This window comes from Ascaphus truei, chromosome 6 (assembly GCF_040206685.1).
Source record: "Ascaphus truei isolate aAscTru1 chromosome 6, aAscTru1.hap1, whole genome shotgun sequence".
Taxonomy (NCBI): Eukaryota; Metazoa; Chordata; class Amphibia; order Anura; family Ascaphidae; genus Ascaphus; species Ascaphus truei.
Window position 1 is genome coordinate 126,975,518 of NC_134488.1, and position 126,436 is coordinate 127,101,953.

The window sequence follows — 126,436 nt, forward strand, 5'->3', positions numbered from 1 at the left end:
ACGAACACAACATTTGGAATGGCATAGAGAGCCTTATGCTTGCATGCCTAATAAAGCTATGCTATATTAAAGGAGCATTTCATTCAAAATCCTATTGTTTTTAAATAGATCCGATGTTGTATTAGATAATACTGCTTTCCCCCACTCTTTGTGCCTTTTTAATGATTGTTTATGTATTAAGCATCCTTGAGTTGCTATAGCAACCATTTAGGAAACCATCTCCCTCCCCCATCTCCTCTCTCCCTTTTCCCACCCCCTATCTCTCCCATCCCTTTGCTCCCCCGCCCCACTCTGGGGCGGGAGGGTGTTTGGGGGAGGGATGATGTGGAAATCAGGGGCGGTCGGGCGGATGGATTCACCTCCTTGCCGCTCAAATAAAATGAATTCCCTTAATTTACGCCTACATTTTACTGCTAGGAAATCTCATACGTATTACAAATGGCTACATAACTTTTTATATGGACAATGAAGTGAGTACTCAAGAAAATGCCTCTTTCATATGATTAAAAACAAAGAAGACGCAAGCACCACTTTCTAAATAAATATGTAAAATACAGTGAAAATAGAGAAGTGAATAAATAATGTGATATATGGAAAAGTGCACAGTGCATAAATGTAATAAAAAATACCAATGAAAAATACAACCACTCTTCTTTAGCTTTTATGGGGCTGCTCCAGCAGAGAGACATTTAAGATGATCCTACACATATAGTGCAACATATATGGCACTCTTAGATAGAAGAGACAGGAACGTACAGGTAGTCCTCGCTATCCAACATTTCACTTTACAACGAATAGCATATCCAACACTTTACAATGCAACCCTATGGGGCGTTTTTCTACGCCGGAATGCGTTATCCGACGCTTGAATGCGTTATCCAACGCTCACCGCCACGGATCAACATGGGACTCACTTTACAGCGGGTTCACTATCCAACGCTACTTCCAGAACGGATTCCGTTGGATAACCGAGGACCGCCTGTAGTGTAATTCCGCAAAGCAATTTGATATACAGTTAAAGTAGAACTAATACACTTACAAACAGGTGTTTAAATAAATAGGTAGATGTTCAGGGGTGCGTTTAGTAGTCCCCACCCTATATAAAGATCAGAAACTTTGTGAGTTTGGTCTTCACCATACAGGTGTGTGTAAACACATCAAAATAAATTCCTGATGACCTCAGAAAAGCAGTTATTGATGCTCACAGTCTAGAAAGTTTTACAAAACCTTTTCTATGGATTTGGGGCTCCACCAATCCATTGTCAGACAAATGAAGATAGTTCAAGATCACAGTCACTCTACCCAGGAGCGGCCGTGCTACCAAAATCTCTCCAAGAACAAACCAGCAAATCATCCACGAAGTGACAAAGAACCCTAGCATAACATCCAAGGATCTGCAGGCCACTCTCGCCTTGGCTAATGCGAGTGTTCATGACTGAACTAACAGAAAAAGACTGAACAAGAATGTTGTTCATGGAAGGATATTTTCTCAACCCAGGGGGAGCATGTTCATGGAAGGATAGCCAGGAGGAAACCACTGCTCTCTAAAAAGAACATTGCTGCCGTCGGAAGTTCGCCAAACAGCACATAGATTATCCACAAGACTTCTGGAACAATGTTTTACGAGTCAAAGGTAAAAAATGTTGGCCTCAATGAGAAACGTTATGTTTGGCAAAAACAAAAACTGCATTCGAACAGAACACCCTCAATCCAACCGCTATGGGTGGTGGGAGTGTGATGGTTTGGGGCTGCTTTGCTGCCTGGACATCTTGCCATCATTGACACAACCATGAATTCTGTATTGTATTAGAATATTCTAGAGGAGAATGTCACAGCATCCATCTATAAGCTGAAGCTGATGCAAAAATGGATAATGCAGCAAGACAATGATCCTAAACATTTATTTATAAAATGTTTAACCAGGAAATAATACATTGAGAGTTACCACTCTTTTTCAAGTATGTCCTGGGCACAGAGTTATAAAAAATACATGGTTAGATTAAAAGAACAGAGGTTATACAGTCACTTCACAGACATTTCATAGACAGATAGAGTTGGAAAATTGGGTACAGGGGATAAAGGGCATGTGAGTTTCAGATTGAAATAGAGCAGCTTTAACATCACTTTAACATCACCAAACATCAGCGAAAGGCAGCAAACGGCTCAAACCCTTTGGCTGCCCTTCGGCTGCGCCAAAGGCTGTCCGCCTTTGGGGCAACACAGATGTACACTGGGGTGGTTGAGATTCAATGCAGCTGTGGACACAATGTTCTTTGTGTCCTCTTGGCTCATTAACTTTCCAGTGGGTGGGGTTTGACGTTCCACAAATTACAAGCAAATATTAACCCTTAGCACGCTCGTCCTGTGCAGAGGGGAGCAGCTCTTGGGGATCCCCATCAGGCTGTCCGCCTTTGAGGCAAAGCAGATCTACAAAAGAATGGTGGCAGATTAAGAAATTCCGCGTTTTAGAATGGAATGGCCAAAGTCCGGACCTAAACCCTGTTGAAATGTTGTGGCAGGACCTGTAGCGAGCGGTCCATGCAAGGAAGCCTTCAAACATCACGGAGTTGAAGCAGTTCTGTAAGGAGGAATGGGCTAAAATTCCTCAAAACCGATGTGAGAGACTGACCAGCAGTTACAGGAAACGCTTAGTTGAAGTTATTGCTGCTCAAGGGGGCGCCACCAGGTACTGAACCTAAAGGTCTACTTACTTTTTCACAAATAAATAAAGATATACATACTGTACATACATACATACATACATGAGTATTGAATGTTTAATCATTTGTGGATAAATACATGTTGAAATAGTATTGTGTTTTTGTGTCATTTGTTCGATCAGGTTACCTTTATCTATTATTAGGACTTCGATTAAGATTTTATAACATTTTAGGTTTAAAATTTGTGAAATGTGTGAAAATCCAAAAGGGGGTTCGCAAACTTTTTCTCGCCACTGTACATTATATTGAAGAACGCAAACTGCTCAGCCCGACTCCTGTAACCACAAGGAAAGTCACTGCAATGTTCTGTTGGCTTCTCTTATGTATGTATCAAACAGACAGATGGCTGAAAGAAATGAAGTAATGTTTTTCTGTTCAAATATGAACATACAGAATAAAAACTGGCTCAGGCAAGAGGCCCGTGGACACCATTAGTTAATTGCTTAATGCACGGGTGTGTTGTTTAGTGCAGGGGGGCTCAACTCCAGTCCTCAAGACCCCCCGCCCCCCAACAGGTCAGGTTTTCAGGATATACCTGCTTCAGCGCAGGTGGCTCAATGAGTTCCAGCTTCAGCACAGGTGGCTCAATCAGTACCTGCTTCAGCACAGGTGGCTCCATCACAGGCTCAGCCTCTGACCGAGCCTGTGATGGAGCCACCTGTGCTGAAGCGTGGATATTCTGTAACCTGACCTGTTAGTGCCCCTTGAGGACTGGAGTTGAGCACCCCCTTTCTTAGGGCAAGCTAATACTGCCTGCACGCCCATGCGCGCCGGAGCGCACAGCCTCGCGCACTCCTGTAGCCCCAGTGATCTGTGAACGTGGCTGCAGGAGATTGGGGAGGCGTGGCGGAGGCGTCACGAAGCTGATTCAATCTCATTGGCTAAACCGCTCACGTGACGCGCTTGAAAAGACAAATTTTTTTTTGTCTTTTCAAATCACGGTCGCACCATCACGCCATCGTGTGCGCACTAGCTGCTGTCTCATAGGCATCAGGCAACTTGTGCTTGAAGCGCGCGCGCTAGCACAATCACGCCGAGCATAACCTCAGCCTTAAGTGAACAGAAGTCTCTTCTTTTCCTTTGTAATTTCTGTGTGTCTCTCTGGCAATAATCAGGAATCTGGCATATCAGCGGCTTCAATCTGTATTCTTCTTCCCATGCAGGCATATTCCATCTAGGTCACAAGCCGGGAAAAGTGTTTCAAATCAGCGTTCTGCGATATCACTCAGAGCGATTCTGCACAATGCCAGAAGCCCCTCCTGCTTTCCTACACTATCAGAAACATGATCTCAGTATCTAAACATTATCTCATGCACATGTGACTTCATTTGACGTTTAACACTTGCAAAACAACATGTTATCCTGTTACATTTTCCTTATTCTTAGTGATTTACCACAGCAGGGGGCAACCTGGGGGGCGCGGGATTTTTCTTGGGGGGGGGAAAGGTGGACGCGGGTGGTTGCAGGGGCCCCACGCTCATCCCCGAGGCATTTAAATTAAATGCTGGGGGACCGTGCGAGGCCTCTGCAACCTCAACATACCGAGATTCAGCCGGCTTTTGGCCACGTCGCCATGACAACGCGGCATCAAATGACGCCGCAGGGTCAGGTGAAACATCATCATGGTAATGCGTGTCAAATAACACTTTGGGGTTACGTGACCCTCAGCGTCATTTGACGCCAGGTCACTGGAGAGGGGGAGCTCGAGCGCTAGGGCCGGCACACAGAGGGGGAGGGCGCAGCAAAAAAACTGTGTGCACCCCTGATTTACCATATTCTGGGCGTTGTACCAATCATGATATTTTTAGCTGGTGAACACCCTCTATTTGTTAGTATTTTAGGAGGCGCACACCTTTGTCTCTGATCTGCAGTGGCCCCAGGGACACACTTCTCAGTGTTTTTCATCTTGGTTGAAAACCCCACATTCTTAGGAATTATTTCTGTAGCCTGATAAACACTAATTAACAGGGGTGCCAAACGTTCCCCCCTGCGTCCCCCCTGTCTGCACTGCCCCCTTGCCCGCCCCCCCCTCCTTACCATGTCTCCGGCGTCAAATGATGCCGCCGAGTACCGCGACATCACGTTGCCATGGTAACGTGAGCCCATGGCGTAATGTGATGCCACGTTGCCCTGGCGATGCGTCGCCGGAGACAAGGTAAGTGACACGTGATCCTCTGGCATTTCATTTAAATGCCTTGTGGAAGAGTGTGGGGCTTCTGCAACCGCCACTCCGCCCTGAAAAATCTGGTGCCCCCCCCCCCAGCTGCGCCCCCCCCCCAGCTTGCGCCCCCCCCAGCTTGCGCCCCCCTGCACTAATACATCCACTTCCAATCTACACTTGTGTAAATTGATATTTCTATTGCATCTATAGTATTGATATCGCTGTAAATTTCCCATTCAGCTGATTAGACAGTAAACTTATTATATGGGTAGCCTTCTCCTACTGGTTAATGTAATATATGTTGCCTTTGTATCTGCATTGCATGTAAACCCCCCTATATTTTGCATTGCTCACATATAGCCCAATTGTATACAGCAAAATAAAATATCAATACATATAGGTCACCTTTCTTTATTTAAGTCGGGTTCATTCATAAATATGTAAGGAAACTGCAGTGCAAGTTACAGCGTTTATAAGCCACGTATCCTATTCTTTTCACTGCAGAACACTGGTACGGGATTGTAATGTGAATTATGTGATCGGCCGGTAGCTGCGAAGTAAATTATTAGTTGTAAAAACAACCGATCCGCTGATATTTTAGGGCACAGTTTTCGTTCTGTGCATTTTCTTTTTATTGTTGGCTGTTGTTCAACAGCCACATTTGAGGGCATTTAACTTATTTAACCCTGTTAATGCCAGAGGGGTCAGAAACATATTGCAAAGCAATACGATTCTGGTCCCCTTTGGCATTAAATGGGTTAAAGGAACCAGAGCAGTCTCAACAAAGCCCTGCTTGTGAGTGACACAGAGGCTTGGTCCATTGGGACAAACCTCACAGCTCTTGTGCTATTTGTCCTTTGTCCCATGCTGAGGGTGGTATCACTTGGTACAATTGGTGGGTAAACCAGTACTGAAACAAACAGGGACATATCTCCACAAGAAGACAGTTTGATCAGCCATCCTGCCTGACTCTTGGTAAGTATTTCTAATAAAAAAGACCAGAGCTCAATAATATCTTGCATTTGATAAGAGGTCATCATTAAAAACATATATACATATATATATATATATATATATATATATATATATATATATATATATATATATATATATATTGCTAATGTTATGGCCATTGATGGTAATTGAGCATGGTAATTTCAATGTTGCTGCTTCTTCATTTGATTTGTAGTAATTACAATGTTTGCGATAATGTTACATTCCTAAGTGTCCTATTTGAACGTGTGGCGCAGTATTAAGATTGGACGCATTGCTTCTTTTCGATATTCATCATCTTTCCTGCTCCCATCCATTATTTTTACCGTAATGGTTGTTTTTTGTACTGGGAATGTTTTTTTTTTTTCACCCAATGTTAGTTTGATATTTTTTGACAACATCTTCATTTGGATTTCCCATATTATAGAATATAGCATGGCAGGTGGTTCAGCTGCTCGCAGTATTTGTATACTATGTTTGGTATATCCTGAGAGGGGGGGGGGGGGGAGATAGTGGAATGGAGCAATTCCCTTTCACCAAATGTATAAAAACAAATAAATGGATAGATTTGATTAAAATAGTAATACTGATAGGCTGCATGATGTTATAGCCATATGGAAATACAATAACATACAATTGGTTGATGTACATCTACACAAAAATAGGGGTACTTAATAATAATAATAACAATAGCATGTTCTTGTATAGCGCTGCTAGTTTTACGTAGCACTTTACAGAGACAGGTCCCTGCCCTGTGGAGCTTACAATCTATGATTTTGGTGCCTGAGGCACAGGGAGATAAAGTGACTTGCCCAAGGTCACAAGGAGCCGACACCGGAATTGACCCAGGTTCCCCTGCTTCAAACTCTCAGTGCCAGTCAGTGTCTTTACTGACTGAGCCGCTCCCTCTCTACTTGGGGGTTTACTGACCAAACATGGTTTATTTTTAATTGTATATTTACAATTCAGCATCTTATGATTCATGTGTGTTTGGCTATTTACTAAACAATGTATATATGTTGCTTATTTTGTAGGTTTTCGTGGCCTATTTAAGATCACTTCTGCCCTTTTACTAACTTCCCATTCACACCAGGGCTGTTGATTTCCCGCAGGCGTTTCTTCAAATGATACAAAGGATTTAGAACTTTCTATTAATTCTTGATGTTAAGCCAAAGTACGTTCCTTGCCAGAATTTTATCCGGGAGTATGTGTTGCTTGGTACACTTTGTTTTAATAAATGTAAGCTCAGAGATATCAGCTGAGTATTGAAAGCAATATTACAGTGGAGCCTTCCACGGTTCATGTCTTGCGTGTCAGGTCTCATATCTCGCCGAGAGCAGGTACATGGCTCCAACTTGAAGGACAGGTCCATCAACTTGAAGGACAGGTCCATCAAGTTCAGAGCAGTCCATGGCCGGTCCTCTGTTATGGAATGGGTTCCTTCCTCTGAGCTCAAACAGGACTGCAACGTAATCAGACATGTGACATCATCTATTCTCATCTTTGTGCTATCATTAGATGGATATAGCTCCCCTGACCCTGTTATTGTTAAACGAAGTGTTTCAGTGATAGCGGGAGCACTTATCATGTGACAGAATAGGGGCACAAGTTCAGCAATTTCCCGAATGTTCTGCTTATGTATCTGATATGCTAAAAGCATTTTGTCATTATCCACACACAATTACATACAAACGATACATGATACAATAACGTTGGAGCCAGGAAGGAATTTATTTTCCCCCGTATGAGATATCATTGGATGATGTATCACTGGGGTTTTTTGTTTCCCATCCTCAATATACAGCAAATACAAATATATGATAAAGTGTCTGTCTACATGTAGCATTGGTTGAACTCGATGGACGTATGTCTTTTTTTTACCTTACCTACTATATAATACAATATAACACTGGGGTTCTGTAGGTGAAATCCCACATAATACTTTACAGCTCTCTTATATTTGTCTTTGAATGGTGGAGTTTTTGACCATGAAATCAGCACATGTCAAGAATATTTGAATGCGACCTGTATGACCTAGTTTATTTGATGCAATCATTACTGTGCTATGAATAAGTCCTGAGTACGTAATGACTCAGATACGGTATAGTCCTGGCCTAGAAGGTCTCACATACACCAGGCTATTCCCTTCCCTCGTTCTTCATGAATCTACTTGGGACTTTTCTTTTTCATTGTGTGTGCTTTGTAAATAATGTTATACCTTACCCCCTGCTATTCATGCTTTGGCAAATACTGATATGTTTTTCTGTCAGGCTAATAATGATAATTTGATTTGACTTTGGTGAGGTGCGAAACCGTGGGTCTGCAGATGCCACGGCAGGTCACTGTTTATGGCACTGCAGAAAGATTAAGAAGTTCCGCAATAAAACTCTAAGATATCTGACTGACCTGTTGCACCTTAAGCTACCTTTTGCTTATAGAGCATTATTATTCTGGTATCCAGAGGTCTGGAAGACTCAGACGGGACATTGTCCACGTTTAGCGGGAATGACACCTCTAGCTGCTAGGAAAGTAATCCTGGTAAAACCAAGTCCGAGCATTAAACAATTACAATCCTTCGTCTTCCACGTGAGGAATATAGAGAGATTCTACCCCACTTTTGATATTCCTGGGTTCATCCGTAAATATTCTGAGTGGGTTTCCACAGAACCTCTCAAGGGTTAATGGGAGAACTGAAAGCTATTATAAAGAACCCAATCTCTAGGGTAATATTTGAGGAGGACCACCGAGTTCAAGCTGGAGACGAAGAGGTTCTGGAAACCACTGATTTGTGAATGTGTGCCCACCCCTCTCTCTATTTCTCCTTCTATTCTTTTGGGTGGAGAACATGTGGAAAGATACACAGCTGCATTGTTGTACTAAAAAATGTGAAACATTTGTGAACTAATTTGCTGCGGTTAAAAGTCACAGAAGATCAGGATCGCGACGCTGGTCACTAACTTGCTATTGAATATGTTTGTTGAATTGATGCAGTTCTATTTGTCTGGTGTTGGCTGGAAAGTCGATCAACGTTCATGCTTAATAAAGAAAAAAACAAGCGAGGCTGTGTTTCCACTCTAAAAGTACAAAAACAATACTGAAGAACAAGAAAAGAGCCCCAAAGTGTATTCCTTTATTCCAAAGTACAAATATATATTTAAAAGGAATTCCACATTATACAAGATACTGGTACCAGTAAATATATAACACACACATATAACAGTACATCTCATTGTATAGATGTTAATACACAGTACGAGAGATGATATCGTGTGTCACAAAGGATCCAATATCAATACGGACTACAAACAAACTAATATATTATTAATGTTTCCCACTGGAAGGATCCCAAAAATATAATAAAAACCTCCCCTCTCGCTAGAAGATGAAAAAGTTCGTCCTTTTCATTTTCACAGATACATATAACTTCTGAGCTAATTATCTGCTCGTCTATAACTGTGAAGTTGTCAGACATGAAATCGCAGTCAAAGGTTCTTCTTCTCCGTTCTTAGGCTGAGTCCATGGTGACTCCAGCCGTGCGGGGGGCGCGCTGAGGCTGAGGGAAAGCAGGTGCTTTCCCTGGCCTTAGTTCGCGTGCCGTCCGGTGACGTCACGAAGCTTGTTCGCCCTCATTGGACGGACCGCTCATGTGACCGGCACTGCCGAAACAAATTTTTTTTAAGAGCTATGCTAAAGCCGCTCTCATTGCGGCTGCAGGGGCTCACTGACAAGCGTCAGCGCGCCTCAGCACGGGTCAGCGCCTAAGCGCTGACCCTGGACTCAGCCTTATTTAAAACATATGGAACAATCTTGGGCACCAATCCTTAGAAAAGACATTCTGGAACTAGAAGAGAGTGCAGAGAAGAGCCACCAAGTTAATAAAGGGGATGGACAATCTAACTTATGAGGAGAGGCTAGTCTAAGAGGGGATTTGATAACTATATACAAATATATTCGGGGACAGTAAAGGGAGCTTTCAAAAGAACTATTCATCCCACAGGCAGTACAAAGGACTCGGGCCATCCCTTAAGGTTGGAGGAAAGGAAATTTCCCCAGCAACAAAGGAAAGGGTTCTTTACAGTAAGGGCAGTTACAATGTGGAATTCATTACTCATGGAGACTGTGATGGCAGATACAATAGATTTGTTCAAAAAAAGGTTGGACATCTTTTTAGAAAGGAAAGCGATACAGGGATATACCAAATAAGTATACATGGGAAGGATGTTGATCCAGGGAGTAATCCGATTGCCAATTCTTGGAGTCAGGAAGGAATTTATTTTTGGCTTACAGAGGCCATGGCAATGGCGCGGGATCACATGACATCGCATTGCCATGGCCAGAGAACAGGTAAGGGAGTTGGCACGAGCAGGTGGGGAGAGCAAGCAGGGGGGCACAGGGGGAAATATTTGTGCACCCCTGCTCTAGTGCATCACATTTTCTCCAGAAGGCTCTGTCTTTCCAGCGTTGTTCCCACAGCCCCAATTGCCTTTTTTAAACAAATTCCATCTCCCCTCCCTAGAACTCCACACTAGCGGCTCCTCTGGAGGTTCCACGAACAGCAGCTGAGCTTTTGTAAAGTCTTTGCCTTGGTTATAATACCTCTCACCTAATACTTCACCTAATATTCACGTCGATGTGAGATACTTGCGGTATCGCAGAATATTACCTTTCGTTGTACTTGCACGATCGCAGAATATTACAACACTCTGTGTCTCGCTCAATCCTTGGGTCGCGGCAGCTTAAAACATCTCAAGTGTTTTGAACACGCCGCAGTCTAAACTCGAATCAGACACGGTGAGTGTGTCTGTATTTCCATAAAAGTAACACGCCAAGCAAGAAAGGACAGCCAAGTAGCTCCTCAGCATTTTGACTTGATACAAACCTAAATGACGTGCGTTTCGCCACCGTTACAAAAGGCGTCTTCTGGGTCAGATGTTCTGCAGTAGTTCTAGCGTGGACTCCTTCTGGCGCAGCTGATTGTTCTCATAAATATATGTACTGTTTCCAGTGTGTGAAACCTCAGTAAAATGTAATATTTTGAGTCCTTCCCAGATGCCGAAATATTGCAATACGCTTGAAAAAAAGAATCAAACTCTGTTTGTGTATAGAGTATTCTTTATTCAACAATTTGAACTTGTTGGGACATACTGCACCATTATATTTCCTCTTGTGTTTATTTCCCTTGGTATGTACTTATATTTATGAGAACAATCAGATATGCCCCAAGGAGACCCTCGCTGTGCTCTGTGATGCATCATTTGGAATTCCTGTGAGATTCCTACGATCTTCTGGCTGCAATGTGATTGGATCCTCTTGCCGGAGGATTGTAAGAGTAGTTTTATTTAAATACTCCAACGGATTGTGGAATCCGCAGATATTACTCTTCAGATCGTCCGTCGGATTGCAGAAATCTGCGGATTGTACTCTTAGAATCCGTTTGCGGATTGGATTGTCGATTATAAAAAAAAAAAAATCCGGAAAGACAAAATCGCCCTTTTTTTTGAGCCTCATTCGCTGCAATTTGTGGACCAAGGGAACCGCTGATCTGCGGCAGATCCAAATCCGCGAAAAAATAAAAAATAATTAATCACCCATCTCGAGTTATGAGTAAGTAAAAAAAAAAGTAAATGTTTAACAAAACCATAATGTCGCAGGTATTGATAGCCTTGTGTGGACAAATACCACTCAACTGCTCACATTCCAACGCACTGTGGAATGTATAATGGCCCCCTTATTGGCATTGATGTTGTTTTACCTCTAAATTACATCTGCCGTGTCTTTAGCATAATATGGCATGAAAGGTATTACACTTTTATTGATGTATTGACTAATATGTTTACTGAGGCCTTCAATCCCTGAGCCAGTGGGTGATGAATGTCTTGACACTTATGTCCATTAAATAAGACAAAGAAGTATGGTGGTAAAGGCTGCAGCATAAACTTATTAACATATTACATTTAACATCAAACCTCCCTCACATCTTAGCCAGAAGGTTCAATCAATGCTATACCTAAACAAAGCTCCACCTCTCAGCCTAAGGGCGCGATTATAGTAGCGGCGTGCGCGCACAACACCACATGCGCCTGCCGCTCGCGCGAAACCTGCACTGAGGTCCGAGGTGATGGGGAGGCGTGGCCGTGATTTCACGTGAGTGGTTTGCCCTCACTGGCTGAACCGCCGCGCGGCAAAGACAGAATTCTTGTCTTCTCGAGAATCGCACGCTTGGTCGCGCTTCATTGGTCACTCTATGGGCGGCATCAGGAGGGTACATACATTTGTTCCGGAGGCACGCGGCGTTGCGCGCGCGCATGCCGCAAAGACTAAAGCATCAAGACTTGATATCTAACAGCTAGGATAACCGACAATAATTATAATATATCTTTCAAGTCACTAATAATAAAAGTAAATTGGGAGGGATGGGGTTAAATTAATTTACATGATGCCACCTAACTGCCCCAACGCTCCTTACATACCCCTCAGATAGAACTCTCGATTCTGACCGTGTGCCAAACCGCTGTCCACCCTACGGACCAACATCAATTTAGGATAAAAACTGTCCCAAACAGTCACCCCCGGGGCAACTACTGCATTCTTAAAAGAATAAAACGACATTGAGGACATCCTCGTTTAAAAGACAAATAGGTAGTACATTAAGGTGACATACCTGTGAATATACCTGTGATACTAGGGAAATATGCCAATTTGCATCATATAAATATAATTTACACATTTAATTAAACTTCAACTTCCTTGTAGTCGTATTGGTCCTGGAATGCAGATTAATTGTAGGTGATTATACCTTTTAGCAGATCAACATAAGAGTTCGAAGTAGATGAAATGAAAGTGCTCAGAGTTTTTGAAACACCATAGGTTTCTTAGGCTTGTCCTATAGTAGGTGCGGACGCGTGTGGACACGTGCCTGTGCGAACGCACGTGCACGTGACGCACGCTTTTTGTGTGTATGCTGTGATCGAAGGTACTGTGTGTGTGTGTGTGTGTATATGTGTATGTGCGTAGATTGTGTGAGTTAATAATGTATTAAATAATATTTTTAAAATAAAAAAACAGGTACAATAAAAATAATTTGTATTTATTCAACTTTGACACACACACACACACACACACACACACACACACACACACACACACACACACACACACACACACACACACACACACACACACACACACACACACACACACACACACACACACACACACACACACACACACACACATTTCAGCGGCGGTAGCGGTGCGAAATCTTTCTTTTCCCTGTCTTCCCCCCTGTCGGCCGGCTCCACGCTCACTGTCGTGCGCGCGCGCAGCCCTATTCTAGAAAGGCTGGCTAACCAGAGCCAATTATAAGTGCTGCGCATGCGCACGGCCACTACATAACAGCCCTTACTAAAGTGTACTGTGACAGCACGGTTAGGAGGGAACATATATATCCTAAGGGGATGTGAAGAGGTGGAGATCACCTAGATTATCATTAATTAGCAGGAGCTCAGGGGGTCATGCGCTAAGCAGTGATAAGTGCTTTTAAGTGAGATAAAAAGCCATTATAGCGTGATATTGCTGCTGTGAGATTCACAAAGCAGTGATAAGTCTTTTAAGTGAGATAAATGCCTTTATAGCGTGATACTGTCTGCTGTGAGATTCACAAAGCAGTGATAAGTCTTTTAAGTGAGATAAATGCCTTTATAGCGTGATACTGTCTGCTGTGAGATTCACAAAGCAGTGATAAGTCTTTTAAGTCAGATAAATGCCTTTATAGCGTGATACTGTCTGCTGTGAGATTCACAAAGCAGTGATAAGTGCTTTTAAGTGGGAAAAAAAGCCATTATAGCAGGTTACTGCACTGTTATCACTGCTTTGTGAATCTCACAGCAGGCAGTATCACGCTATAAAGGCATTTATCTGACTTAAAAGACTTATCACTGCTTTGTGAATCTCACAGCAGGCAGTATCACGCTATAAAGGCAGTTATCTCACTTAAAAGCACTTATCACTGCTTTGTGCGCAGCACCCAGAAAACCCACTTATCACTGCTTAGTGCATGACCCCCTCAGTATGATATGAAGGTGTCACAGGGGGGTGAAGGGGAGAGGTGTGAAGAGGTGTCCGGCTGTATGCTCACACCTCGAAAACATGGAACAAGAAGTGCACTACTGTACATTTGTTTTGTGGGGGGATTTTTTTAATAATTATGGAAAAAAATTGTAATTTTTTTTTGACCATTTCATTAAAAACAACAACAAAATCTAACTAATACAAGTAGATATTTCCAGTGTGCTGTGTAGAGTAAAAGAAAGAAAAAGCACATGTAAAAATGTATGTTATTGGCCAGTTATCACTGATTGCACCTTTAATAAAGAACAGTTAATAGTTTATGTCTATTATATTTCCCCATAAATCCAAAGTGACTTTATTGCACGGATTTTACGCTGAACATTTGGCAAACGGTGTCACCGCTAGCAAGCTGGTATGTATCTGCACACAGGCCTGAGTCGTGTCGTCACAGGGGAGCGGTGCTTTGTCACCGGGAGAATGAGACATCGTGGGTATATTTTCAGGTGAAACTTTTATTCAGCTGAAAGTGAAACCAACAAATCCAGCTGAACAAGTTCAGAGCAAAACCCAGGGAAGGCTGCAGGTCTGTTGTAAAATACACAAACTTACCGCAGACTCGGAGAGGTTTCCTGCTTTGTCTGGGGAGGAGGTTTGTGTAGTGTTCTGTCTAAGGCTGCGTCCACGCTGCTGCTTAGCGCGCTTGGCACTTTGAGTTCAATAAATGTCAATGTGTCCGGGCCATGCTCGTGCGGCGTGCACGCGCTCGTGCCTGTACACTCGCAGGCGCTAGGTTCTTGGCGAGACAGATGAAATTGATTTCCAGGCGCGCTGAAGGGTCACATGACCTTCAGCAACCAATTAGCGCCCGTCACTGCTCGGCCACGCCCCCCTCGCGCTTGAAAAAAAATATGCAGGACAGCCGAGCGCTCATGCTTGGAGACTTGGTGACGTCACCGCGTGAGCGCGCTCAGCGGCAGTGTGGCCGCAACCTAAGTGAGTGATATGAATTGAGTTACAAAGGTAGGAGAGCCAGGTCAAAGTCTGGCATCATAGCATTGCACACAAAAGGTGCGGCTCTGCAGGGGCGAGACTAAATGTTATGGCCCGCCTCCCCTCAAAATGTTTTACATGGCCCTGTAAATAATCATTTAAAAAAATTGTTTCCGCCAGGGAGTCCCTGTCAGTGGCCTTGTGAGCACCCCCCCCTCTCACACTCCCCTCATGTATTCCTCTCCTTCTTTGTCTCACGCTTTCCCCCTTCCAACTCCCCACACACTACACACACTATACACACACACACACACACTGTCAAACATACACACAGAATTACACATAAACACACACTTTCCCCTCTAAGAATTTTACCTGGAAGGGGGGTGGGAGGGGAGGGGAATAGCGCTATTCCAATTCAGTCTGAGTGAGTGCTCGCTCAGCCATGCAGGGGGCGTGGACACAGGGAGGGTTTGTCTGCGTGGAGTGTTGGTCTCGGCCTCTCTCCCTGCTGTTTGATGCGGGCGGGGACAACACCCCACACAGGCAAACCCTCCCTGTTTCCCCGCGCTCGCATCAAACAGCAGAGAGGCATCAGCTGGTGCGGAATAGGGGCCCGATCGCAGGCCTCCGTTGGGCCCAATTTCCAGCGCTGGCCAGCAGGGCCCCCATGCTCTCTCGGGTTCCCCCGCATTGCGGGGTTCAGTGGCACGGTGGTTACGCCACTGCAGCCCAGATATAGGGCTTTATTTTATACCCACCAAAGAGGCTGTTTGGCCCGTACTGCTGCGTTGGTGCATATAGAATTATCCCTATAGTCCTGTAAAAGTGTCCAGGGCGTCTCATTTAATTATTTGCGACTGTTGTCATTTAAGCGAGATGTGCTCTATATATTTCACCAGTGGGAAGGCAAAGTCTGGAGGAGTGTTAATATGGGCGCAAGTTTCCAGACGTAGACTCATCTCGCACGTCTCTACTCTCTAGCACCACAAATAAAGGAGTCATTTATCACAGTCTCCCGGCCGCAATACATGGGGCAAAAATACTGCACGAGATTTATAAAGGAAACACTTTCCAATGGAAAGCAGTAGGGTTCCTTCTGTGTTAAATATGGTGCATTATTTTGGCCCCAGATTTGGAGACTGAGAAATGGCCCAAACGTCCGTCTTTCCCAGGAACACCTCTCTCTAGAAGCTGGCACACAGACAAGAGTTTTAACATGACATCCCACAGAAGGCTTCATGAACATGTCTAAATCATAGTTACACAATTCTAACCCTCCTTGCCCGGCTCTAAAGGAGTTTCCATCACGATAGACTTTTTACATGGCTGTGCTCGGTGTCACATACCTTTTCAGGGTGCTGAATCCATGCAGGTTGGGCGTGAATATATACATAGAATAATGAAGGGCGCCAGGCAAACAAAGAGCTTTATTCACATCCGTTGATAATGCTACACACACACACACACACACACACACACACACACACACACACACACACACACACACACACACACACACACACACACACACACACACACACACACACACACACACACACACACACACACACACACGGGCAGGTTTCACATAGACATTAACGGGTGTCAAACAATATGGTTACTCTGTGCTTCTTCCCTTGGTAGCGCTCACTCCTGCACTAGGGAGGTACTTAGGCATCTTTAGTATTCATCCCCTTGGTAGCTCTCACTTATACGCTGGGGAGGTACTTATACTTGTGTGCTTTAGAAATTTTAGATTTGCAAACTCTTGAATAGCTTCCTCAATGCCCATGTATCTGGTGGACTCTGGTTGGAGGACATTCTTCCTCTATATGTATCAGATCGTGAGGTTACTGAGGACCTGTGGGTGGGAGTACACTCTATCTTCAGTGCTCAGTATCCTGTCACTCGGTGCATTGCCTACCTCATCCATACCTATTGGATCGGGGCTTTATTAAGGACCTTGCGGTGGGCCCGATCCAACTATGCTCTGGAGTTTCTACTCTGAGAACCCCCAGCTGAGAACTCACCGGCTCCTCTTCTGGTTACGGAACCATCTCTGTTCATTACTATGTGCTCTCTCTGTAAAGGGCACGTTGTTTAACTTAAAACAATAAAGGTGACTGGACATGATTAATGCGTGTAAGTAGCCACTTAAACATATTTATATAACTGACAGTGAGGCCCTCTCCACTGCTCCTCCCGAGGAACCTAATTCTAGAACAGTCTACCTTGGTATACATACATACATACATACTCTACTGGTGACAGCACTATCACGAAACATAAAGTGGGTGTGGCTTCGTTTCTGCCAGGTGGGTGACCCTGTATCATGTGATAGGAGAGGGGCGTTACCCTGTGTGAGCCCATACAGTTAACCCTCTAGAACCCTTAACCTTTACACTACCATAGTAGTCCCCACACGGGGGGAGGGGGGGGGCTACACAATGATTTAAAATTAAAAGGGGCTTTTTGAACTTTTGAAATGACAAACTATGCACAAAAGATCTACAGTATGTTTAGTTTCATAAATAGGAGGGTCTTCATAGCATTGCAGCATATATTTGTGCTCCAGGAAGAAATTAGGGTGCGGGTGATGATGAATAAATAAATACTATGTTAGTCTGAAAACTAGTGCAGTTTGTGGTAGGTGTCAGCACAGAGCCAGCATACTTGGCATTCCTGAGATTAACTGGACACGTTTCTTCCTGCTCCTACAGCAGTTTGGCTTTGAAAAGAGATAATCTAGAGTCTAAAAACTCGACACGGCTGTAAACAGTTGCTTCTAAATGTAGTTTAGACGGATTATTACACACACAGTGGTTAACAGCAGACCTGATTAAAATCCGCACTCAATAATACTGAGGGATTCTGATGAATTAGCAACTCTGGTTCAAGGACGGTGATTACAAGTGTTTGTTAGAAAGGGGAACGTGGTGAGGTCTGGTATAGTCTAGATCAGGGGGGCTCAACTCCAGTCCTCAAGGGCCGCTAACTAGTCAGGGTTTAAGGATATCCCTTCTTCAGCACAGGTGGGTCAATCAGTCCCACCTGTGCTGAAGCACGGATTGTGACGGTAGGAGTAAATATGACTGCTTTTAATAAAGGTCAAATCCTGCCATTACCCCTACCTGTCAGTAATACATCTGCATTACGTTATATATATATATATATATATATTTATAATATATACTATCTGTATTGTCAGCCTAGTTCCAGCACTTCAGGGACCAGGGGTTAATGTTATGTTCAGCTGGAATATTGCAAAGTGCTCTGTGACCTTTCCAAGTAAGGCTGCGTTTATAGTGGCCCCTGGAATAAAGTAAGTATAGGCCTGGCCAGCACCAGAAACCTCATCTTTCTGCCCTCATCTGCTCAACTCCTCAAGTCCCCGTCACTGGTTCTCATGACAGGATGTTATAGTTTCCACGAGGACGGAGGCAGCGGCACTGTCTGCGGCGATCCTTTCTGTTCCATAGGACATTCAAAACGAACATGTATCAAGGTAAAGAAAGCGCAGAGAGAAGTTTGTTCTGCGTCCTGGATCCACTTTCTCTTCGTTTTTTTGCGTGGAGTTTTTTTTCATTTTTTTTTTTTTTTACAAATGGTGCAAACTGTTATCCGGGAAAGTTTACACTACATCTGACTTTTAGGATGCAAATATAAGATAAAAGTGCACAGAGACCTGTAATTCCTCGCTAACTCCTCCTACTGACACTTCCCAGAATGCAAAGTGACGCGCACAGCACAAAACGTGGGCCCTGATACACTGATACAAAGAGACGCAACTTGAGTCAATTTGGCATAACATTCGCCTTGATACGTCTCCCTCGCAGTGGGGTTTTGGTACAATAATTGTACCCAAGGGATCTATTTGAAAGGATGAAATGAATGAAGTGAACTGATAGGAATATATATGGGGTAAAGCAATGGTACAGAACCTAATACTGTATGTTGGGAAGCTGTAAAGGAGCCGTCCCTCCCAGGAGCAAAGCGAATTAAAGACAGAGGCATGTTTAGTAAAATATATACGTAGCTGATTGGTATCTTAAAAAAACAAACCGACAAGTATAAGTATTTTAAATAACTTTGGAAACTTTTCCCATCTCTGTGATATAAAACTCAGTGATCCCAGAGATAAGGGGAAACCATACTCATTGCAATAGGATGCAAATAAGAGAGGGGTTCCCTTAATGGGGATTTTGAGGAAAGCCGATTACACTGATGTGTTTTTTTTGTGTTATTTTTACCTACTACGTGGGATTGCGATTTTTATATGACTGGTTATCACTGTCACGCTCACAGTCACCTACCTCTCTTGGTGTCGGAGGCAGAGTCCCACTAAGCGCCATATTCTTGAGCTGTAATAAAAATGAAGTGGCCAGTCCTGGATCTCCTCTGCAAATTTCCATTCGATTAAGAGATGTTTAATAGCTTTGCAAATCTCGACCTAACAGCCAATTTCTTACATGCGCAGCAAACAATGCAATGGAATATTTCTACTGGCTTATTATGTGTCTTCATATTGGATGCTTTCAGTTTATTCATCATTTCTTAGTGAATAAACTCAATACAAATCCCTTATCTGCATTAAAAAATACAATCACAAAATGAACGATGAAACAAAAACTCCTTCATGCCTCTGATACACATCCCCGCGGCTCTCTAATTCAAGTCCCATATGGCTCTGTGTACATTAAGAGAATGTAGGGATTCCATCACACATCATGTGTACGCCGCCGTGCTACCAATGTGACTCTGAGTAATGAATGTTCACAGCTGTGCACACGTCTCCATACAACAGATCTGTTATCCGAGGACAGATGGTTTGTGTCAACAAGTTCCATCATTATAGCTGTGTGTGATAACACGAGCTGCCACTGGGTGATACCGGGCAGCATTATCTAGCATTATCTTCTTACGGACTTTATGGTCATCGGAGTAGACCCCTATAAATTGCATGTATACTTAGTCTTAGAGGGACATATTCATTTAACATGCAGTACCATTAGCTAACAAACGGACATTCCTGTCACTGACTGGAACGAGGGATCCATAGCATTCTGTCACTGCCTTAACTCACTGAGCCAGCCCTTCAGCCATCAGTCCTCTTCCAACATGGCGCCAGCTTCTCCTGGTCCCAGTCCTACACAGTATGAGCACATGTCACCAACAAGAATTCAATAGCGAGAACTATTTGGAAATGTCTCTGTGCTAATTCCTTGATATGTTTGAGTATGTATGCACGTATATTATTCTGGTAATAATAATAATTATTATTCTGGTAATAATAATAATTATTATTCTGGTAATAATAATAATTATTATTCTGGTAATAATAATAATTATTATTCTGGTAATAATAATTACACAAAAAAGCTGTTCTAAAAAGTGACGTGCATAAAGACTACTGGCGTGTCCCTACCTCCGTGATGAAGTGGATGGATAATATTAGTTTTACCTTCAGCTGACATTGGTATTTCTTTTTATCTTCACCTAGTTATGGCAAAACCATAACTTGCTACCACCCTCTTCTCTCCTTTTTAGTGATTCACACGTCACCCTTTTTTGCCTCTGGTTAAACTTGCATCCCTTTGCCGTGGTTACGTGGTTATTCGGGGAGTTCATGGTTTGTCTACATTTCAATCTCGGGCTCCTGACTTTTAAATAAACAAAAAGTGACCTATGCTCGGGTAAAGGGGTTAAACTCTATCTCTGACTTGGCCAATATGCATCAGAAATGATTAACTACAGTACAAACCTCAGACAGTATGCTCAGAAGTTTCCCTTATACCAGGTAATATGTATTAAAGCTGCAGTTCAAGCTGCCTTTTTAACAGAATATATATATATTGTTTCCCATTCAGTATGTGCATCAATACAATCTGCACACTGACAAGTGATTAGCTAAGCTGCAGATCGATCTGTTCTCCTGTAATCAATCGCTTGCTTTGGGCTATTTAATTCAGTTCTTGCACAGCATTCTGGGCAATGTAGTTCCTGGAATATGATTGACTGGGCAGTTACTAGATACAATTGGTTCACTGCTAGAGAGAGGGCGGGACTCAAGAGCCAGAGCCTATCAGAAGGGGAAGGGGCTGTCACTTTGGAACTGCTTCCTACATTAGAAACATTAAAAATGTCTTTAAAACATTTTTTTTTAAATTTTAAATGCTACAAGTATTTTCTCACAATACAGAGCAGATGTATTAAAAAAACACACCTGTAGGATATTGCTGGAACTGTTGCTTTAAATGGCAGACGTGCTGACTCGGAGGGAAATGTCTCTCGTTGGCCACCGTCTACACCAGGGATCATTAACCAGTTCTCCTAAGGGGCCCGTAAAAACAAATTAGCAGTAGAAATGAGACAAGAGTATAGTAATGTAACCCTTCTATTGTACCCCACCCAACATGAGCTTGGGGGGTACACTCCTGGTCACTCTGAGTGTTCTTGGTTCTGTGACCTGCTGGTAAACAGGAGGGCTGAGGGCTCCGCGGTGTTGTGGGGAGAACCCAGGACAGGGACAGGAGGTGTGGGACAGGTTACCTTGTTCTCTCAGGGTGCACAGCGCCTCCAGCCAGTAGGGATCCCCTGGGGTCTCCAGAGGAGAGACCCCCACTGACACTCCATTCTCCAGACACCAGGAACAGGGACACACACAGCAGCTTCTTTTCTGTGGATCTTTATTCAGAGCAGCATACACAGCATACAGCAGAACATCATAGGCCTGATTTGCTCTCTGCCCTTCTGCTCATGGCAGCTTGATTCCCCTCCGTCCTTACCCAGGTGGGGCAGGAGGGAGAGAACTCTTCTTGGCTTGGATCTCTCTCAAGACTAACTCCACTCACTAACTGACAATCTAAATTTAGGAAACATGTCTCAATTTGAATATCCTCAGGGAGTGTCTCTAACTTTGAATCATTACAACTGAAAGCTGGATACCGATTGGCTCACACACATCAGGGGGTGTTCCAACCCATATCCACCCTTTGGATTAACATGTTCACAGGTTGCTTAGGCCCGCCCCTGAATATTGCTACAATACTCAGAGCTGAAATGCAAAACAGGCCAACTGAAGGAATTAACCTTTCCACTGCCTGTTCTAACAGGATTGACAGAGGAAAGGCCCAGAATTAGCAATAGCTGCCGAAGGCCAGGCTATAATAATGTCATGTTGTATACATTTAAACACAAAATTAATTTGCGTTAAGGTTTTGCAAGAACATATAACACCAGTACTGTATTTTTACTCCACCTTAGCTTACACGATAATTTCAGTGTGAAAAACTGTACTTAGCTGCCTGAGCAACTTCAGTGAAATAAGGTGGAAGCATCCAGCCCAACGCCCTTCGTGTGATTGGGTTATACCCATGGGCTGCCAGGTGAAGAGTCCTGTTTTATACAGTTAAAGTTGCCAATCTTGCTTCTAACATTTGGTGCAGATGTAAACACCATCGAGGATCACGGGGAAGAAATCTACACAAACACATGCCTGGTCTGTATCTCCCTCCTTTTAGGATGCAATTAGAATCTGGGGAATATACTATATATCCCAGGGTACAACTATATATATTTATCTTAATTCTGCACGTAAGGTCACCTCCAGCAGCACTTCAATAGAGCTGACCAATTTCTGTATTCAAGATGTGATAAAGTTCCCTTAAATGACTTCTGTTCTAAGGTTGTATGGTTGTACAGTATGTACTAGTCAAACACAGAAGTAGTCTATACAATGGTCTGCGTGTATCAAGGCAAGAACGATGCAATTCTGGGGTACAAAATGGCACCAGATGTATTAAAACATCTAACTGAAATCAACAGATTTTTATTCTTGGACATCTGTTTGTGCCTCAGAATTGCACCCGTTTTGCGTTGATACACATGCCCCTGTGTGTCTGGTCCAATATTATTTCAATGTTTAATTGAAGACCAAACACAACATTTGCTAAACATGAAACCGCGTACATTTTCTCATTCACCACACAACCAAAGCTAAACAACCTGACACACACAGCACAGTGTCCTGCAGAAGCTTATATTCATCGGAACAGAAGGGGAAGTCTTGCGGGAGAGACAATGAATTGGAAGTTGGAGAAGCGGGTTGGGCGCCATTGACAGCTCGGTGCGCCCTCAGGCAAATCCTTTTATTTGCTTTCCATTGTCCCCTCCGGGCACTGCACTGTCTGAATAGCAATCTCTCTCATATTTGCACTGACCTTGTTAACTTTAACATAATGTCACTTTTCAATGATTTAATTGGCGCAGCCTGTTTCAGAGGGAATGGCTTAAATACCACTCATGTTGGCCCATAGCCCATAGCATTGTTTAAGCTGAACCAATGGCCGTCATCAGCTGAACTTCTCTTTCTTTGTCTTTAATTCATCTATCTTGTCTTTCACTTTGCCTGCCTATTTTGGGCATTTTTCTATATATGCCAAATGGCTGTTTTCTGCATAAAATGAGGGACGCTTCCGCGTGTATATAGAATGACCCCTTTTCTTTCTTTTCTCTAGTCTATTCGGTTTTTCACACTCCCTTTTCCCCTTTTCTCTCCCTTCTTTGATGCCTCTTATGTGGTCTGTTGTGTATTTTGCCAGCTGCGTGTCAGTGATCTTAATATGATATTTAATGCTCATTTCCTTGATAATATTAATACAAAGTGACATATTCTGAATATCATTTAGAAAAGAATCTGTGTGGATAGGACTGCCACTTTAACATCTATCAATCAGGGCCTGTGTCCGCTCGTAAAACAAAGTCACTCTAACAACCTCCCCAGATAGCTTTAAATTGGGTGACCTTTTATGTAAATCGGCCATTCCTGCCCTCCGTGACCTTATTCGGGTTCTCTTTAAAGCATAGGAGCCCGGCCTGGAAACTGAAACGCAGCAGCATAACCACACATACACAAAACACTAATCCATTGTGCTGTTTGTCTGTGACACAGTTGCTTTCCACAAGTGTAGGTGTGAAGTGTGTTTGGAATGTTTTCATGGCATGTAAAGAATTCTCCCAAGTGGAAAGATCCATTGAGTAGAACGTCCTGACACAATTGCTAAACTGAACGTACTAGATAAATATATACATCTATGATATTTAGCTTTGTAGAGTGGAGCTTACATGCTCAATCAGCCTTTGTCTCATGGAGATAGCAATTATGACTGTGAGGGTAGCTGGCATTTTCTGAATGCACAATAACATGTACAGTATGTATGTGGAAACCAGGCTGACCCCTACACATGCAACATGATGACAATCTTCTGCAGTGTATGTACTGTATATTCCCAATAATCATATACACATAACTTACTGTTATCCCATTTAAAAAAAACTACGTTAGATGAGCAACAGATTTACCCGGAGGACTCAAACAGCAGAATTATCTGTGGGTAACTCGTCTCCTGGCTCATTGAGTGAGTGGCTCAATGAGTGAGAGGCTCATTGAGTGAGTGGCTCAATGAGTGAGAGGCTCATTGAGTAAGAGGCTCATTGAGTGAGGGGCTCATTGAGAAGGAGGCTCATTGAGTGAGAGGCTCATTGAGTGAGAGGCTCATTGAGTGAGTGGCTCATTGAGTGAGTGGCTCATTGAGTGAAAGGCTTATTGAGTGAGTGGCTCATTGAGTGAGTGGCTCATTGAGTGAGAGGCTCATTGAGTGAGTGGCTCATTGAGTGAGAGGCTCTTTGATTGAGTGGCTCATTGAGTGAGTGGCTCATTGAGTGAGGGAAATGACTCTGAGAACAATAACACTGACATTGAAGCAGGTTCACATCCAATTATCAGCCCCTTGTGACCTTGCGCAAGGCTTTGTGCCAAACATCAATTGTAAATTTGTCAGAGCAGAGACTGTGCCTGTAAACTGCTTTATTGTCATTGTAACTGGCTCTGAGTCTTATTGAGAGAAACGTGCTACATTAAGTTATTATTAGTATCTCAGACTGGCCGCAGAGTCACTTCTGCAGATTATATCCGGTGCCTGGCACTTCTTTTACCTGTGCCTACTTACAGAATTTGGCAACTGTCTCTTATAGAAAACTGCTTTGTATTCTTACACAATTCTTAGATAATATATGAGCTATGGTGTGTGTGTGTGTGTGTGTGTGGGGGGGGGGATAGGGGGGGTTAAAGGAGGGTACAGTTATAGTAGGTATTAATAAGTTTAGTTTTCTTCATGCTAGATCTATATTATATGGATGATTTGACAGTATGGTATTCAGTGTTTTAAATGATATATATATATTTATACATATACATCATTCTACTATGTATGTTTAATTATTGTATTTATATTCTTTCATATGATTTCAAAACTAATAAAAAGATTTAAAAAAAAACGAAGAAAACTGCAATGTAAAAATATTGCAAAAATCCGCAATATCATATGGTGTCCAGTGTATCTTTGTAAAAAGGCATTTAAAAAAATGATAAGGTTGAAGCAGGGGGTCTCCGGAGCGGAACGGTGTTAATTTCAGCTCCGGAGACCCCCTGCTTCCAGAGCTACGTACCTCCGTAGGGGGCGCCGGTATCTCTGTGGAGTTTAACTATCCCGGTCACGCGAGCCAATAGAAAGCTGCAATAGATGATGTCATGGCTTCCCATTGGCCAGCATGACACGGGCATTTAAACTCCACAGACATCCTGGCGCCCCCATGTGCAGCGCTGCGTGTGTGCGCTGCTTTAAGAATCTCCAAAAAATATTATTTTACACCTAAATCTCTCCCAAACGGCCCGTTACTGGAGGAAGTCAGCATGGAATAAGTAACCAAGTAAAAAGTAATATTTGCCAAAAATATGGTTGGACTGATTAAGTAGGACTGCGCCTTTAAAAATATTAAATAACAATAGTAATTGTTACAGGCATTTATTTATAAGGTGCTAACACATCCCGCAGCGCTGTGCAGTGGGCGTGCAGATACCAAAATAACAGCAGGGGCGACTAACACCGGTCCACAAGGGCCACCAACAGGTCAGGTTTTCAGGCAATCCCTGCTTCAGCACAGGTGGCTCAACCAGTGACTCAGTCTCTGAGCTATTGATTGAGTCACCTGTGCTGAAGCAGTGATTGATTGAGCCACCTGTGCTGAAGCAGGGATATCCTGAAAACCTGACCTGTTTGTGGCCCTTGAGGACTGGAGTTGGCCTCCCCTGTACTACACCAATAAAGCAGCTGTTCCCGCGGGGATGCCGGGGAACGAATAGCAGTGCTATACTCAGTATGTTACATGTAGGTGACTGACCCGAATAGCAGTGCTATACTCAGTATGTTACATGTAGGTGACTGACCCGAATAGCAGGGCTATACTCAGTATGTACATGTAGGTGACTGACCCGAATAGCAGTGCTATACTCAGTATGTACATGTAGGTGACTGACCCGAATAGCAGTGCTATACTCAGTATGTTACATGTAGGTGACTGACCCGAATAGCAGTGCTATACTCAGTATGTTACATGTAGGCGACTGACCCGAATAGCAGTGCTATACTCAGTATGTTACATGTAGGCGACTGACCCGAATAGCAGTGCTATACTCAGTAGGTGACATGTAGGTCACTGACCCGAATAGCAGTGCTATACTCAGTATGTTACATGTAGGTGACTGACCCGAATAGCAGTGCTATACTCAGTAGGTGGCATGTAGGTCACTGACCCGAATAGCAGTGCTATTCTCAGTATGTGACATGTAGGTGACTGACCCGAATAGCAGTGCTATACTCAGTAGGTGACATGTAGGTCACTGACCCGAATAGCAGTGCTATACTCAGTATGTTACATGTAGGTGACTGACCCGAATAGCAGTGCTATACTCAGTAGGTGACATGTAGGTGACTGACCCGAATAGCAGTGCTATACTCAGTATGTTACATGTAGGTGACTGACCCGAATAGCAGTGCTTTACTCAGTATGTTACATGTAGGTGACTGACCCGAATAGCAGTGCTATACTCAGTATGTTACATGTAGGTGACTGACCCGAATAGCAGTGCTATACTCAGTATGTTACATGTAGGTGACTGACCCGAATAGCAGTGCTATACTCAGTATGTTACATGTAGGTGACTGACCCGAATAGCAGGGCTATACTCAGTATGTACATGTAGGTGACTGACCCGAATAGCAGTGCTATACTCAGTAGGTGACATGTAGGTCACTGACCCGAATAGCAGTGCTATACTCAGTATGTTACATGTAGGTGACTGACCCGAATAGCAGTGCTATACTCAGTATGTTACATGTAGGCGACTGACCCGAATAGCAGTGCTATACTCAGTAGGTGACATGTAGGTCACTGACCCGAATAGCAGTGCTATACTCAGTATGTTACATGTAGGTGACTGACCCGAATAGCAGTGCTATACTCAGTAGGTGGCATGTAGGTCACTGACCCGAATAGCAGTGCTATTCTCAGTATGTGACATGTAGGTGACTGACCCGAATAGCAGTGCTATACTCAGTAGGTGACATGTAGGTCACTGACCCGAATAGCAGTGCTATACTCAGTATGTTACATGTAGGTGACTGACCCGAATAGCAGTGCTATACTCAGTATGTTACATGTAGGTGACTGACCCGAATAGCAGTGCTATACTCAGTATGTTACATGTAGGTGACTGACCCGAATAGCAGTGCTATACTCAGTATGTTACATGTAGGTGACTGACCCGAATAGCAGGGCTATACTCAGTATGTACATGTAGGTGACTGACCCGAATAGCAGTGCTATACTCAGTATGTACATGTAGGTGACTGACCCGAATAGCAGTGCTATACTCAGTATGTACATGTAGGTGACTGACGCGAATAGCAGTGCTATACTCAGTATGTTACATGTAGGTGACTGACCCGAATAGCAGTGCTATACTCAGTATGTACATGTAGGTGACTGACGCGAATAGCAGTGCTATACTCAGTATGTTACATGTAGGTGACTGACCCGAATAGCAGTGCTATACTCAGTATGTTACATGTAGGTGACTGACCCGAATAGCAGTGCTATACTCAGTATGTTACCTGTAGGTGACTGACCCGAATAGCAGTGCTATACTCAGTATGTTACATGTAGGTGACTAACCCGAATAGCAGTGCTATACTCAGTATGTTACATGTAGGTGACTGACGCGAATAGCAGTGCTATACTCAGTATGTTACATGTAGGTGACAGACCCGAATAGCAGTGCTATACTCAGTATGTTACATGTAGGTGACTGACCCGAAAAGCAGTGCTATACTCAGTATGTTACATGTAGGTGACTGACCCGAATAGCAGTGCTATACTCAGTATGTTACATGTAGATGACTGACCCAAATAGCAGTGCTATACTCAGTATGTTACATGTAGGTGACTGACCCGAATAGCAGTGCTATACTCAGTATGTTACATGTAGGTGACTGACCCGAATAGCAGTGCTATACTCAGTATGTGACATGTAGGTGACTGACCCGAATAGCAGTGCTATACTCAGTATGTGACATGTAGGTGACTGACCCGAATAGCAGTGCTATTCTCAGTATGTTACATGTAGGTGACTGACCCGAATAGCAGTGCTATTCTCAGTATGTTACATGTAGGTGACTGACCCGAATAGCAGTGCTATACTCAGTATGTTACATGTAGGTGACTGACCCGAATAGCAGTGCTATACTCAGTATGTTACATGTAGGTGACTGACCCGAATAGCAGTGCTATACTCAGTATGTTACATGTAGGTGACTGACCTGAATAGCAGTGCTATACTCAGTAGGTGACATGTAGGTGACTGACCCGAATAGCAGTGCTATACTCAGTATGTTACATGTAGGTGACTGACCCGAATAGCAGTGCTATACTCAGTAGGTGGCATGTAGGTCACTGACCCGAATAGCAGTGCTATTCTCAGTATGTGACATGTAGGTGACTGACCCGAATAGCAGTGCTATACTCAGTAGGTGACATGTAGGTCACTGACCCGAATAGCAGTGCTATACTCAGTATGTTACATGTAGGTGACTGACCCGAATAGCAGTGCTATACTCAGTAGGTGACATGTAGGTGACTGACCCGAATAGCAGTGCTATACTCAGTATGTTACATGTAGGTGACTGACCCGAATAGCAGTGCTATACTCAGTATGTTACATGTAGGTGACTGACCCGAATAGCAGTGCTATACTCAGTATGTTACATGTAGGTGACTGACCCGAATAGCAGTGCTATACTCAGTATGTTACATGTAGGTGACTGACCCGAATAGCAGTGCTATACTCAGTATGTTACATGTAGGTGACTGACCCGAATAGCAGTGCTATACTCAGTATGTTACATGTAGGCGACTGACCCGAATAGCAGTGCTATACTCAGTATGTTACATGTAGGCGACTGACCCGAATAGCAGTGCTATACTCAGTAGGTGACATGTAGGTCACTGACCCGAATAGCAGTGCTATACTCAGTATGTTACATGTAGGTGACTGACCCGAATAGCAGTGCTATACTCAGTAGGTGGCATGTAGGTCACTGACCCGAATAGCAGTGCTATTCTCAGTATGTGACATGTAGGTGACTGACCCGAATAGCAGTGCTATACTCAGTAGGTGACATGTAGGTCACTGACCCGAATAGCAGTGCTATACTCAGTATGTTACATGTAGGTGACTGACCCGAATAGCAGTGCTATACTCAGTAGGTGACATGTAGGTGACTGACCCGAATAGCAGTGCTATACTCAGTATGTTACATGTAGGTGACTGACCCGAATAGCAGTGCTTTACTCAGTATGTTACATGTAGGTGACTGACCCGAATAGCAGTGCTATACTCAGTATGTTACATGTAGGTGACTGACCCGAATAGCAGTGCTATACTCAGTATGTTACATGTAGGTGACTGACCCGAATAGCAGTGCTATACTCAGTATGTTAGATGTAGGCGACTGACCCGAATAGCAGTGCTATACTCAGTATGTTACATGTAGGCGACTGACCCGAATAGCAGTGCTATACTCAGTATGTTACATGTAGGTGACTGACCCGAATAGCAGTGCTATACTCAGTATGTTACATGTAGGTGACTGACCCGAATAGCAGTGCTATACTCAGTAGGTGGCATGTAGGTCACTGACCCGAATAGCAGTGCTATTCTCAGTATGTGACATGTAGGTGACTGACCCGAATAGCAGTGCTATACTCAGTAGGTGACATGTAGGTCACTGACCCGAATAGCAGTGCTATACTCAGTATGTTACATGTAGGTGACTGACCCGAATAGCAGTGCTATACTCAGTAGGTGACATGTAGGTGACTGACCCGAATAGCAGTGCTATACTCAGTATGTTACATGTAGGTGACTGACCCGAATAGCAGTGCTATACTCAGTATGTTACATGTAGGTGACTGACCCGAATAGCAGTGCTATACTCAGTATGTTACATGTAGGTGACTGACCCGAATAGCAGTGCTATACTCAGTATGTTACATGTAGGTGACTGACCCGAATAGCAGTGCTATACTCAGTATGTTACATGTAGGTGACTGACCCGAATAGCAGTGCTATACTCAGTATGTTACATGTAGGCGACTGACCCGAATAGCAGTGCTATACTCAGTATGTTACATGTAGGCGACTGACCCGAATAGCAGTGCTATACTCAGTATGTTACATGTAGGTGACTGACCCGAATAGCAGTGCTATACTCAGTATGTTACATGTAGGTGACTGACCCGAATAGCAGTGCTATACTCAGTATGTTACATGTAGGTGACTGACGCGAATAGCAGTGCTATACTCAGTATGTTACATGTAGGTGACTGACCCGAATAGCAGTGCTATTCTCAGTATGTTACATGTAGGTGACTGACCCGAATAGCAGTGCTATACTCAGTAGGTGACATGTAGGTGACTGACCCGAATAGCAGTGCTATACTCAGTATGTTACATGTAGGTGACTGACCCGAATAGCAGTGCTATACTCAGTATGTTACATGTAGGTGACTGACCCGAATAGCAGTGCTATACTCAGTATGTGACATGTAGGTGACTGACCCGAATAGCAGTGCTATTCTCAGTATGTTACATGTAGGTGACTGACCCGAATAGCAGTGCTATACTCAGTATGTTACATGTAGGTGACTGACCCGAATAGCAGTGCTATACTCAGTATGTTACATGTAGGTGACTGACCCGAATAGCAGTGCTATACTCAGTAGGTGACATGTAGGTCACTGACCCGAATAGCAGTGCTATACTCAGATGTTACATGTAGGTGACTGACCCGAATAGCAGTGCTATACTCAGTAGGTGACATGTAGGTGACTGACCCGAATAGCAGTGCTATACTCAGTATGTTACATGTAGGTGACTGACCCGAATAGCAGTGCTATTCTCAGTAAGTTACATGTAGGTGACTGACCCGAATAGCAGCGCTATACTCAGTATGTTACATGTAGGTGACTGACCCGAATAGCAGTGCTATACTCAGTATGTTACATGTAGGTGACTGACCCGAATAGCAGTGCTATACTCAGTATGTTACATGTAGGTGACTGACCCGAATAGCAGTGCTATACTCAGTATGTGACATGTAGGTGACTGACCCGAATAGCAGTGCTATACTCAGTATGTGACATGTAGGTGACTGACCCAAATAGCAGTGCTATACTCAGTATGTTACATGTAGGTGACTGACCCGAATAGCAGTGCTATTCTCAGTATGTTACATGTAGGTGACTGACCCGAATAGCAGTGCTATACTCAGTATGTGACATGTAGGTGACTGACCAGAATAGCAGTGCTATACTCAGTATGTTACATGTAGGTGACTGACCCGAATAGTAGTGCTATACTCAGTATGTTACATGTAGGCGACTGACCCGAATAGCAGTGCTATACTCAGTATGTTACATGTAGGCGACTGACCCGAATAGCAGTGCTATACTCAGTATGTTACATGTAGGCGACTGACCCGAATAGCAGTGCTATACTCAGTAGGTGACATGTAGGTCACTGACCCGAATAGCAGTGCTATACTCAGTATGTTACATGTAGGTGACTGACCCGAATAGCAGTGCTATACTCAGTAGGTGGCATGTAGGTGACTGACCCGAATAGCAGTGCTATTCTCAGTATGTGACATGTAGGTGACTGACCCGAATAGCAGTGCTATACTCAGTAGGTGACATGTAGGTCACTGACCCGAATAGCAGTGCTATACTCAGTATGTTACATGTAGGTGACTGACCCGAATAGCAGTGCTATACTCAGTAGGTGACATGTAGGTGACTGACCCGAATAGCAGTGCTATACTCAGTATGTTACATGTAGGTGACTGACCCGAATAGCAGTGCTATACTCAGTATGTTACATGTAGGTGACTGACCCGAATAGCAGTGCTATACTCAGTATGTTACATGTAGGTGACTGACCCGAATAGCAGTGCTGTACTCAGTATGTTACATGTAGGTGACTGACCCGAATAGCAGTGCTATACTCAGTATGTTACATGTAGGTGACTGACCCGAATAGCAGTGCTATACTCAGTATGTTACATGTAGGCGACTGACCCGAATAGCAGTGCTATACTCAGTATGTTACATGTAGGCGACTGACCCGAATAGCAGTGCTATACTCAGTATGTTACATGTAGGTGACTGACCCGAATAGCAGTGCTATACTCAGTATGTTACATGTAGGTGACTGACCCGAATAGCAGTGCTATACTCAGTAGGTGGCATGTAGGTCACTGACCCGAATAGCAGTGCTATTCTCAGTATGTGACATGTAGGTGACTGACCCGAATAGCAGTGCTATACTCAGTAGGTGACATGTAGGTCACTGACCCGAATAGCAGTGCTATACTCAGTATGTTACATGTAGGTGACTGACCCGAATAGCAGTGCTATACTCAGTAGGTGACATGTAGGTGACTGACCCGAATAGCAGTGCTATACTCAGTATGTTACATGTAGGTGACTGACCCGAATAGCAGTGCTATACTCAGTATGTTACATGTAGGTGACTGACCCGAATAGCAGTGCTATACTCAGTATGTTACATGTAGGTGACTGACCCGAATAGCAGTGCTATACTCAGTATGTTACATGTAGGTGACTGACCCGAATAGCAGTGCTATACTCAGTATGTTACATGTAGGTGACTGACCCGAATAGCAGTGCTATACTCAGTATGTTACATGTAGGCGACTGACCCGAATAGCAGTGCTATACTCAGTATGTTACATGTAGGCGACTGACCCGAATAGCAGTGCTATACTCAGTATGTTACATGTAGGTGACTGACCCGAATAGCAGTGCTATACTCAGTATGTTACATGTAGGTGACTGACCCGAATAGCAGTGCTATACTCAGTATGTTACATGTAGGTGACTGACGCGAATAGCAGTGCTATACTCAGTATGTTACATGTAGGTGACTGACCCGAATAGCAGTGCTATTCTCAGTATGTTACATGTAGGTGACTGACCCGAATAGCAGTGCTATACTCAGTAGGTGACATGTAGGTGACTGACCCGAATAGCAGTGCTATACTCAGTATGTTACATGTAGGTGACTGACCCGAATAGCAGTGCTATACTCAGTATGTTACATGTAGGTGACTGACCCGAATAGCAGTGCTATACTCAGTATGTGACATGTAGGTGACTGACCCGAATAGCAGTGCTATTCTCAGTATGTTACATGTAGGTGACTGACCCGAATAGCAGTGCTATACTCAGTATGTTACATGTAGGTGACTGACCCGAATAGCAGTGCTATACTCAGTATGTTACATGTAGGTGACTGACCCGAATAGCAGTGCTATACTCAGTAGGTGACATGTAGGTCACTGACCCGAATAGCAGTGCTATACTCAGTATGTTACATGTAGGTGACTGACCCGAATAGCAGTGCTATACTCAGTAGGTGACATGTAGGTGACTGACCCGAATAGCAGTGCTATACTCAGTATGTTACATGTAGGTGACTGACCCGAATAGCAGTGCTATTCTCAGTATGTTACATGTAGGTGACTGACCCGAATAGCAGCGCTATACTCAGTATGTTACATGTAGGTGACTGACCCGAATAGCAGTGCTATACTCAGTATGTTACATGTAGGTGACTGACCCGAATAGCAGTGCTATACTCAGTATGTTACATGTAGGTGACTGACCCGAATAGCAGTGCTATACTCAGTATGTGACATGTAGGTGACTGACCCGAATAGCAGTGCTATACTCAGTATGTGACATGTAGGTGACTGACCCAAATAGCAGTGCTATACTCAGTATGTTACATGTAGGTGACTGACCCGAATAGCAGTGCTATTCTCAGTATGTTACATGTAGGTGACTGACCCGAATAGCAGTGCTATACTCAGTATGTGACATGTAGGTGACTGACCCGAATAGCAGTGCTATACTCAGTATGTTACATGTAGGTGACTGACCCGAATAGCAGTGCTATACTCAGTATGTGACATGTAGGTGACTGACCGGAATAGCAGTGCTATACTCAGTATGTTACATGTAGGTGACTGACCCAAATAGCAGTGCTATACTCAGTATGTTACATGTAGGTGACTGACCCGAATAGCAGTGCTATACTCAGTATGTGACATGTAGGTGACTGACGCGAATAGCAGTGCTATACTCAGTATGTGACATGTAGGTGACTGACCGGAATAGCAGTGCTATACTCAGTATGTTACATGTAGGTGACTGACCCGAATAGCAGTGCTATACTCAGTATGTGACATGTAGGTGACTGACCGGAACAGCAGTGCTATACTCAGTATGTTACATGTAGGTGACTGACCCAAATAGCAGTGCTATACTCAGTATGTTACATGTAGGTGACTGACCGGAATAGCAGTGCTATACTCAGTATGTTACATGTAGGTGACTGACCGGAATAGCAGTGCTATACTCAGTATGTGACATGTAGGTGACTGACCCGAATAGCAGTGCTATACTCAGTATGTTACATGTAGGTGACTGACCCGAATAGCAGTGCTATTCTCAGTATGTTACATGTAGGTGACTGACCCGAATAGCAGTGCTATACTCAGTATGTTACATGTAGGTGACTGACCCGAATAGCAGTGCTATACTCAGTATGTTACATGTAGGCGACTGACCCGAATAGCAGTGCTATACTCAGTATGTGACATGTAGGTGACTGACCCAAATAGCAGTGCTATACTCAGTATGTTACATGTAGGTGACTGACCCGAATAGCAGTGCTATTCTCAGTATGTTACATGTAGGTGACTGACCCGAATAGCAGTGCTATACTCAGTATGTGACATGTAGGTGACTGACCCGAATAGCAGTGCTATACTCAGTATGTTACATGTAGGTGACTGACCGGAATAGCAGTGCTATACTCAGTATGTTACATGTAGGTGACTGACCCAAATAGCAGTGCTATACTCAGTATGTTACATGTAGGTGACTGACCCGAATAGCAGTGCTATACTCAGTATGCTACATGTAGGTGACTGACCGGAATAGCAGTGCTATACTCAGTATGTGACATGTAGGTGACTGACCCGAATAGCAGTGCTATACTCAGTATGTTACATGTAGGTGACTGACCCAAATAGCAGTGCTATACTCAGTATGTTACATGTAGGTGACTGACCCGAATAGCAGTGCTATACTCAGTATGTTACATGTAGGTGACTGACCCGAATAGCAGTGCTATACTCAGTATGTTACATGTAGGTGACTGACCCGAATAGCAGTGCTATACTCAGTATGTTACATGTAGGTGACTGACCGGAATAACAGTGCTATACTCAGTATGTTACATGTAGGTGACTGACCCGAATAGCAGTGCTATACTCAGTAGGTGACATGTAGGTGACTGACCCGAATAGCAGTGCTATTCTCAGTATGTTACATGTAGGTGACTGACCGGAATAGTAGTGCTATACTCAGTATGTTACATGTAGGTGACTGACCCGAATAGCAGTGCTATACTCAGTATGTTACATGTAGGTGACTGACCGGAATAACAGTGCTATACTCAGTATGTTACATGTAGGTGACTGACCCGAATAGCAGTGCTATACTCAGTAGGTGACATGTAGGTGACTGACCCGAATAGCAGTGCTATTCTCAGTATGTTACATGTAGGTGACTGACCCGAATAGCAGTGCTATACTCAGTATGTTACATGTAGGTGACTGACCCGAATAGCAGTGCTATTCTCAGTATGTTACATGTAGGTGACTGACCCGAATAGCAGTGCAATACTCAGTATGTTACATGTAGGTGACTGACCCGAATAGCAGTGCTATTCTCAGTATGTTACATGTAGGTGACTGACCCGAATAGCAGTGCTATACTCAGTATGTTACATGTAGGTGACTGACCCGAATAGCAGTGCTATTCTCAGTATGTTACATGTAGGTGACTGACCCGAATAGCAGTGCTATACTCAGTATGTTACATGTAGGTGACTGACCCGAATAGCAGTGCTATACTCAGTATGTGACATGTAGGTGACTGACCCAAATAGCAGTGCTATACTCAGTAGGTGACATGTAGGTCACTGACCCGAATAGCAGTGCTATACTCAGTAGGTGACATGTAGGTCACTGACCCGAATAGCAGTGCTATACTCAGTATGTTACATGTAGGTGACTGACCCGAATAGCAGTGCTATACTCAGTAGGTGACATGTAGGTGACTGACCCGAATAGCAGTGCTATACTCAGTATGTTACATGTAGGTGACTGACCCGAATAGCAGTGCTATACTCAGTATGTTACATGTAGGTGACTGACCCGAATAGCAGTGCTATACTCAGTAAGTTACATGTAGGTGACTGACCCGAATAGCAGTGCTATTCTCAGTATGTTACATGTAGGTGACTGACCCGAATAGCAGTGCTATACTCAGTATGTTACATGTAGGTGACTGACCCGAATAGCAGTGCTATTCTCAGTATGTTACATGTAGGTGACTGACGCGAATAGCAGTGCTATTCTCAGTATGTTACATGTAGGTGACTGACCCGAATAGCAGTGCTATACTCAGTATGTTACATGTAGGTGACTGACCGGAATAGCAGTGCTATACTCAGTATGTTACATGTAGGTGACTGACCCGAATAGCAGTGCTATACTCAGTATGTTACATGTAGGTGACTGACCCGAATAGCAGTGCTATTCTCAGTATGTTACATGTAGGTGACTGACCCGAATAGCAGTGCTATACTCAGTATGTTACATGTAGGTGACTGACCCGAATAGCAGTGCTATACTCAGTATGTTACATGTAGGTGACTGACCCGAATAGCAGTGCTATACTCAGTATGTTACATGTAGGTGACTGACCCGAATAGCAGTGCTATACTCAGTATGTTACATGTAGGTGACTGACCCGAATAGCAGTGCTATACTCAGTATGTTACATGTAGGTGACTGACCCGAATAGCAGTGCTATACTCAGTATGTTACATGTAGGTGACTGACCCGAATAGCAGTGCTATACTCAGTATGTTACATGTAGGTGACTGACCCGAATAGCAGTGCTATACTCAGTATGTTACATGTAGGTGACTGACCCGAATAGCAGTGCTATACTCAGTATGTTACATGTAGGTGACTGACCCGAATAGCAGTGCTATACTCAGTATGTTACATGTAGGTGACTGACCATTTTGAAACAAATCAGTCAAGAATAAATATTTTTAAATCCTTTCACACACTTTATTCGTCATTGTAGTGACCATACGCTGTGGAGTATTTATAAGATGTTTATCTAACCCCGTTTGTGATAAATACACAGGCAGATTGTTCATCCGGCCTGTTTCCATTTATTTTATATTGGTTATTGACGCCAACATAATTAGTTTAAGGAGACAGTGGGAAATAAAAATAATTGCCAAACAGCATTAGAATGAAATGGGACTGGAAGATAATAGAAACTGACTGATAGACACGAGAAGCAGAGAAGTGATACTTTAGGGAGAATACAACTTTCTGGGGAAGAGAATGAAAATGTTAAAAATGTTAACGCTTCTTTTGCCCGCTATGTAGAAACAATATATTATTTGTATTTATAAATATGCTTCACCTGGAAAAATGCATTGAGAGTTACATCTCGTTTTCGAGCATGTCCTGGATACAAAATAATAAATGTGCAACATTACAAGTTATAGTTACAAACATGCTTAACGTAGGAAAGAGACAAAGTCTTGAAAGAACTTAAAGCAGCAGGCAGCCCAAGCTGCAGTTTCTGTTCCCTTTAATATGTGCCTCAATACATTCCACACAACGATAAGTAATTAGCTAAGTTGCTGTTCGATCCGTTCTCCTTTGATCGATCGGCAAAGATTTTGGTTCGGGGGGTTCACTAAATGGATGTCAGCGCAGCAGAAGAGGTCCAAAGATGTAAGGTTCATTGGGGAAGATCATGTAACCAGGCAGTCACTAGATACAATTGGTGCACTGCTAGAGAGAGTCCAGGGCTCAAAAGGGGGTGTGCTAGAGCCTATTTAGGAAGGAGATGTGACTTTGTAAATGGTTGCTAAAGAAACCGAAAATGCTTGTTACATTATAATACATTAAAAATGTCATTTAGAGTTGTTTAAAAAAATATATAATGCTACAAGTATTTTCTCATTGTACAGAACGTATTTATTACAAACACACACACACATGTAGGATATTGCTTGGTCTGCAGCTTTAAACAGGAGGCAGACTTCAGAGACTCCAGTAAATAGTTCCAGCGATTTTGTGTTCGATGTGAGACGGACGAGCGACCGGATTCTTTTTGGCACCTTGGAACCATATAACAAGGAAAAAATGCTGCACACCACAATATAACAAAGAGTGATACAGTTACCGGTGCTCCCATCAATGTACGATCGGCTGCATCCAGTCCACGGCATACATATGTATACCTCGGAACTATAATCACGTATCCGGAGGTATATCTAAGGAGATAAGGGCGGTGCAGGGTAGGGGTGAGAAGCCTGAGTAAGGAGGTCCATGATTTAAGGAGTTTATTAATCAGAAGAGTTTTTAAAAAAAAATAAAACTAAATAGGATATTTTCCGTATGATATCTTCAACCTTACAGCAGAAAACTGTATAAACCAAACTAAACCTTACAGCAGAAAACTGTATAAACCAAACTAAACCTCACAGCAGAAAACTGTATAAACTAAACCTTACAGCAGAAAACTGTATAAACTAAACCTTACAGCAGAAAACTGTATAAACTAAACCTTACAGCAGAAAACTGTATAAACCAAACTAAACCTTACAGCAGAAAACTGTATAAACTAAACCTTACAGCAGAAAACTGTATAAACTAAACCTTACAGCAGAAAACTGTATAAACCAAACTAAACCTTACAGCAGAAAACTGTATAAACCAAACTAAACCTTACAGCAGAAAACTGTATACACTAAACCTTACAGCAAAAAACTGTATTGTATTGTATGTCTTTATTTATATAGCGCCATTAATGTACATAGCGCTTCACAGCAGTAATACACGTGGTAATCAAATAAATAACAGATAATATAAATAACAGATCATGGGAATAAGTGCTTCAGACATAAAAGTTACATTAAGGAAGAGGAGTCCCTGCCCCGAGGAGCTTACAGTCTAATTTGTAGGTAGGGAGAACGTACAGAGACAGTAGGAGGGAGTTCTGGTAAGTGCATCTGCAGGGGGCCAAGCTTTATGTATCATGTGTCTAGTATTATCCACTGTATAAACTAAACCTTACAGCAGAAAACTGCATAACCAAATCCTGGATTTTGTAAAAGAAAATGGTGTATTTTGATAAATGGAAATTAAAAAGATGACTGTTCTTGTTTGATAACAGAAGTCGCCCTGTTTCAGGATTGGATCTGTACAATGCAGCGAAAAGGATGTTGGCACAGTCCACGTAACTTGCAACAAGCCAGGCCCCTGGTCAGAGATATGCATCTATCCTATAGAAAATGGCTGATGCTCTCTCGTGCTGCCAGGATCGGCACAGATTGTACACCCACCATCACACCTACACAGAGGCAGTCACACACCAGCAGAACACTGAGTAATGTGCATTCTGCCATCTCCATGCAGCTGGTTACTTACCAGCTACAGGAGGGAGCTCTGCACAGCACGGAGAGGAATTTCTGTGTGGGTTCCTTCCCTGTTGAAAATGTAAAAAAGGGCATTTCAGAACTCCTACCAGGGAAACGTGTCCGGCATTGGGTCCCCGTCCTGGTCAGAGGAACGCCGGGATATTATACAGAAGATCCAAGGGTTGGTTTTCTTGGGGAAATGATCCTGGCCGCTGAGCTCTGAAGAAGACTCTCCTAGGTACAGTAGCTATGTGACTTGTCACTCTGTCTACAGCGAGATACAGCACTGCGTGTACGGCACTTCTCGGAGTAGATTGTTTGCTCTTCTCCCAGAGCAGTGGTGCCCAACTCCAGTCCTCAATACCCCTCAACAGGTCAGGTCTTAAGGATATCCCAGCTTCAGCACAGGTGGCTCAATCAGCAGGGACTGATTGAGCTACCTGTGCTGAAGCTGGGATTGAATGAGCCCCCTGTGCTGAAGCTGGGACGGATTGAGCCACCAGTGCTGAAGCTGGGACGGATTGAGCCACCAGTGCTGAAGCTGGGACTGATTGAGCCACTTGTGCTGAAGCAGAGATATCCTTAAAACTTGACCTGTTGGGGGGCCTTGAGGACTGGAGTTGAGAACCCCGTCCTAGTGAGTACACACTGTGCTCTCATTAATAAATTGTCCGTGGTTTGTATGCCTGTACTGTACAGCACTGTGCACATGGTTTGTATGCCTCTACTGTACAGCACTGCACACATGGTTTGTATGCCTGTACTGTACAGCACTGCGCACATGGTTTGTATGCCTCTACTGTACAGCACTGCACACATGGTTTGTATGCCTACTGCACAGCACTGCACACATGGTTTGTATGCCTCTACTGTACAGCACTGCACACATGGTTTGTATGTCTCTACTGTACAGCACTTCACACATGGTTTGTATGCCTCTACTGTACAGCACTGCACACATGATTTGTATGCCTACTGCACAGCACTGCACACATGGTTTGTATGCCTCTACTGTACAGCACTGCACACATGGTTTGTATGCCTACTGTACAGCACTGCACACATGGTTTATATGCCTTTACTGTACAGCACTGCACACATGGTTTATATGCCTCTACTGTACAGCACTGCGCAGATGTTTTGCGCCGAATAAGGATGGAATAATAATTCACGCACATGGTCTGTTCAGATTTGAACGTATTTTATTCTCTCCTAGATCTGTCGGTGTGTCCGTTTCTGACGAGGCTCTCGAGCGAGCAGACGCGGTCTCAGGTAAGGAGGTGCGTCTTCACTATCCTGTTTCAAGGTCAGCACAGGTCACGGACATTCATTTATTTGTAAAATTGCTCATCCTAAATCACCCAGAAAAGAAATCCCACTTGGATATTGAAAGCACCACCTCACAGGGCAGCGTGTTTGCCATCCCATATGAACATCCATTTCCAGGATTAGTTGTTGATTGATACACCTCTTATTTTGTAACCAAAAAAACTATGCATTCTGCCAAATCCTGTAGGAAAAATTGCGTGAGTTGAATTATTTTGTTGCATCTGTTAGTGCTGTGAAGTGCTAAGTACATGGATTGGGCTGTACAAACAGAGTTATACAGACATACATTTTCATGTCTCAACACCTTCATCCTTAAACACCGATATTCTGCATGTTTTGAAATCTGCATTGTGGGAACTCCCATATAAACTGAACACACAACTTTAATATTTAACAATTAATAGAAAGTAGGGAAACTCAACCGTACCTTCTATTTTGCCAGTCTCCACTTTTACCATGTATTAGGGCAGGGGGCGCTCAACAACAGTCCCCAAGCCCCCCTCCCCCCAACGGGTCAGGTTTTCAGGATATCCCTGCTTCAGCACAGGTGGCTGAATCTGTATGCTCAGTCAAAGACTGAGCCACTGATTGAGCCAGCTGTGCTGAAGTAGGGGCTGTTAACGGCCGTTAACGATTTTGATAATGGCCCATTAATACCACTGCGTTAACAGACCGCTGCGAATCTGGCCCTTAGCTGTTTTGAAGGACTGCAGATAATATTTTCCCGGCATCCTTTCCCTAATAGTTACTAGGTGGGTTGAGCAGGTTTTTAACTTTTGGAGGCGCCCACAGTTTGTCTTTGTTTAACATGAGGTAACGCAGTTACCACACCGTTAACAATGTCCACAATAACTTCCGTTAGTTACCTGCAACTATGTCTCATTAAGCGTTCGGAAAAGAAGGCTTTGCGATTCGCATTCTTCTGCATACATATAGTTCCTTAAAAAGCAGAACATTTTTAGGCATATATTATTTTAAGAAGTTACCAATGAAATGACTTAGTAGCAAGTTTTGAATGACCCAAACATACAAACGTAGCATTATTCTCTCTGCTGTGATGTTGTGATTTATATATATATTATATTGCAACCGCACTGCTATGAAAACTCTATAATATGCTGTGTTATAATGTGATGACTTTTGCCAACTGTGGGAACAATATCACGCTCTGAGTGTCTGTCACATAGGAAATAATGACAAATATTACATTAAAGAACATTATATAATGACATCAGCATCTTCACATGGTGTAAATACAGAGTTGTATATCTCCCTGTCCCCCTAGTCCCTCTTGTCTTGTCTCATGTAATCACAAATCTAGCACAGGTAACTATGCGGCCTTGGAATGCTTACAGTTTGAAACACAGCTCACGTTATCCAGCAGAGGTTTCCCTAGGCAGTGTTTGGGATATAATGCAGGTCAGGTTTTCAGGATATCCCTGCTTCAGCACAGGTGGCTCAAGCAGTCCCTGCTTCAGCACATATGGCTCAATCAGTCCCTGCTTCAGCACAGGTGGCTTAATCAGAGGCTCAGTGTTCGGGGGTCTTGAGGACAGGAGTTGAACCCCCCCCTGTTATAATGTACCACAGAGATCCATACATAGCACAAAGTTATGTGGGGAATTCTGTTTAACCCCTAAATGCACAGCAGTGCACTGCTGGCCACCGCTGGCAGTCAAAGAGTTAAGCATCAATCCAGTCCGTGTATGAAAGCCCCTTCGCTAGCAGAGTAATGTGCTGCAGGCCTCTCAGGAAGCTATGGGGTTAATTAACGGGAAACGGGTAATCTTTTGGACTATTTCAGTTCATCACCGGAAACTTCTCATCATGTTACTGAGATGGTCATCACTGGCTCTCTAATAGTGCCATTCATTCTAGGCCACTTTTTTCTATAGCAAAAATACCTGGATCAAGACAAATGTCCCTGACACTTTGGGCTGGGTGGACCACTCATGCTCTTGGTGATCCCTCCTTCCGCTAAGTTAAAATCAGCAGTCCCACTCCTGTTTTTTTTAAAACAAACCTAAACCTACACCCAGGACAATCCGATTCCCAAGATCTTTGTAGTTTTTTTATGCTTGTTGTGACACAAACAAAAACTACAAACATGGCTGCCAGCACTACAAACATGGCTGCCATCACAACAAACATGGCTGCCATCACAACAAACATGGCTGAAAGCACTGCAAACATGGCTGCCAGCACTGCAAACATGGCTGCCGTCACTACAAACATGGCTGCCATCACAACAAACATGGCTGCCAGCATTACAGACATGGCTGCCAGCATTACAAATATGCCTGCCAGCACTACAAACATGGCTGCAAGAACTACAAACATGGCCGGGGGGGGGGGTTCACCAGTTGGAAGCCATGATGGAACCCCTGATGAAGTCACAGGTTTCTATTGGCCCTTGGATGGAACGCAGACTCCGTAGCCATTTTGTGCAGCTATTATGGCGACTGGCAGAGACACTGGCTCTGGATCCCAGGAGATTAGAGGACAACGGAGCTGCTCTGAGGGATCCCACTCTTCAGACAAGCAAAAAAAAACAAACCCATGTCCAGCAGTGAGGTTTGCTGCCTTTAAAAACAAAACATCAAAAGTGTAAACATGACTGGTTGTTACTATATAAATAATTGTTGGTACCTTCCATGCAGGGTTGCCGATAGGTAAGTGGTATAATGGTGCATCACCATAGATAGCTCATTAGTATACTGATAATACCATAAAAGATCCAAGTTCAAGGACATAGAGTATAATCCATAACATCCCAGGGTGAGAACCCAGAGGCCTGGTGGTCCCCCCGCGGGTACCCCAATATAGGTCTCCTAATGGTGGTGTACTACACCCTGGGGAAATAACTCACTCAGTCCAGCACTGGAGGGTAAAATAATAATGGGTCAAGGCCCTTTACCTCCCTTAGTGGTGTCCTTGATGGGTGAATCTGTTCCAGCGTGCAGTCCTCTCAGGGTAAACACAAGCAGCAGAGATGTAGAGGAGCACAGCAGCGTTTCTTGGCCGCATACCAGCTAGTGGGTCTCCAAAATGAGGGTAACTCCAAGCAGGGATAAGTATTAAAAAGGTTCTTTAATGGTCAGTGCAAAAGAAACAATGGTAGGAACGCACCTACGCGTTTCGTCCGTAAAGGACTTTCTCCTTCTACTGAAGTCTAACGGGGAGATACCATTTTTACATTGAGCTCTTACCTTCGTCGTCGTCATCTCCCATCATGCTCTGACATCCTCCCAGCATCTCCCCCCTGCTACTGTTGTCAATGTGCCATTGCTACGGGACGCTACGTGTCATGGCGAGTTGTGGGGGGGGGGAGATGCCGGGAGGATGTCAGCGGATGCTGGAGCCGCCGCCACCCAGAGGGTTACAAGGTAAACCCGTAGCCCGGAGATACGCGGCCAAAATCCGTAGTCTCCTGGTCACACCCGTAGTGTTGGCGCCCCTGCTTCAGTGCAGCCTTGGCCTGCATGGTGAGTGTATTGCTCTGCAATGTTTCAAACTCAACTGCTGAAGGAGCCAAGAGATGACTTTGTGACCGTGCTGCCATTGCCGGACTTTACACCCGGCGTTGCCATTTGGGGTCATTTTGTGGCTTGTTGTACGTGGATTTTAGTTACTTCAAAGTGTTATAAATGCTACTGGCCTGTTTGGTGATCTGGTATCTCCTAACTGTTCTGCATTTTAGGATTACAAGAAGCCTTTGTCACCGTACTGTGTAAGAAGACTGACAATTGCAGAAATAACACAACTGGATAAATATACACACTGCACCCAGAGCGTGACAAAGGGACGAGGATGCAGCATTAGGGGGGCTGAATGGGGCCATTGTTATGTGACTTGCTATGTGTTTATTGAGGAGTTTAGAAGTATTTTTTTTTTCACACAAAGATCATTGTTATTTGGCCTTTCGGAACGAGTTTGGTGGCTGCTGAGTTCGTGGTGCTGAGTTCGTGGTACAGGCTTCTCACCCCTGTGAATAGTCCCTCTGGGTGCAATGCATTGCTGCCCCCTCTGGCAGGGAAAGGGTTAAGTCCGTATGTAACCCCTTCACGGGCACTGGGGTGTTTAGAAACATTAACTAATACATTATTTGTTGGGAAACACCCAACACAAAGAGTTGTTTAAAATATGTTTATCATGTTAAAGACCAAGATTGTACACCTGCTACAGCACATAACAGCAATGCGTTTACTTTACCGGGCAGCGTTTATCCATATGCAGGGCGTGCGTGTGTCCATATCAGGCGTGGCCAATTCCAGTCCTCATTATCTATCTTATCTGATCGCATCTTATCCTATCTTATCTCATCTCATCTTATCCGTTGTTATTTAATCGTATCTCATCTTATCCTATCTTATCTGATCTCATCTGATCTCATCTCCTCTCATCTTATCTCATCTTAGCCTATCTTATATTATCTTATCTCATCTTAGCCTAGCTCATCTCATCTTATCCTATCTCATCTGATCTCTTCTTAGCCTATCTCATCTCATCCTATCTTATCTTATCTTATCATCTTAGACTATCTCATCTCATCTTATCCTATCTCATCTTATCTCTTCTTAGCCTATCTCATCTCATCCTATCTTATCTTATCTTATCATCTTAGCCTATCTCATCTCATCTTATCCTATCTCATCTTAGCCTATCTCATCTCATTTCATCTTATCTTATCATGGCCTATCCTATCCCATCTCATCCTGTCCTGTCCTATCCTACATTTTCATATCTTATCTTATCCATCTTAGCTTATCCACCTTAGCTTAGCCATCTTATCTTATCCCTCTTATCGTATCCATCTTATCTCATCTCATCTTATCCTATCTTATCCTATCTTATCTTATCATGGCCTATCCTATCCCATCTCATCCCATCTCATCCCATCTGATCTCATCTTGTCCTGTCCTATCCTACATTTTCCTATCTTATCTTATCCATCTTATCTTATCCCTCTTATTATATCTTATCCATCTTATCATATCCATCTTATCCATCTTATCTTATCCATCTTATCTTATCCCTCTTATCCATCTTATCTTATCCCTCTTAGCTTATCCACCTTATCTTATCCATCTTAGCTTATCCACCTTAGCTTATCCCTCTTATCCATCTTATCTTATCCCTCTTATCGTATCTTATCCATCTTATCTTATCCCTCTTATCTTATCCCTCTTATCTTATCTTATCCATCTTATCCATTTTATCCATCTTATCGTATCCATCTTATCCATCTTATCCTATCCATCTTATCGTATCTTATCCATCTTATCTTATCCATTTTATCCATCTTATCGTATCCATCTTAACCATCTTATCTTATCCATCTTATCGTATCTTATCCATCTTATCTTATCCATCTTATTGTATCCATCTTATCCATCTTATCGTATCCATCTTATCGTATCCATCTTATCCATCTTATCGTATCCATCTTATCCATCTTATCTTATCCATTTTATCGTATCTTATCCATCTTATCTTATCCATCTTATTGTATCCATCTTATCCATCTTATCGTATCCATCTTATCGTATCCATCTTATCCATCTTATCGTATCCATCTTATCCATCTTATCCATCTTATCGTATCCATCTTATCCATTTTATCTTATCCATCTTATCTTATTCCTCTTATCCATCTTATCTTATCCCTCTTAGCTTATCCACCTTAGATTACCCCTCTTATCCTTCTTATCTTATCCCTCTTATCGTATCTTATCCATCTTATCGTATCCATCTTATCCATCTTATCGTATCTTATCCATCTTATCCATCTTATTTTATCCATTTTATCATATCTTATCCATCTTATCTTATCCATCTTATTGTATCCATCTTATCCATCTTATCGTATCTTATCCATCTTATCATATCCATCTTATCTTATCCATCTTATCCCTCTTATCCATCTTATCGTATCCATCTTATCGTATCTTATCCATCTTATCCATCTTATCTTATCCCTCTTATTGTATCCATCTTATCCATCTTATCGTATCCATCTTATCGTATCTTATCCATCTTATCCATCTTATCTTATCCATCTTATCCATCTTATCTTATCCATCTTATTGTATCCATCGTATCCATCTTATCGTATCTTATCCATCTTATCGTATCTTATCCATCTTATCTTAGCCATCTTATCGTATCCATCTTATCTTAGCCATCTTATCGTATCTTATCCATCTTATCTTATCCATCTTATCCATCTTATCGTATCTTATCCATCTTATCGTATCCATCTTATCCATCTTATCTTATCCATCTTATCGTATCCATCTTATCCATCTTATCGTATTCATCTTATCCACCTTATCCATCTTATCGTATCTTATCTTATTCATCTAATCCACCTTATCTTATCCATTTTATCATATCCATCTTATCTTATCCATCTTATCATATCCAATCCATCTTATCTTATCCATCTTATCGTATCTTATCCACCATCTTATCGTATCCATCTTATCGTATCCATCTTATCCATCTTATCGTATCTTATCCATATTATCGTATCTTATCCATCTTATGTTATCCATCTTATCATATACATCTTATCTTATCGTATCCATCTTATCATATCCATCTTATACATCTTACCATATCTTATCCATCTGATCTTATCCATCTTATCGTATCTTATCCATCTTATCTTATCCATCTTATCGTATCTTATCCATCTTATCTTATCCATCTTATCATATCCATCTTATCCATCTTATTGTAGCCATCTTATCTTATCAACCTTATCGTATCCATCTTATCCATCTTATCGTATCCATCTTATCTTATCCATCTTATCATAGCCATCTTATCTTATCCATCTTATCGTATCCATCTTATCCATCTTATCGTATCTTATCCATCTTACCTTATCCATCTTATCATATCCATCTTATCTTATCCATCGTATCTTATCCATTTTATCGTATCTTATCCATCTTATCGTATCCATCTTATCTTATCCATCTTATCGTATCCATCTTATCCTTCTTATCGTATCCATCTTATCCATCTTATCGTATCCATCTTATCGTATCTTATCCATCTTATCTTATCCATCTTATCTTATCCATCTTATCTTATCCATATGATTCATCTTATCTTATCCATCTTATCTTATCCATCTTATCCATTTTATCTTATCCATTTTATCTTATCCATCTTATTGTATCCATCTTATCGTATCCATCTTATCCATCTTATCTTATCCATCTTATCGTATATATCTTATCCATCTTATCTTATCCATCTTATCCATCTTATCCATCTTATCCATCTTATCTTATCCATCTTTTCTTATCCCTCTTATCTTATCCCTCTTATCGTATCCATCTTATCCACCTGTGCCTGCAAAATGTCTCTGTAAAGCGCTGCATACAACTAGCAGCGCTATACAAGAACATGCTATTATTATTATTATATTATTATCTTAGCCATCTTATCTTATCCATCATATCCATCTTATCTTATCCATCTTATCTTATCCATCTTATCGTATCTTATCCATCTTATCTTATCCCTCTTATCGTATCTTATCTTATCCCTCTTACACACATTGGATTACACGACAGAGAGAAAGAACCCTACGAGGACGCACACTAAACTCTACTAATAGAAAAATAAATACATTTTATTATTAATTATATGAGAAACGAACGCTTTTTATCTGTGTTCACGTTCGTTTCTCATATAATTAATAATAAAATGTATTTATTTTTCTATTAGTAGTTTTAGTGTGCGTCCTCGTAGGGTTCTTTCTCTCTGTCGTGTAATCCAATGTGTGTATACCCTGATAGCACCACTCTGGGAAGTATAAGATTTATTTTATTTTCGGTAGGCTGAGCAGGCACTCTGTGTGTTTTTGTGTGTACCATCTTACAGACACACACACACACACACACACAACACACACACACACACACACACACACACACACACACACACACACACACACACACACACACACACACACACACACACACACACACACACACACGTGCAAAATGTCTCTATAAAGCACTATGTAAAACTAGCAGCGCTATACAAGAACATGTTATTGTTATTAATGTGAAATCCGCCACTGTGTACACACACACACCCCTCCCCCCTGCAGTGCCACCAGCTGGCTGGAATCTACAGTGCACACACACAGCTTGTTCCTCTCACTACTGGCCCAAATGTTTTAACCCCTCCTTGACCCCCCTGGCCAGTCCACCCCTGAAAGGGAAGGGGTAACCAGGCGATATAATCAGGTGGCCCGGTTAGCTACTTCCTCTTAGCTTCCTGCAGCCGCAGAGTTGCCCTCTCACAGCCCTGTTTAGGTTCCGGTGCAGCCCTGGTTGTGTCGGGCCGTATATCGGTTTAAACGTGGGGTCTTGGCCTGTGGTTGCAGTTACCGATGTTTTAATATGTGTTCTGTATCCCGTATTGCTAATCTGTATCCTTCTAGATAGAAAGGAAATAAGTAAAATAAAAAGGAAATGATAAAAGGTAAAAAAACAAATAAAAAGGTGACGGCTGGAGTTCAGGTTTTTTAAACTTGGATATTTAATCATTGTCCCAGCTTACAGGGTTTGAGGAGGTTTAAAGCATAAAGCATTGCTTATTTATTATCACTTGTATTAGAATAGCGCTACACACTAATACACCCTTTTTCTCCGTTTGAGGAGGTTGCTGTACTGGGGCAGCTGGTGGTTTAATGCCTTGGTGATTTTGGGGGGAAGGTGGTGTAATGTCCAGCTTTGGTAGTATATCATGGTGCTAAGCCAGGTATTCGGCCAGCACGGGGTGGGGGGCACAAAGGAACGCGTGGGCTCAAGTCATGGCAATGGGAAGTCTGGCACGGTTCGGTTTGTTACTGGTTATATTATGATGGTTTGGATGTTAAATAGAAGCTGTAGCCCTTATACCCTATAATATGGGGTGGTGTTTTTGTGCGTTGTGTATGTTATTTATTACGTGGGGAACGGGGGAGATAAGTGGGGCATCCATACGCCAAGACGGCTTCTGCTTCCTGCTTTCCAAGTATGAGACTCACGTCAATATGTGACATTTATATATAGTGCGTCATGAAAAAATACATCACCACCATGAACAAGTCACACACTGGTGAAGGTAGCAGGGTGTATATACATTTATATATTTATATTTATATATATATATATATTTATAAATTATGTTTTACATCGCTGCTATGTGTCTACTCCTCTGCTACCTTCTCCATATTGAGGCGTGTTCATGATGGTGATGTACGTTTTCATGATTTTCTATATAGAAATGCGAGATATTTCTTTCTAACAGTGTACTTGTGTCCCTCTGTTATTATTTGTTCTGTGTTTGGGGTTCGTTGGGATATACAGGACTACAAGATCTACATATCCACCGTGAGCCGATCTGATGTCCCTCCCACTCTCCCTCCCTCCCAGATCCTCCAGCGTGTGGAAGTGAGTCAGGCGTTGGCTGTGGCATCAACACAGCTCTTGTACCATCAGAGAGTGTTCAATGGTCGCTTGTCGTTCTACAATACAAGGGTGTGCATTGTGTGCCGAGCAATCTGGCGGCCGTCCAGGAGGTGGAAGGAGACGTGTGTGTGAGGCGGTGCCTGCTCTGTCCTTTTGTGCTCTCAGTAGAGAATGGCGCAGGGTACATCACTTAACTCCCCAACATCTCAGCTCCAGAAGCTGGAGGCTTCAGTGTCACCAACTTAAACATGCCCATGAAATCCCAACCCAGTCTCACTTAGCCACGTGAAAAGGTAAACATCCTAACACCGCCCCGCGCATGTTTATTATCTTTTCAAATGGATTGATATCATTAACCCTTGTGGTGCCAGAGAGGCCTGCAATGCATTGATTGTGTGTCATCATATCATCCATGTATATACTATAGTGCCGACGCGTATTCTAGAACAAATCTGGGGCAATTACCAACAAGACCCAGGTACATGCTGGGTACATGCTTTGTACATGCTGGGTACATGCTGGTTACATGCTTTGTACATGCTGGGTACATGCTGGGTACATGCTGGGTACATGCTGGGTACATGCTGGGTACATGCTGGTTACATGCTGGTTACATGCTTTGTACATGCTGGGTACATGCTGGGTACATAGTGCAACATTTCCCTGACATTTCTGCAGACAGACTAGTGGCCCATCGGATTAACAGCGGGGGTCCCTGGCAGTCCCATTCAAACTGAATGGAACTGCCAGGGACCCCTGCTGTGTTAATCCGATGGGCCATTAGTCTCTGCAGAAATGTCACTGAAATGTTTCCAGCATGTACCCAGCATGTACCCAGCATGTACCCAGCATGTACCCAGCATGTACCCAGCATGTACCCAGCATGTACCGGGTCTTGTTGGTGATAGCCCCAGATTTTCCAAGGCAAGTTTAAGGCCAGTTTTAGAATACTCGTTGGCGCACCTGTATGCAGAACTTTATAGTAAAATATACATTGCAGATACAAAAAGCTACCACATATACAATACAAGGGACGGTATGTCCAATTCATACTGGCATTAAGAGTCCCCCGACATTTTAATTGTTTCATGTTAAAGTCCCCTTGAGAGCCTTCGGGACATTGACTAGACATCCGATGGGCTAACACACCGGTGGCCCTGATCATGTTCAATAGGTGTCATATCTATGCTGCTTGTTCCCAGGGACGATTCAGAATGAGGTGGAGGGTCCTGTCACCTGTATCACTGGTGGGAAGATTGTAGGTCACTACAAACGCGGTAATGTGGTTGCATTGTTGAATATCCTGCCGCAACCACCTCCATAAGTGAATGGGTTAATACAAAAATGGAAAGCCATTTTGTTTTATATCTATACTAGCTAAAGTACCTGGATTTGCACGGGCTGCAGTACTCCAGAGTCATCTTTTCCATTGCGCTCATCCTCTTATCCAGATGTATTTCTCTCTCCCCGTCTCTTCCTCCCTCTCACACTTCCTCCCCCTCTTGCATCCCTACCTCTCCTCCTCCTTCTCTTGAACCCCCACTTCTCCCCCTTCTTCTCTTGCACCCCCACTTTGCCCCTCCCTCTCTTGCACCCCCACCCTGCGGCTTACATTTCCCCCCGAAGAAATGTATGGCAGGCTGCCAGCTCAGCGCGGCGACCAAACACATACCCCCATGCAAAGCAAAGGCCAGTCAGCGGCCTCGCTGAAACAGGAGGAAAAAAGGCAATAAATAAACGAAAATATAACCCCCTTAGTTTGCATGCAAAGTTTCAGGTGTCTACGCTCCATGGTCTTGGAGCTGTGGCTCTGACAGACAGACAGACAGACAGACAGAAGCACAGGTTCTTTTATTACACAGGTTATTACACAGGTTATTACACAGGTTATTACACAGGTTATTACTATTGAAGGCTTTTTTTGTCCCTTGTTTTTTTGTACTTGATCAATAATATTATCAATTTTTCTAGTGTTGTCCAAGGCTTGCCGGTTGGTTATAAAACCCACCTGGTCTGGGTTTATTAGTCTCGGTAACACTACATTCAGTCTGTATAGCCATGGCTGGTCCAGACTATCTTTCTGCCTTCCTGTCACGTAAGCCCTAGTACCTACAGGCAGTGACAGGCTATCCTGTGGAGTTTACCCCCCCTCATGAAGCCTCCCTGAGTGGCAAGAGAGGAGGTGACACCTTGTCTGTGTTGCAGCCAATCATGGTGCAGATCCTGTGCCCTCCCCTTTCTGCAATAGGGAGGATGCATTCCAAATTATAGAAGGAGTTCTTTCCCACCTGGGGAAGAGAGAGGAGCTCAAGCTCCTCCTGGGGCTGAGAGAACCCAAGATCTGTGCAGAGCACAGGGCCTCAATATTACCTGCTAGTCAGCGCCATCCAGGGGTCTGGAACCCATTCTCCACTATATGTAACGCTGTAATACTATCCTGCAGTGGCTGCAGCAATAAAAGATCCATTTTATATACTTCTGCCTAAGTAGCAGTATATTGGGCAGAGGTATGGGAGAAAAGACTGTCTTGGCGGGGACTGCCTCGAGCCCTTCTGGAGCCTGCTGTGACTGGAGGTGCTGTCACCGATGAAGAGAACCTGAGGATCACCAAAAGCCTGTCCTGTTCCCCTTACCATTGCAGAAGGTCATCTCTCCTGGACCCTCACAGTTAACCAGCACCACACGGACCTGTAGCATGGGCAAGATCTCCCCAAGGGGGGTGGGGGTCATTGAGGGGCGGGGAGAAGCAGTGCTACATCTGTTTGCCAGGAGCTTGCTGTACATTTTTAGATCGCAATTTAGTAGAGAAATTGGTCTATAACTGAGAGGGTCTTTCCCTTCTTTGTCATTACCACAATATTTGCCTGCGAGTCGACTGGGTTTTTTAATTGCTTTATAAAACTATTTTTACAGAATCACGCTATGGAGCCCGCGCTTCTTCTTTTCTTATATATATATATTTATATATAAATGTATATTTAGACACGCACACATATCAAAAGTGACATTTCCATATTTGTTCCTTTTTAAGGAGACGAGCAGAGACACAAAGATTGTTATTTTGTATTAACATGATATCTTTGTGACCTCGTGCCACAAACAGGTCTCTTGTGTGAATCATTACTCTGTAAGATGTTTTGGCTGCGGGTTCTGTTGTGCAGATCTGTGTACGGGACATTTCGAAAAATAAGTTATTACTGAACAAAAAGACATTCAGATCTACGGAGACCAGCAACGCACGATTGTATCTCTTCAGCTCAGTGATTTCATAGAGTTTCTAACAGTTCACTCTTTGTGACGATTAATAAATAAGCTCAGAGCATTACAAATATGTCCCAATTTCTTCAGGGAAATTAAAATGGCAGCCAAATCTCACGGGTTTTCCGGCCAGTTAGGAAGCTGCGATGTCGTTGGATGGAAAAATCCAGGAAGCAACGCTGTCTGGAACTAGCAGCGCAATCTGGAACTAGTGAAGGCTTCTTTTAGAAGAGGTCTTCTGATGCTTCCATCAGCGGTGTGGGGAAGATCCCCGTCTGCAAAGAGAACAGGACTGATTTAGCAAATCCCGGAGCGATTAAATCAACACAGCCTAAGAGAAGGCGGGTTGGGACTGGGTCTAAATCCCAGGTCGTGGGACCCAAGCCCTGGATTGTTTGCAGTGTGGAGGGGTCACTGCGAGGTCATATCATATGCTTTGGTTTGGGGAGAGTTTAATTGGGGAAATCACTTATACCCACAATTCTCAGGCACCAAAGAAATTCAAACAGATAATGTTGTCCCCATTTTCAGGTAAATGTGACTCAGAAACTTGTGACGATTAATATTTTTTAAGTGGGTTTGTTGTACCAACAGCACACTAAGTGCAGGATTCACCATGAGTCCCCCTGATTGGGTTAAATGCTGGTAACACTGAATCGGGGGGCGGTAGCTTGCATCTGTGCTTAGTGAATCCTTCCCTAAGGGCCATATTTATTAAGTGCTGCTACAGCACCTTACAGTCAATTGAAACAGGTAAGGTGCCTGAACTCCCTTGAATCAGATCCGTCACCTCTCATATTCTGCCCGTCTGCCGGATTTGGAGTCGGCGTCACAGCCCTCAGCGCAGTGAATGCCATGTGTTTGCCGGAACACCCACATACTACTGAGTGCTGTCCTTGGAGGCGGATATCTATGCTGAATGCGCTGTAAGGCTGCGCTTATAGTGCCGGCGACGTCAGGCTAATGCATTTGTTTTGACGCGACGTTGCGTTGCTGGCACTATAAGCGCAGCCTAAGGCTGCGCTTACTGTGCCGGCGACGGTGATGCGACGTCGCCCGAAAACAAACACATTGCTGCCGCCGCGTGCGCTTATAGTGCGCGCGAAGGCGACACAGCGACGGGTTGCCGTCGCGGAAACTGGAAGCCGGCAAAATGTGATTTTTCAAGGGCTGTCGCGTCACGCGACGGCACTTGAACAAATCAAATTGCTGGAATTCCGCGACCCCGCCGCCCGGCGAAACATAACTTTTGCCGGTGGTGACGACGACGGGTGACGTCACCCGCCGTGTCGCCGTCGCCATCGACGGCACTATAGGCACGGCCTAAGGCTGAGTTCCCACTGGCGCTGAGCGCGCTCATGCTTGGAGAGTGCTCCAAGCATGAGCGCAGGGTGTCCTGCTTGTACGCGCGTGGGGGAGGGGTGGGGCATTGCGGGTAGTTGAGCGCGCGGGTAAGTATAGGTTTTTTGTTTACCTAAGCGCCGATCGCGGGTGAGCGTGTGCGCCCGCACAAGAGCACCGCGCGCACCGCTTCAGCTGGGACTTACATATATAAATATATGTAAGTAACCGCCGCAAGCGCCGCACGCTCAGCGCTAGCGGGGACTCCTATGGCGTAACTTCCCGACATGCCGTGTGCCATTATCAGAGTCGCATTGATACAAACCCCTTGTGATGTTTATAAAACATTAAGCCAGACACGCCCCCATATATAATATAGCGGGAAGTGTGTGACACACAGTTGTTGGGGTCTCACTTCTGTGCAAGTGATCGCTATTATTTGATTCTTTGTTGAAGATTCCCTGCTTCTCACTGCATTGAATAGAGGGGTCGGTGCTGGTTAAAACGAACACAAAAGAACAATAAAAAAGTACAATAAAGACACATTTCCCCTCAGGAGTCCAACCACCCCGTAGCAGGGGGTAGAAGAGCACAAAAATCATGAAATCCCTCTCCTGGCTTCCGATCAAATCCCGCATCTCACACTCCATTCTTCTCCTCACTTTTAAAGCTTTACACTCTTCTGCCCCTCCTTACATCTCAGCCCTAATTTCTCGCTATGCACCATCCCGACTCTTGCGTTCTTCTCAAGGATGTCTTCTTTCTACCCCCTTTGTATCTAAAGCCCTCTCCCGCCTTAAACTTTTCTCACTGACTGCCCAACACCTCTGGAATGCCCTTCCCCTCAATACCCGACTAGCACCCTCTCTATCCACCTTTAAGACCCACCTTGAGACACACTTGCTTAAAGAAGCATATGAATAGCACTGTGGATATTCTGAACACATAAAGCTTGGCCCCCTGCAGACGCACTTACCAGAACTCCCTCCTACTGTCTCTGTACGTTCTCCCTACCTACCAATTAGACTGTAAGCTCCTCGGGGCAGGGACTCCTCTTCCTTAATGTTACTTTTATGTCTAAAGCACTTATTCCCATGATCTGTTATTTATATTATCTGTTATTTATTTGATTACCATGTGTATTACTACTGTGAAGCGCTATGTACATTAATGGCGCTATATAAATAAAGACATACAATACAATACAAAAATGTGTCTGCGACAAGTTGTTATCACACAGTGCAGAGGATTGGGGATCTGCCACTTCAGAGCAGAATGCGACCTCTAGTGGCTAATTAGGGGATAGCATGGGCTAAATTACACAAAGCTCTGCTAAGTCACTTTTTAGAGGCAATCCAAGCAGCTTAAAAAATATAGTTTTTGTTTTAATATATGCATCATTTAATTAACTTTATTGAAAACTAATTACCCAAGCCGTCAATCAGCAAAATCCTGTTTCCCATGATCCACTGTGTGGGTGCCTTTCAGTTTCAATAAATCCTTCAGTCAGTCGGTGTAACTCAGCAGCTACAATGTATTCTTATATTACTAAGGTAACATTATCTAGTGTTACAGTTTGCAGATCAAAATGCTGGGAATAATGGCAACAAATGATCACAGGAAAGTGTTACAAAGATCTTGCACTGCCGTGGAGGTGTGCTAAACCTGCTGTAGAGACCAAAGGATGCTCAGTGTATTAAATCTCATTAAAATGGCATTAAATCCAGCCGTGTAATGCACACGTGTTCCAGCCGTGTAATGCACACGTGTTCCAGCCGTGTAATGCACACGTGTTCCAGCCGTGTAATGCACACGTGTTCCAGCCGTGTAATGCACACGTGTTCCAGCCGTGTAATACACACGTGTTCCAGCCGTGTAATGCACACGTGTTCCAGCCGTGTAATGCACACGTGTTCCAGCCGTGTAACGCACACGTGTTCCAGCCGTGTAACGCACACGTGTTCCAGCCGTGTAACGCACATGTGTTCCAGCCGTGTAACGCACATGTGTTCCAGCCGTGTAATGCACATGTGTTCCAGCCGTGTAATGCACATGTGTTCCAGCCGTGTAACACATGTGCGATACCTAAGCGTAAAAAGAGGAAGAGATCAAAAAAATTGTTTTTGCTGTTCCTTATCAAATTACATTGTTTGTTTATGTTACATTTGGTTTAATCGCTTTATTTTTTAAACCACAGGCCTTTCACTGTTTGTGTATGAATAAATGTTTCGTATTTCCGTCTCTTTGTAATGATTCCAATAAATAGTTGAAATGTTGTTGTACACACATCATTTAGCTAGTACACAATATATAACACATCTTGGTAACTGTTAGAAACATATCCTAAATGAACTTTAAACAAATGAATACATGGTACAGTTTATTGCATAAGCTGCATTATACGTTATCAGACGCACCTCTTGATGTGCTTCTGAATGGTATATCATTGTCAAACATATATCGTGGTCTGACACGTATAACTATATCAATGGAAGTGCCAAGTACTATACCAATATAATATACGGGGTCAGGGGTGGGAAGCTCAAGCTCCCAAGGGCCACCAACAGGTCAGATACACAATATATCCCTGCTTCAGCACAGGGGGCTCAATAAGTGGCTCAGTCTTCGACTGCACCTGTGCTGAAGTAGGGATATCCTGAAAACCTGACCTGTTGGTGGCCTTTGAGGACTGGAGATGGCCGCCCCTGTATTAGGGTGTCACTTTTTGCACTTCTGAAATAACGTTGGGACAATCATTTCCGGGCTGTCACTAACGGCGAGTTTGGATATGACACGTTTATCGGTGCGTTATTTCCCTGCACTAACCTTTGCGGGGTTTAGCGGATCTGCGATGTTAGGCTAACGGTTCATTAGCATCTTATTTGCATAGGCGGCACCCTAATATCCGTGGAAATATATCGATACATTAATGCAGTGGTTATCAAGAGGTCATTGCTCTCTTTAGGGCATAAGGCACAGGGCATAGTGCATAGGGCACAGGTCATAGGGCACAGGGCATATTGCATTAGGATTAACATAATATTAATTTTAGTTAACGGAGCTTCATGCATCTGGCCCTTAAATGGAAAGTTTCTCCCAGGACCAGGGTGAACTAATCCCATTAGCATATTTAATAGGTTAAGCTGAAGTGAGTGACCACCGATATCAGAATAATGCAGAAATAAGGTAATTTTTTTGTTTTACTTTCCATTGTAACCAAATGGTTGAGGATTTTTTGCAATCTTATGGGGTGACTGTTTACAGACTTGTCTTTGCAGGAAATGGCTAATCCCCCTGCTTTCTCTGTGTTGTGTAAAATAATTATCATGGGCCAAACAGAGAAACAGGAAGGGCAATATGTGTCAGGAAACATTACAGTGACATATGACTTGGTGAAAATCAAAGCGTACTTATTAAGTCATTATATTTAATAGGGTGATTCAATATTCGATTTATTTTGCTGTGTGCGATTGACCCTTTGAGATGGATAGAAAAAAGTGGAGAATGAACCCCAATGTTCCAATGCTGCAAATCATAAAAAACAACAAATGTAATCACTGTCCAGGAATAACTAGGAAATGTCTCGAGGCAGGTGTAGAATAATAAATGTAAAGGAATAATCGAGATGGCTATGAAGGTATAGGCACACCAGTCGGAGGTTAAATGCAAATGTGAACCAGAGATAAGGAATAATGAGACCGCAGCCTCACTAAACTTTTACTCAGTATGAGTCCTAATAATGCTGACCTGACCCGACCGGTAATCCTGCCACCTTGTCAGCCGTGGAATGCAATGAAGCAAAAGTCCCCTCCAACCTGTATATGGCAGGGGACTCCTGGCTGTAGAGGAATCGAAGAACCGGGGCACTCCTTTCGCTAATCTGCAGATGGAGACCGCAACTGCTCTGCTGCCCGGCGTGTATGCCAAACCCTCAGCTCACCGATGTAGATGACGTAGGGGCTGCATCACCGAAGGCAGCGGTCGCTCTGTACTGGGGTTCCGCGGGTAGTGCGATCAAGCCCATGGATCACATTGGGGCTCCCAAATAAAAGGCAACCAGCCGTGCTGTGACAAGACAGTTGACGTGTAGGTAATGTCACAGAGCTCCCCGGCTGTGCTGTACTGGGGTCCCCGGGTAGACCGCTCCAACCCTCTGATCTTCCTGGGTCTACCTCCAGAGGCAATCGGCCGTAGTGTGACCTGGGAAACTGCATGCAGGGTGTTGCCGTAGTGCAGATTAGCTGGATACCACCTCCGTTTAGTGCTGATGGTAATCACCTGTAGCCATAGAGACTGCTGTGTGCTCCATACCAAATGAGTAAATAGAGATAGGAAAAGCGGATGGTCACTACTCCTAGTAACACTACAAGCTAGTAAAATAAAATTACTTTATTAGAAAAAAAGGCTGGACATCATAGTAGAACCACTCTGACGCGTTTCATCCCTAGCATGGGACTTTATCAAAGAGTATTCTTTGATAAAGTCCCATGCTAGGGATGAAACGCGTCAGAGTGGTTCTACTATGATGTCCAGCCTTTTTTTCTAATAAAGTAATTTTATTTTACTAGCTTGTAGTGTTACTAGGAGTAGTGACCATCCGCTTTTCCTATCTCTATTGACCCTTTGAGATGGACTTAGGTTTTGAACAATGCAATCATTAGAAGCCATTGTTAAGATTAGTAATGTATGATATGCTTCAGCGTAATGTATGATATGCTTCAGCATGGTCGATACAATGGGAACCCTCTGCTTCTTAGGCCAGGCTACTGCAGCGCCCACTGTGGCGGACGCTGCAGGGACAAGAGTCGCCCCACAATGGGGCCGGCCCCGCTGCGAGGGGAGGCTGCCACGCTGCGCCGACAGCAATGCCTGCTCTCAAGAAAATTGAGAGCAGAGTCACGATGGAGCGCTAGGCCACGCCCCTGGCGGTTCAGCCAATGAGGACGAACCTGCCGGGTGACATTACTGCCGCGCCCCCATCACGCCCCCCCCGTCTTTCCCCCTGCAGCTCTCTGCAGAGCGGGGGAGTCGGCTGCACGCACCTCCAGCCTCGCAGGCGCGCGTGCAGCGCAGGCAGCAGGGCCGCAGCCTTAGTAAGTAAAGCCTGGATTCAGCTCGATGGACACATTACTTGTGAGCTCCTGCTCTATCAGGCTGGTGTGGAGCGCTGGCTGCCAGTCAGCACAGAGAAGGGTTTTGTGGTAGCCCGGAATTCCTATGTTTGGCCGTGTAAGCCATAAACTAATCAGGAGTGGCCATCTCCAGTCCTCAAAGGCCACCAACAGGTCAGGTTTTAAGGCTATCCCTGCTTCAGCACAGGCTGCTCAATCAGTTTAATTTAAAGTGTGATTGATTAGAGGTTTGGAGCAGCCCCATACTCAATCTCCAGTATATCGCTGACTCATTAAAACTTGTCCCTGTTGAGCCTTCCAAAAATATGGTAGCATTACCGAGGGTTTTTTTTTTAAAATGGAGACGAAAGTTGGTGCACCGACTTTGCTTTTGATGGAACCAAATGACACCAGATTTATTGAAGAAAAAATCAATTTGCTTTCAAAGGCACTTTTATAATATATGTTATTTTTTCTTACCACCTTTTTGCACCCGTTTTGCAGCCGTGTGATACAGAGAATCAGTTTGAGATTTCGCTTCGCAGGTAGGGTTGCCAGGCGGCTTCTCCAAAAATACTGGACACAATGGTGAAAGGTGCGATGCGCTTGACACACGCACACACCCCTCACTGCTCCATGCTGTTTCCTCCACTCCTTGACCCCACCCCCAGGCTCCTGACACCTCCTCCTGATTGGCTGCATTACCCAGCAGCAGCCAATCAGGATGGAGGAAACTGCCCAGCCTCCCAGCAACGGCCATGCTCTCTCCCAGCTCGGGGAAATTCTGCAGCCCCCCCAAGCCGGTCAGGTCACTATATCCAGAGTGGTAACACCGGTATACAGCTACATGTCCAGTATTGCGTCTCATGTTTTATTGGTCAGTATCCAAATACAGGACAGTCCGGTTCAATACCGGTCACCTCAGAACCCTATTCAAACCCAGGTCCCTACTCTATGATGTCCAGTAAGTCCAGTTCCCAGTGCTGGAGAAGATTTCATTACCATTTATTTCAATGGAGCTAACCACTTCTCCAGCACTGGGAAAATACTTCCCTCCTATATTGTATTGTATTGTATGTCTTTATTTATATAGCGCCATTGATGTACATAGCGCTTCACAGTAGTAATACATGTGGTAATCGAATAAATAAGAGATAATATAAATAACAGATCATGGGAATAAGTGCTTCAGACAAACATAACATTAAGGAAGAGGAGTCCCTGCCCCGAGGAGCTTACAGTCTAATTGGTAGGTAGGGAGAACGTACAGAGACAGTAGGAGGGAGTTCTGGTAAGTGCGTCTGCAGGGGGCCAAGCTTTATGTATCATGTGTTCAGAATGTTCACAGTGCTATTCATATGCTTCTTTAAGCAAGTGTGTCTTAAGGTGGGTCTTAAAGGTGGATAGAGAGGGTGCTAGTCGGGTACTGAGGGGAAGGGCATTCCAGAGGTGTGGGGCAGTCAGTGAAAAAGGTTTAAGGCGGGAGAGGGCTTTAGATACAAAGGGGGTAGAAAGAAGACATATTGAGAAAAGACTCCAGTATCTTAACCAGGAAACGTACTTTTCCAGGACACACCTCAAAGAAGGAATTTGTTCTAAACCAAGCGAGGAAAGAGTCCCTTCAAATGAATTGTTTTCCAAAATCAGCATTTCATTTGCTTAGTTCCCGCGTGGATGGGATCAATTTGCATAAATGCAAATGATTCTAGCAGGCGACCCAGAGCAGACAGTCTCACTCTGTGCTATTAACAAGCTCTTTCATTTCACTTCACATCTAAGCGCGAGGGTTTCACACGTCGGCAAAAGTCTTTTTTGGGATTGTCTCATTTAAGTACCCCAACTTCCGCCCTGGCAGAACGGAGCTGAGAAAGGTACATTTTATGCCAGGGGAAATGCTGTTTCGTGAGCACTGGGAATTTAATTCTAATGAGTCATGACTCGTGTATCCATTATAGCTTTATTTGACTTGAAGGGGCTGTAACTGTAAGGTGCCTTAGACTAGGGGTGCGCAAACTTTTCCTTCTGTGCGCCCCCCCCCCCCACCTGCTCTCCCCCCCTGCTCGCACCCCCCCTCCTTAACTTGTCCCCGATGTTCTACTGTCTACTTTGAGGCCTTGCGTGCGATCCCCGGCATTTCATTTAAATGCGTTGGGAAAGAGGGCGGGGTCTCTGTAAGCGCTGCGCCCCCTCCACCCCATAAAATCTCACACCCCCAGCCCACAGTTTGCACACCCCTGCCATAGTCCTTAGTACCACGTAGTAAAGATGACCTGACGTGTTTTCTTGCAGTTACCATAACATCCAATTGAGAAGAAGATGGCATGGAGGTGGAGGGCTCTGCCTTTACTTTGGGTCCTTATAGAAGGTAAGACTCTTCTGCTGCATGTCACATAAGAAAGACCATACAATCTTTGATGAACTGTTTGCTGCCAGGGGGGGGAGGGGTTTAAATCTGCAGAACAAGCAATATCCTACATGTGTGTGTGAGTGTTTTTTTTTTTTTTAAATAAATCAGTTCTGTACTATGAGAAAAGCATTTTTTTTTTTAAAAACAACTCTTAATTCAATTTTTATATATTATAATATAACAAGCATTTTTGGTTTCTATAGCAACCATTTACAAAGTCACATCCCCTTCCTCTTCTGAAACAGGCCCTGGCACACCCCTTTTGGTGCCCTCCCCGCTCTCTAGCAGTGTACCAATCTAGTGACTGTCCTGGTCACATGATCTTCCCCACAGAACTTTGCATTTTTGGTCCTTTTCTGCTGCACTGACGGCCACTTAGTGAACCCCTGAGCCGAATCTTCGCTGATCAATCGACAACTTAGCTAATTACTTATCATTGGGTGGATTGCGTTGATGCACATATTAAAGGGGAAATAAATAAATAAATAAATAAAACGTCAGCTTGGACGGCTGCTTTAACCAATGGCTTCAATTACCTTCAAAAACCTAATGATACAAGAAATGTACGCAGAACTATTTATATAGGGGGGTCTTAGGGGGGCTGAGTTCTGGTACATTATTTAGGATGAACAAGAAACTCCAGGTAGTGATTCTGGAATTATTAGGGCTGCACCTAGAATACTATTTGGGAGCAGATAAATGACATCCCTTGAAGGGGAATGATTTGCGGTAGTTAATATACACACATTCATTGCTCTTTGCTTAGGATTCTGGGACCTTTTTTGCCTACCTAAACACCACTGCATACAAGTCAGTGTAGACATTTGTTATGCAAACATTTAAACAGGGGCCACCTTTTATGTCTGTTAACCCTCTCAGGACCAGAGACGCTAACCATGGCAGCATGGCAGAGCAGGGAGGAACGTGCTGCTGTCACGTGGCATGCACATTGCTTTTGATCAGGGGTGGCCAACTCCAAACCTTAAGGGCCATGGACAGGGCAGGTTTTCAGGATATCCCTGCTTCAGCACAGGTGGCTCCATCAGTGGCTCAGTCGAAGACTGAGCCACTGATGGAGCCACCTGTGCTGAAGCAGGGATATCCTGGAAATCTGAACTGTTGGTGGCCCTTGAGAACTGGAGTTGGCCACCTGATGGAGCCACCTGTGCTGAAGCAGGGATATCCTGGAAATCTGAACTGTTGGTGGCCCTTGAGAACTGGAGTGGGCCACCCCTGCTTCCGTGTCCAACATTAATGCCACGCGAACCCTTTCCTTCCAGGTGTTTTCAGCAGGCAGTGGTCCGCTTGGATGCCACAAACCGTGTCCGCTTTCCGCCAGACCTGCGTGGCCATCCCCTGCAATTTTAACTTCCCAGACGACCTCCGACCTTCGGTAGTCCACGGCATCTGGTACTACAACAGCCCGTACCCCAAGAACTTCCCCCCCGTGGTGCTGAAGTCGAAGACGAACACGGCCCACGAAAGTTACACGGGCCGCACCAAGTTCGTGGGAGAGCTCCAGCTGGGGAACTGCTCGCTGCAGATCGACAAGCTCAGCATGGAACTGCAGGGGAAATACTACTTCAGGGCAGACTTGGGAGGGTACAACCAGTACACGTTTTCCGAGCACGCCAACCTGTACATATTAGGTAAGTACGATCACCTCCAATTTCCGAACCTTGTGGTCAACTGGGAGCAGGTCTTTGAAGACGCCTCCGAAGGCGACCAAGGTTATTTTATACATAAAGGTTTATGTACCAAGGGAAAACTGATGCCAGTTTTGCCCCCATGCGGCAGCCAGTTTTGCCCCCATGCGGCAGCCAGTTTTGCCCCCAGACGGCAGCCAGTTTTGCCCCCAGACGGCAACCAGTTTTGCCCCCAGACGGCAGCCAGTTTTGCCCCCAGACGGCAGCCAGTTTTGCCGTCCATGCGGCAGCCAGTTTTGCCCCCAGACGGCAGCCAGTTTTGCCCCCAGACGGCAACCAGTTTTGCCCCCAGATGGCAGCCAGTTTTGCCCCATGCGGCAGCCAATTTTGCCCCCAGGCGGCAGCCAATTTTGCCCCCAGACGGCAGCCAGTTTTGCCCCCCAGACGGCAGCTAGTTTTGCCCCCCAGACGGCAACCAGTTTTGCCCCCAGACAGCAGCCAGTTTTGCCCCCAGACGGCAGCCAGTTTTGCCCCCAGACGGCAGCCAGTTATACCCCCATGCGGCAGCCAGTTATACCCCCACGCGGCAGCCAGTTTTGCCCCCAGACGGCAGCCAGTTTTGCCCCCAGACGGCAGCCACTTATACCCCCACGTGGCAGCCAGTTTTGCCGCCAGATGGCAGCCACTTATACCCCCACGTGGCAGACAGTTTTGCCCCCAGGCGGCAGCCAGTTTTGCCCCCAGACGGCAGCCAGTTTTGCCCCCAGACGGCAGCCAGTTATACCCCCACGTGGAAGCCAGTTTTGCCCCCAGACAGCAGCCAGTTATACCCCCATGCGGCAGCCAGTTTTGCCCCCAGGCGGCAGCCAGTTTTGCCCCCAGACAGCAGCCAGTTATACCCCCACGCGGCAGCCAGTTTTGCCCCCAGGCGGCAGCCAGTTTTGCCCCCAGGCGGCAGCCAGTTTTGCCCCCAGGCGAAAGCCAGTTTGCCCCCAGATGACAGCCATTTGTGCCCCCAGACGGCAGCCAGTTTTGCCTTGATACGTAGAACCCATAGCTGACCTAAGATCAGGATTCTGGGGTCCAGTTTTCTCGTTATTACTATGCGAGTTTAATACTGTACACTAGGACATCTCAAATATATTCTCATAGACACATCGCCACGTCAGGTGTTACGAATAAGCAGTGAATTAGTAACGTTAATGCACTTAGAATCATATATATAATATGGGTTTAAATCTTGGGGAACGTTATGGCGCGTTCATTTCAATGGGCCATAAAATGTACGTAGTACTGTATAGTAAATGTGACCCTTAGTATACATAAAATGTACGTAGTACTGTATAGTAAATGGGACCCTTAGTATACATAAAATGTACGTAGTACTGTATAGTAAATGGGACCCTTAGTATACATAAAATGTACGTAGTACTGTATAGTAAATGGGACCCTTAGTATACATAAAATGTACGTAGTACTGTATAGTAAATGGGACCCTTAGTATACATAAAATGTACGTAGTACTGTATAGTAAATGTGACCCTTAGTTTACATAAAATGTACGTAGTACTGTATAGTAAATGGGACCCTTAGTATACATAAAATGTACGTAGTACTGTATAGTAAATGTGACCCTTAGTATACATAAAATGTACGTAGTACTGTATAGTAAATGGGACCCTTAGTATACATAAAATGTACGTAGTACTGTATAGTAAATGGGACCCTTAGTATACATAAAATGTACGTAGTACTGTATAGTAAATGGGACCCTTAGTATACATAAAATGTACGTAGTACTGTATAGTAAATGGGACCCTTAGTATACATAAAATGTACGTAGTACTGTATAGTAAATGGGACCCTTAGTATACATAAAATGTACGTAGTACTGTATAGTAAATGGGACCCTTAGTATACATAAAATGTACGTAGTACTGTATAGTAAATGGGACCCTTAGTATACATAAAATGTACGTAGTACTGTATAGTAAATGGGACCCTTAGTATACATAAAATGTACGTAGTACTGTATAGTAAATGTGACCCTTAGTATACATAAAATGTACGTAGTACTGTATAGTAAATGGGACCCTTAGTATACATAAAATGTACGTAGTACTGTATAGTAAATGTGACCCTTAGAATACATAAAATGAACGTAGTACTGTATAGTAAATGTGACCCTTAGTATACATAAAATGTACGTAGTACTGTATAGTAAATGTGACCCTTAGTATACATAAAATGTACGTAGTACTGTATAGTAAATGTGACCCTTAGTATACATAAAATGTACGTAGTACTGTATAGTAAATGTGACCCTTAGTATACATAAAATGTACGTAGTACTGTATAGTAAATGTGACCCTTAGTATACATAAAATGTACGTAGTACTGTATAGTAAATGGGACCCTTAGTATACATAAAATGTACGTAGTACTGTATAGTAAATGGGACCCTTAGTATACATAAAATGTACGTAGTACTGTATAGTAAATGTGACCCTTAGTATACATAAAATGTACGTAGTACTGTATAGTAAATGTGACACATAGTATACATAAAATGTACGTAGTACTGTATAGTAAATGTGACCCTTAGTATACATAAAATGTACGTAGTACTGTATAGTAAATGTGACCCTTAGTATAAATAAAATGTACGTAGTACTGTATAGTAAATGGGACCCTTAGAATACATAAAATGTACGTAGTACTGTATAGTAAATGTGACCCTTAGTATACATAAAATGTACGTAGTACTGTATAGTAAATGTGACCCATAGTATACATAAAATGTACGTAGTACTGTATAGTAAATGTGACCCTTAGTATACATAAAATGTACGTAGTACTGTATAGTAAATGTGACCCTTAGTATAAATAAAATGTACGTAGTACTGTATAGTAAATGTGACCCTTAGTATACATAAAATGTACGTAGTACTGTATAGTAAATGTGACCCTTAGTATACATAAAATGTACGTAGTACTGTATAGTAAATGTGACCCTTAGTATACATAAAATGTACGTAGTACTGTATAGTAAATGTGACCCTTAGTATACATAAAATGTACGTAGTACTGTATAGTAAATGTGACCCTTAGTATACATAAAATGTACGTAGTACTGTATTGTAAATGTGACCCTTAGTATACATAAAATGTACGTAGTACTGTATAGTAAATGTGACCCTTAGTATACATAAAATGTACGTAGTTCTGTATAGTAAATGTGACCCTTAGTATACATAAAATGTACGTAGTACTGTATAGTAAATGTGACCCTTAGAATACATAAAATGTACGTAGTACTGTATAGTAAATGGGACCCTTAGTATACATAAAATGTACGTAGTACTGTATAGTAAATGTGACCCTTAGTATACATAAAATGTACGTAGTACTGTATAGTAAATGGGACCCTTAGTATACATAAAATGTACGTAGTACTGTATAGTAAATGGGACCCTTAGTATACATAAAATGTACGTATTACTGTATAGTAAATGGGACCCTTAGTATACATAAAATGTACGTAGTACTGTATAGTAAATGTGACCCTTAGTTTACATAAAATGTACGTAGTTCTGTATAGTAAATGTGACCCTTAGTGTACATAAAATGTACGTAGTACTGTATAGTAAATGTGACCCTTAGTATACATAAAATGTACGTAGTACTGTATAGTAAATGTGACCCTTAGTATACATAAAATGTACGTAGTACTGTATAGTAAATGTGACCCTTAGTATACATAAAATGTACGTAGTACTGTATTGTAAATGTGACCCTTAGTATACATAAAATGTACGTAGTACTGTATAGTAAATGTGACCCTTAGTATACATAAAATGTACGTAGTTCTGTAAAGTAAATGTGACACTTAGTATACATAAAATGTACGTAGTACTGTATAGTAAATGTGACCCTTAGAATACATAAAATGTACGTAGTACTGTATAGTAAATGGGACCCTTAGTATACATAAAATGTACGTAGTACTGTATAGTAAATGTGACCCTTAGTATACATAAAATGTACGTAGTACTGTATAGTAAATGGGACCCTTAGTATACATAAAATGTACGTAGTACTGTATAGTAAATGGGACCCTTAGTGTACATAAAATGTACGTAGTACTGTATAGTAAATGGGACCCTTAGTGTACATAAAATGTACGTAGTACTGTATAGTAAATGTGACCCTTAGTTTACATAAAATGTACGTAGTACTTTATAGTAAATGTGACCCTTAGTGTACATAAAATGTACGTAGTACTGTATAGTAAATGTGACCCTTAGTTTACATAAAATGTACGTAGTACTGTATAGTAAATGTGACCCTTAGTTTACATAAAATGTACGTAGTACTGTATAGTAAATGGGACCCTTAGTATACATAAAATGTACGTAGTACTGTATAGTAAATGGGACCCTTAGTATACATAAAATGTACGTAGTACTGTATAGTAAATGGGACCCTTAGTGTACATAAAATGTACGTAGTACTGTATAGTAAATGTGACCCTTAGTTTACATAAAATGTACGTAGTACTGTATAGTAAATGTGACCCTTAGTGTACATAAAATGTACGTAGTACTGTATAGTAAATGTGACCCTTAGTATACATAAAATGTACGTAGTACTGTATAGTAAATGTGACCCTTAGTATACATAAAATGTACGTAGTACTGTATAGTAAATGTGACCCTTAGTATACATAAAATGTACGTAGTACTGTATTGTAAATGTGACCCTTAGTATACATAAAATGTACGTAGTACTGTATAGTAAATGTGACCCTTAGTATACATAAAATGTACGTAGTTCTGTATAGTAAATGTGACCCTTAGTATACATAAAATGTGCGTAGTACTGTATAGTAAATGTGACCCTTAGAATACATAAAATGTACGTAGTACTGTATAGTAAATGGGACCCTTAGTATACATAAAATGTACGTAGTACTGTATAGTAAATGTGACCCTTAGTATACATAAAATGTACGTAGTACTGTATAGTAAATGGGACCCTTAGAATACATAAAATGTACGTAGTACTGTATAGTAAATGGGACCCTTAGTATACATAAAATGTACGTAGTACTGTATAGTAAATGGGACCCTTAGTATACATAAAATGTACGTAGTACTGTATAGTAAATGTGACCCTTAGTTTACATAAAATGTACGTAGTACTGTATAGTAAATGTGACCCTTAGAGTACATAAAATGTACGTAGTACTGTATAGTAAATGGGACCCTTAGTATACATAAAATGTACGTAGTACTGTATAGTAAATGGGACCCTTAGTATACATAAAATGTACGTAGTACTGTATAGTAAATGTGACCCTTAGTATACATAAAATGTACGTAGTACTGTATAGTAAATGGGACCCTTAGTATACATAAATTGTACGTAGTACTGTATAGTAAATGGGACCCTTAGTATACATAAAATGTACGTAGTACTGTATAGTAAATGGGACCCTTAGTATACATAAAATGTACGTAGTACTGTATAGTAAATGGGACCCTTAGTATACATAAAATGTACGTAGTACTGTATAGTAAATGTGACCCTTAGTATAAATAAAATGTACGTAGTACTGTATAGTAAATGTGACCCTTAGTATACATAAAATGTACGTAGTACTGTATAGTAAATGTGACCCTTAGTATACATAAAATGTACGTAATACTGTATAGTAAATGTGACCCTTAGTATACATAAAATGTACGTAGTACTGTATAGTAAATGTGACCCTTAGTATACATAAAATGTACGTAGTACTGTATAGTAAATGTGACCCTTAGTATACATAAAATGTACGTAGTACTGTATAGTAAATGTGACCCTTAGAATACATAAAATGTACGTAGTACTGTATAGTAAATGGGACCCTTAGTATACATAAAATGTACGTAGTACTGTATAGTAAATGTGACCCTTAGTATACATAAAATGTACGTAGTACTGTATAGTAAATGGGACCCTTAGTATACATAAAATGTACGTAGTACTGTATAGTAAATGTGACCCTTAGTTTACATAAAATGTACGTAGTACTGTATAGTAAATGTGACCCTTAGTGTACATAAAATGTACGTAGTGCTGTATAGTAAATGTGACCCTTAGTATACATAAAATGTACGTAGTGCTGTATAGTAAATGTGACCCTTAGTATACATAAAATGTACGTAGTACTGTATAGTAAATGTGACCCTTAGTATACATAAAATGTACGTAGTACTGTATTGTAAATGTGACCCTTAGTATACATAAAATGTACGTAGTACTGTATAGTAAATGTGACCCTTAGTATACATAAAATGTACGTAGTTCTGTATAGTAAATGTGACCCTTAGTATACATAAAATGTACGTAGTACTGTATAGTAAATGTGACCCTTAGAATACATAAAATGTACGTAGTACTGTATAGTAAATGGGACCCTTAGTATACATAAAATGTACGTAGTACTGTATAGTAAATGGGACCCTTAGTATACATAAAATGTACGTAGTACTGTATAGTAAATGGGACCCTTAGTATACATAAAATGTACGTAGTACTGTATAGTAAATGGGACCCTTAGTATACATAAAATGTACGTAGTACTGTATAGTAAATGTGACCCTTAGTTTACATAAAATGTACGTAGTACTGTATAGTAAATGTGACCCTTAGTGTACATAAAATGTACGTAGTACTGTATAGTAAATGTGACCCTTAGTTTACATAAAATGTACGTAGTACTGTATAGTAAATGTGACCCTTAGTGTACATAAAATGTACGTAGTACTGTATAGTAAATGGGACCCTTAGTATACATAAAATGTACGTAGTACTGTATAGTAAATGGGACCCTTAGTATACATAAAATGTACGTAGTACTGTATAGTAAATGGGACCCTTAGTATACATAAAATGTACGTAGTACTGTATAGTAAATGTGACCCTTAGTTTACATAAAATGTACGTAGTACTGTATAGTAAATGTGACCCTTAGTGTACATAAAATGTACGTAGTACTGTATAGTAAATGTGACCCTTAGTATACATAAAATGTACGTAGTACTGTATAGTAAATGTGACCCTTAGTATACATAAAATGTACGTAGTACTGTATAGTAAATGTGACCCTTAGTATACATAAAATGTACGTAGTACTGTATTGTAAATGTGACCCTTAGTATACATAAAATGTACGTAGTACTGTATAGTAAATGTGACCCTTAGTATACATAAAATGTACGTAGTTCTGTATAGTAAATGTGACCCTTAGTATACATAAAATGTACGTAGTACTGTATAGTAAATGTGACCCTTAGAATACATAAAATGTACGTAGTACTGTATAGTAAATGGGACCCTTAGTATACATAAAATGTACGTAGTACTGTATAGTAAATGTGACCCTTAGTATACATAAAATGTACGTAGTTCTGTATAGTAAATGTGACCCTTAGTATACATAAAATGTACGTAGTACTGTATAGTAAATGTGACCCTTAGAATACATAAAATGTACGTAGTACTGTATAGTAAATGGGACCCTTAGTATACATAAAATGTACGTAGTACTGTATAGTAAATGGGACCCTTAGTATACATAAAATGTACGTAGTACTGTATAGTAAATGGGACCCTTAGTATACATAAAATGTACGTAGTACTGTATAGTAAATGGGACCCTTAGTATACATAAAATGTACGTAGTACTGTATAGTAAATGTGACCCTTAGTTTACATAAAATGTACGTAGTACTGTATAGTAAATGTGACCCTTAGTGTACATAAAATGTACGTAGTACTGTATAGTAAATGTGACCCTTAGTTTACATAAAATGTACGTAGTACTGTATAGTAAATGTGACCCTTAGTGTACATAAAATGTACGTAGTACTGTATAGTAAATGGGACCCTTAGTATACATAAAATGTACGTAGTACTGTATAGTAAATGGGACCCTTAGTATACATAAAATGTACGTAGTACTGTATAGTAAATGGGACCCTTAGTATACATAAAATGTACGTAGTACTGTATAGTAAATGTGACCCTTAGTTTACATAAAATGTACGTAGTACTGTATAGTAAATGTGACCCTTAGTGTACATAAAATGTACGTAGTACTGTATAGTAAATGTGACCCTTAGTATACATAAAATGTACGTAGTACTGTATAGTAAATGTGACCCTTAGTATACATAAAATGTACGTAGTACTGTATAGTAAATGTGACCCTTAGTATACATAAAATGTACGTAGTACTGTATTGTAAATGTGACCCTTAGTATACATAAAATGTACGTAGTACTGTATAGTAAATGTGACCCTTAGTATACATAAAATGTACATAGTTCTGTATAGTAAATGTGACCCTTAGTATACATAAAATGTACGTAGTACTGTATAGTAAATGTGACCCTTAGAATACATAAAATGTACGTAGTACTGTATAGTAAATGGGACCCTTAGTATACATAAAATGTACGTAGTACTGTAGAGTAAATGTGACCCTTAGTATACATAAAATGTACGTAGTACTGTATAGTAAATGGGACCCTTAGTATACATAAAATGTACGTAGTACTGTATAGTAAATGTGACCCTTAGAATACATAAAATGAACGTAGTACTGTATAGTAAATGTGACCCTTAGTATACATAAAATGTACGTAGTACTGTATAGTAAATGGGACCCTTAGTATACATAAAATGTACGTAGTACTGTATAGTAAATGTGACCTTTAGTATACATAAAATGTACGTAGTACTGTATAGTAAATGGGACCCTTAGTATACATAAAATGTACGTAGTACTGTATAGTAAATGGGACCCTTAGTATACATAAAATGTACGTAGTACTGTATAGTAAATGGGACCCTTAGTATACATAAAATGTACGTAGTACTGTATAGTAAATGGGACCCTTAGTATACATAAAATGTACGTAGTACTGTATAGTAAATGGGACCCTTAGTATACATAAAATGTACGTAGTACTGTATAGTAAATGTGACCCTTAGTTTACATAAAATGTACGTAGTACTGTATAGTAAATGGGACCCTTAGTATACATAAAATGTACGTAGTACTGTATAGTAAATGTGACCCTTAGTATACATAAAATGTACGTAGTACTGTATAGTAAATGGGACCCTTAGTATACATAAAATGTACGTAGTACTGTATAGTAAATGGGACCCTTAGTATACATAAAATGTACGTAGTACTGTATAGTAAATGGGACCCTTAGTATACATAAAATGTACGTAGTACTGTATAGTAAATGGGACCCTTAGTATACATAAAATGTACGTAGTACTGTATAGTAAATGGGACCCTTAGTATACATAAAATGTACGTAGTACTGTATAGTAAATGGGACCCTTAGTATACATAAAATGTACGTAGTACTGTATAGTAAATGGGACCCTTAGTATACATAAAATGTACGTAGTACTGTATAGTAAATGGGACCCTTAGTATACATAAAATGTACGTAGTACTGTATAGTAAATGTGACCCTTAGTATACATAAAATGTACGTAGTACTGTATAGTAAATGGGACCCTTAGTATACATAAAATGTACGTAGTACTGTATAGTAAATGTGACCCTTAGAATACATAAAATGAACGTAGTACTGTATAGTAAATGTGACCCTTAGTATACATAAAATGTACGTAGTACTGTATAGTAAATGGGACCCTTAGTATACATAAAATGTACGTAGTACTGTATAGTAAATGTGACCTTTAGTATACATAAAATGTACGTAGTACTGTATAGTAAATGGGACCCTTAGTGTACATAAAATGTACGTAGTACTGTATAGTAAATGGGACCCTTAGTGTACATAAAATGTACGTAGTACTGTATAGTAAATGGGACCCTTAGTGTACATAAAATGTACGTAGTACTGTATAGTAAATGGGACCCTTAGTGTACATAAAATGTACGTAGTACTGTATAGTAAATGTGACCCTTAGTGTACATAAAATGCACGTAGTACTGTATAGTAAATGTGACCCTTAGTGTACATAAAATGCACGTAGTACTGTATAGTAAATGTGACCCTTAGTGTACATAAAATGTACGTAGTACTGTATAGTAAATGTGACCCTTAGAGTACATAAAATGTACGTAGTACTGTATAGTAAATGGGACCCTTAGTATACATAAAATGTACGTAGTACTGTATAGTAAATGGGACCCTTAGTATACATAAAATGTACGTAGTACTGTATAGTAAATGTGACCCTTAGTATACATAAAATGTACGTAGTACTGTATAGTAAATGGGACCCTTAGTATACATAAAATATACGTAGTACTGTATAGTAAATGGGACCCTTAGTATACATAAAATGTACGTAGTACTGTATAGTAAATGGGACCCTTAGTATACATAAAATGTACGTAGTACTGTATAGTAAATGGGACCCTTAGTATACATAAAATGTACGTAGTACTGTATAGTAAATGTGACCCTTAGTATACATAAAATGTACGTAGTACTGTATAGTAAATGTGACCCTTAGTATACATAAAATGTACGTAGTACTGTATAGTAAATGTGACCCTTAGTATACATAAAATGTACGTAGTACTGTATAGTAAATGGGACCCTTAGTATACATAAAATGTACGTAGTACTGTATAGTAAATGGGACCCTTAGTATACATAAAATGTACGTAGTACTGTATAGTAAATGTGACCCTTAGTATACATAAAATGTACGTAGTACTGTATAGTAAATGTGACACATAGTATACATAAAATGTACGTAGTACTGTATAGTAAATGTGACCCTTAGTATACATAAAATGTACGTAGTACTGTATAGTAAATGTGACCCTTAGTATAAATAAAATGTACGTAGTACTGTATAGTAAATGGGACCCTTAGAATACATAAAATGTACGTAGTACTGTATAGTAAATGTGACCCTTAGTATACATAAAATGTACGTAGTACTGTATAGTAAATGTGACCCATAGTATACATAAAATGTACGTAGTACTGTATAGTAAATGTGACCCTTAGTATACATAAAATGTACGTAGTACTGTATAGTAAATGTGACCCTTAGTATAAATAAAATGTACGTAGTACTGTATAGTAAATGTGACCCTTAGTATACATAAAATGTACGTAGTACTGTATAGTAAATGTGACCCTTAGTATACATAAAATGTACGTAGTACTGTATAGTAAATGTGACCCTTAGTATACATAAAATGTACGTAGTACTGTATAGTAAATGTGACCCTTAGTATACATAAAATGTACGTAGTACTGTATAGTAAATGTGACCCTTAGTATACATAAAATGTACGTAGTACTGTATTGTAAATGTGACCCTTAGTATACATAAAATGTACGTAGTACTGTATAGTAAATGTGACCCTTAGTATACATAAAATGTACGTAGTTCTGTATAGTAAATGTGACCCTTAGTATACATAAAATGTACGTAGTACTGTATAGTAAATGTGACCCTTAGAATACATAAAATGTACGTAGTACTGTATAGTAAATGGGACCCTTAGTATACATAAAATGTACGTAGTACTGTATAGTAAATGTGACCCTTAGTATACATAAAATGTACGTAGTACTGTATAGTAAATGGGACCCTTAGTATACATAAAATGTACGTAGTACTGTATAGTAAATGGGACCCTTAGTATACATAAAATGTACGTATTACTGTATAGTAAATGGGACCCTTAGTATACATAAAATGTACGTAGTACTGTATAGTAAATGTGACCCTTAGTTTACATAAAATGTACGTAGTTCTGTATAGTAAATGTGACCCTTAGTGTACATAAAATGTACGTAGTACTGTATAGTAAATGTGACCCTTAGTATACATAAAATGTACGTAGTACTGTATAGTAAATGTGACCCTTAGTATACATAAAATGTACGTAGTACTGTATAGTAAATGTGACCCTTAGTATACATAAAATGTACGTAGTACTGTATTGTAAATGTGACCCTTAGTATACATAAAATGTACGTAGTACTGTATAGTAAATGTGACCCTTAGTATACATAAAATGTACGTAGTTCTGTAAAGTAAATGTGACACTTAGTATACATAAAATGTACGTAGTACTGTATAGTAAATGTGACCCTTAGAATACATAAAATGTACGTAGTACTGTATAGTAAATGGGACCCTTAGTATACATAAAATGTACGTAGTACTGTATAGTAAATGTGACCCTTAGTATACATAAAATGTACGTAGTACTGTATAGTAAATGGGACCCTTAGTATACATAAAATGTACGTAGTACTGTATAGTAAATGGGACCCTTAGTGTACATAAAATGTACGTAGTACTGTATAGTAAATGGGACCCTTAGTGTACATAAAATGTACGTAGTACTGTATAGTAAATGTGACCCTTAGTTTACATAAAATGTACGTAGTACTTTATAGTAAATGTGACCCTTAGTGTACATAAAATGTACGTAGTACTGTATAGTAAATGTGACCCTTAGTTTACATAAAATGTACGTAGTACTGTATAGTAAATGTGACCCTTAGTTTACATAAAATGTACGTAGTACTGTATAGTAAATGGGACCCTTAGTATACATAAAATGTACGTAGTACTGTATAGTAAATGGGACCCTTAGTATACATAAAATGTACGTAGTACTGTATAGTAAATGGGACCCTTAGTGTACATAAAATGTACGTAGTACTGTATAGTAAATGTGACCCTTAGTTTACATAAAATGTACGTAGTACTGTATAGTAAATGTGACCCTTAGTGTACATAAAATGTACGTAGTACTGTATAGTAAATGTGACCCTTAGTATACATAAAATGTACGTAGTACTGTATAGTAAATGTGACCCTTAGTATACATAAAATGTACGTAGTACTGTATAGTAAATGTGACCCTTAGTATACATAAAATGTACGTAGTACTGTATTGTAAATGTGACCCTTAGTATACATAAAATGTACGTAGTACTGTATAGTAAATGTGACCCTTAGTATACATAAAATGTACGTAGTTCTGTATAGTAAATGTGACCCTTAGTATACATAAAATGTGCGTAGTACTGTATAGTAAATGTGACCCTTAGAATACATAAAATGTACGTAGTACTGTATAGTAAATGGGACCCTTAGTATACATAAAATGTACGTAGTACTGTATAGTAAATGTGACCCTTAGTATACATAAAATGTACGTAGTACTGTATAGTAAATGGGACCCTTAGAATACATAAAATGTACGTAGTACTGTATAGTAAATGGGACCCTTAGTATACATAAAATGTACGTAGTACTGTATAGTAAATGGGACCCTTAGTATACATAAAATGTACGTAGTACTGTATAGTAAATGTGACCCTTAGTTTACATAAAATGTACGTAGTACTGTATAGTAAATGTGACCCTTAGAGTACATAAAATGTACGTAGTACTGTATAGTAAATGGGACCCTTAGTATACATAAAATGTACGTAGTACTGTATAGTAAATGGGACCCTTAGTATACATAAAATGTACGTAGTACTGTATAGTAAATGTGACCCTTAGTATACATAAAATGTACGTAGTACTGTATAGTAAATGGGACCCTTAGTATACATAAATTGTACGTAGTACTGTATAGTAAATGGGACCCTTAGTATACATAAAATGTACGTAGTACTGTATAGTAAATGGGACCCTTAGTATACATAAAATGTACGTAGTACTGTATAGTAAATGGGACCCTTAGTATACATAAAATGTACGTAGTACTGTATAGTAAATGTGACCCTTAGTATAAATAAAATGTACGTAGTACTGTATAGTAAATGTGACCCTTAGTATACATAAAATGTACGTAGTACTGTATAGTAAATGTGACCCTTAGTATACATAAAATGTACGTAATACTGTATAGTAAATGTGACCCTTAGTATACATAAAATGTACGTAGTACTGTATAGTAAATGTGACCCTTAGTATACATAAAATGTACGTAGTACTGTATAGTAAATGTGACCCTTAGTATACATAAAATGTACGTAGTACTGTATAGTAAATGTGACCCTTAGAATACATAAAATGTACGTAGTACTGTATAGTAAATGGGACCCTTAGTATACATAAAATGTACGTAGTACTGTATAGTAAATGTGACCCTTAGTATACATAAAATGTACGTAGTACTGTATAGTAAATGGGACCCTTAGTATACATAAAATGTACGTAGTACTGTATAGTAAATGTGACCCTTAGTTTACATAAAATGTACGTAGTACTGTATAGTAAATGTGACCCTTAGTGTACATAAAATGTACGTAGTGCTGTATAGTAAATGTGACCCTTAGTATACATAAAATGTACGTAGTGCTGTATAGTAAATGTGACCCTTAGTATACATAAAATGTACGTAGTACTGTATAGTAAATGTGACCCTTAGTATACATAAAATGTACGTAGTACTGTATTGTAAATGTGACCCTTAGTATACATAAAATGTACGTAGTACTGTATAGTAAATGTGACCCTTAGTATACATAAAATGTACGTAGTTCTGTATAGTAAATGTGACCCTTAGTATACATAAAATGTACGTAGTACTGTATAGTAAATGTGACCCTTAGAATACATAAAATGTACGTAGTACTGTATAGTAAATGGGACCCTTAGTATACATAAAATGTACGTAGTACTGTATAGTAAATGGGACCCTTAGTATACATAAAATGTACGTAGTACTGTATAGTAAATGGGACCCTTAGTATACATAAAATGTACGTAGTACTGTATAGTAAATGGGACCCTTAGTATACATAAAATGTACGTAGTACTGTATAGTAAATGTGACCCTTAGTTTACATAAAATGTACGTAGTACTGTATAGTAAATGTGACCCTTAGTGTACATAAAATGTACGTAGTACTGTATAGTAAATGTGACCCTTAGTTTACATAAAATGTACGTAGTACTGTATAGTAAATGTGACCCTTAGTGTACATAAAATGTACGTAGTACTGTATAGTAAATGGGACCCTTAGTATACATAAAATGTACGTAGTACTGTATAGTAAATGGGACCCTTAGTATACATAAAATGTACGTAGTACTGTATAGTAAATGGGACCCTTAGTATACATAAAATGTACGTAGTACTGTATAGTAAATGTGACCCTTAGTTTACATAAAATGTACGTAGTACTGTATAGTAAATGTGACCCTTAGTGTACATAAAATGTACGTAGTACTGTATAGTAAATGTGACCCTTAGTATACATAAAATGTACGTAGTACTGTATAGTAAATGTGACCCTTAGTATACATAAAATGTACGTAGTACTGTATAGTAAATGTGACCCTTAGTATACATAAAATGTACGTAGTACTGTATTGTAAATGTGACCCTTAGTATACATAAAATGTACGTAGTACTGTATAGTAAATGTGACCCTTAGTATACATAAAATGTACGTAGTTCTGTATAGTAAATGTGACCCTTAGTATACATAAAATGTACGTAGTACTGTATAGTAAATGTGACCCTTAGAATACATAAAATGTACGTAGTACTGTATAGTAAATGGGACCCTTAGTATACATAAAATGTACGTAGTACTGTATAGTAAATGTGACCCTTAGTATACATAAAATGTACGTAGTTCTGTATAGTAAATGTGACCCTTAGTATACATAAAATGTACGTAGTACTGTATAGTAAATGTGACCCTTAGAATACATAAAATGTACGTAGTACTGTATAGTAAATGGGACCCTTAGTATACATAAAATGTACGTAGTACTGTATAGTAAATGGGACCCTTAGTATACATAAAATGTACGTAGTACTGTATAGTAAATGGGACCCTTAGTATACATAAAATGTACGTAGTACTGTATAGTAAATGGGACCCTTAGTATACATAAAATGTACGTAGTACTGTATAGTAAATGTGACCCTTAGTTTACATAAAATGTACGTAGTACTGTATAGTAAATGTGACCCTTAGTGTACATAAAATGTACGTAGTACTGTATAGTAAATGTGACCCTTAGTTTACATAAAATGTACGTAGTACTGTATAGTAAATGTGACCCTTAGTGTACATAAAATGTACGTAGTACTGTATAGTAAATGGGACCCTTAGTATACATAAAATGTACGTAGTACTGTATAGTAAATGGGACCCTTAGTATACATAAAATGTACGTAGTACTGTATAGTAAATGGGACCCTTAGTATACATAAAATGTACGTAGTACTGTATAGTAAATGTGACCCTTAGTTTACATAAAATGTACGTAGTACTGTATAGTAAATGTGACCCTTAGTGTACATAAAATGTACGTAGTACTGTATAGTAAATGTGACCCTTAGTATACATAAAATGTACGTAGTACTGTATAGTAAATGTGACCCTTAGTATACATAAAATGTACGTAGTACTGTATAGTAAATGTGACCCTTAGTATACATAAAATGTACGTAGTACTGTATTGTAAATGTGACCCTTAGTATACATAAAATGTACGTAGTACTGTATAGTAAATGTGACCCTTAGTATACATAAAATGTACGTAGTTCTGTATAGTAAATGTGACCCTTAGTATACATAAAATGTACGTAGTACTGTATAGTAAATGTGACCCTTAGAATACATAAAATGTACGTAGTACTGTATAGTAAATGGGACCCTTAGTATACATAAAATGTACGTAGTACTGTAGAGTAAATGTGACCCTTAGTATACATAAAATGTACGTAGTACTGTATAGTAAATGTGACCCTTAGTATACATAAAATGTACGTAGTACTGTATAGTAAATGGGACCCTTAGTATACATAAAATGTACGTAGTACTGTATAGTAAATGGGACCCTTAGTATACATAAAATGTACGTAGTACTGTATAGTAAATGGGACCCTTAGTATACATAAAATGTACGTAGTACTGTATAGTAAATGTGACCCTTAGTTTACATAAAATGTACGTAGTACTGTATAGTAAATGTGACCCTTAGTGTACATAAAATGTACGTAGTACTGTATAGTAAATGTGACCCTTAGTGTACATAAAAAGTACGTAGTACTGTATAGTAAATGTGACCCTTAGAGTACATAAAATGTACGTAGTACTGTATAGTAAATGTGACCCTTAGTGTACATAAAATGCACGTAGTACTGTATAGTAAATGTGACCCTTAGTGTACATAAAATGCACGTAGTACTGTATAGTAAATGTGACCCTTAGTGTACATAAAATGCACGTAGTACTGTATAGTAAATGTGACCCTTAGTGTACATAAAATGCACGTAGTACTGTATAGTAAATGTGACCCTTAGTGTACATAAAATGTACGTAGTACTGTATAGTAAATGTGACCCTTAGAGTACATAAAATGTACGTAGTACTGTATAGTAAATGGGACCATTAGTATACGTAAAATGTACGTAGTACTGTATAGTAAATGTGACCCTTAGTATTCATAAAATGTACGTAGTACTGTATAGTAAATGTGACCCTTAGTATACATAAAATGTACGTAGTACTGTATAGTAAATGGGACCCTTAGTATACATAAAATGTACGTAGTACTGTATAGTAAATGTGACCCTTAGTTTACATAAAATGTACGTAGTACTGTATAGTAAATGGGACCCTTAGTATACATAAAATGTACGTAGTACTGTATAGTAAATGGGACCCTTAGTATACATAAAATGTACGTAGTACTGTATAGTAAATGTGACCTTTAGTATACATAAAATGTACGTAGTACTGTATAGTAAATGGGACCCTTAGTGTACATAAAATGTACGTAGTACTGTATAGTAAATGGGACCCTTAGTGTACATAAAATGTACGTAGTACTGTATAGTAAATGGGACCCTTAGTGTACATAAAATGTACGTAGTACTGTATAGTAAATGGGACCCTTAGTGTACATAAAATGTACGTAGTACTGTATAGTAAATGTGACCCTTAGTGTACATAAAATGCACGTAGTACTGTATAGTAAATGTGACCCTTAGTGTACATAAAATGCACGTAGTACTGTATAGTAAATGTGACCCTTAGTGTACATAAAATGTACGTAGTACTGTATAGTAAATGTGACCCTTAGAGTACATAAAATGTACGTAGTACTGTATAGTAAATGGGACCCTTAGTATACATAAAATGTACGTAGTACTGTATAGTAAATGGGACCCTTAGTATACATAAAATGTACGTAGTACTGTATAGTAAATGTGACCCTTAGTATACATAAAATGTACGTAGTACTGTATAGTAAATGGGACCCTTAGTATACATAAAATATACGTAGTACTGTATAGTAAATGGGACCCTTAGTATACATAAAATGTACGTAGTACTGTATAGTAAATGGGACCCTTAGTATACATAAAATGTACGTAGTACTGTATAGTAAATGGGACCCTTAGTATACATAAAATGTACGTAGTACTGTATAGTAAATGTGACCCTTAGTATACATAAAATGTACGTAGTACTGTATAGTAAATGGGACCCTTAGTATACATAAAATGTACGTAGTACTGTATAGTAAATGTGACCCTTAGTATACATAAAATGTACGTAGTACTGTATAGTAAATGTGACCCTTAGTATACATAAAATGTACGTAGTACTGTATAGTAAATGTGACCCTTAGTATACATAAAATGTACGTAGTACTGTATAGTAAATGTGACCCTTAGTATACTTAAAATGTACGTAGTACTGTATAGTAAATGTTACCCTTAGTATACATAAAATTGGATTGCCATCAGTAGTAGAGAGCGTTTGTCAAAATGCTCAAATTCCCAGCTTACATAATATGGTAATAATTCCCAAAGCATAGGTAGGTGTAGTTAGTATATCAGTGAGTAGGTCCACAGCCAAATATAACCAGAACTCCATGAAAACCGAGAGTCAATGAGAAAACCGAGAGTCAATGAGAAAACCCACCACTCTCAATTTCATTGGGAATAGTGAGGCACTAATAAAGGTTATAACTCACGAGCACCTCCTTGTAGGGAAGATGTGTTGCTGCTGATAGAGTCCAAGTGGAGATGAGAAGAGTAGAGCACAGCCAAAAATAGGAGTCAGGAGAGGATCCAAAGTACAAAAAATCTTTAATGGAGTCAACACAGCATAGGAAAAAACCTCCTACGCATTTCGAATGTCTTGTTCTTTATCAAGGAGTTCGAAACGCATAGGAGGTTTTTTCCTATGCTGTGTTGACTCCATTAAAGATTTTGTGTACTTTGGATCATCTCCTGATTGCCATCAATAGTCGGTAACAATTGGGTCATAACATACTGAATTAACAAGGTGCATGTTATTTTTTGTCTTTAGAAGAGCCCTTTGTTGTGCCTCCGGAAGAAATGGCTTCGGGATCGGAAGCAGAGCTAACGTGCCTTGTGCCGGATAACTGCCCCGACATGAAGCCCACCGTCAGCTGGATAGACATCGAAGGACTGGAGCACCATTCGGTTTATGCCAGGCTGGAGGAAAACAATGCCGTTTGGACACACATATCTACTCTCAAGTTCCTTCCTTCGCATAAGAACAATGGACAGAGGCTGGGCTGCAAAGTCAGCTTTCGCGGCACGGATCTGGAGTATAAAGGGTTCGTCACGATGGATGTGAAGTGTAAGTGAGACGACAACACGCAGCAGACAATTGTGGAAAGATGTAGACGCTAATGAGTTTAATGTGCAGTCGCCCTGGAAGGTTGTTGCAATAAACTGAAAGCAGTTAGCCATGTAACACCTTCTCTTCTGGTTTTTACGGTGGTTTAATGCAAATTTGGGTTACCCAGTTCTGAAAAGCCCAATAACTAATACCATAGAAAGGAGGAGAGATTGCTGTGCCAGTTTCACTGTTCCGTGGGGTTAAGGGTGAGCGTTCTTCCTAAAAGCTGCCGATTCTGAGTAAGAACAGAAATGGAAATACAGTAGCATTTCCAAAAACCAGTAAACAAATGGAGAACTCACAGCGATATTTACGACCAGGATAGAGAAAGTCACGTAGATACAATGTGGACAATATAATAAAGAAGTTAACTCTGGGGCGGGCAACTCCAGTCTTCAAGGGCCCCCAACAAGGTGAGCAACTGATTGAGTCACCTGTGCTGAAGCAGGGATATCCTTAAAACCTGACCTGTTGGTGGCCCTTGAGTACTGGAATTGCCAACCCCCGCGTTAAGCAAACACCGCGCACCTCCTTGTAGTATCTCTGCTGCGTGCACTTCTCTAAAACCCGAGGCCGCGTGTTCAGTTACCAGCAATCGTCCAGCCACAAGTATATGTAGTAATGCAGCAGGGAAGGTTCATGTTTGCAATATTGTCCTATGTTTTAACAGTGACTCTGTGTCTATTCCAGATGCTCCACAGATCGTAGATATCAACTCCTCCGTTGAAACCACAGAGGGCACTCAGGTGGTGTTTGTATGCGTGGTAGACAGTAACCCGGTCTCACGGGTCATGTGGCTTAAAGACGACTCGCTCTTAAAAGAGGACTTTACCGGGAACCTGACCCTGGAGCTGGAGTATGTGACCTACAATTATGACGGGATATATGTCTGTGCGGCAGAAAATGAATTTGGCAGAGTCAATAAATCTATGGGGCTGGCAGTGATGTGTAAGTATGAGACCTGTCCAAGTTATGCGTCACAAAATCCAGGGGGAGCATGTAGGGAGAAAAACAACAATCTAAGTGTAGACAATAGTTATAGGTGAATATAATTCTATGCAATCTTGGCTCTTCTGTGCAGCCTACTCACAACATGTCAGTGGTTTAAGGGAAAGAACAGTAAACTGTGGTGGAAGTGTTCCTCTGGTAACAGGTGGGGATGTGCTCCATATCAAATTCCAACGGAGTGTGGAGATGCAAAGAAAAGAAATGCATCCATAGTGCAGATCAATAGAGTAAAAGGTATACATTTTATAGCACTTCAAAAATGCGCACGTGCAATAAACAGTGTAAAATCAGCATGTATCACTCAAATGTGAAAAGTGGGACAGATCGACCGGTGTCGGGGCTCACCACACTGCCCCCGTTTGACGTCCACTGTGACTAATGGGGGCTCCGCCAGCAGCTTTCTGTCTCCCGATCATCAGCCAGGAATCAGCTCCGTCGCGGTCTCCCGGATACTGCGTCACTTCCGGCTGGGCCCCCGTGGTGTGTAATCCCTCGACTCCTGGTTTCTCCACCTCTGGGCGGTCTCACTCTATGCGTTTCGCCAAATAGAGTGTGTGGCTTCCTCAGGAGTGTGACACCCCTTCTCAAAGTGTGGTTTTATATACCCACTTCAAGTAAAACAATAAACTTGTCTGCAATGGATGTTCGGATACACCTGGTCTCACTTTGTATTCACATCATTGAAGTAAATTATTATTCCAAGGTTGATCCAATCGGTTTGTAGAGAGATAGGGACACTTCATTAATGCTCTATATTTGATTAGCCAATTAGCTATAAAGATGTGTCTTAGGTATCCCAAAAATTGGGAACCAATGTTAACATGGAAAAAAAGGGTCGGGGGGGGAGTAAATTGACTCAGTATTGTCATTATTTATCATAAAAGACCTTAATATTGATTCAAAAACAGATTAAGTGCCAAATGGGATTGTAATTTGGAAAAAGTTCTCAAAAAATGTGGATACAACTTCCAGTTTAATTCTTAGGTGCCTAAACACCAACTACTTTTTACATATACAGTATATATATATATATCTATATATCCTGTTTTGCGTCGGGGAGACTTTGACAAGTAACACGCCATGGCTGATCTTGATGTAACAGTGTTTCCCCTCCCCCCCCACCCCCCCAATCGCAGATCGGGGCCATTGCTGGGTGTTCGTGGTGCATACCTGCTGGCAACAGGAGGGCCAAGTCATTCGCGGTAACTTTGGGACTTCAGGAACAGGCTTCTAGGGTCCATACCCCAGATAATACTTAGCAGTGCAGCGCCTCCATCTGCTGTAGGCTCCAGGGATATGGAGGCGATCTCCCACGGTAGAACTTGTACCCTCCCCCCCAGTTAGATCACACACCAGGCAGGATTTATATTGCAAAACAGGAACGGTTTATTACTACTCTTGGTGCAGTAATACCGGTACTCAGCAGTCACCTGCCGGATCACAGTCTCGTATACGAGCTCTCAGGTATCACAGGAGATAGTCCCTGGACCGTCACCCGCAGCCATCCTAGCTCTTCCCCACCTCCATAGTAGAGGAGAGGTATAGTCACTCTACTCCTCCCCGGGGGAGAAGAGCACATGGGAAGGCCCCAATCTCATGCTCCCAGTCGTGACCTGCCTTCCTCATGGGGAAGGAACAACCCTACTTTAGGGCAGTCCTGCCCTTAAGTACAGCCAGAGGGCGGGCATCCCGTTGGCCCAGCCACAATAGGATATGCCATCCCCTGCTGTCACTCAAGTGCACTACCAAAGGATGAAGGGGGAAAACCCATAATAACTACTGGAAAACCTCTGAACACCAGGGTTTACTGACAGCACATAGGGTAGATTTAGTAATCAGGGGATACCCCGCTACATTAATATACCTGCTATATGAGCAGTCAACTCATGAGTCATGAACTGATAACCTGTGTTGAGAATACAAACATTAGGCCACTAGAGGGAGCAGGGTTGTACAGTTTTTATATCAGCACCTGTCAGGCTGAGAGACGTCCACTAACCCCCACATCCCTGTGTTTAACTGTTACCCAGGCACTATGTAATCATTATACCCTACCCCGTTATTCATGTACTGTTTAATTATTATACCCTACCCCCTGTTATTCATGTACTGTGTAATCATTATACCCTACCCCGTTATACATGTACTGTGTAATTATTATACCCTACCCCGTTATTCATGTACTGTGTACTCATTATACCCTACCCCCTGCTATTCATGTACTGTGTAATCATTATACCCTACCCTGTTATTCATGTACTGTGTAATTATTATACCCTACCCCGTTATTCATGTACTGTGTACTCATTATACCCTACCCCCTGTTATTCATGTACTGTGTAATCATTATACCCCACCCCCTGTTATTCATGTACTGTGTAATCATTATAGGTAGAAAAAACAGGATATTCAGCGCTTGTGCTGTATGATGGTGTGGATGATCCCTTTGCAGCATGTACATAAAGCGTCTCCCCAGAAACTCTCAAATCTAGGTGAACCCCCCTTAAAAAGGGGGGAGGGCACCCTGAAATACAAGATAATAAAAAATGCACAAATGCGCACCAGGGATTAGTGAAACGTAATTTATTAAAAATACACACAAACTCTGAGGGGATCCAACCCCACCTCAGAACAGCTGTGCAGCTGGACGGCTAAGTACTACCAAGGAGAACACCTGATGGTGACTAAACCCTAAGCTGCACAGTATACAAATACAGTAAAATTTATATAAAAACACATGAAAGAAAAAAACAAACATGAAAACAACCTATCAACAGATTTGTATAGAAACCGCCATAAGGTTGGGCTCTGGCAAGGGGAAATGGACACTCACACTGAGACAGTCAGCAGACTCGCGGTGGCTGCACAGGATCCGGATCTCAGCACCGCGGAGATGGAAAAAACCGCTGCTGTCTCCTGCAGGCTCGGTCTCAGCTTACCAGCAAACAAGCGCAGGATGACCTGTCGTGACCTCTACGCGATTCGTACCAAGTACTTCGTCAGGAGGTCCTGACGTTATTATACCCTACCCCGTTATTCATGTACTGTGTAATCATTATACCCTACCCCCCGTTATTCATGTACTGTGTACTCATTATACCCTACCCCCTGTTATTCATGTACTGTGTAATCATTATACCCTACCCCCTGTTATTCATGTACTGTGTAATCATTATACCCCACCCCCTGTTATTCATGTACTGTGTACTCATTATACGCTACCCCGTTATTCATGTACTGTGTAATAATTATACCCCACCCCCTGTTATTCATGTACTGTGTACTCATTATACCCTACCCCCTGTTATTCATGTACTGTGTAATCATTATACCCCACCCCCTGTTATTCATGTACTGAATAATTATTATACCCTACCCCCTGCTATTCATGTACTGTATAATTATTATACCCTACCCCCTGTTATACATGTACTGTGTAATTATTATACCCCCTGTTATTCATGTACTGTGTAATTATTATACCCTACCCCGTTATTCATGTACTGTGTAATCATTATACCCTACCCCCTGTTATACATGTACTGTGTAATCATTATAGCCTACCCCCTGTTATTCATGTACTGTGTAATCATTATACCCTACCCCGTTATTCATGTACTGTGTAATTATTATACCCTACCCCGTTATTCATGTACTGTGTAATTATTATAACCTACCCCCTGTTATTCATGTACTGTGTAATCATTATACCCTACCCCGTTATTCATGTACTGTGTAATTATTATACCCCACCCCGTTATTCATGTACTGTGTAATTATTATACCCTACCCCCTGTTATTCATGTACTGTGTAATCATTATACCCCACCCCCTGTTATTCATGTACTGTGTAATTATTATACCCCCTGTTATTCATGTACTGTGTAATTATTATACCATACCCCCTGTTATTCATGTACTGTGTAATTATTATAATGTGACAACGTGATTGGTGAAAACTGGCGCTAATTAAATACTAGTGATCACTTAAAATAAAGTGAATATATATAACACACATATAGTGATCTTAAAGAAGGTTGTGACTAAAAATAGTGTAATAGTGAAAATATAATATAGGTTGTAACCCCCTGCTCAGACCCTCTGGAAGGGACTGTCTTGACTGGTCCCAGATGATCAAACGATATTTTCTCAACCCAGGGGGAGCATGTAGGGAAAAACACAACAAAAAGGAAACACACGAAGTGCAGACAATAATGTTCAGGTGTGAGATAATGTGATGCTTGGCCCCTATGTGCTGCCTACTCACAGAATGTCAGTAGGATATGTACAGTGGCGGGATAGGTAGAGTCTGGTGGGTCCCTCTGGACGTGGATGGGAAGCAGCTGGGACTGGGATGTCAGTAGCAGGTGTACATGGAAAGATAAAGACAGATCTCCATGGTGCAGATCAATGGTTTACAGATAAACTTTATGTAGTAATAAAAATGTGCACTCACAATGTTAAAAATCAATACAGGCGTTTTGTCACTATATAAGTGATAGATGGGTAAGGGTGGTTGCCGCAGCTCACCGCACCGCCGATGTCCCGGACAGGTCTTATCCGCAGGCTCCCTGTGTTCCTCACTACACCATAACAGTGTGGGGATCTCCTGCTGCGGTCTCTCCGGCGCGCCGCGTCACTTCCGGTGGGCACGATCAGCTCCGTCGCGTCACTTCCGGTTCGGCAGCAGATTGACAGCTCGTGGGCACCAATCCTCTCACCTCCTGGGCGGGTCCACTCTACGCGTTTCGCCAATGAAATGGCTGGCTTCGGCAGGAGTATGGACCCTCCCCTTCTAGTGTTACCTTATATACCTTGTTTAATTGCTGGTATTATTAACCCCTGCAGTTCTGGTGTGAGGTCTATGAGCATGGTTGGATGTGTTCACATTATCATTGTGATATCAGGCATGATTCCCGGGTACATTTATGGGGGAACCGACAACTCCGGACCCCAACCTCCTAGGCCTATTCTGTCAACGGTTCCTCCGAACTCCCCCCCCCCCTCCATTCCCCCCCTTAAAACTCATACCCTAGCAATCCCTGCCTGCAGGCATGCCCGGAAAGGGAAAAACATAAAAATTACTTTTATTACACGCAACACTTTGTACCATTTCAACGTTACAAGGCCCAAGAGCTAACTCTCTTGGACCCTTATATGCGGATCAGGGGTAACCAAAATGGGCTTAACTTTTATTTGAGAGCTTGGTTACCCCCTCCCGTGACACATATAACAAGGGTTGTTGCTTTTGTTTCAGTACGATTGAAGCATTGGTTGGAATGATAGCACGGAATCTTCCTGAATCTCCTTATAAGCTGAGGAAACAGAGTTTCCCATTAGCTGCTTGGCAGAATATGTGCTCAGCAGGCCAGAGAAGTCTCAGAGAGGCTGACATGAGAACGTGACAAGGCTCTGGTGGGTAATGGGTACTGTAGCAGAGAGCACTCAAAGATCAAAGATAATGAACAACTGTCTCAGTAGAAGATACAGTATACGGCACAGTCGGGGGAGGATGGCTCCCAGTAGCCTCATAGGAAAAGTATGCAGGACAGAGAACAAGAAAATAGCTGTGTCAGAGGTATGTGCAGCAGTAACATTTACTGGTAACAAACAGCAAAAAAATCCAAAAAGGGCTAAAAAATACAACAGATCAAAGACATTTCCCGGGTCCAAACTGTTTCTAGTGAAACGTGGCACCGCTTCAGGGCTCAGTGGCCTTTTCTCAAGCCATGGGGTTAATAACCCAAGGAGGATTTTCTCAGCAAGGCTTTATTCCAAGGGTTGCTACATTCGGATGCAGATCTAGGTGCTAGATGTAACGGGTGCTCGTCACAAACAGGACAGAACCGCGAGGCTGAGGTGGGGATTCAGAATACACCAAACTGCAGCCGTGAGACTGTTTCCGGTGTGCAGATCCTTAGTGGTGTGGCCGGGTCAGGGTAGGAGAAGTAGGAGAGTGTCGATACTCGCCGTGGTCTAGGATTGGAGATGTAGAATAGTTGATGTGCGTAGCCGAGGTCGAGGTGTAGAGATGGTGGGATTCCAGGTACAAGCCGAGGTCATGGATAAGAGAAGGCAGGGGTCCAGGTACAAGCCGAGGTCATGGATAAGAGAAGGCAGGGGTCCAGGTACAAGCCGAGGTCGAGAACACTAGGAGACAAGATTAGCAGAATTGCACAAGGCAAAGCAGGACATGGCAAGCTGGGTGCTTGTGGGTAGCACTTCGACGCAGGTTAGGACTAGTATGCTCAGCCAATTTGGAACAGGGAGCGGTGAGCATATAAAGGACTGTAAGCCAATCAGGGAAAAGGCACAAGGCTGACTGTGATGATTGTCTTTTGATAGCAGAACCAATCCACGCTGAGTTGTACGGCTGTGAATGGTGATTGCCATCCGCCCACTCAATTGTCAGGAGGCGGCGTAAGTAGGTTTCCTGCCTTAATTTATTTATTTATTTATAAAATGTTTTACCAGGAAGTAATACATTGAGAGTTACCTCTCGTTTTAAAGTATGTCCTGGGCACAGAGTTAAGACAAATAATACATGGTTACAAGTACAGTTACATAAATGAGCAGGATATACATTATATACAAGACATTGCATGCACAGTTAAAGAAAATGTATATTATGGGCATTTGAAACATTTACAGACCAGATTAAAATGTGTGAGACAGCCTTAGATTTGAAAGAACTTAAGCTGGTGGTGGATGTAAGAGTCTCTGGTAGGTTGTTCCAGTTTTGGGGTGCACGGTAAGAGAAGGAGGAACGTCCGGATACTTTGTTGAGCCTTGGGACCGTGAACAGTCTTTTCGAGTCAGATCTCAGGTGACAGATGCTGCATGTGGTAGGGGTGAGGAGCTTGTTCAGGTAGCTGGGTAGCTTGCCCATAAAGAATTTAAAGGCAAGACAGGAAAGGTGAACTTTGCGCCTAGACTCTAGTGTTTACCAATCTAGTTCTTTGAGCATTTCGCAGTGATGTGTGTTGTAGTTGCATTGGAGAACAAAACGACATAAGATCGTTAATCTGGGACATAAGATCCTACGTTGTGACGGAGACGTCACAATATATAAATATATATTTATATATAACTATCGCAACTGGACTAACAAGGCTATATATATATATATATATAAGAATATATATATATATATATATATATATATATATATATATATATATATATATATATATATATATATATACACAGTTAGGTCTGGAAATAATTGGACACTGACACAATTTTCATAATTTTGGCTCTGTACGCCACCACAATGGATTTGAAATGAAATAACCGAGATGCAATAGAAGTGCAGACTTTCAGCTTTAATTCAAGGGGTTGAACAAAAATATTGTATGAAACGTTTTTGGAATTGCAACCATTTTCATACACAGTCCCCTTATTTCAGGGGCTCGAATGTAATTGGACAAATTAACACAATCATAAATAAAATGTTCATTTTTAATACTTTGTTGAGAATCCTTTGCAGGCAATGACTGCTTGAAGTCTGGAACACATGGACATAAACAAACGCTGGGTTTCCTCCTTTGTGATGCTTTGCCAGGCCTTTACTGCAGGTGTCTTCAGTTCTTATTTGTTCGTGGGTCTTTCTGCCTTAAGTTTTGTCTTCAGCAAGTGAAATGCATGCTCGATCGGGTTGAGATCAGGTGATTGACTCGGCCATTGCAGAATATTCCACTTCTTTGCCTTAAAAAACTCCTACTTTGCTTTCGCAGTATGTTTTGGGTCATTGTCCATCTGAAAAGGGAAGCGCCGTCCAATCAACTTCGCTGAATTTAGCTGAATCTGAGCAGACAATATATCCCTATACACTTCAGAATTCATCCGGCTGCTTCTGTCTTTTGTCACATCATCCGTAAACACTAGTGACCCAGTGCCATTGTAAGCCATGCATGTCCGTGCCATCACACTGCCTCCATCGTGTTATACAGATGATGAGGTATGCTTCGGATCATGAGCCGTTCCAAGCCTTCTCCATACTTTTTTCTTCCCATCATTCTGGTACAGGTTGATCTTAGTTTCATCTGTCCAAAGAATGCTGTTCCAGAACTGGGCTGGATTTGTTAGATATTGTTTGGCAAAGTCTAATCTGGCCTTTCTATTCTTGAGGCTTATGAATGGTTTGCACATTGTGGTGAACCCTCTGTATTTGCTCTCGTGAAGTCTTCTCTTTATGTTAGACTTGGATAATGATATGCCTACCTCCTGGAGAGTGTTCTTCACTTGGCAGGATGTTGTGAAGGGGTTTTTCTTTACCATGGAAAGGATCCTACGATCATCCACCAGTGTAATCTTCCGTGGGCGTCAAGGCCTTTCTGTGTTGCAGAGCTCACCAGTGCGTTCTTTTTTTTCTCAGAATGTACCAAGCTGTTGATTTGGCCGCTCCTAATGTTCCTGCTATCTCTCTGATGGATTTTCGGGTTTGTTTGCAGCCTAAGGATGCCCTGTTTCACTTGCATTGAGAGCTCTTTTGATCGCATGTTGTGGGTTCACAGCAACAGCTTCCAAATGCGAATGCCACACCTGGAATAAACTCCGGGCCTTTTACCTGCTTAATTGATGATGAAATAACGAAGGAATAGCCCACACCTGTCCATGAAACAGCTTTTGAGTCAATTGTCCAATTACTTTTGGTTCCTTGAAAAAGAGGGGGCTACATATTAAAGAGATGTAATTCCTAAACCCTTTCTCCAATTTGGATGCGAATACCCTCAAATTAAAGCTGATAGACTGCACTTTAAGCCCATATTAATTATTTAACTGTAACTTGAATTTATTTTGGTAGACAGCCGAAATAACAAAACTTGTATCAGTGACCAATTATTTCTGGACCTAACTGTATACTGTATATATAGTGCTGTGTGTTTATATATATGCACATACATACATACATACATACATACATACATACATACATACATACATACATACATACATACATTCATACATCACTTTCCTCAATAATGGCACCCAAATATGGATTGTAATATATTCATGTGTCAGAGCTTCCATCTGATGGATGTGCAGCACTTGCTGTAGGTAGCGAGTACCTCTTAAAGTAGCTGACTCACTTGTGCTTTGTAATCAGCTGATTTGCTGCCAGATCTTCCTGTGAGCTTTGGGAATGTGGTCTCGGACATTGGGAATGTGGCCACTTTTTCTGCGACCAAATCTCCGCCGGTGTTTATCCGCCACTCACCTCGACGCCGGGACATCTCTCTGCCGGCTGCTTTGCCACCAAGATAAGTTCCTAACCTTACCCCTTACCCTAATACCCCCGAATCTTAACCCCTTATACTAATTCTACCCCTACCCTAAAAAGCTTAACCCCTTGCCCTTAAACACTTACCCAAAAAACCCTTACCCTAAATCCTTACCCTAATAACCTAACCCCTAAAACTCCTTACCCTGAAACCCCTCACCCTAAAAACCTAAACCCCTTACCCAAAGACCCCTTACCCTTAAACCCCTTACCCTAAAAACCTAAACCCCTTACCCAAAAACCCTTTACCCTAAATCCTTACCCTAATAACCTTACCCCTAAAACTCCTTACCTTAAAACCCCTTACCCTTAAACCCCTTACCCTAAATCCTTACCCTAATAACCTTACCCCTAAAACTCCTTACCTTAAAACCCCTTACCCTGAAAGCCCTTACCCTAAAACTCCTATCATTGACCCCCTACCCTTACCTCTAAATTAACCCTTAAATTTACTTACCTCGGCAAAATAGCGGCGGCAGAGTGTCCCTCTATGGCTAAACGCCGGTGAAGACTTGGTCACGGCGAGACGACCCGAATCAAATGTCCGATTCCATTGGGAATGTGCAGCAATCACCTCTACAAATAAGAGTTAAAGCACAAATCCCGCATACTTCCTGAAATTCCAGCCTGTTATATAGTGATTCCTCCATCTCGTTGCAGGGTCTTTTGTCCCAGATTAAGGCAGGAAACCTTGGGCTTTGTTGAACAGGGTTTTTATTACTGCACAATAATAACTAAAGAATAGGCTCACCGTCCCTTGGCAAAGCAAAATCATTAAATAAACACCAACTCCTCTTTGGAAACTGACTAAACATTACTCCAGTCCTTTCTCACTGGTTGCCGCCAGCATAGCTGGTTATCAGCCATAAAATCTACAGTCTGGTTTACAGATATATCAAATGTCCTTATCTGTTTGGTTGGGGGGCTCGGCCCCACGCGAGTCCAGGAAATCCCTCTACAATCAGTCCTCGGTTATCCAGCAGAAGTCGTTCTGGAAGTAGCGTTGGATAGTGAAACCGTTGTAAAGTGAGTCCCATGTTAATCAGTGGCGGTGAGCATTGGATAACACATTCCATTGTCGAAAAACGGCTCTTAAGGTTGTATTGTAAAGTGTTGGATATGCCATTCATTGTAAAGTGAAATGTTGGATAACTGAGGACTACCTGTATAGCTCCAATGCCCTGCTTTGACAGCAGTCCTAGGGGACTGCACCAGCCAGCTCCTCCTGGCTGTGGAGAAGTCTCTCTCTCTCCCCCTTCTCTTGGGAAAGCAATCTCTTAGAGTGGTAGCTCTCAGTCTGCCTTTTAAAACTCCTGTTCCTTCAGGAGTTCTTTGCTAATTAGCAACACCTGTAGTTATCCTCTGCCCAGGAGGAATTTGACTGTTTGTGTGCTGAAAACTACACTTGCTGCACTACTCCAGCAGATAGAGACAGTGACTCTATCACAATATACCCACATGTAATGACTTATTGATAGAAAGATAGCTGCTCTCTTGCTCCTGCATTACATGTTCTCATGGTGCCATTAGGGCTGAGCCCTTTAACTATGATGGACTTCTTTATGTCTTGCAGATGCCCCATGGAAGCCTTCAGTGAATGCCTCAATTATAGCTGTGGAAGGTGAGGCCGTTACCATTCTGTGCAACACGCAGGGCAACCCCGACCCCATCATATCCATTATAAAAGACAAACAAGTGCTGAACTCCGTGATCTTTGAGAACGAGTTGGTTCTGGAAATCCCTGCGGTCTCTCATGAACATGACGGGGAGTACTGGTGTACAGCTGAAAACCAATACGGGCACAGTAATAGCTCGTTTAACCTCACCGTTGTCTGTAAGTGTCCCTCCAATACCCTACACCAGGGGCGCTCAACTCCAGTCCCCAAGACCTCCCAACAGGTCAGGTTGTAAGAATATCCCAGCTTCAGCACAGGTGGCTCAATAAGTCCCAGCTTCAGCACAGGTGGCTCAATAAGTCCCAGCTTCAGCACAGGTGGCTCAATAGGTCCCAGATTTAGCACAGGTGGCTCAACCAGTCCCTGCTACAGCACAGGTGGCTCAATCAGTGGCTCAGTCTTTGACTCCTGAGCCACCTGTGCTGAAGCTGGGATATGCTTACAACCTGACCGGTTGGGAGGTCTCGAGGACTGGCGTTGGGCGCCCCTGCTCTGCATGTACTATTTATACCTGCACCTCTTTTACAGGCGTGGGACACAGCACACTACAGGTACAGTATGTCATATCTTCCAGCTACGTTAAACTGGATTAGGTCTTAAACCCTAAGTTCTACTTGCATTTCTGCCATTATCATTACATGTGTTGGTCATGGAGAATAAAGGGAGCTGTTTGCTAAGGTCTCCTATCTGCAACAGTGGGGCAAAACCAGAGCAAAGGAATCACACTAAAGTTATCGAGGGGAAATCTCCAATTATTTTCAGTGGGGCTTTCTTTTGGTTGATCAATATATAGACCTCAAAGTATTTATTGGTCCTCAAGTTGTGAGCAACAGGCTAATATTATTCACTACCAGTTTAATAATGGGATGGCTTGTTCAATTAATTTATTAATTGATCCCTATAAGAGGAAAATACTCGGGTATAAAAGTAATAAATAAAGTGCTTTAGCGGCTCTCATGATTGCTTAATAAATATAATTTCTCCTTCACTATAGCTGCACTGTACATCTTGAGGTCTACCCCTTTGCAGAGCTAATCATGATCACTAAATAAGTCTGTAGTGCTGTCATTATGGCAATGCATAGTTACTAGATAGATTAGTCTATAGGGTATATTCTATAAGCTCCGAGATCGCCACTCCATGCGACATGACATTTTTATTTATTTATAAAATGTTTTACCAGGAAGTAATACAGTGAGAGTTACCTCTCGTTTTCAAGTACGTCCTGGGCGATGACAAATAATACATGGTTACAAATACATAGTTACATTAAGTGAACAGGGTTATTTATACATTATATACAAGACATTGCATGTACAGTTAGAGATAATATATTATAGGCGTATGAGAGAGAGAATAAATTTGGCGCCTAGATATAATCACTAATTTAAATAATACAAACAAATAGAAAATATTAAATATACAACCATGCGATGATGTTGAACACAGGATCCTTGGGAATTCAATGGAAATGATCTCAAATCCGCTACCTGTCCAAGTTCTTCAAAACTTTGTCTGTTTCCTACGTTAAACCTGTTTGTAACTGTAACTTGTAATGTTATCAATATGATTTCATGCCAGGGACATGCTTGAAAATGAGAAGTAACTCTCAGTGTATTGTTTCCTGGTAAATAAGAATGTATCTAATCTATCTGTCTGTCTGTCTGTCAATCCATCCATCCATCCATCCATCCATCCATCCATCCATCCATCCATCCATCCATCCATCCATCCATCCATCCATCTATCTATCTATCTATCTATCTATCTATCTATCTATCTATCTATCTATCTATCTATCTTTTATTGTGTTTTTGCCAATAGTCTCTGATTAGAATTGTACCACAATGCTGACTTCTTGTTAAACTATATGCCACCTTGTTGCACATAATATACGCAATCATTTTGCTTCCCCCCTCCAGTTTCCCCTGTAGTTTTACCAGAATCCAAGTGCACAGTGACCAAGGACACAGTTCAGTGCATGTGTACCGTGAAGTCCAACCCAGATCCCGTCATTGTGTTTGAGCTTCCCGAGAAGAACCTGACTATCAGCGAGATAAACCCGGAGTTTGTGCACTCGCAAAGAAATGGCTACATGGTGAGCAGCATCCTGACCCTGCAGACAGAGACAGGATCGCCGCCGCTGGTGTTCTGCTCAGCGAGCAACGTGTACGGCAAGAAGGTCCACGAGCTTCTCTTTCAGGATTCTAGTAAGTAATGTCCTAAAGACCAATATGTAATACGATGTGTCATCGCCTCTTGCAATAATAGAGAGGATGACATTGGGGGAAGAGTAGAGCTCAGTAGAGCAGAGCTCTCAATCAAGCGTGCATCGGGCTGCCCATAAGGTTTCGCAATTAGGCCCGTGCCTGCTCAGCAGACGGCGGCCCTGGTTCCAGCGTAGTGTCTGACGCGGGAGAGCTGGGACAACTGTCCCGGGCCTGGCGGCTATGGGGGTCGGTCCCGCCGGCCAGCGCTGGGAGTTGCATGTGGCTGCCAGGCCCCAGCTGCTGCGGGGCCTTTTCCCCCTGCTGGTCCGGGTCTCCTCCCCCACAGGTGCACGCTGGAATTTGTACCCAACTTCCGTGACGGTGCGGTACCGGAGGCTCTCACCTAGGTACAAAAATGGTGTGGGTATTGTGGGGGAGGGGATATTGTGTGGGAATGTGTGTGTGTATTGTCGAGGAAGGGAGTATTGTGTAGAAGGGGGGTATTGTGTGTGTGTACTGTGGGGAAGGGTGGTATTGTGTATTGTGGGGTAGGGAGGTTTAGGGGGGGTATTGTGTTTGTGTATTGTGGCAGATGGGGCCGTAGTGTGTGTATGTATAGTGAGGGAGGGGGGTATTGTGGAGGAGTGAGGAGGAGTGAGGATGGCAGAGATAGAATGGAAGAGGTGGGGGAGAGACAGAGTGGGGGGAGAGTAAGAGAGTAAGAGTGAGCAAGAGGGGGGGGCAAGAGAGATTGGGGGAAAGAGAGAGAGGGGGAGAGATAGTCTCCCCCCACCCCCTCTCTCTCACGGCCACTTACCGGGATTCTGTTTCCTCTTCTCTAGAGACTTCTTTGGATGGGGAAGGGAGATAGGGACTGGGGAGGGGAGGAAAAGAAGGACTGGGAAGGGGTGGGGGAGGGAGAGAGAGAGAGGGAATGGTGAGGGATAGTGAGAGAAGTTAAGTGAAAAAGGAGAGAGGGGATGGGGGGAAAGTTCAAGAAGAAAGTGTACGCGTAAGTGATAATGACTATCTATTTTATTGTGTCCTGGCGCGGCACGAGTCTTGCTGTCAGACATAAGAATTGGCCTCCAAGCCTTTCTGAGTTTGACGCCTGCTATAGCGTCTTCTCCTCTGTGCCAAGTAGCGATAGACTTGTGCTGGGATTTCGGCTTGGTAGAAGAAGTCACCTATTAGAACCAAACGTGTTCTTGACATAATCAGCAACATTTTTGGTGATGGGGGAAGGGGAGAGAGATCAGAAGCAGCCTGAGGAACAGACAACGGAGATAAACCCTGAATCATTCAGTGATGTGTGAGGGAAAGCACAGGAACGGGATTAGTGAGTTGTGTCCACCTTTTAAGAGCTATTACAATGCAGTGGTAATGTGACTACTTTCAGGAGAGCCTCATATGTCTGGTCTTGGAACTCATTACAATAGGTTGATGCTATATGAACAGAAAGCTAGTTATCCCATTTAATGTTAGTTCTTGAAAACAAAAAGGAGTGATATTTTGTGCCCATATTTTAGGGTAATAGGGGGGTAAATGATTATGTTGGGTGCCACCCACATTTGAGGAAAAGGGGGAAACCAATGTATCCAGTTACCCCCTGGGCTACTAATTTCCCTGCCTAGTCCTGGTACCAGCGCAGGCAGTGTTAGGGTTAATGTCTGCCCTACTGCAGTAAACAACTCCCTAGTAGTTATAGGGGGGAGGGGGGAGGGGGGCAAGGCACTGCCCATAATAGGGGCGTCGACCTGGGACCCTCCCCTGGTAACAAAAAGGGGCTGCAGCTCCAAATGTAGGTTCTCTCTGTCTCTCTCGCCCCTCAGTGAGAGAGGGGTGTTCTATCCTTCCCCCTCTGGGAGAGAGGAGTGCTATTCTATCCTGAACCAGGGTCCCGGTGTCAGGCCTTCCTGGGGAGTGGAAGCTGCTACCCCATGCTCCACCAGGGAGCGTCCGAGACATGGAGAGGCTCCTGGGGCCTCAAGCTGCAGGACTTGGCTCCGGGGACACCGAGAAGAAAGTGTGCTGTATGCTGTCAGTGTGCTGTGCTGATGTACAGTATGCTGTATGATGTCAGTGTGCTGTGCTGATGTACAGTATGCTGTATGATGTCAGTGTGCTGTGCTGATGTATGCTGTATGATGTCAGTGTGCTGTGCTGATGTATGCTGTATGATGTCAGTGTGCTGTGCTGATGTGTGCTGTATGATGTCAGTGTGCTGTGCTGATGTATGCTGTATGATGTCAGAGTGCAGTGCTGATGTATGCTGTATGATGTCAGTGTGATATGCTGATGTATGCTGTATGATGTCAGTGTGCTGTGCTGATGTGTGCTGTATGATGTCATTGTGCTGTGCTGATGTGTGCTGTACGATGTCAGTGTGCTGTGCTGATGTACGCTGTATGATGTCAGTGTGCTGTGCTGATGTATGCTGTACGCTGTCAGTGTGCTGTGCTGATGTATGCTGTATGATGTCAGTGTGCTGTGCTGATGTGTGCTGTATGATGTCAGTGTGCTGTGCTGATGTATGCTGTATGCTGTCAGTGTGCTGTGCTGATGTGTGCTGTATGATGTCAGTGTGCTGTGCTGATGTATGCTGTATGATGTCAGTGTGCTGTGCTGATGTGTGCTGTATGATGTCAGTATGCTGTATGATGTCAGTGTGCTGTGCTGATGTATGCTGTATGATGTCAGTGTGCTGTGCTGATGTAGGCTGTATGATGTCAGTGTGCTGTGCTGATGTATGCTGTATGATGTTATTGTGCTGTGCTGATGTAGGCTGTATGATGTCAGTGTGCTGTGCTGATGTATGCTGTATGATGTCAGTGGGCTGTGCTGATGTAGGCTGTATGATGTCAGTGTGCTGTGCTGATGTATGCTGTATGATGTCAGTGTGCTGTGCTGATGTAGGCTGTATGATGTCAGTGTGCTGTGCTGATGTATGCTGTATGATGTCAGTGTGCTGTGCTGATGTAGGCTGTATGATGTCAGTGTGCTGTGCTGATGTAGGCTGTATGATGTCAGTGTGCTGTGCTGATGTAGGCTGTATGATGTCAGTGTGCTGTGTTGATGTGTGCTGTATGATGTCAGTGTGCTGTGCTGATTTACTGTAGGCTGTATGATGTCAGTGTGCTGTGCTGATGTATGCTGTATGATGTCAGTGTGCTATTCTGATGTGTGCTGTATGATGTCAGTGTGCGGTGCTGATGTATGCTGTATGATGTCAGTGTGCTGTGCTGATGTGTGCTGTATGATGTCAGTATGCTGTATTATGTCAGTGTGCTGTGCTGATGTATGCTGTATGATGTCAGTGTGCTGTGTTGATGTATGCTGTATGATGTCAGTGTGCTGTGCTGATGTATGCTGTATGATGTCAGTATGCTGTGCTGATGTATGCTGTATGATGTCAGTGTGCTGTGCTTATGTATGCTGTATGATGTCAGTGTGCTGTGCTGATGTATGCTGTATGATGTCAGTGTGCTGTGCTGATGTATGCTGTATGATGTCAGTGTGCTGTGCTGATGTAGGCTGTATGATGTCAGTGTGCTGTGCTGATGTCAGTGTGCTGTGCTGATGTAGGCTGTATGATGTCAGTGTGCTGTGTTGATGTGTGCTGTATGATGTCAGTGTGCTGTGCTGATGTAGGCTGTATGATGTCAGTGTGCTGTGCTGATGTATGCTGTATGATGTCAGTGTGCTATGCTGATGTGTGCTGTATGATGTCAGTGTGCTGTGCTGATGTATGCTGTATGATGTCAGTGTGCTGTGCTGATGTGTGCTGTATGATGTCAGTATGCTGTATGATGTCAGTGTGCTGTGCTGATGTATGCTGTATGATGTCAGTGTGCTGTGCTGATGTAGGCTGTATGATGTCAGTGTGCTGTGCTGATGTATGCTGCATGATGTCATTGTGCTGTGCTGATGTAGGCTGTATGATGTCAGTGTGCTGTGCTGATGTATGCTGCATGATGTCAGTGGGCTGTGCTGATGTAGGCTGTATGATGTCAGTGTGCTGTGCTGATGTATGCTGTATGATGTCAGTGTGCTGTGCTGATGTAGGCTGTATGATGTCAGTGTGCTGTGCTGATGTATGCTGTATGATGTCAGTGTGCTGTGCTGATGTAGGCTGTATGATGTCAGTGTGCTGTGCTGATGTAGGCTGTATGATGTCAGTGTGCTGTGCTGATGTAGGCTGTATGATGTCAGTGTGCTGTGTTGATGTGTGCTGTATGATGTCAGTGTGCTGTGCTGATGTACTGTAGGCTGTATGATGTCAGTGTGCTGTGCTGATGTATGCTGTATGATGTCAGTGTGCTATTCTGATGTGTGCTGTATGATGTCAGTGTGCTGTGCTGATGTATGCTGTATGATGTCAGTGAGCTGTGCTGATGTGTGCTGTATGATGTCAGTATGCTGTATGATGTCAGTGTGCTGTGCTGATGTACAGTATGCTGTATGATGTCAGTGTGCTGTGTTGATGTATGCTGTATGATGTCAGTGTGCTGTGCTGATGTATGCTGTATGATGTCAGTGTGCTGTGCTGATGTATGCTGTATGATGCCAGTGTGCTGTGCTGATGTATGCTGTATGATGTCAGTGTGCTGTGCTGATGTAGGCTGTATGATGTCAGTGTGCTGTGCTGATGTATGCTGTATGATGTCAGTGGGCTGTGCTGATGTAGGCTGTATGATGTCAGTGTGCTGTGCTGATGTAGGCTGTATGATGTCAGTGTGCTGTGCTGATGTATGCTGTATGATGTCAGTGTGCCGTGCTGACGTATGCTGTATGATGTCAGTGTGCTGTGCTGATGTATGCTGTATGATGTCAGTGTGCTGTGCTGATGTATGCTGTATGATGTCAGTGTGCTGTGCTGATGTGTGCTGTATGATGTCAGTATGCTGTATGATGTCAGTGTGCTGTGCTGATGTATGCTGTATGATGTCAGTGTGCTGTGCTGATGTAGGCTGTATGATGTCAGTGTGCTGTGCTGATGTATGCTGTATGATGTCAGTGGGCTGTGCTGATGTAGGCTGTATGATGTCAGTGTGCTGTGCTGATGTATGCTGTATGATGTCAGTGTGCTGTGCTGATGTGTGCTGTGCTGATGTGTGCTGTATGATGTCATTGTGCTGTGCTGATGTGTGCTGTATGATGTCAGTGTGCTGTGCTGATGTATGCTCTATGATGTCAGTGTGCTGTGCTGATGTATGCTGTATGATGTCAGTGTGCTGTGCTGATGTATGCTGTATGATGTCAGTGTGCTGTGCTGATGTATGCTGTATGATGTCAGTGTGCTGTGCTGATGTATGCTGTATGATGTCAGTGTGCTGTGCTGATGTGTGCTGTATGATGTCAGTATGCTGTATGATGTCAGTGTGCTGTGCTGATGTATGCTGTATGATGTCAGTGTGCTGTGCTGATGTATGTTGTATGATGTCAGTGTGCTGTGCTGATGTATGCTGTATGATGTCAGTAGGCTGTATGATGTCAGTGTGCTGTGCTGATGTATGCTGTATGATGTCAGTGTGCTGTGCTGATGTGTGCTGTGCTGATGTGTGCTGTATGATGTCATTGTGCTGTGCTGATGTGTGCTTTATGATGTCAGTGTGCTGTGCTGATGTATGCTCTATGATGTCAGTGTGCTGTGCTGATGTATGCTGTATGATGTCAGTGTGCTGTGCTGATGTATGCTGTATGATGTCAGTGTGCTGTGCTGATGTATGCTGTATGATGTCAGTGTGCTATGCTGATGTATGCTGTATGATGTCAGTGTGCTGTGCTGATGTAGGCTGTATGATGTCAGTGTGCTGTGCTGATGTATGCTGTATGATGTCAGTGTGCTGTGCTGATGTAGGCTGTATGATGTCAGTGTGCTGTGCTGATGTAGGCTGTATGATGTCAGTGTGCTGTGTTGATGTGTGCTGTATGATGTCAGTGTGCTGTGCTGATGTACTGTAGGCTGTATGATGTCAGTGTGCTGTGCTGATGTATGCTGTATGATGTCAGTGTGCTATTCTGATGTGTGCTGTATGATGTCAGTGTGCTGTGCTGATGTATGCTGTATGATGTCAGTGAGCTGTGCTGATGTGTGCTGTATGATGTCAGTATGCTGTATGATGTCAGTGTGCTGTGCTGATGTACAGTATGCTGTATGATGTCAGTGTGCTGTGTTGATGTATGCTGTATGATGTCAGTGTGCTGTGCTGATGTATGCTGTATGATGTCAGTGTGCTGTGCTGATGTATGCTGTATGATGTCAGTGTGCTGTGCTGATGTATGCTGTATGATGTCAGTGTGCTGTGCTGATGTATGCTGTATGATGTCAGTGTGCTGTGCTGATGTATGCTGTATGATGTCAGTGTGCTGTGCTGATGTAGGCTGTAAGATGTCATTGTGCTGTGCTGATGTATGCTGTATGATGTCAGTGGGCTGTGCTGATGTAGGCTGTATGATGTCAGTGTGCTGTGCTGATGTAGGCTGTATGATGTCAGTGTGCTGTGCTGACGTATGCTGTATGATGTCAGTGTGCCGTGCTGACGTATGCTGTATGATGTCAGTGTGCTGTGCTGATGTATGCTGTATGATGTCAGTGTGCTGTGCTGATGTATGCTGTATGATGTCAGTGTGCTGTGCTGATGTGTGCTGTATGATGTCAGTATGCTGTATGATGTCAGTGTGCTGTGCTGATGTATGCTGTATGATGTCAGTGTGCTGTGCTGATGTAGGCTGTATGATGTCAGTGTGCTGTGCTGATGTATGCTGTATGATGTCAGTGGGCTGTGCTGATGTAGGCTGTATGATGTCAGTGTGCTGTGCTGATGTATGCTGTATGATGTCAGTGTGCTGTGCTGATGTGTGCTGTGCTGATGTGTGCTGTATGATGTCATTGTGCTGTGCTGATGTGTGCTGTATGATGTCAGTGTGCTGTGCTGATGTATGCTCTATGATGTCAGTGTGCTGTGCTGATGTATGCTGTATGATGTCAGTGTGCTGTGCTGATGTATGCTGTATGATGTCTGTGTGCTGTGCTGATGTATGCTGTATGATGTCAGTGTGCTGTGCTGATGTATGCTGTATGATGTCAGTGTGCTGTGCTGATGTGTGCTGTATGATGTCAGTATGCTGTATGATGTCAGTGTGCTGTGCTGATGTATGCTGTATGATGTCAGTGTGCTGTGCTGATGTATGCTGTATGATGTCAGTGTGCTGTGCTGATGTATGCTGTATGATGTCAGTGGGCTGTGCTGATGTATGCTGTATGATGTCAGTGTGCTGTGCTGATGTATGCTGTATGATGTCAGTGTGCTGTGCTGATGTATGCTGTATGATGTCAGTGTGCTGTGCTGATGTGTGCTGTATGATGTCAGTGTGCTGTGCTGATGTGTGCTGTATGATGTCATTGTGCTGTGCTGATGTGTGCTGTATGATGTCAGTGTGCTGTGCTGATGTATGCTGTATGATGTCAGTGTGCTGTGCTGATGTATGCTGTATAATGTCAGTGTGCTGTGCTGATGTATGCTGTATGATGTCAGTGTGCTATGCTGATGTATGCTGTATGATGTCAGTGTGCTATGCTGATGTATGCTGTATGATGTCAGTGTGCTATGCTGATGTAGGCTGTACAGAATACAGACCACCGTTCTGTTTTACACCTGCCTGAGGTCTTTCAGGGGGAGGGAAAGAGATTTTTCCTGCAGGGAATGCACCTAGCTCTGATAAGCCCTGTTGGAATGGAGGCGCTGCACCAGAGATGAGGCTACAGATCCAAAAGCCAGTCCTGTCTATTCCCACTAACACCGGCGGACACTCAGAATCCTGTAAGCCTAAGGCCTCAGCTATGTTAACAGCTTGCTGGTGGAAGCGCGCTCCCGCTCAGCACTGAGCCCCTACAGCCGCAATTAGAGCGGCTTTAGTAGGGGCTCACCTGTGCTTCCGCGCAGGTCTTAGGGGAATTTAAAATTCACCCGCTTGCCGGCGCGACAGGCCGGTCACGTGAGCGGTTCACCCAATGAGGACGAACCAGCTCCGTGACGTCACTGGCCCGCCCCCTGCCAGTGACGCACCTGCCCCCTGACGGCCCCCTGACGGCCCGCTGACAGCGCGTGCGGTAAGCAACCGCAAGGCCAGGGAAAGCACCCGCTTTACCTGAGCCTCAGTGCGCCTCAGCGAGCAAGCAGGGAGCATGGACTCAGCCTAACAGATGAGCAGCACGACACCGGTAACCAGAACCGGATATCTCCCTTAGGGTGGGGGGAAAAGGGGTTACACCAAGAACAATAATTATAAAAGTAAGATAAATCACCACCCCTTGTGGCACTGACGCCTCTCAACACAAGTATGACCCCTTCACTATTTTGATGGGTTTTGACCAAACTCATTCAAAAACTCCAGGAACCCCAGCAAAACCAACAAGAAAACAATTTACCAAAGAGAAAGTAAGTATAAAAAATGGAGGAAAAAATTATTTACAAAATAGGCGAGGTAATATAAAGATATCGAGCAGCCCGTGTTTGATTGGCTCAGTCCCTGGCAATGTGTTGGTGACAGTCTTCTCCTAACTTCTGATTCCAATGTGTTCTGTCCACTAGAGGGCACCATTGGTTTACAAAGGCTGCACCCCTTGCTGTCAGGACACAGTATATACTGTGTGGGCTACAACGTTGTGCAGTGAAGGTAGATATATGCACGGCAAGGGCACAGAGTGATATATATTTTGTTAGTACTCTGTATACTGTATATCTTTATGCTTTTTTCTTTTCTTGCGTGAGCTACACTAGTTTGACGTGGAGACCACTGAGGTTTTCAGAGTGTAGTGATAACTTTTGGATGCTCAGAATATCAGCAGCATTCTATCTCCCGTTGTGTTCGGGTGGAATGTCTTACGTACAGTATGACTGTATATATTATTTTTCATTTAACTATCCATACACTTTGTGACTTTTTTTGTGCAATTCTCGTATTCTCTCCCCATTTCTGAGTGCTGGGTTATTTCTACTGTACATAACTATTTTGTATTTGGACCTCTTGGGCTGGTCCTTTCCCCCGCAAAGGACAATGTAAAGATATACATTGAATATTGACAGATTTAAAGCTGCAGACCAAGCAATATCCTACATGTGTTTTTTGTTAAATAACTCAGTTCTGTAGTATGAGAAAATACTTGTAGCATGTTTTTTAAAAACAACTCTGAATTACATTTTAATGTACTATAATGTAACAAGCATTTTTTGTTTCTATAGCAACCATTTACAAAGTCACATTCCCTTCCTCTTCTGCAACAGACTCTGGCACACCCCCTTTTGAGCCCTGGCCTCTCTCTAGCACTGCACCAATTGTATCTAGTGACTGCCTGGTCACATGATCTTCCCCACAGAACTTTGCATCTTTGGTCCTCTTCTGCTGCACTGACGGCCATTTAGTGAACACTCTAGTCGAATCTTCGCCGATAGATCACAGGAGAACAGATCGATCAGCAACTTAGCTAATTACTTATCATTGTGCGGATTGTATTGATGCACATATTAAAGGGGGAAAACAATGGCAGCTTGGACTGCTGCTTTAAATGGAGGAAGGAGCAGACTAGGTTGACACAGAGAAGAAGGAGGGTGAGGAGTTAGAGGACTGGGACCAGCAGGAGGACTGTAACTCGGACAGTAAACCACAGGTGGTTTTGCAGGTCGGTTTGGGACAGGCTCAGACAAGGATGTTGGATTAGCAGAAAATATCAGATTTTCAAGATGAGGAGATGTTACAGGTGTAACAGTTCCACTATCCTAAAATAGAACAGCAAACAGAGAATTCATTCAGCCCTGCATAAGGAACAGATTAGTTGGGCGCTGGCAACTAATTGGAGACAGGTTTTTATGACGTCCCCATGTACCCAGCTCCAGGGACTAGCTATGAAGGGGCAGAGAGGAAACATCTCCTCGTGCATGATCATGGATGGTGGTGGTTGACCAGTGTGTTGATGGTCCGGTGTAAGGCGTACATCCTTAACCTGGGTTCTGACGGCTTCTACTCTTCTCTAAACCTTTACGAGGTCTTTAATGGGTATCCATTTGAAAATCAGTTCGAGCCCCCTTACTACTTCCTTTTTCTTGCCCGTTCGTCCTCAACTTCTACCCATCTGTTCACCTTCTGTGCACCAACTATATTGATTAACCCTTTCCTATTTGTCCTCCATCCACATTCTTCAACCATGTTTTCTCATATCAGAGACAATTTAGCATCTATCTATCTATCTATCTATCTATCACTATTTTGAGTTTTTCTATCCAAGCGTTATGATCCTTTTGGTATTTGAATACAGCTCAGTAAAGAGATACACCTGGGGAGGGGATACTATGAGAAAATACTTAAAAAAACAAACAAATAACATTTAAAGACATTTTTAAAGTATTCTAATGTTACAGGCATTTTTGTTCCTATAGCAGCCATTTACAAAGTCCCACCCCCTTCTGAAACAGCAGCATCACCTTTTTGAGCCCTGCCCCCTCTAGCAGTGAAACAATTTAATCCAGTACATGCCTGGTCACATGATCTTCCTCACAGAACTTTGGCTGTCAGTGCAGCAGAAGTGGACCCAAGATGCATTTAGTGAACCCCGAGCCGAATCTTCGCTGACCAATCACATGAGAACAGATAGATTTGCAACTCAGCTAATCACTTGTCAGTTTGTAAATTGTGTTGACGCACATATTGAACGAAATTCTTTTCTTTTTTTTCCTTAAAACGACAGCATGAACTGCGGCTTTAAGACAGGAAAAGGGAACGAGGAAGAGAGTTAGGAGATACTGTGAGATAGGAGATATAGGGGGTAAGTTAGTACAAAGCAAATACATTCAAATCCTAGTACTGTAAATAAAAGATGGAGAAAGTAGCAATCCCTACAGAACCCAGCACCAGTCCATTCATTTAGGGCGGTTGGAGATGGTAAGAGGAACAAGGATAAAGGAAACACGGGAAACGTATCGAGCGTCGCAACTGCGACATTAGATGAACTCGTTGGGTGTCCGTTTCATGCTGCGTCTTGCTTCAGTTTTTGGGGTACTTTTTTGGGGTACTTTGCTCCACTTCTGTTAGCGATAGATTTTGAATATGGTTAAAGAAGCAGTTAGGGGAGAATTTTTTTAATGCATAATATTATATTAGGATGTAAGATTGTACCCTTTTTTGTGTTGTTTATGTGCGGAAGTGACACGAATCTTATTTCCATTTGTCAGGTGTAAAAAAAAATAAAAATAAAAAAAAGTCCACGTTCCCAACATTTGACCTTTGTGCAAAACTGTCCCCCGAACAGTGTTTACTCCACCCCCGAGTACATCGCATCATTACGATACGTGACCGGTCCTTACACCTACATAGGTAGCAAGACTCGCCTTCTCCAGAGCCGCAGGAAGGTGAAGCCGGGCGAGGCAGCAGCAGCGCCGGGCTGGTGCGTGAGCAGACCGCGGCTGCTCTCACCGCAGACTTTCCATATGTGGTGGTTATGTCTCCGCACTGGCGTGTGCTCTTGTTGAGTGACACTCTTACTTATGCATGGTTGTGTTTTTGTATCTTTTTAGACAACCAGATTTGGGCAAAGATCGGACCCGTTGGAGCAGTTGTTGTTTTCGTGATCCTCGTTGCATTTGGTGGATACATGATCAAAACCAGAGAGAAGTAAGTGCCCTTACTGCCATTTCAATGGGGAAGTTCAGTGTCTCTGGGGCAAATACTTCTAGAGCTATGAGTACTGTTTGTTACTGACAACTTTAATTACAACACCGGTGTAGGAGCAACACCAAAAAAGCTGTCCTTGAGTCAGGGGAGGATTGCACTTACCTGCCGGACCGGGCAATTCCTTAAAGAGCGGCCGTCCTCCTGCAGCATTGCAGCGTCATGTGACGTTGGGTCGCCACGACAACTTAACGCTGCAGGAGAAGGGCCGCTTCGGAGAAGGTAAGACCACACACGGACACACACCTTGTGGTGAGGAGTGGTTCTGCTGGTCCAGCAGACTACCCAGCTCCCTCTTCTGGTTGGGCAGAAGGATCCCAGCACCGAAAGGAGGAGGGAGAGTATTGCAGGTGGTCAGGGAGTTGGATTCCGCTGTCCATCGCTGCTGGGGATCCGCAGCACCGACCCAAAAGGGCAACCCGCCCGGGCTTTGAGTACATTCAATGGGCCTAGTCCACACTGTCGTGAGCTCGGCTGGTTAAAATGCTTAATGCAACAGACTGAAGCCTTTTGGAAAAACTAGTCAAACTGAGCAGGAAACCAAGCCGTAAAAGTCAATATGAGCATGTCCACACTTTGATGTTATTTAATAACATATCCTAGCTGTAAAACCGCTGGAAGACCAAGGCGAAAGGATTGCACAAGACATTAAAGGAAAAACTCCAACTGCTTTCAATAGGATTCCTTTTGATTGATCAATATGCTGCGGTTTTGTTCACTGGTTTTGTAGCCGGAAGACTTTAGTAAATAACGTTATTAGAATCACGACAAATTCAGAAGTGAAAGCCGTAGCACAAACAGAGGCGTTAGTGAGGTTCACGCGTTGGTAAAAGAGCGAGCTTGTTCTGTCGCATTCCTTGGCCGTGCAGAAAATGACACCACATCTCTCTCCACTTATATGAGGCTGATGTGCTTTCATCATTCAGTGAAGTTTATCACTCACCAGTGTGTTATCTTACACAGCACTTAGCCCAAATAGCTTAGTAGTTATTTTTAGACGACAAACAGGGGGATATCAAGCAAGTTCAATATTAGTGCTATTTATGTCTGATAAATACTGTCCATTAGGATACTATGCAAGTGGAATAACTAAGGTCAGCAAAGAAGATGTGTGGGGTGTGTGAATAAAGATGTGTGGGGTGTGAATAAAGATTTGTGGGGTGTGAATAAAGATGTGTGGGGTGTGAATAAAGATGTGTGGGGTGTGTGAATAAAGATGTGTGGGGTGTGAATAAAGATGTGTGGAGTGTGTGAATAAAGACGTGTGGGGTGTGAATAAAGATGTGTGGGGTGTGTGAATAAAGATGTGTGGGGTGTGTGAATAAAGATGTGTGGGGTGTGAATAAAGATGTGTGGGGTGTGAATAAAGATGTGTGGGGTGTGTGAATAAAGACGTGTGGGGTGTGTGAATAAAGACGTGTGGGGTGTGAATAAAGACGTGTGGGGTGTGAATAAAGACGTGTGGGGTGTGAATAAAGATGTGTGGGGTGTGTGAATAAAGATGTGTGGGGTGTGAATAAAGATGTGTGGGGTATGAATAAAGATGTGTGGGGTGTGAATAAAGATGTGTGGGGTGTGAATAAAGATGTGTGGGGTGTGAATAAAGATGTGTGGGGTGTGTGAATAAAGATGTGTGGGGTGTGTGAATAAAGATGTGTGGGGTGTGTGAATAAAGATGTGTGGGGTGTGAATAAAGATGTGGGGTGTGTGAATAAAGATGTGTGGGGTGTGTGAATAAAGATGTGTGGGGTGTGAATAAAGATGTGTGGGGTGTGAATAAAGATGTGTGGGGTGTGTGAATAAAGATGTGTGGGGTGTGAATAAAGATGTGTGGGGTGTGAATAAAGAAGTGTGGGGTGTGAATAAAGATGTGTGGGGTGTGAATAAAGATGTGTGGGGTGTGTGAATAAAGATGTGTGGGGTGTGTGAATAAAGATGTGTGGGGTGTGAATAAAGATGTGTGGGGTGTGAATAAAGATGTGTGGGGGGTGTGAATAAAGATGTGTGGGGTGTGTGAATAAAGATGTGTGGGGTGTGTGAATAAAGATGTGTGGGGTGTGTGAATAAAGATGTGTGGGGTGTGTGAATAAAGATGTGTGGGGTGTGTGAATAAAGATGTGTGGGGTGTGTGAATAAAGATGTGTGGGGTGTGTGAATAAAGATGTGTGGGGTGTGAATAAAGATGGGTGGGGTGTGAATAAAGATGTGTGGGGTGTGAATAAAGATGTGCGGGGTGTGAATAAAGATGTGTGGGGTGTGAATAAAGATGTGTGGGGTGTGTGAATAAAGATGTGTGGGGTGTGTGAATAAAGATGTGTGGGGTGTGTGAATAAAGATGTGTGGGGTGTGAATAAAGATGTGTGGGGTGTGAATAAAGATGTGTGGGGTGTGTGAATAAAGATGTGTGGGGTGTGTGAATAAAGATGCGTGGGGTGTGTGAATAAAGATGTGTGGGGTGTGTGAATGAAAATGTGTGGGGTGTGAATAAAGATGTGTGGGGTGTGAATAAAGATGTGTGTGGTGTGTGAATAAAGATGTGTGGGGTGTGTGAATGAAGATGTGTGGGGTGTGTGAATGAAGATGTGTGGGGTGTGTGAATAAAGATGTGTGGGGTGTGTGAATAAAGATGTGTGGGGTGTGTGAATCAAGATGTGTGGGGTGTGAATAAAGATGTGTGGGGTGTGTGAATAAAGATGTGTGGGGTGTGTGAATAAAGATGTGTGGGGTGTGTGAATAAAGATGTGTGGGGTGTGAATAAAGATGTGTGGGGTGTGTGAATAAAGATGTGTGGGGTGTGAATAAAGATGTGTGGGGTGTGAATAAAGATGTGTGGGTGTGAATAGAGATGTGTGGGGTGTGAATAAAGATGTGTGGAGTGTGAATAAAGATGTGTGGTGTGTGAATAAAGATGTGTGGGGTGTGAATAGAGATGTGTGGGGTGTGAATAAAGATGTGTGGGGTGTGAATGGTTCCTTCGTCATGTTTTATTTCTCTGATGTTAGGACATTTCCTTCTTTGTATTGTAGGAAGAATATCACTGAAAGTTCGAGCTTCATTCAAACGGAGACGTCTCCGTCACACAGCGACGGGGCCTCCAGCAAGAAAAATCTGGGGAAAATCGAGGTGAGGCTTATTAGTATGCTAAATGGCTGAGTCCAATAGGTTGTCACATACTTCATATCCTAGGGTTTTTGTGAAACACGTCCTGTTGTTAACATGGTGCTAACATACTGCCTAGCAGTGTACATGGAGTATTTAAAAAGGTAGTCCCATCTGGGATTTGTTTTGTTTATTGGAATTGGGCGGTCCTCCGAAGATGAAACACGCTACTTTCATCTCCAGGGACCATCTGGTCCTTGAGATGCTTACTGGTGAAGGTTCTGGGTTTAAAGTTCCCGCCTGGGGAAATAATATGGCAGCCAAATCTTACGGGATGGGCAGGCCAATAGGAAGCTGCAGCGTCACTGGTTGCAGTTTCCTATTGGACGATCATGGCGGCCATGTTGTATTCTCCATGAGGGAACACTGGTATCTTCACTGGGAAGTATTTCTGGAACTGGGTTGTCCCCGGATCTGAAAGTAACCTGACAAATACGTATTTAAAAAATATATATTTTTGGTGGGATTGCAGCTTTAAAGAGACAATGAATTCCTTGCTATGCAGAGCTTACAATCAGTATTTGGTGCCTGAGGTCCGGGAGAGATATAATAAGTTGTTTAAGCTTAAATGGAGCTAACGGTGCGATTTAAGCCATAGATTTCAATGGAAATATTCTCATCTTCTCCAAATTTGACTCTTATTCATCAACCACCTTATTAGAAATAAACATTTTCCCATCCTGGACACACAGATCCATCCTTACTCTAACTTGGCTGTGGACTATGTGACTCCAACCAGTATTTCAGATTTCCTTCTCCTTGGAGGTGTACAACCTCTCAGGGATCCTGAATGTTCTGTAGTGGTGTTTCCACAGGCTGCTGAAACACCGTGTGTCCATCTAGCAACTTTTTTGCACGATTGACATTTAGATAATAGATTTTTTTGTGTGTGTCTACTTATTATGTAGAATTGGGGCATATAATTTTTTTTTAATTGATGTATATTTCTTTTAATTGTTTCCTGTTATTGCTTTAATTTCCCTTTATGCTCCCCCTGGATTACAGTTGGAGATTGCTTTAATGATGGCATTTCATATTTGGGTCGTTGTTTTAATATATTAAATTAATTTTCATATGCAATCCTTCACATACTTGTACTTCTTTGCCAATATTTACTTACATAACATTATTCGTTCTCATCATCGGTGCAGCATTTCGACATTGGGTTTCTAGCGCTGAATATGATCAGGTTACTGGCCCTCTTACAGGTGGAACATTCCCTGATCGATGACATTTTTACATATGATCCATATGTTGGCCATGAGCATGCTTGATCGCAGTAACGTCTGGAATGGAATTTAATTCTCTGGTCTGGGACATTGTTTATCTGGTTACTGTAATGAGCATTTGTTATTAAGATTTTGGTGGCAACAAAGTCCTGTGGGTTTCTGCTCATCTGGCCCAACGGTTCACATAGGTTTGTTAAAGAGAGTTAATATAGATGGGTGGGAATTACCTATTCTCACAGAGGCGATCCAAGTGGCAGTTCTGTTAACCTATTTTTGTTTATTTTTTATACATTGAAACAGGGGATCGCCAGGGGTTTATTAAAGCAGGGGGTTTATTAAAGCAGGGGGTTTATTAAAGCAGGGGGTCTCTGGGGGTTTATTAAAGCAGGGGGTCTCCAGGAGTTTATTAAAGCAGGGGGTCTCCGGGGGTTTATTAAAGCAGGGGGTCTCCAGGGGTTTATTAAAGCAGGGGGTCTCCGGGGGTTTATTAAAGCAGGGGGTCTCCGGGGGTTTATTAAAGCATGGGGTCTCCAGGGGTTTATTAAAGCAGGGGGTCTCCGGGGGTTTATTAAAGCAAGGGGTCTCCGGGGGTTTATTAATGCAGGGGGTCTCCGGGGGTTTATTAAAGCAGGGGGTCTCCGGGGGTTTATTAAAGCAGGGGGTCTCCGGGGGTTTATTAAATCCGATATTCTCTGGAGCTGAACCCCATTAATTTCAGTTCTGAGGACCCTCTGCTTCCAGAGATACTTACCTCCACAGGGGTTGCTGGTAGCTGTTCGGCTTGGCTAGCGGGGTTCACGTAATGGCGGAGTTTCAAAGCTCCCGCGCCCTGCGGGCCAATAGGAAGCCATGAAGTCATCAGGTTCGTCTTCTCATTGACTTCCCATTGAGCTTTAAACTTTGTCGACATACCGGCACACCCTTTTGGAGGTCTGTATTTTTGGGAAGCAGTGGTGTCCCCAGAGCTGACATTAATGGGGTTCAGCTCTGGAGACCCCCTGCTTCAAATCTATGTTGAAGAATAATAATAATAGATAAAAAACGCACTAATTGCTCCTTTAACTGATTCGAGAGGAGATGAAGGGAAACTGTGAGATGAAATCAGTATCAGCCGCTTGTAGGACCCCCATGTGTCAGTGATTGGTCTTCCTTCTTCAATAGTCCGGAGAGATCTGCCCGCTGGAGGGGAAATGACGCACAAGGTACGTATGGAAGTCTTTGTGTGACACGCGTCTCTGAGTATTAAAATAACACTTATCAATGGTGTCACGATATTCAGAATTGGGAACACAGACTAGTGAGTTCAAAGTGGAAAGGCCTATTTATGTATCTCGGGAAAGATACATTGAGATACAATGTTACATTAATAGTATTTATATAAAATATCGGCCATCTAACCAGCTTTAAGCATTTGTCCTTATACAGTACGCGGCCCTCATGCCTGGGCTTGGTAGAACCACACAAGGGAGAATAAGTTCCTAGCAGCCCCAGTGTATCAGCATCCCTTATTCAAGAAGAAAATATATCGCATATCCCTAATTAGATTGGATGATCTATACTGCCCAATGCCTACTAATAATGCGTTAACGTGACCCACATAATAAGTGTCAGCCACGGAAATACCAGTAAAAATAACTTGTATCGTGGACCTGTAAGGGACTTATACAGAACCGTGCATTCCCCGTGTGTTTCCTGCCGATTTGATTGAAATGAGAACTTGTAAGGGTGTTGGGAATTAGTGCAAACATCTTGTGTTTGTTAAGACCTTATGGGCCCAGAAACAATCTCTTTATATACCCTATATTACTTTATATACCCTATATTACTTTATATACCCTATATTACTTTATATAATTCACATCGGCTATTGATTGAGTTAGTAAATATGGGCCATTATATTCGCATTCGAAGTCATAAAGCCCCTTATGGCTCATTCACTTAAATGTGCTATAAGATACTGTATGGCTTATCACCAGTTAGCAATTCTAGCCCTATATCTCCGCATGCTTATATTACATACCGCTGCGGGGCTTAGTCTGATCACCCTTTATTATGGCATTTATCTATTTGTCTCTTTACGCTCTTTGGGCCAAATACACTTAGCTCAGTTAAATCACAGCAACTAATGGGACATTACCTAAAATATTACCAGCCGTTATTTCCCTGAGTTTAACGCATATACACATAGATAATAGATGTATGCAAAAATACCAGCCGTTGTGTTACTGGTAAGCATAGGATTAACGTCAGGTTAAATTAGTCCCGCACTTCGTTATCTTCAAATAATATGTCGCTAAGCCTGCCTCACACTCTCTCACACTCTCGCTCACTCTTCTCTCTCACTCTTCTCTCTCACACTCTCTCACTCTATCACTCTCTCACTCTCTCACTCTCATCCCCATATTTCAGGGGCTGGATGGGAGTAACGCCACCTTTAGGTATTATTGACCTAAATAACAACCTGAATGGCCTTTAGTGAACATGCTGTGTTAGGGGGAACGCCTCTTTTGGATATCATTAATACTAACTTGAAAAATGTAACCACACGTTATTGAAGGAGTAACAGTGGGTTAACGTTAACGTTAGGTTATTTCCTTTTGTGGATAGGTGTGAGTATTAACCTAATGCTCATTTAGCCTAGCCTTGCACTAAACAGTCAAATCGAGCTTAGTGTATCTGGGTGTGACTGTCTAACGCTACATTATATCATCCAAAGTGTCTGCCCGGGCCACTGTCATCCGAGAATCCCAATTGTATTCAATAGGAATTTTAATTTGAAAACAGCTCAAACGGCTGCTTCAGACAATACAGAAAAACCTTTTGAGCACTTAAGCTCCAGCACTTGTTGGTAAATGTCACTCTTCATACATCACTAGGTCCATAAATAGAGGTTAGTTCTCAAGGTCAATTAGTATAAGTCGAGTTCCCAGTTCTGAATTCCGCATCCTCCCACCACGTGCCAGTCCTGGAGGAGCCGTGCACGTGGCACAGGGCCGGTCATGTCAGTGTCTTGTTACGTGGCTCTGCAGTAACGTTGATGTCACTTGTTGTCCAGTTGATCTGTAAAATGTATCACACGTGTACCGCTGACTGCATGATGTAATAGGCTACTGTGTTCGTTTCCTGTTGCATGTGACCGTGTCTTGTTGGCTGTACAATGTCTTCTGCTGGATAACATCAATGTTTCTAAAGGTGCTCTGTGTTATAATGCCTGTTGCATTGGTTTGGTTGATTATATTGGGAGTAAACTCTTGTACAAATATGACATCATGTTATCTCAGCTTATAAATATAAGATACTTTGCCCATTACTATCCCTACACAGGTTTTAGTGCTCTTATAACACTCCTATGCTGCGCTGTTTGTGCCACATATGAATGGTCAGTTATCTGGAACAAGTTCATCGAGGTATAAGTAGAAAGACACAGATATCAGACATCGGGGATGGAGGAATAACGTTGGGTTTCTGAGAGCCGGAACTGGCCTTTCCCCATGTATCCCACTTTTACCAGGTCTGATAGAGGCTACAATAGTGGGAACCAATCTTTAGTTATCAAAGAAACACATGTTTGGTAAAAGAAGTGAATAGTTTCACTATTGAAAGGGGTTGGCAGAGGTTCTCAACTCCAGTCCTCAAGAACCCCCAACAGGTCAGGTTTTAAAGATATCCCAGCTTCAGAACAGGTGGCTCAATCAGTCCCAGCTTCAGAACAGGTGGCTCAATCAGTCCCAGCTTCAGCACAGGTGGCTGAATCAGTGGCTTAGTTTTCGATTGAGCCACCTGTGTTGAAGCTGGGATATCCTAAAATCCTGACCTGTTGCGGGGTCTTGAGGCCTGGAAAGGGGAACTCTTGGGTTAAGGGAACAAAATACTAAAGAGAACCTATAAACTGGCAACAAATTAAACTCCTGATCTTGCGCACTTTAGCGCAGCGCGGCCTCGAATCGCCTGTGGCACACCCCTAGGATCGCTTTTATTTCCTCCGCATCGTGTGACATTCCCTGTCCCCTTTCTCTCTTCAGAACCAGTTCCTCAGCGTTTCTGAAAAAATCCTACTGGGCAAGAAGCAGCAACCTCCGAACACGGACGCCGACTACGCAAACATTGACTTTCTGAAGCGGAACGTAAAAGACAGCTTCACCTCGACCGACGAACTTACCGAATACGCCGAAATTCGGGTCAAATGACGGGCCATCATCTAACAGCACAAACCCAACTGGTGACCGCCATCTGCCGACCCCATCCAAGAGCACGAAGGAGACCACCTGGATTAAGATTAACACATAGGCCAGTTATCAAAGCCTCTCTGGTGCAAATCTGGTGCGGGTCACAGTGCCAGATCCCACATCAAAAGTGCCATTGTAGGTTCTCCTTGAATTAGTTCTATTTTCTGTGTATTGCACCAGTGTTGCAGCAACGGGACTTGGATACATTTTCCATTGCTGCCACCCTGGATCCATGTCCACGTGAGACTGGGGATCCAGTCCTTGTGTTCTAAATGCCCAGCACTTTCTGCTTAGTAATAGTGCCCGTCATCTCTACGGATAATAGAGACTTGGAAACCCAGGACCGGACTCCAGTCTCATGACGCCAGGTTGGCGGCTCTGCATTGTGATGATAAGACGGCCCAGCCCTACTGTCTTCTGCTTTCAGGTTTTAAGTCGGGCTGATTAGATTTGCTCTGTGGTCATAAAAAAAAAACACCCTTCACTGCTATAGGTCCCAGTAATACAATGTATCCCACAGGCGTTGCTCGCTTCTCTGGCAGCGAGCGCGTTTACAGATGAGTTGGAAATTGCGGATACATTCCTACATCTGCAACGGTTTGTGCTGTTAGTCGCTGAGACCCGGCCCTGATATTTCCCCTCGCAGATCATGGTCACGCTCTTCCCGCGGTCGCTGGAGGAAGGTGAGACAGGGACGGGAGTTATTTTTAGTCCTAGATGCTGGGAAATACGCGTGGCTCCTTTCCACCAAGTAACCCTGTAACCCCGTGAAAGGAATTTAACTTCTCGGCTGCCAGAGGGGCCAGCAAAGCATTGCTGCCCAAATAATGCCTTTGCTTTCCCCTCTTGGCAGTGAATGGGTTAAGCCAGGTGGTTCTCAACTCCAGTCCTTAAGACCTCCCTCCCCCCCACCCCCCAACAGGTCGGGCTTTAAGGCTATCCCTGCTTCAGCACAGGTGGCTCAATCGGTGGCTCAGTTAAAGACTGAGGCACTGATTGAGCCACCTGTGCTGAAGCTGGGATATCCTTAAAGCCCGACCTGTTTGGGGGGGTGGGGGGGGCGGGGGGGTTGGGCATTGGAGTTGAGAATCCCCTGGGTTAAGCTACCTTGTATGTACTAAAATAAAAACGTTGGAAGTTTACAGACGTGTATAATAATTCATAAAAAAATAAATATATATATATATATGTGGTTATTCAGTAAGCTTCAATCACAAGTTAACTCTTTTATATAGGATAATTAAGAGTAACTTATTGCAGAAAATAATGCATACAGCAGTGGACCTTGTCACCTGTCCACAGTAAAATGTTATGTATAGATTGTCAGCTCTGTGGTCAGATTTTCCTCATCTCCTTAATTTTCAAATCAAGTGCATGTCTTAATGATGCACTTGTATGTTTGGAACACAGAGAACACTGTACGATGTAAAGACACAATGCGTACAGATAAGGCCCTATTGATGCACTCAAAATCTGAAGAGGGAGGTCACCCTGATAAAAAGCAACAACACAGAATTGATCTGGACCAACCTCGGAGTAGTTTTAGAAAATGCTTTATTAAATATTAATTAAAAATTGGTACCAGAACAAATGGTGAATAAGGTGAACTGTGTACATTAAGTGCTATTGGGCAAATTGCCAAAATGTTTGACCAAACAATGGTACAATAAACATGAGCACAATGATTAACAGGAAGCGCAAAGCCAACGCCTATGGTATAAGGCAGTGGGGGCTAACTGTAGTGTTTGACGTCACAGGAGCGCTATATTATAAACAGGTGTATACCCACAGGAGACACTAAAGTTGTGTGATAAGTAGCTCACTGTGTACCATACATCAATGGTGAATTGTGTAGATAAATGACAAAACAGTAGCAAAGATTAGTAATACACACACAAAATATAAATAGTCAAGTGTACTAGAGCAGTAATGGTGTGAACCCCACACAAACTGTCCCTGCTGGTTAGTAACTACACACAGGGGCAGAAAATAGGGAAAGGGAATGCCCTACACACCAATATAGACTAACCCTGTGGGGAAAGAAACAGACAAGAGGATCGTGTAATCCACTGACTCTAGCAGCAACTATATTTTGTGTGTGTATTACTAATGTTTATTGTACCATTGTTTGGTCAAACATTTTGGCAATTTGCCCAATAGCACTTAATGTATACAGTTCACCTTATTCACCATTTATTCTGGTACCAATTTTTAATTAATATTTAATAAAGCATTTTCTAAAACTACTCCGAGGTTGGTCCAGATCAATTCTGTGTTGTTGCTTTTTATCAGGGTGACCTCCCTCTTCAGATTTTGAGTGCATCAATAGGGCCTTATCTGTATGCATTGTGTCTTTACATCGTACAGTGTTCTCTGTGTTCCGATTAGTCTCCTTGCCCTATTGCACCAGTCTGTAATAGTGATCCTAGCAGTCACACTAGGTTGAGCGGGTGCAATCCTCCTTGTGTTTCTCATTTGTATGTTTGCTAACATCACCAATGTTATACAGAATGAAATGTACATATCATTAAAGCAGTAGTTCATGTTAATGCCCCCCTCACCCCTCCCCCCCCCATCTCCTTGTATTCAAAGGTACTGTCCTAACTAGGGTCAATATATAACCACGGCAGTGACGTATTTAAAGAGTTACATTTAAGTAACTGAAGCCTTTATTTCAAATTAAAAAACAGACACCTAGATGTATTTGAAACAATTTTTCAAAGCTACATTGTGAACTTGGTAAGTTGATATGTGAGGGGAACCGGGGACAGTGTGATGTCACTGTGTCCAGCCTGATGTCACTGTGTCCAGCCTGATGTCACTATGTCCAGCCTGATGTCACTATGTCCAGCCTGATGTCACTGTCCAGACTCATGTACTCTTCCATTCCTCAGGCACAGTGCCCTCTGCTTCCCTTGCTTAGTCCCCTCTGAGGCCAGTCTGTAGATGGACCCTCTGAGGCCAGTCTGTAGATGGACCTCTGAGACCAGTCTGTAGATGGACCTCTGAGACCAGTCTGTACATGGAGAATACTCTTCACAGTCTGCTCTACTTTGAACAAAATAAAAATGTTCTTAAGTTTCAAAGAAACCAAATAAGTAACTTTTTTATATTAAAATTTGATTAAGGAAGCCACATACATTAAGTGATTTACAAAATCCCCTTTAACCCACTTCACTAGTCACTACCATTGTATCGTGGTCCTCTGCCAACAAGAAAGGGCTATTTCCCATGGGACATGAAACGGGGGCTTTACATTGATATTAGGTGTACTTTAGAGGTGTGTTTGCTACACTAATTGTGCATTACTATACTTGTGCTAATGTAATTATTATACACATACGTGATTTTATATTTGTATCTGTGGATAGTTAACTCCTGTACCATAGCAAACAGTAACATACAATGCACATCCCCCCTCAGATACCTGACAAACAGCGCATCCAGGAACTATTCAAACCTCTTAGTAATATGTATAGAAATGTATTTATTAGAATATCGCTAAAGCTTATTATGTATCGAAATCTGTGGCTGTTTTAAATGCTGTTCTGCACATGTGAAGGAGGCTAGACATCAAATTCTCTCTGTTAAAACAGTGCAGTGAGGCAGTGAAAATCCATTAACGCCCACATTGACAAAGCAGTCTTCTGCTTTAAGAAGCACGTTCCAGTGCTGGAGGATTGTGCTTACAGGAGATCGATGTGTGTGGGCTGTGCGGTGTATTCCAGTGGTGGAGGACTGTGCTTACAGGAGATCGATGTGTATTCCAGTGCAGGAGGACTGTGCTTACAGGAGATCGATGTGTATGGGTTGTGCGGTGTATTCCAGTGCTGGGGGACTGTGCTTACAGGAGATCGATGTGTATGGGCTGTGCGGTGTATTCCAGTGCTGGAGGAGTGTGCTTACAGGAGATCGATGTGTATGGGCTGTGCGGTGTATTCCAGTGCTGGGGGACTGTGCTTACAGGAGATCGATGTGTATGGGTTGTGCGGTGTATTCCAGTGCTGGAGGACGGTGCTTACAGGAGATCGATGTGTGTGGGCTGTGCAGTATATTCCAGTGCTGGAGGACTGTGCTTACAGGAGATCGATGTGTAGGGGCTGTGTGGTGTATTCCAGTGCTGGAGGAGTGTGCTTACAGGAGATCGATGTGTATGGGCTGTGCGGTGTATTCCAGTGCTAGAGGACTGTGCTTACAGGAGATCGATGTGTGTGGGTTGTGCGGTGTATTCCAGTGCTGGAGGACGGTGCTTACAGGAGATCGATGTGTGTGGGCTGTGCGGTGTATTCCAGTGCTGGGGGGCTGTGCTTACAGGAGATCGATGTGTAGGGGCTGTGTGGTGTATTCCAGTGCTGGAGGAGTGTGCTTACAGGAGATCGATGTGTATGGGCTGTGCGGTGTATTCCAGTGCTGGAGGACTGTGCTTACAGGAGATCGATGTGTTTGGGCTGTGCGGTGTATTCCAGTGCAGGAGGACTGTGCTTACAGGAGATCGATGTGCTTGGGCTGTGCGGTGTATTCCAGTGCAGGAGGACTGTGCTTACAGGAGATCGATGTGTATGGGCTGTGCGGTGTATTCCAGTGCTGGAGGACTGTGCTTACAGGAGATCGATGTGTATGGGCTGTGTGTGTATTCCAGTGCTGGAGGACTGTGCTTACAGGAGATCGATGTGTATGGGCTGTGCGGTGTATTCCAGTGCTGGAGGACGGTGCTTACAGGAGATCGATGTGTATGGGCTGTGTGTGTATTCCAGTGCTGGAGGACTGTGCTTACAGGAGATCGATGTGTATGGGCTGTGCGGTGTATTTCAGTGCTGGAGGACTGTGCTTACAGGAGATCGATGTGTGTGGGCTGTGCGGTGTATTCCAGTGCTGGAGGACGGTGCTTACAGGAGATCGATGTGTTTGGGCTGTGCGGTGTATTCCAGTGCTGGGGGACGGTGCTTACAGGAGATCGATGTGTATGGGCTGTGCGGTGTATTCCAGTGGTGGAGGACTGTGCTTACAGGAGATCGATGTGTGTGGGCTGTGCGGTGTATTCCAGTGCTGGAGGACTGTGCTTACAGGAGATCGATGTGTGTGGGCTGTGCGGTGTATTCCAGTGCTGGAGGACTGTGCTTACAGGAGATCGATGTGTATGGGCTGTGCGGTGTATTCCAGTGCTGGAGGACTGTGCTTACAGGAGATCGATGTGTGTGGGCTGTGCGGTGTATTCCAGTGCTGGGGGGCTGTGCTTACAGGAGATCGATGTGTATGGGCTGTGCGGTGTATTCCAGTGCTGGAGGACTGTGCTTACAGGAGATCGATGTGTATGGGCTGTGCGGTGTATTCCAGTGCTGGAGGACGGTGCTTACAGGAGATCGATGTGTATGGGCTGTGCGGTGTATTCCAGTGCTGGAGGACTGTGCTTACAGGAGATCGATGTGTGTGGGCTGTGCGGTGTATTCCAGTGCTGGAGGATTGTGCTTACAGGAGATCGATGTGTATGGGCTGTGCGGTGTATTCCAGTGCTGGAGGACTGTGCTTACAGGAGATCGATGTGTATGGGCTGTGCGGTGTATTCCAGTGCTGGAGGACGGTGCTTACAGGAGATCGATGTGTATGGGCTGTGCGGTGTATTCCAGTGCTGGAGGACTGTGCTTACAGGAGATCGATGTGTGTGGGCTGTGCGGTGTATTCCAGTGCTGGAGGATTGTGCTTACAGGAGATCGATGTGTATGGGCTGTGCGGTGTAGTCCAGTGCTGGAGGACTGTGCTTACAGGAGATCGATGTGTATGGGCTGTGCGGTGTATTCCAGTGCTGGGGGACTGTGCTTACAGGTGATCGATGTGTATGGGCTGTGCGGTGTATTCCAGTGCTGGAGGACTGTGCTTACAGGAGATCGATGTGTGTGGGCTGTGCGGTGTATTCCAGTGCTGGAGGACGGTGCTTACAGGAGATCGATGTGTATGGGCTGTGCGGTGTATTCCAGTGCTGGAGGACTGTGCTTACAGGAGATCGATGTGTGTGGGCTGTGCGGTGTATTCCAGTGCTGGAGGATTGTGCTTACAGGAGATCGATGTGTATGGGCTGTGCGGTGTATTCCAGTGCTGGAGGACTGTGCTTACAGGAGATCGATGTGTATGGGCTGTGCGGTGTAGTCCAGTGCTGGAGGACTGTGCTTACAGGAGATCGATGTGTATGGGCTGTGCGGTGTAGTCCAGTGCTGGAGGACTGTGCTTACAGGAGATCGATGTGTATGGGCTGTGCGGTGTATTCCAGTGCTGGGGGGCTGTGCTTACAGGAGATCGATGTGTGTGGGCTGTGTGGTGTATTCCAGTGCTGGGGGGCTGTGCTTACAGGAGATCAATGTGTATGGGCTGAGCGGTGTATTCCAGTGCTGGGGGACTGTGCTTACAGGAGATTGATGTGTAGGGGCTGTGTGGTGTATTCCAGTGCTGGAGGACTGTGCTTACAGGAGATCGATGTGTATCGGCTGTGCGGTGTATTCCAGTGCTGGAGGACTGTGCTTACAGGAGATCGATGTGTGTGGGCTGTGCGGTGTATTCCAGTGCTGGAGGACGGTGCTTACAGGAGATCGATGTGTATGGGCTGTGCGGTGTATTCCAGTGCTGGAGGACTGTGCTTACAGGAGATCGATGTGTATGGGCTGTGCGGTGTATTTCAGTGCTGGAGGACTGTGCTTACAGGAGATCGATGTGTATCGGCTGTGCGGTGTATTCCAGTGCTGGAGGACTGTGTTTACAGGAGATCGATGTGTGTGGGCTGTGCGGTGTATTCCAGTGCTGGAGGACTGTGCTTACAGGAGATCGATGTGTAGGGGCTGTGTGGTGTATTCCAGTGCTGGAGGACTGTGCTTACAGGAGATCGATGTGTATGGGCTGTGCAGTATATTCCAGTGCTGGAGGACTGTGCTTACAGAAGATCGATGTGTGTGGGCTGTGCGGTGTATTCCAGTGCTGGAGGAGTGTGCTTACAGGAGATCGATGTGTATGGGCTGTGCGGTGTATGGCAGTGCTGGAGAACTGTGCTTACAGGAGATCGACGTGTATGGGCTGTATGTGTATTCCAGTGCTGGAGGACGGTGCTTACAGGAGATCGATGTGTATGGGCTGTGCGGTGTATTCCAGTGCTGGAGGACTGTGCTTACAGGAGATCGATGTGTGTGGGCTGTGCGGTGTATTCCAGTGCTGGAGGACGGTGCTTACAGGAGATCGATGTGTATGTGCTGTGCGGTGTATTCCAGTGCTGGAGGACTGTGCTTACAGGAGATCGATGTGTGTGGGCTGTGCGGTGTATTCCAGTGCTGGAGGACGGTGCTTACAGGAGATCGATGTGTATGTGCTGTGCGGTTTATTCCAGTGCTGGAGGACTGTGCTTACAGGAGATCGATGTGTATGTGCTGTGCGGTGTATTCCAGTGCTGGAGGACTGTGCTTACAGGAGATCGATGTGTATGGGCTGTGCGGTGTATTCCAGTGCTGGGGGACTGTGCTTACAGGAGATCGATGTGTATGGGCTGTGCGGTGTATTCCAGTGCTGGAGGAGTGTGCTTACAGGAGATCGATGTGTGTGGGCTGTGCGGTGTATTCCAGTGCTGGAGGACGGTGCTTA

The 126,436-nt window shown here is 42.7% G+C and overlaps 1 protein-coding gene across 5 annotated transcripts; it reads left to right on the forward strand.

Moving 5' to 3' along the window:
* The first annotated feature begins 5,738 nt into the window (after positions 1-5,738).
* On the forward strand, positions 5,739-119,730 carry MAG (myelin associated glycoprotein). 5 transcript variants are annotated; one of them, XM_075606265.1, is made up of 12 exons: positions 40,016-40,241; positions 41,220-41,275; positions 62,814-62,889; positions 64,212-64,580; positions 83,969-84,265; positions 84,998-85,255; positions 96,172-96,432; positions 98,197-98,484; positions 110,055-110,151; positions 113,235-113,331; positions 115,758-115,798; positions 118,619-118,756. In XM_075606265.1, exons 3-11 carry the CDS (start codon positions 62,841-62,843, stop codon positions 115,788-115,790), a joined length of 1,749 nt encoding a protein of 582 aa, XP_075462380.1. In that variant the 5' UTR covers positions 40,016-40,241; positions 41,220-41,275; positions 62,814-62,840; the 3' UTR covers positions 115,791-115,798; positions 118,619-118,756. The 5 variants fall into 5 exon arrangements, with proteins under 5 accessions (XP_075462378.1, XP_075462377.1, XP_075462380.1 ...); XM_075606263.1 differs by lacking the exons at positions 40,016-40,241; positions 115,758-115,798 and adding an exon at positions 5,739-5,856 and having other exon boundaries at positions 41,220-41,283; positions 118,619-119,730; XM_075606262.1 differs by lacking the exons at positions 40,016-40,241; positions 115,758-115,798 and adding an exon at positions 5,739-5,856 and having other exon boundaries at positions 118,619-119,730.
* The last annotated feature ends 6,706 nt before the right edge of the window (positions 119,731-126,436 follow it).

Coding starts and splice junctions, on each gene's coding strand:
- MAG (XM_075606263.1), top strand. CDS start 62,841: ATGGCATGGAGGTGGAGGGCTCTGCCTTTACTTTGGGTCCTTATAGAA. Junction 62,890..64,211: donor ACTTTGGGTCCTTATAGAAG/GTAAGACTCTTC, acceptor CTTTCCTTCCAG/GTGTTTTCAGCAGGCAGTGG. Junction 84,266..84,997: donor CGTCACGATGGATGTGAAGT/GTAAGTGAGACG, acceptor TGTCTATTCCAG/ATGCTCCACAGATCGTAGAT.